This window comes from Malus domestica, chromosome 05 (genome assembly GCF_042453785.1).
Source record: "Malus domestica chromosome 05, GDT2T_hap1".
NCBI lineage: Eukaryota > Viridiplantae > Streptophyta > Magnoliopsida > Rosales > Rosaceae > Malus > Malus domestica.
In genome coordinates, this window is record NC_091665.1 from 2,924,776 (window position 1) to 3,068,612 (window position 143,837).

Genomic DNA, 143,837 nt, shown 5'->3' on the forward strand with positions numbered 1-143,837 from the left:
GAGGAGCTGATGTTGCGTGTGGAGAATGCTGCCTCTTCGAAATCTGAAGAGTGGTGCCTCTTCGATTTTGAATCAATGGCCTTGTTACCCTTTCTTTTATAAAGGCACCAATTGTGTGCAAGAAGTACATTCAGAGAGTTATTGTTTAGGAATTTTCCCCTTATTTTTTAGTTTAAGAGATTTATTGCACCTCATTTCTCCTTCATCATTTGAGAATGTCTAGCCCATCTAATCGTCGTTTTAACTTGAACTTTGGTAAAGAGGCAACCATGCCTTCTCAAGACAACATATGGCGCTCATCCTTCTTATCCCCTAATGGTCCTCTTATCATTGGGGACTTTGTGATGAAGAATGATATGACCGCTGCGGTGGTAACCAGGAACCTTCTCACTCCTAAAGATAACAGACTACTTTCCAAACGGTCTGATGAGTTGGCTGTTAAGGATTCTCTGACTCTTAGTGTTCAATGTGCAGGTTTTGTGTCTACTATGGTCCAACGCCTATTTGCTCGAACCCACCAAGTTGAATCATTGGCAGCTGAAGTGATAAGTCTTAAACAGGAAATCAGAGGGCTCAAGCATGAGAATAAACAGTTGCACATGCTCACACATGACTATGCTACAAACATGAAGAGGAAGCTTGACCAGCTGCAGGAATCTAATGGTCAGATTTTACTTAATCATCAGAGGTTTGTGGGTTTGTTCCAAAGGCATCTATTGCCTTCGTCTTCTGGGGCTGTATCGCGTAATGAAGCTCTAAATGATCAACCTTCGGTGCCTCCTCCTTCTGAGGTTCTGCCCAGTACTGAGGCTTCGAATGATCACCCTCTGGTGCCTACTCTTTCTGGGGCTCTGCCGATTGCTGAGACTTCTCATGAACAACCTTTGTGAAGGCTACCTTTTGTTTGTTTATTTTGATTCATGTATATGTACATATTTGTAACTTATCGAATATATCAATAAACAATTTTTGCTTCATTTCAACGTATTGTGTTAAATACATCAAGGCCTTCTTCACTAAGTTCTTTAAATTTTTTTTTTTTGTTAAAGCTTGTATGTTGAAGCTTTGAGAGTGAAGCATATATGTTGACATAGTGCTCCCTTAATTTCCCGAGTGAGGAAAACTTCTCGGTTGGAGACTTGAAAAATCCAAGTCATTGAGTGGTCGTGAGACTTCTGAGTATCAAGGTGCAGTAGCATATGGTAGGAGTCCCCCAAGTCTCCGGTCGAGGGAGTTGACGAATGAGGCATTTCCTTTCTAAGTGGTAGCCCAAAACTCATCCTTCATGAAAGTTGTTAGGCCCAAAGAAGAGGAGGCCTAGGCAATTTTTTTTTTCGAATTTTCGAATTTTTGAATTTTCGAATTTTTGAATTGTCGAATTTCCGAAAATATATATATATATATTTTTTTTAAGCTTTATAGGTGAAGCTTTAAGGTTGAAGCTTTGTTGGGCACCATGAATTGATTTTGCTTCACACTATCTTGATCAAGATAGTGTGAAGCTTTTGTGTTGAAGCTTTGTAGGTGAAGCTTTGTAGGTGAAGCTTTTGTGGGTCAAGCTTTTGTAGGTGAAGCTTTTGTGGGTCAAGTTTTTGTAGGTGAAGCTTTTGTAGTTCAAGCTTTTGTGGGTCAAACTTTTATGGGTCAAGCTTTTGTGTTGAAGCTTTTGTGGGTCAAGCTTTTGTGTTGAAGCTTTGGTGGGTGAAGCTTTTGTGTTAAAGCTTTTGTAGGTGAAGCTTTTATGTTGAAGCTTTTGTGGATGAAGCTTTTATGTTGAAGCTTTTGTGGATGAAGCTTTTATGGGTGAAGCTTTTGTGTTGAAGCTTTTGTGGGTGAAGTTTTTGTGTTGAAGTTTTTGTAGGCGAAGCTTTAGAGTTGAAGCTTTGTATGTGAAGCTTTGGTAGGTGAAGCTTTGGAGTTGAAGCTTTTATTAGGTACCATAAATTGATTTTGCTTCACACTATCTTGATCAAGATAGTGTGAATCTTTTGAGAATTTATAGTTGTCCTCCATTGATGAAGCTTTGTCGAATTTCTTTTTTTTTTTTTTTTTGGGAAACTAGAAATTTGATAATGTGGGAGAGACAACATATACAAATTTTGCTTCGACACTATTAAGCAAGAGATTGTGATGCAAGCTACACCTTGTAGTAGTCGAAGGTTTGGATGAATCATATAAATTGAATTTGCTTCGAACAGTCTTGATCGAGAGTGTGTGAAGTGTTCTATGAGTTGTAGTTGCCTTTTATTGATGAAGCTTTTGTTGGCACCATAAATTGGTTTTGCTTCACCCTGTCTTGATCAAGAGTGTGTGAAGCTTTTGAGAATTGTAGTTGCCCTCCATTGATGAAGCTCTTGTTGGCACCATAAATTGGTTTTGCTTCACACCGTCTTGATCAAGAGTGTGTGAAGCTTTTGAGAATTGTGGTTGAACTCCTTTGATGAAGCTTTTGTTGGCACTATAAATTGGTTTTGCTTCACACTATCTTGATCAAAAGTGTGTGAACCTTTTGAGAATTATGGTTGAACTCCTTTGATAAAGCTCTTGTTGGCACCATAAATTGGTTTTGCTTCACACTGTCTTGATCAAGAGTGTGTGAAGCTTTTGAGAATTGTAGTTGTCCTCCATTGATGAAGCTCTTGTTGGCACCATAAATTGGTTTTGCTTCACACCGTCTTGATCAAGAGTGTGTGAAGCTTTTGAGAATTGTGGTTGAACTCCTTTAATGAAGCATTTGTTGGCACCATAAATTGGTTTTGCTTCACACTGTCTTGATTAAGAGTGTGAAGCTTTTGAGAATTATGGTTGCCCTCCATTGATAAAGCTCTTGTTGGCACCATAAATTGGTTTTGCTTCACACTATCTTGATCAAGAGTGTGTGAAGCTTTTGAGAATTGTGGTTGTCTTCCATTGATAAAGCTCTTATTGGCACCATAAATTGGTTTTGCTTCACACTGTCTTGATCAAGAATGTGTGAAGCTTTCTACGAGTTGTAGTGTTTGCATTGTTACAGAGGGGAAATGTCTTAAGCAGATGCAAAAGGGCTGAATAGCTTGATCTTCGTATGCCATGCACTGAAGCTGTTGTTGACTTGCAATAAGACTTTGTTGGTGACTATAACTCTTGTTGGGCATAAGTGTTCCCCTATATGAGTTGTCAAGCTTGAGAGTTTTTTTATTATTTGTGAATGCTAGGAGTTCACATGTACAAGTTGTACCACTCGTCTTCTGGTAAGTGGAATGAATGGTGAGTTGCTTTCATCACTTGGTTGGTGGTACGAAGATGAGTTCTTTCTTCACCTGGTTGGTGGCATGAGTGGCAAGTTGCCAAATGATATTAGAGTACGGGTTGTACATTTCATCACCTGGTTGGTGGTATGAAGGAGAGTACGGGTTGTACATTTTATCACCTAGTTGGTGGCACGAAGATGAGTTCCTTCTTCACCTGGTTGGTGGCATAAGTGGCAAGTTGCCAAATGATATTAGAGTATGGGTTGTACATTTCATCACCTGGTTGGTGGCATGAATGAGAGTACGGGTTGTACATTTCATCACCTGATTTGTGGCATGAAGTTGAGCTCCTTCTTCACCTGGTTGGTGGCATGAGTGGCAAGTTGCCAAATGATATTAGAGTACGGGTTGTACATTTCATCACCTGGTTGATGGCACGAAGATGAGTTCCTTCTTCACCTGGTTGGTGGCATGAGTGGCAAGTTGCCAAATGATATTAGAGTACGAGTTGTACATTTCATCACCTGGTTGGTGGCATGAAGAAGAGTATGGGTTGTACATTTCATCACCTGGTTGGTGGCATGAAGATGAGTTCCTTCTTCACCTGGTTGGTGGCATGAGTGGCAAGTTGCCAAATGATATTAGAGTACGAGTTGTACATTTCATCACTTGGTTGGTGACATGAAAGAGAGTACGGGTTGTACATTTCATCACCTAGTTGGTGGCATGAAAATGAGTTCCTTCTTCACATTTCATCACCTGGTTGGGGAGAATAAGGGCAAGGTGTCGAGGCACATTGTAGCAAGTGTCGTAGACACAAAGTATGTTGAACCCTTTCGAAGCACGGTTGGCTTATGTATGGATGTGTTGGAATGTATGATGTTTATGTATGAATGTGTTGGAATGTATGATGTTTATGTTGATTGATATAAGTGATGCTTATGAATCTTTTGCTATACATGAAGGGATCCATGCTTTTGATATGTGAACCATGTTTGTTGTAACACTTAGTATCATATACTTTATGTCAAAGTATGCATGTTGAAGCTCTGAGTTGCAGTATAAGGGTAGGTCAGCGTAGACTAAGTGTTCAAGTGCTACGAACGCAAAAGACTCAGAAGAAGTTGTCTGAATTCCATCTTCTTTAAATATTTGTCGAATGGCTTGTGTGACAAAAGATCTTAAGCGGTTGAGAGTCAAAACATTTGTAATGTGTATGCCTTCTTATAATAGCATTTCCTTCAGTACCTAGTCCTTCACTTTGAAAGAGTGAGGCTTGGCCCCATAGTCATAATAGTCGACGGTACGTTCACCCCTAGTTGTCTTGATACGAACTTTTATCCATCTTGTTGTAATGGGATTACTGAGAGTAAAAATTCTTCCTCTTACCAAGAGACATATACGTTTGGTGACTTAGTGAGTAGCTAAATGAGGCAGGAGATGATGCAATGCGTGTCTGAATGGCCAATATCTCCTCACTTGGTAGAACTTGACTTCCACTTCCCATTTGTTGATAGGGGTTAACCATATGGGGGTTCCATTGGTATGTCCTTACTTCGGCGGAGGCATGGTTGTAAGCTTATGCCATCACCTCAAAGTAAGTCTTCCAAGTGTTGGCATTGATCATGTACTTGAAGAAACAATCATGTAGGTCTGCCGTGAAGGCCTTGAAGGCGGTCTTATCATCTGCCTCAGCGCAGCGAGAATACTCATGGCTGAAGCGACCGACATTCTCTCGTAGTGACTCGTCTGGCTTCTGGCGAATACTGTACAAGTCATCTGTAGAATGCAATTGATCGGTCTGGAAGATGTGTTGAGAAACAAACATTTTCCTCTGTTCCTCAAATGAGTCTACTATCTCAGGTGGAAGAAGACAATACCAGTTTAGAGCTCTACCAGATAGGGTAGAGGGGAAGAGAAGACATCGCTCTTCGTCGATGTGCATCTGATATGCCATGGTGGACTCAAAGAGGTTAAGGTGTTCAATTGGGTCATTCCTTTCAGTATATAGGTGTAAACTAAGCTTTTATTTTGTCTTCGCTTGAAAGGGGTGTCGAGGATCCTCCTTGTGAGAGGGCCAGGCCTGGGTTGTTTCCAGTCTGGTATCTCAGCCTGACATTCGGCCTTCAACTTGTTTACTTCTTCAAGAAGCTGTAGGACAATGGGGTCCTGAGTGGAGCCATGTACTACTGGAATTTTCTTTCGTAAGTCTCCATCGCCTCTTAGAAGTAGGAAAGTTTAAGTAAGGACGTGTGGTTTTTTCTTGGACTTGCCGTACTGACTTTTAGGGCGAGTCTGTTGGAATACCTCAAAGTCCCATATACCTTCATGTTCCTCGGGGACGTGTTGTTCCTTCCCTAGATTGGCAGCGGGCCTGGGTCGTGGGAGAGGACCGAGTCTTTCAGAAACCCTTGGGTTATTGATCTTTGAGCATATGTGGATGGGATTCTCTCAATGTTGCTTTAGGAAGTCTCGGCAGTCACGATAAACAGTTTTCGATCCTTCCAACCCTTCTGCAATGAGGTGTCTTCTTCCACTTCTCCTGCTTCAGGTCGAAGCATCTGGGTTGAGAGAAGTCTCATGCTGATCAATGTTTTAATGATTAGCTTGCTCCTTATCAGGGATACCCATGTCACAGGGGCAACGAGCTCGCGTGTTTAAGTACGCCTAGTTTCGTGGAGCGCCTTAAAGAGCTTCTTATACTGCTCTTGGAGGACCTCATTCTTCATTGCTATCTTGTTGTTCTGAGCTTCTAGCTCATCGACTTTAGCTTGAAGAGCAACCATTTTTCCTTCCTTCTTTCGTTGCTTCGCACTAGGTGCAAGAGATGTGTCATTCTGTGTGTTGTGGATTCCTTCGCTCCCTATGTTGGAGAGGGATGCCTGGTCAAAAGAGAGTGTACGAATGGTGGAAACCAGCTTGGTAAAGCTGAAGATAGTGGGAATAAGTGTCGTTCCCACAGATGGCGCCAAATGTTGATGCACAAAATCAGTGAGGACTTTGGTACAACAGAAAGTGTCAAGTTTGTGACCTTCGCTAGATTGCTCTGATCACTAGTGTGGATAAGTATGCAAATGGATAGAGACAGGGAAGCAAACACAAGATGTACGTGGTTCACCCAGATTGGCTACGTCCACGGAGTAGAAGAGTTCTCATTAATTGTGAAGGGTTTACACAAGTACATAGGTTTAAGCTCTCCTTTAGTGAGTATTAGCGAATGATTTAGTACAAATGACATTAGAAAATATTGTGAGAGAATGATCTCTATTTATAGAGGAGAGTTTCTAGTTTCATTCTGACATTGACATGTGTCGTGTTGTGATTGGCTTCTGATGTTGACACGTGTCATGCTATGATTGGCTTCTGATGTCGACATGTGTCGGGCTGTGATTGGCCTCCTGGTTGGAGGGAAACTCTTCTGGGTCCTTGACGGTATAACGTTGACCGGTGCTCAGTAGTTTCGGGATTGGTAAGTATGGTACAAACAGCGTGAACAACTAGTATGTAGCCTGTAATGCTGTTCCTAGTGTGTGTGATATAAAGACATCGTGCGGACTAGCTTTTATATTTTCGACTGCCAACTCGCATCCATTTTCTGCAAATAAAATACAAAAGAAAAAGTAAAGATATCATGCTGTTTGTAGGGAAGTTAAAGCAAAAGTTAGGATGTATTCATTTTAAGTAAAGATACCTAATCTGTGGAGATAAGCTCCACTTTACAAATCTTTTGTGTTTTTATTATTTTCTTTTTCCCAACATCATGATTGATTCCAACCTTTCAATTTTATTATTCCATTAGCAATAGTGAAATGTCAGCAATCATGTAATAAATATTATAAAATAATAATAAGATATTTAAATAAACAGAAATAATTTGTACGTGAAGTGTCAGCAATCATGTAAGAGATGGAGTGCTTATCCAACAGAAATAATATAAAATATATAATAGGCATCTTCACCGGGCAAATGTGTAATAAATAATATAAAATAATAATAAGATATTTAAATAAACAGAAATAATTTGTAGAAGATGGAGTGCTTATCTTCTCTGATGGATTGTTGTCAGAGACGACACAATTCTTGCTGAGAAATTGAAGCTCCACCATAAGCAACAACAACTTTTACCCCACTCTAATAACAACGTAGGCAAGTCCAACAACTTCTTCTCTTGCAAAAGAACTTCATGATCTCAAAAGCTTTACACACTCTTGATCAAGACAGTGTGAAGCAAAACCAATTTATGATGCCAATAAAAGCTTCATCAAAGGAGTTCAACCACAACTCCCAAAAGCTTCACACACTCTTGATCAAGACAGTGTAAAGCAAAACCAATTTATGGTGCCAACAAAAGCTTAATCAATGAAGGGCAACTACAATTCTCAAAAGCTTCACACACTCTTGATCAAGACAGTGTGAAGCAAAACCAATTTATGGTGCCAATAAGAGCTTCATCAATGGAGGGCAACCACGACTCTTAAAAGCTTCACACATTTTTTATCAAGACAGTGTGAAGCAAAACCAATTTATGATGCAAACAAGAGCTTCATCAATGGAGGGCAACCGCAATTCTCAAAAGCTTCACACACTCTTAATCAAGATAGTGTGAAACAAAACCAATTTATGGTGCCAACAAAAGCTTCATCAATGAAGGGCAACTACAATTCTCAAAAGCTTCACACACTCTTGATCAATACAATGTGAAGCAAAACCAATTTATGGTGCCAATAAGAGCTTCATCAATGGAGGGCAACCACAACTCTTAAAAGCTTCACACACTCTTGATCAAGACAGTGTGAAGCAAAACCAATTTATGGTGCCAACAAAAGCTTCATCAATGGAGGACAACTACAAATTCTCAAAAGATTCACACTATCTTGATCAAGATAGTGTGAAGCAAAATTAATTCATGGTACCCCAAAAAAACTTCAACTCCAAAGCTTCACCTACAAAGCTTCAACACAAAAGCTTCACCAACAAAAGCTTCATCAATGGAGGACAACTACAAATTCTTAAAAGCTTCACACTATCTTGATCAAGATAGTGTGAATCAAAATCAATTCATGGTACCCAAAAAAAGCTTCAATTCCAAAGCTTCACCTACAAAGTTTCAACACAAAAGCTTCATCAATGGAGGACAACTACAAATTTTCAAAAGCTTCACACTATCTTGATCAAGATAGTGTGAAACAAAATCAATTCATGGTACCCAACAAAAGCTTCAACTCCAAAGCTTCACCTACAAAGCTTCAACTCCAAAGCTTCACCAACAAAAGCTTCAACACAAAAGTTTCACCCACAAAAACTTCAACACATAAGCTTTACCAACAAAAGAATCATCAATGGAGGACAACTACAAATTCTAAAAGCTTCACACTATCTTGATCAAGATAGTGTTAAGCAAAATCAATTAATGGTACCCAACAAAAGCTTCAACTCCAAAGCTTCACCTACAAAGCTTCAATTCTAAAGTTTCACCTACAAAAGTTTCAACACAAAAGCTTGACCTACAAAAGCTTGACCCACAAAAGCTTGACCTACAAAAGCTTCACCCACAAAAGCTTTACCTACAAAAGCTTCAACACAAAAGCTTGACCCACAAAAGCTTGACCTACAAAAGCTTGACCCACAAAAGCTTCATCTACAAAAGCTTCACCCACAAAAGCTTAACCCATAAAAGCTTGACCTACAAAAGCTTGACCCACAAAAGCTAGACCCACAAAAGCTTCACCTACAAAGCTTCAACACAAAAGCTTTACTTACAAAAGCTTCACACTATCTTGATCAAGATAGTGTGAAGCAAAATCAATTCATGGTGCCCAACAAAGTTTCAACCTCAAAACTTCACCTACAAAGTTTCAACACCAAAGCTTCACCTACAAAGCTTTAAATATATATATATTTTCGAAAATTCGAAAAAAAAAATTGCCTAGGCCTCCTTTTCTTTGGGCCTAACAACTTTCATAACAAATATATATGAAGAAGGAGTTTTGGGCTACCACTTAGAAAGGAATTGCCTCATTCGTCAACTCCCTCAACCGGAGACTTAGGGGACTCTTACCATATGCTACTGCACCTTGATACTCAGAAGTCTCATGACCACTCAGTGACTTGGATTTTTCAAGTCTCCAAACGAGAAGTTTTCCTCACTTAGGAAATTAAAGGAGCACTACCTCAACCTACATGCTCACTCACAAAGCTTCAACATACAAGTTTCAACAAAAGGAAAAATACAAAGAACTTAGTGAAGAAGGCCTTGGTGTATTTAACACAATACGTTTAAATGAAGCAAAGCTTGTTTATTGATATCTCCGATAAGTTACAAATATGTACATATACATGAATCAAAATAAACAAACAAGAGGGAGCCTTCACAAAGGTTGCTGGGGAGAAGTCTCAGCAGTCGGCAGAGCCCTAGAAAGAGGAGGCACAAGAGGGTGATTATTCGGAGCCTCAGTACTAGGCAGAACCCTAGAAGGAGGAGGCACCGAAGGTTGATCATTTGGAGCTTCATTACGCAATACAGCCCTAGAAGACGAATGAAATAAATGTCCTTGGAACAAACCCACAAACCTCTAATGATCAAGTAAAATCTGACCATCAGATTCCTGCAACTGGTCGAGCTTCCTCTTCATGTTTATAGCATAGTCATGTGCGAGCCTGTACAACTGTTTGTTCTCATGCTTGAGCCCTCTGATCTCCTGTTTGTGACTTATCACTTCAGCCGCCAATGATTCAACTTGACGGGTTCAAGCAAATAGGCGTTGAGCCATATTAGACACAAAACCTGCACACTGAACACTGAGAGCTAGAGAATCCTTAATAGCCAACTCATCAGACCGTTTGGAAATTAGTCTGTTATCTTTGGGAGTGAGAAGGTTCCTGGCCACTACCGCAGTGGTCATATCATTCTTCATCACAGAGTCCCCAACGGTAAGAGGACCAGTAGGGGATAAGAAGGATGTGGGCCATATGTTGTCTTGAGAAGGCATGGCTGCCTCTTCACCAAAGTTCATGTCAAAACGACGGTCGGATAGGCCAGACATTCTCAGAAATGATGAAGGAGAAATGAGGTGCAATAAATCTCTGAAGTAAGGGGAAAATTCTTACAAGCAATAACTCTCTGAATGTACTTCTTGCACACAATTGGTGCCCTTATAAAAGAAAGGGCAACAGGGCCGTTGGTTTAAAAATCGAAGAGACACCACTCTTTGGATTCCGAAGAGGCACCACTTTCCATATGCAACATCAGCTCGTCGGGTACCACATATAACTTTGCCAAAGATCTCTGACAAAGTTTAGACACATAAATTTTGAAGGTCCAACTACCCTACTATTACCCACAAGGGTAAAGGAACATCACCACTGCTTGATAACTAGAAAGTCTCAATGTGTGTCAACCTCCGTGCTTCGTGGCAAGGTAGACTGGCAAAAATGCCCAACCTTTACTCACATTTGAGAAAACACTCCCAACGAGATTGCTTGCTCAAAAATCAAAGAGGCACCATCCTCTGAATCTCGAGAGCCAGACTCCCAACAGAATTACTTTCTTAAAAATTGAAGAGACGCTGCTCTCCGAATCTTAAGAGTCAGACTCCTAACATGATTGCTTTCTAAAAAATCGAAGAGGCACCGCTATCCGAATCTCAAGAGTCAGACTCCTAACAGGATTACGTGCTCAAAAATCGAAGAGGCATCGCCCTCCGAATCTCGAGAGCCAAACTCCCAACAGGATTACTTTCTCAAAAATCAAAGTGACATTGCTCTCCGAATCTCAAGAGTCAGACTCCCAACAAGATTGCTTTCTAAAAAATCGAAAAGGCACCGTTCTCTAAATCTCGAGAGCCAGATCCTCGACAGGATTGCTTGTTCGAAAACCGAAGAGACACCGCTCTCCGAACTTCGAGAGCCAGATTTCCTTGGATAAAACTTGTCTACAATCTTCACACGCAACATCAGCTTTCCAGATACCACATACCACTTTTTCAAAGTGCTCTGACAAAATTAAAACACGTGAAGCTTACAGCTCCCACTACATTGCTATAACCAAGAAAGGTAAATGAGTAGCACTACTACTTGTTGTTAGGGAGACTTTAATATATGTCGACCTCCATCCTTCACAGCCAGGCAGACTTGCAAATAAAATAAATGCTCAACTTTTCTTCACATCCGAAGGGGCACTCTCAGCAGAGTCTTTCGAAATACTCAGCTTCTTTTCCTCCCGATAATACCTCTGCAAACAAGCCACACCTGGGCAAGAGTATCTCATATCATCAGGGTTAAAAGCAAGAGTATCCCCTATCATGTTTTTTCCCTGTCTTTTCCTTTGGCCTTGTTCTTACCTGCAAGATAAAAAGAAAGAGAACAATCAGTCAGCACTTGGAATCAAGTTTCCAGTCAGGAACTGATTGCCTTGGAACCCCTTGCCTGATTACTTACTTGGCATTGCTCTTAAGTACTCATCTTCAACATCTTATGCTTCAAGAGAAGATATCACATCTGCCTAAGGAACAGATAGGGCAAGGGAGAAGGATACAAGGAAGCATGTGGAGACAAGCGTAACAAAACACGTGCCGATACATCCACTACTTTGTCAACAGTAAAAGTACCCCATATCATCAGGGTCGAACGTACTCTAGATTTGATGGACTTGTTTTGACCTTCAAATTCTTGAGTCGGCCTTATACTCTAGAGGAAACCAGAAAACCCTCGGGCCCAGTTCAAGGATAAGCCTGTGGAAAGTTACTTCTTCAAAAGCAAAAGTATCTCATATCATCTCTTCTCCATTTGCTTCTCCTTATCCTTGTTGTTGTTTACGACACAAGGAGAATGAGAACAATCAACTGGAAGCCGAAGTCGAACCTCCAGTTCCGGTTCCTTGCTTGGAAGTTTGATTGCTTACCTTGTCTTTTACCTCATTCGGCAAATCTCCTAGCTCGACGACTTGGGGGACTCCTATTATAGGGTTTGTATCGCACTTGATCAAGCCTAAAATTACAAGCAAGTTTCAAGTGAAATTGATACATTACCTTGTGCATCTTCATTGGTTAAATATACCACCCCTGGATGGAGGAAAAGTACTTCCAGAGAAGATGCCACATCTATATATGAGATAGATAAGGCAAGTGAAAATGATACCACACTTCGGTACTTAGAAGTTTCGTGATTACTCAATGGCTTGGATCTTGCAAGTCCTTAACCGAGGAGCTTCCCTCACTCGGGAATTTAGAGGAGCATTGTTTGTACAATTCTTGACCAATCCCGAAACTACTGAGTACCAGTCAACGTTATACCATCAAGGACCCAAAAGAGTTTACCTCCAACCAGGAGGCTAATCACAGTGCGACACGTGTTGACATCAGAAGCCAATCATAGCGCGACACGTGTCAACATCAGAAGCCAATCACAACATGACACGTGTCAATGTCAGAATGAAACTAGAAACTCTCTTCTATAAATAGAGATCATTCTCTAACAATATTTCCTAATGTCATTTGTACTAAACCATTCACTAGTACTCACAAAATGAGAGCTTGAACCTATTTACTTGTGTAAACCCTTCACAATTAATGAGAACTCCTCTACTCCGTGGACGTAGCCAATCTGAGTGAACCACGTACATCTTGTGTTTGCTTCCCTGTCCCTATCCATTTACATACTTATCCACACTAGTGACCGGAGCAATCTAGCGAATGTCACAAACTTAACACTTTTTGTTGTACAAAAGTCCTCACTGATTTTGTGCATCAACAGAAAGTACACACGAGATCACTTTGGCCAAATTGAGAACACGGGAACCAAATTGACCTGATAGGATAAACATAGGAACTATTTTGACATTTAAGCATGAAAAAAACTACTACAGAAATGAAGTTAACATCAACGTCACATTATTGCTAAGTTAGCAACTGTTCACATTCTCACAATGCCTTTCATGTATGAAGCATATGTGTCCGTTAGGCTCACACATGAACTAACACACTATGATACCATGAATAAAATTGTGGTTCTACACTAAAATCAATTGGCATAATTTTCCAAACAAATAAAAAATACTTAAAAAACTAATAAAGAAAATAGAGTACGAATAATACATCTTTATCATAAAAATGAATAATACATCTTTATCATAAAAATGAATAATACATCTCTGTCATATAAACAAATAAAAAATGCTGCTATATTTTTAAAACGAATGATGAAATAATTGATCAATCAAGACCCAAATTTCAAAATTTGAGTAAAACAAATCATTGAAACATGTTTTAAAGTGAAAAAAAAAAACCTACTTACGTGACATATTCCTTTGATATATTTGATGAAATGTTGACAAAATGTGGATTAGGAGTCTGATGACTTTTGAACAAAAACAATAAGAGCGAGAGGAGCATGTATCAAAGTATGCTTCTGTTCTATGATTAGTCTTAAGCTAGGTTTATAGAGAAATAAGCAAGCAACAAAATGGGTAAGTTGTTTTTAATTAGTTTTTTAGTTGAATTTGGATTTACGTTTGACTACCAATAGAGGGAAAAGTAAAACAAATTGGAAAGTTTTTCTTTTTCTTTTTTCGGAAATTGGAAACTACTTAAAACCAAATTACTCAATTTTCATTTAATTAGTTTCTTATTTGATTTTGGATGTGGTTTTGGATTTTGTGAATTTTATTTGATTTAATTACTTCAATAGAATGAGAAACTTAGAGTGTGACGGCTACACCACCACTTAATATTACTAATAAACGTCTTATAATATGAGTGTATGACAAAATTGTTATATCATAAACCAAGAGTATGATATTAAATAGATTAAGTATTATACCATGAGTGAATTAATTATATGGGTAAATGGATTCAACTACTTATCTCTAATTTTCTTGCTAAAAGATTCCAATTCTATGTTCGATAACTATAATTCAAAGCCTCGATTGTTGCTCTTGCATATTAATGTGGAGTTGTAGATGCAGTCGTTGGCAAAAGCAAATAATAGGTTGTGTTTCATATGCAAATAATTATTGTGTTTCAAAATCTAATTCAAGTCACTCATTGAATCCAAATGCTGCAACTGTAGCTCTGCTTCAATTAGTAAGAGAGATAGATGTGCATTTGAACTTTGAATTAGAGTTATCTAAAAATAGAATTGGGATTGTTTTAACAAGCAAGTTGGAGGCAAAGAGTGTCAAAATTAAATGTCTATATCACCCTTTATTTAACATTTCTTTGACAAAATAGACGAAAATAGACGAAAATAAAGTAAATTGAGACCAAAATAACAGTTTTATGAGCCAAAGTGAGACAAGACCATTCCCATAAGAAATATGTTAGAATCAAGGTTTAAAATATCGATATTACCCCCATATTTCTATCGAAATTTCCGTGTTTTTGGACTACCGATATTTCCGATATCATCGATATTTTAGACCTTGATAGGAACTCTATGTGGTGCTAAGTCACTCGTGCATCTTACCATGCAATGTATGAAGTGTAAAATATTACACTAATTCACTATATATAAATGATTATGGTTTGTTTAAATTTTTTTCATTAATTACTACATATTTTTTAGACTCACAATGTTTGCCAGCTAGCTATATAATCAACTTAAATCAGTTAAATCCATCATGCAATAAATTTCCTTCTAATTTTTTTGTGATAAACTAATAGATAATTGACTAAATAAACATCCTGCAAAGTTTAATAAAAATTTTCATGTTTTTCTTACAATTTCTATGGTTTTTATTCAATTTTTATCGATATCGATAATATCCCAATATTTCCATCAAAATTTTTATGATTTTAGACTACCAATATTTCCGATGTAATCGATATTTTATAGATGGTTAGAATGTACTTGAACAACCTGACCTTTTGCCGACACGATCCGCAACAGCCCACTAATTTAAAAAACAAACCCAAAATCTGATCTCTTCCCAGCGGCTCGGACCCAAACCAACACACGTTTCTGGCATTTGCGCGATTAGAACCTACACTCTCTTTCTTACCAAAACCCTAGTCCCCCAAATTTGATCCCAATCAATCACAGCCATGGCTCGTCACAGAGACGAATATGACGACGAGATGGGCCCCGATGAAGAGGAAGAATACGAGCCCGACCAAGCTATAGACGAGGATGACGAGGAGGAAGAGGAGGAGGAACGAGGAGGGGGACGACAGCGGTCCGGTCAGAAGCGGAGGAGATCGGATTTCATAGACGATGTAGCAGAGGAGGACGATGACGAGGAGGAAGAGGAGGACTATGAGGATGACGAGCCTTATGGTGGTGGTGGTGGTGGTGCGAGTCGTAAGCGGAAGAATAAGAGGCCCTCTGGCTCGCAGTTTCTCGACATCGAGGCCGAGGTCGATACCGATGAAGAAGAAGAAGACGAGGAGGGCGAGGACGGTACGCTTTACTGTTCCTTTTTCTACTCTTGTTTTGTTTAGTTATTAAATTTTTTTGTTGGGATTTTACAGAAATTTTTTTGCTTTTTATCGAGATTTAGGGTTCTGAATTTGGACTGGGTTGGAAGTTAGGTTCTAAGCTATTTGGGGATTAATGAATGTAGTAGAGTTTTTAGGCGGTGAATGCTGGTAATGAATTGTAATTGATTTGGGAATTGTAGTGTATTAGTATTGTGGGAATCCTTTAATTTTGGGTTCTTCCAAGTTTCAAGACTGAACAATGTCTTCATTTTGTCCTTATAATAGTTCTCATTTAAATTTGAACTACTGTTGTTCCATACGAAAGTGATTTTTTGTTTTAATCACGTCAATTGATAGATTGGTTTGCTGGGATGTGTTTTCATCCGTAGTTATAGTTTTCTTCGTTTTCCTTTGGTTAAGCTTTTATTGTTATATGAGTGTATTTGAAGTCTTTGGCCCTTATAAATAATCATATGATTCTCCTTGTTCGTCGGATATCGAAGTAAAGGTGCAAAATGGTATCATTATAAGGAGAAATGAGTTTGGCATCATTCATGCTTACTTTGCTGGAGTTATTTTTCTGTGGTCCCTGTAATTGCAGAGTGATTTTCACTGAATAATATCTGCTAGTTTTTATGAGTTATGTCGTGTATTGTGTTTCTTTTTAAAATTAGTTGCCATATTGTTTGGGATTTGATCCTCTAGATGACTGCCTTGCAAAGTCACTATCAATATTATAAAAGATTAGGAACTGTAATGCAAGAGGTCTATGGGAAGGACTCAATTCTTAGGAGGCATGTGAACTCTTTGTCCAATTTCCCTTCCTCTACACCGGGAGCTGAAGTATACACCAGTAGCCCTGAAATTTGTTTAGAAACTCATGTTCTTGATAGATTAGGTTATAGGGCTACATTTCAAAAATGTCTAGACATTTGAGTATGTCTACAGATGAACTTTGGCCGTTTATTTATTTATTTTTGATGAAAAACTTTGGCATTTATTTAGTTTTCTGTGTTGGGGGTTTGTTTGGCATGAAACGATCAGAAAGCAAACTTGTCCTTTTGCTAGGAAGTTGGTAAATAGGTGTTATGGGGTGATGGCTTTCACTTGAGTAATGGAGGGACAAGTGTCTCATAATATGTCACAATTAATAATGCTATGTATGTTCCTGTTAGAATCAAATATAAAATAAAAAAGTGCTGTTGAATTCAACTTTTTCCCCCTTATTCTCTTCAGTTTGAAGTAATTTTCCATGGAATTCGTGTCTTCCATTCGATTCACGTCGGGTTCAAAACCCAACCCCCGTTTTAAGCCGACCCCACTTAGTGGGAAAAGGCTTTGTTGTTGTTGTTGTTGATTTCAATTGATTCTATGTAGTTTTTTTCTTTTCTTTTTCAAAGGTTTATAGAACAGTTGTAATTATCTCTTCAGGTGTGCATGATGATTATTTTCCACTTTAGTTCGATAGGGATGTTAAGTAAATAAGAAATCATGGTGATTTTTATTCCATTCCTGTGTATGGGTGATGATCGTTGAAGTGTCTTTGTGCAGACTTTATTGCTGATAATGCACCTGATGTACCTGAAGATGAGGATGGTAGAAGGATGCGTCATCGTCCGTTGATGCCACAAGAAGATGAGCAAGAAGATTTTGAAGAGATTGCGAAAAGTATTCAAGCGCGGTATGCGAAGTCAAGTCATACAGAGTATGATGAAGACACCACTGATGTGGATCAGCAAGCACTTTTACCTTCTGTTAGGGACCCAAAGTTGTGGATGGTGAAATGTGCGGTATGATTATTTCTAGTAGCATGATAAGGTCATGGTTCCTATTTTTTAGGGAACACTGATTATATATGTGCTTATGCTCATCAGATTGGCCGTGAGCGGGAGGTAGCTGTTTGCTTAATGCAAAAGTATATTGATAAACCTGAACTGCAGATCAGGTCTGTTATTGCTCTTGACCACCTTAAAAACTATGTATACGTTGAAGCGGATAAAGAAGCTCATGTGAGGGAGGTATGCTTTTGCTGGTATATGCATAAATTTGTGATGGTTTATGTACCCACAATTCCACAGAAGGCTAAATTAGACATTTGTACCATATAGAAGTTCTTATTGTTTGGTTATTGTATTTGTTTTGGTTTCAGGCTTGCAAAGGTCTGCGCAATATATTTGGCCAGAAAATAATGCTTGTTCCAATTAGAGAAATGACTGACGTTCTTTCTGTTGAAAGCAAGGCTATTGATCTCTCTAGGGATACATGGGTCAGAATGAAGACTGGTACATATAAAGGAGACCTTGCTCAGGTAGGGATGGTATTTTTTCTTACAGTTCCTGCGATTCTTTGTCTAACTGCTAAGTTTATTTTCTATAGGTTGCGGATGTGGACAATGTGCGGCAGAGAGTTACAGTTAAACTAATTCCAAGGATTGATTTACAAGCTCTTGCAAATAAAATGGTAAAGTTTATCGCATATTTTGTTGAGTCTGTCCAAGTCTTTTGTGTGTACATGTGCAATTTTTTTATTTTCATTCCTGTTTTATCTATTTATTGAGGTACACTTTCCCATCAAATTGATTCTTGGAATTATCTTCGTTTGTGATATTTCCACCTCTCCATAAGCATGTATTATCCAATCTCATTGATCCGGGTAATTTGAGATGACTTGTTTATGACACAGGATGGCAGAGAAGTTGTGAGAACAAAAGCATTTGTTCCTCCTCCACGTTTACTAAATATTGAGGAAGCCAGGTAATGCTGTAAAATTTTCTTACAACGTTATCTCCAGTCAATGTATTGTTAGATTAACTTCTTACACCGTCCCTTTTAAACTCTTTTCAGGGAACTGCATATTCTTGGAGAGCGTAAACAAGATCGGATGACTGGTGATTATTATCAGACAATTAATGGCATGATGTTTAAAGATGGTTTCCTGTATAAAGCAGTATCAATCAAATCAATTAGTACTCAGAACATACATCCAACTTTTGACGAACTTGAAAAATTTCGGAAGCCCAGCGAGAATGGTGATGGAGATATTGCCAGTCTGTCAACTTTATTTTCAAACAGAAAGAAGGGACACTTTCTGAAGGGTGATGCAGTTATTGTTGTCAAGGGAGATCTAAAAAATTTGAAAGGATGGGTTGAGAAAGTTGAGGAGGAGACTGTTCATATTAGACCCGAAATGAAGGAACTCCCAGTAAGTACTTTTTGTGGTGTTTTTTGATGTGATATTTACATTAGTTTTCAATATTCCTACTTATCTATTGATTTAGTGTTGTGGCGACTTGTTCTTACTGGGGATTTGATTTTCCAGAGAACACTTGCCATAAATGGAAAAGAGCTTTGCAAATACTTTGAGCCTGGGAATCATGTGAAAGTTGTATCTGGCACTCAGGAAGGTGCAACTGGTATGGTTGTTAAGGTTGAGCAGCATGTTCTCATTATCTTATCTGATGTAACGAAAGAACATGTGAGTATTGTTTTCCTCTGGTTTTTCTAGGAGCAAAGTCATGGACTTCAGTAATAGTTTTCTTGTAAAATAGTAATGAGGAATTTAAATGATTTTTCTTGTTTGAAGATCCGTGTGTTTGCTGATGATGTTGTGGAGAGCTCTGAGGTGACATCTGGTATTACCAGAATTGGGGCGTATGAGCTTCATGATCTCGTGCTACTAGAGTGAGTTGCTATTCCATGGTGACCAGTCATCTGTACTTTATCATGCTTAATTTTTAACTTGAATTTGCCTTTGTTGTGATGCAGTAACAATAGCTTTGGTGTAATCATACGTGTAGAAAGTGAAGCATTTCAGGTATGCACTCTTTGTATATTTTTGACAAACATTTCAGGTATTTAATCTCAATATATAATTTATCTCATGCTCTCTCTTTGTGTGTTTCATTATTATTACCTGTTTCCAGGTTCTTAAGGGAGTTCCTGATAGACCCGAGGTTGCCCTTGTCAAGTTAAGAGAGGTCAAATGCAAGATTGAGAAAAGTTTTCCTGTGGAAGTTAAGTATAAACACAAAGTATCTGTGAAGGATGTTGTGAGGGTCATTGATGGCCCTTGCGAGGTGAGACGGTCTATATTACATGTTTGGTTTACCTCATTTTTATATTTTGTTAATCTCAGTCTATATAATCACTGCTTTTGGCATGATAGGGGAAACAGGGTCCTGTGCAACACATATACAGGGGAGTCTTGTTCATTTTTGATCGCCATCACCTGGAGCATGCAGGCTTTATCTGTGTTAAGTCTCATAATTGTGCTCTTGTGGGAGGTTCACGTGCTAGTGGTGATAGAAATGTAAACCCTGTGTTCTATTTTTTTGTAGATTAGAACTCTTTATTCTTTTTAGTTAGTTCTGATTCTTGATACTTTCCACTCCAATGTCTAACCTACAGGGTAACTCAAATTCAAGATATGATCACCTCAGAACTCCTCCTCGTGTTCCTCAGTCCCCGAATAGGTTTTCTAGAGGAGGCCCTCCATCTAACTGTATGTTCCAGATGTTTAGTGCTCGCTGCTCTCTAACTTTTCATATAATGCCCAAACCCGCTTTCTCCTTCTTATGACATTGTCTATATATCTCGAGCTATATTTTATTGAAAATTTTTGGACTTCCATGGTCCAGATGGAGGAAGGAATAGAGGTGGACGAGGGCATGATGGCTTGGTTGGGACTACAGTAAAGATTCGCCAGGGTGCCTATAAGGGCTATCGTGGACGTGTTGTTGAGGTTAAGGGACCAAATGTACGGGTTGAGTTGGAGTCTCAAATGAAGGTTGTTACAGGCAAGTCTGTAGGATTTCTGGTCTCCTTGGTTATTTATGTTCTTTCTGGGCCATAACACTTCTGTTATGCTTGCAGTTGATCGAAATTGTATTTCTGATAATGTGACTGTTACCACACCATATCGGTAATTATACATTTCACTTTAGTTCTGTTTCTCTGTGTTTAGCTTATGTTTTTTTTTTTTCTTTTTTCCTACTCTAATATAGCTGTGTTCCAGTGATACATCTCGCTATGGTATGGGAAGTGAGACTCCTATGCATCCTTCTCGAACTCCTCTCCACCCATATATGACTCCTATGAGGGATGCTGGAGGTTTGTTATCTTAATTCCTGTGGTTGACATTCTTTTTTATAATTAAAATGGAATCTCTTGTTGGAGGTCTGGTATTTACTTCATTTTTGGGACCATATCTTATTTGGCAGTGACATTATTGGACTGATATATTTATTTATCTTATGTACTCCTTGCAGCAACACCTATACATGATGGCATGAGGACTCCTATGCGTGACCGAGCATGGAATCCGTATGCACCTATGAGTCCAGCTAGGTTTGTGCCCGAATAACTTTTTCTTTATTTATTTTGAAATTTAGTTGAAGAAATAAATTCTGCCAAATATAGTTCATTATAGTGGGTTAAAGATAAAGATAGAGTTAATATCAGTGAAATGGAAATCCTCACTTGTATTGAGAATGTACTGTTTTTTATTTTATTTTGTTGTATACGCGAGTATGATCATTTCAGATAATCATTGTATCATCACCAATATTTGTAGTGACATGTTTCATTATTGTATTATGAATGCAAGAGAACAACTTAGGTATCTCATTGAAAAGGAAAAACAAATTAGATCTGTAGCAAAGGTTTGAAAAATGTAGATAGGAAAAGTTGGACCTTTAAAAAGTGGAAGAAGTTCTAGATTGTGCTCTTAGAGGAGAATGCTGGTGTGGGATAATTAAGTGACATTTGAGAATCCAAACCAAGCCCTAGTGTATCGGATTTTGTTTCAGTCTGATATTTTCATTAGAAAATTTTCATGAACATTTTTATTAATCATCTAAGTTCTATGTAGACTTCAATATAAAGACAAACTAGGGTGCAGCTAAAACTGATGAAATTGCAGGGACTTTAACCAAACAAATTCATCGGTTCTATTTTAACCTTTTTCATGTCATGGTAATCTGTTACACATGTACATTATCTTGATGCAAGCATGATGTACATTTTCAAAATGTCGTATCTGTGTTACAGATGCATTATCATTATGCAATATAATGCACATTTTTGTATCAGGATAAGGTTTTTAGCATGCATACATTGTTTCAGTTATCTTATATATTGGTATCATAATAGGTCTTGACTGGAAAAAAAATATACTTCTGTATGAAAGTGGGAGTAGGATTTTGGGCTTAAACAGGTTGCTTGAGTTTCGGAACCAGTAGCAATAAGATTTTATGGCTGTCCTGGATAAACTTGAGAGCTAATGTTTTCTGAAAGTAAATGGGGGTTTATAGTGGTTTAAACAGGAAGAGATGCCTCAAAAAAATAGGGTAAGAAAAGGGCCTCATTTGGGGTTGCAAATAGACAACACTAGTAAGTAGGAAAACAGAGGAGAATAAAGAAACAGCATGCACTCAAATTTAACCCTCAAGGGAGAAACAGAGAAACCTTAATCATGTTGATTGCTCACCCACTGGATTTCATTAATTAAACTCTATTATCTAGTGCTCATAAGAATCAGATTTGGACTAGGGCTCTAAGATGGATATGTTTCTAACCAACCACTTCTCATTGAATAATCGTTATATCTTCAACTACTCAAGATTTTTTTTTTTATTTAGTCAAGCAAGTGCCTTGTGGCCAAGTGTGCTTTCATTGCTGCTGATGTTTCTTTGATATTTGATGGTGAGAAAATCAGGGATAACTGGGAGGAAGGAAACCCTGCTTCTTGGGGTGCTAGCCCACAGTATCAGGTCAGTATGAATGCATATGTGTTCTCAGTTTGGGTAGGTAGGGGTTTATTCCTTTTCTGCTTAAGTAGCTGGAATTTGTTGGATTTCAGCCAGGAAGTCCTCCTTCGCGAGCGTATGAAGCACCAACTCCCGGTTCTGGTTGGGCTAACACTCCTGGTGGAAATTACAGTGAAGCTGGCACACCGAGGGACAGTAGTTCTGGTTATGGTACGTTTAGTTTTTGTTTCTTTGAAACAAATTTTGTTAAGACAAGTTTTTCATTTTTATATCCCTTTAGTTTCTCTTATTTTTATTATTTAATAGTTTATTTTATGTCCCTCTTGCAGCAAATGCTCCTAGCCCTTACTTGCCATCGACTCCAGGTGGCCAGCCTATGACACCAAATTCGGCATCCTATCTTCCTGGAACTCCTGGAGGGCAGCCAATGACACCAGGCACTGGTGGTCTGGATATGTTGTCTCCTGTTATAGGTTCGCGTCTCAGTTTTTCTATTTTAATTCGATCACAATGCTGAATTAAACTCTTATTTCCCCTCTTGTGAACTGGTTGCTAATCCACCCACTTTTAAGGGCCTGGCTTAAGTCTAAGCCTAGGTGGTAGTGGTATGTCTCCTTAAACAAATAACGACATCAGGAATTGTCGTTGGTGCTGGAGGGTTTGGCATCCTAGAGCTCTTTAGGGAGGCTGACCTAGGAGTTGGAAATTTTCATCGGATAATCTTTTGGAAGATTCTATTTAAAGTTTTAAACTAAGAAATAGTTGCTTGGCCCTCATTTGTTTGCTCAAATGACTCTTTGGTCAACTGTCTTTTTTGTCTTAGTTCACAATCAAAATAAAAGATAAAAAATGTCACCAAGGACAAATGACTGGGCTTGGCCATTCAGCCATGGTGCTGTGAAAGTGTTTGTTACAGAGGCCAATGCCTAGCGCTTGCTTCATTGGACAAGATTGTTGGTGGCTAGGGTGAGGATGAGAGGAGGGGTGGATAAGTTTGTCTTTTTTCATATTTGTATTTTGATTGTAAGGGTGTAAAGTTGGATTTAAGGATCGAAAGAAGAAAACTTATGTGCTTAAACGAAACCACCCAAATCTGTAGAAGGAATATTATTATCATGGTGATTTAGTACAATGGAGGAGCAAAAGTAAAAAAGAAATAAAATCTTTAGAGAAAGAAAAGCTAAAAACAAAATGTTATCAAACATTCCCTAAATTTTGATGGCCTGTGATTTTTTTAGTGCCTAAAAGTGTCAGTCAGAATGAGGAAGTGGCCTATTTATTTTGAGCTTGTACAAATGTGGGAAGAAAAAAAAAATTCCTATGTCCTCGCTTGGTTTGTGAAATGGGTTGTTTGGAAATGTAATTCGTATGTCCAATCTTGGGGTACGGAAATGAAAGACTCCCATGTTTGTGAATGTATTTATCACACACGTTTATATGTAAGTTCTTGGCTTTGCTAGAGTTCTATACCCCTCTTTTGAGTTCTAATCTTACATCTTCTAGCAGGTGGGGACAGTGAAGGACCGTGGTTCCTCCCAGACATATTGGTCAATGTCCGCAATTCTGGAGAGGAAACTACTGGAGTTGTGAGAGAAGTGCTTCCGGTATGTCATTAAACTATGCTCCAAATGTTTGAATTTTTATGATGTTTACCAAGTATAATGATATTTGGACGTGCAAAGGAAATGTACATTACGGGTTTTGGTGATTTCTACAAACTATTATCTAAGTGGTTTTACGTTCACTTCTAAATCTTGTTGAGATATAAAGAGTAGTCTATGAAACTGTTTTGGTTTGTTGTTTCGGATGTCCCTTCATATGTTATCTATCAACTGCCCGGGTTTTGTTGGAGGATAAAGGAACTATGGAAATTATGAATGATGGTGCTGGGGCAATGTGCTGCTATATCTATCATATTGTAGTTGATGTTTCTGATGCTAGGATGATCTTGTTCCGATGTTTATCATCGGAATAGTTACTAATAGAAATACTGTTCAAGTACCTGTGTAATTATAGGAGATACTGAGTACAATGTTTTGTGGTTCAGGATGGCTCGTGTAGGGTAGCTATTGGGTCGGGTGGCAATGGGGAAACTATAGTGGCACTTCCTAATGAAATGGAGGCAGTGGTACCGAAGAAAAGTGATAAGATAAAGATCATGGGCGGGTCACTACGAGGAGCGACCGGTAAGCTGATTGGTGTTGATGGCACAGACGGAATTGTGAAGGTAGATGACACTCTTGATGTTAAGATATTAGACTTGGCTATTTTGTCGAAACTTGCTCAATCGTAATTTGGAGCGAAGGAATAAAATTTCAACATGTAAATTATCATTGAGTTTTGTAATATTTTTCGTTTTGGGAAGCAAAGGTTCTTGAGTGCGCTCTCTCTCTCTCTCTGATCGTCTGTTATGTTTATGATGGTTGATTCTATTTGTGGTGGGTGTAGATAGTAAACTCAGATTACAGAAGCTAGACATTATGCATACGGTATGAAAACAAAGTATTCACATGTACATTACAAGCAGATCAAGCTTGAGAAAACAAAGAAACCCGAAAGACGAAGTTGAAAATTTAGAATTTAACAAAGCAAAACAGCAAAAGATGACGTTTTAGTTTCATTCCTCCATGTTGATTATGCAACGAAGACCTTCCCCTTTAAGCATGTACTCAAACGCCTTGTTTATTTCTGAGAATGGGACTCTGTGGGTGATGAATTTTTCTAGCTCCAGTTCCTGCAACCATTAATTTAATTATTCAGTCTCACTGTTCAATTAAAATTTGGAAAACAAATATCGAAATAGAGCATGAATCATCAAAATTAGCTTTTACCTTGTTCATGTACTTCTCCACGACAGAGGGAATGTCCGTTCGAGGCTTGTAGTTCCCGAAGAAGGTGCCCTTGAGAGTCCTCTCGTTCAGAAAGTTCACCGGATGCGTCTTGAAGACGGCTTCTTTGTGTGGTACTCCCACAAGAACTGCCACACCCCAACCCTGAAATAGCAGTTTAATTATGCGTTTACCTTGTTAGTAACAAGATCACGCATCAAAATTTGAAAGAGGGATTCAGAAAATGGAGGCAGATAAGAGGCAATTGTATTACATCATGGACGCACTCAAACGCAGATATCATGGCTTCAACATTTCCTGTGCATTCAATGCTTCTGTCCACTCCTCCATTCGTCAGCTCGGCTATCACCTCTTGAACGGGTTTTTTGTGCTCTTTTGGGTTCACAAATTCCGTCACGCCAAACTTTTTCGCTGCAAACAACCAAGTTAAAATTCAGAGAGGTCTCGCGAATATTTGTCATCAACACAAAATATGAAAAAATGAGCATAAAGACACATTTCCAATGCATTGTTTTCCTTTTGGAGAGATTAAAGAAATTATGCATGTTACCTTCTTCAAATCTGCTCGAATTCAAATCGACGCCGATAATTCTTGAAGCGCCAGACATCCTGGCTCCTTCGGCAGCCTAAAAACAGAAGGATCAACTTAGACACACATTTTTCATCATACATAAACAAGTGAGCAAGCAAGTGTAAGTGACTGAGAGACTCACTGCAAGGCCTACAGCTCCTAATCCGAAAACAGCCACGGTTGATCCCTTTTTCGGTTTTGCAACATTTAGAGTAGCTCCGAGACCTAAGCAACACACGTTAAAAAAAAAAAATTGAATAAGAAAATAATGTCAATTACACAAGTGTATGTGTCGAACAATCTGGCTCTACAGTAATACAAAAATTTACCTGTGGATATTCCACAACTGAGGACACAGACTTTGTCTAGAGGAGCCGAGGGGTTGATCTTGGCAAGGCAGCCAACATGAACAACAGTGTACTCACTGAAGGTGGAAGTCCCAACAAAGTGATAGATAGGCTTGCCTTTGATTGAAAATCTTGATTTGCCATCATTGAGCATCACTCCCCTGTCAGTGTTTATCCTGAGGAGGTCGCACATGTTGCTCTCTTCTGATTTGCAGTGAGCGCAGTCCTTGCATTCCCCTGTGAACACCGGCAGGACATGATCACCGGCTTTCAGATCCGTCACGCCCTCACCAACACTCTCCACAATCCTGAAACATTGGTCACAACATTTATCGATCAACCACATGAACATAATTCATGATAACTGTACATATATAAATTATAATTGCCTATGTTTTACTAATTCAGTAACAAGACGATAAGAATGTACATACCCTCCTGCCTCATGACCATAAATTCTAGGAAATAAAGGGTTTTGTCCCTGCAATATAGAAGACACATTTTAAATTTGGTGTTGTAAATATGTGAATCTGAATCAATAAAATGAAATATGCTGCTGAGTAAAAAGAAAATCAATGGATCATTTTTCAAATCTAAATTACTGAAATGATCAGTTTCGTTACATCGTCAATATTTGATCGCGTCAATATTTGATTTTGATCAATCCAATAATTGAAACTCAAAAACTGGTCATTCCGACGAATTTCTCAAAACAATGTCATACCTTGGCTTCCCAAAAGTAGACATCAGTGTGGCACAAAGAGGTGAAAAGGATCTTCAAACGGACTTCATTTGCTTGTGGTGGTGCCACCTCGACTTCTTCAATCACCAGCGGCTTCCCTGCTTCCCAAGCTACAGCAGCTACAGAAACCAGAAATAATAACAGAATAAATGAACCAAAAATTAATTAAGAAACCCTTTACTCAATAAATAATATCAGAAACAAAAAGGAAATTTACCTCTGCAGCGTATGACCTGACCAGCAGTATTAGACATTCTTGCTTAGCAATGCAGCAATAAACTTGATGAAATTGAAACTCTTAAAGCTTTTTGTAAAAACAGTTTCAAATTTGTTTGTGGTTGGAGATAAAGCGACCTTGTGTGGATATTTATACATGCCTGCCATTGCCATATGCTGGGGAAAGTGGAGGCTGAATTAATTAATAGATAATTTGTTGATGGTCAACTATATATGATATGTGATATGCTACAGGCAAAACCAAAACCATTGATTTCATTTGTTAGGAAGGTAGTCCCTGGTTTTACAGGCTGCGTATTGATACTAGGTACTGCTGGCGGGTAAGACTAGTACTCTCTTTCGAAGAAAAAAAAAGTGTAAGACTTAAGACTATACTCCCCAATTAGATTCATTGTTTTGTTGTTAAATATACAATTACTGTAGCTTCACGACAACTACTAATGTTAAGAAGAAAATACTTCAAAAGTTGAAGTATAGAAACGAAAAAAAACAAAGGCTGGCAAACTGGCAATGTTAATATATAGTTTGAAATAACAGTTTGATCTGTGATTTTTCTTTAAAACGAATTTAACAAGAAAAAAGGGTTTTGAGAAATATTCTTTGCATACAATATTGCATAGATAAATAATAAGCATACATTATCGTTTGTTTCTTGCACACTCGTATTTAATATTGACCGTTGACTTTGTCACCTTTCATAATCTCATCTTGCTTCTTTAGAAGAAAACTGGTGGCATTTGTCATCGTTCTTTATTAATAAAATAACTTCGAAAAATACGTAACGACTATAAAACAGGAGGATCAGTGGTATTGGACCACAATCCCGGATTGGCATGGAAATATCATAAAAAATTAAACCACCAATAAAAGAAGGCTTAATTAAATATCTTGCTAGCTAATCTCCAATACTCACATTGATAGGAAGTCCTCATAAAGTTCTTTAAAAAAAATATTAGCTAGTTGCTTCGCTACGATATAATGTGTCAAACTAGTTAGTTTCTTATACACTTGTTTAGCCTAGCCTAGTTAATAGTTTGAGACTGACACTGCACCTTGTTTTCTTAACTTATGCATACATAACGGGTATCAGTCTAACAGAACTACAAGATATCCACTAAAATAATCCAACAACCAGTAACAATATTTAGAATGACAAATATGAAGAGGGCGTCTTTAACCTACATTCTCGAGAAGAGGGTCTCTTTTAAATAATGGCCAAAATTTTCAAAATATTTCACCCATCCCACATTTTACTAACTATGATTTTACAATAGGTCTAAAATGTGAGTATTAACATGCACATCACTTGTAACATCTAAATTAATAACAGCGTGTTTTGTAGTACAAAGTATGACGGTGGCTCAATATCTTTCCGCTTTACTTGCACATGGTGTTAGCTTCAGACTTGATAGTATTTCCTACTAAAATTTATGGGGGCAGATGGAAGTATAGGGACCAAGGTGGTCTTAGTACCACTCTGAGTTCGGAAAATATATATGTGAAGGTCTTTCAAGAACCCTCCGAATGTTTGGTACAAGTCCCTTTTGTACCCACTAAATATTTGATGTAATGCATGCCATGCATATCTCGACATATATAACCTAGGATCATAAAACTTGGAATCTCTCATCCAAACATATATAACCTAGAATCATAAAATTCATAAATCTTAATTTCGCCAAAAGAATCAAATATGTATGTATGTGAGAGTGATACAATACATTTGGATGCCGTCGATCTCTCTGGAAAGTAAAACTACACACGAACTGAGGCTTGAACAATATAAATGTTGGGCAAACTGACGGTTACAATTGACATCAGTTTTGCAGTGACGCGTGAATGGAGACTCTGAAATATCAAAATCACCATTGTTTGTCAGTATGCTGTATATGATGATATACATATGGCCTTTACGGATGGGGGATTGGATGGATTTTGAGCTCTCTATCCTGTCATTTTTGTTTTGTTTAGTGAATTTCCCACATATGGTCCCAGCCGTTGGAGCAGAATTTCTCACGAGAATAAATACCTTCACAGAAACTTGACAAGGTTCCTCATGTCGCTGTATAGATGGAAAAGAAACTCTCAGTAACGCTTCCACCAATCGAATATATTCCACACGTCTGAAGCTCAAATTAGTGTTTACAGAATATCTTTAGTGCTTCAAGTGGTATTGCTTGCGTACCTTTGATTAATCCAATGATTCCAATTTCAACTGCTTGTATAATCTGCTCCAGATAGCAGTTGTTCCAGTTCCTTATCAAAGTCGTCATTGTCATTGTCACTCATCAGTTGCAGCTGTTGCTGGTTTACCCCTGTTTGTTGATAAAAGACTTCTCTTTGAGAATCCCATTGCCCAACCATCTTCTCCGCTACATCTCCAACCAGTTCCTTACCTTCTGCAATGTGCTTTATATCTCCAACGTCCACAACCTTGCTGGCCTCTTTAACAATAATTCAATTTGAAGGAGAGAAAATAAAGAAACTATTAAATGGTAGCAACTACAATGGCAAAAAGCATGCGAGAAACTAGCGTTGGTGCAAATGGATTTATACTACAGGCAGGAGTAGTGAAATAAATGAGGTGGGGAGGTTAGCGGGAGAAAAGGTACCCGTAATTGCTATTTTCTTGGCCTCTGCATACTCTGTTGACATTTGCTTAAGTGTATTCAGGTCAACTTCCATTCCCTGGTATATGTGAGAAAAAATTGGACTTTAGACACCGGAAGCAATTTCAAAGGAACTGCAAATGAATTGCAATTTGTGTTATGTAAAACATGTTATCACCGAATCGACAGGAGAAAAGTTGAGGATTGTTTTAACTTACCAAGTCCATGTGGAGAAAGTCCTCAATCTTAGTATTAGCAAATAACCTATTAGTCGAAACGAAAGAAAATAACCGGTAAGTAAATATCGAGTGGTTTATAAATGTCACAACATATATTTGTTAATGTAGGTGTAGAGGAAAACATATCTTTGTACTTACTCCTTGTAGGCAACTTGAACTCGAGCATCCTGTAATTGTGTCAGTTGGTTTACTGTCTCTGCAAAAGACTCTTCGTTTGTATCCACGAACCCAAACAGGAAAGTATTCTTTTCTAGCATTTTTCTTACCAAGGAAGATACCACTTTTATTTGGTTTTCCTTTGTGTCAATAACAAGCTTTCGAAGTTTCTTCAGCTCTTCTGAAAATGGTAATAGAAATACCTTCAGTTTGTAACTGATAATGAACTGATAACCAACCTTCTCAAATTTATATGGGACATACAAGGCATATAGAAACATATGCTCACTCAAAATAATGCTTTCTTGTCTATGTTTCGAATATTAAATTATAAAGTAGTGCCGTTTAATATGGTGGTGTGTTTTTCGAAATAAACCAAACTCGGGATAAAGCTAACTTTACATAGCATTCAATTGTTCAGAGTAAAATCTACATACATACCAAGAGATATATAAATCCTGAATGGAGGTTTGCATGGTTGAGTCTCATAGAGACAGAAAAGGCAATAGAGTCCACCCACTCTGTGTGATAAAGAAGCTGTGCCGACTATGTATCCTGCACAAAAGCATATAAAAGTTAGTCTCTCGAACACTGAGCAATAAAATAACAGATAATGCAAAACCCCATAATGGAAGTTCGAATTCACCAGTATTCAAACAAGATCTGTGGTGTCTCATGTGAGACAATATGAAATATGGCATATGAAACTCATTGATAGCTCATGTTAAAAGGGAAGAAAGGATTCTCAAGACTGAAACACAGAGTTCATACTTATGAAACTCAGAAATTGTGGACTAAAAGTTGCACATGGAACTGGAAAATACGAGTATCACATCGTAAGGAAATTCTTATTTGACTAAAATAGTGGGATTTAACTTGCACGTGTTTGGTAACATGAAGCACCCCACAGAAAAATTATATGAAAAGGGGGAAAAAGATTAGCAAGGCTGGAACATAAAACACATAATTGCCAAACCGTGCACTAAAAATTGAACTAGACATTCAACAAGCTGGAATACCAAATGCTAAAATATGTCCACTAACTGAATTCTTCTATTTATATATTAAAGTTTTTAAGTCTATGGGAAAGAATTAGATAATTAGGTACTGGTTAAGACATATTCCAAAAACTAAAAAAACCGATTAATGGAAGAGATGGGTAATTGATTCAATGCACGATTTGCAGCAAAAATACCACCACTACAAACAACAACAAAGCTTTATTCCACGAAGTGGGGTCGGTTGAGCAAAGATACCACCTCTACTTGAAATAAATAGTTTTGATACTCAGAAGACCAAAATGAAAAACTCACTGCTGAAAGGTTAGCTTTCATAACTTAAAAACCTTACTGGTTCACCCTGGGCTTAGACCTGTAAACGGGTCGGGTTTATTGGGTTTGGGTCGGGTTCAACCCGACCCGTTAAGTTAACGGGTCACCCGAACCCGACCCGTTAAGCTAACAGGTCACCCGTTTCACCCGTTATCACCCGTTAACAATTTTTTTTTTTTTTTTTTGCATAAAATTTATTTTTTGTTATGAAGACTTTACTAAAATTACTAAAATATCCTCAACTAACGGGTCCTAACGGGTCTAACAGGTTGACCCAAAGTGACCCGTTATTTAATGGGTTGTTAACGGATTCCGTTAGCGACCCGACCCGTTAAGCATCCACCCAAATACAAATATTAACGGGTCGGGTCGGGTTAACGGGTTGGGTCCAAAATGCCAGGCCTACCTGGGCTTCCTACCTTAAGCATTTCCTCAATTTGGGGTTCTATCTCCAGATTTTCTTCAGCCGCAAGCACAACATTTGCCGTGACTAGCAGCACTGCTATAGTCACCAAAACAACTTTCTACCAGAATAATAAGCTTGCATTTACAACATTCCAGCAACAAAATAAAGTTATCCACAAGTTTAATCAACTAGTAAACCAGATTAAAAGGGGCAAGAGCCTACCGATCAAATGCGCATACAATGACTGCATGAAGAAGGCCAAGTTGGTAGAAGGCCGCGCCTCGTAAATGTAAGAAAACTTTTTGGAAAGCCATATCCTCTTCATATCAGCCAAACTCGTTGATTCAGCCTGCCAATTACCCAAAGCCCACATTCACCAACAACAAAAAATCAATGAACAAACCCCGAAACAAACTCCATGCAACAATTTGCAGATAACCCACAAATAAATCAACAACAGAAAACATAAGATGAAAGAAAAAAAAAAGGAAGCTTTACCTTAGCAAATTCATCTATCAGCTCGTCAACGTCCCGCTTGAACGGAGTGAGATCCATTGCTTTCGATCGAAACTCTTTGTTCCTACGAAACTGACCAAAAAGCGTTAAAATTGGGGGAAAAACACAAATCTTAGTACCAAAAACCCAAGATGGAGGATTTTCTGTTGGATAGTGGAAAATATTTTAATGTGGAAATTAAAGCCGCGAAAAACCCATAACAATTAAGGTAATTCATCCGGCTCCTGGGCACGGGGCGGGGGAATCGTCATATTTTCAAAACTGAAACCGGACCTAACTCGGCCCGTTTACGGATCCTACGGGTCCCGTGTAAAGCTTTTCTGCAATTTCCCCAAAACCCGTCAAGCTTTTCTGCAATTCGATAAGGTATATACATATGCACACAATCTGCTTCCCAGAAAAAAATCCACCATTTTTCAAGCATTTCTCACGCCCCAACCTAAATCCCCAAATAGAACAAATTAATAAAATAAAAACATCTTCAAATACAATTTCGAATTCATCAAAAAATAAAATAAAACTGAATCCCTAATTCCTAAATCCCCAAATTCGAATTCAGAATAAAACTGAAATTAGATGCCGAGAAGAAGAGAAGTAGGAGTCTGGGAGGTGGTAAGGTCAGAGGTCGGTGGAGTACTGAAATTTGAAGCAGCAGAAAGAGGAGAAGAAGAAGGCGGCAGCGGAGGACTTACAAGAGGTGAAGAAGAGCAAACGCCGACGGACGCGCGAAGCAACAAATTGCGAGATTTGAGCGACTTCAGTGAGAGCTCGAGGGCGGCGCAGGTGCGAGTGCGTTCGTCGTGGTTCTGGGACCTGGGTTCTCTGAGTTAGGGATGTCGTTGAGGAGGAGAATCGAGAAATGGGTGGTGCGACGGCGGCGGTTCTGAGTTTGATGCCGTCGAGGTCGAGGAGGAGAAGACGAGTGACATAGAGTATGTGGGTGGGAGGAGACGAGAGAGAGTCGTGTTAGAGACCCTGGGGGATGATGGACCAAGAAACTGATGAATATTTTCCACATCTTGTCCCGCGTTTAGTATTTGGATTGACAATGTTTTCTTTTAAATAATCTCTTTTTTATTTATTATTATTTTGGGCTTATTGTACACATTGTGAAGCCAAAACCCATTGAACTCTTGTACGTGTTAAAATACACTTGACACTAGTAATTACAATATTTTGGTGTTCACCAAAAAATATTAAAACATCTTGGTTGGTCGATTATCATGCCAAAACTAACTACATTTGGAAACTGTTTGGTCTATAATTTGTATAATACGAATATCCTGTTATGTAATATTTCGTGCCAATAAAATAAATAAACAAAATTTGCATATTTTTATTATTTTTATTATGCTACAGCTCATATCATCGATTTTGAGCACGCGTAGATTATAATAAATACTAAATACTAAATTGTTGATTTGGCGTCTAGAACTGGATCTTCTCTGGATTCAAAAAATTTAAGCATTATTTGGACCGTTGAAATTTGATCCAACTACTATAATTATTATAATTTTTAGAGAGCTTCTTATTTGTAATACAAAGTTTAATACCCGAATCATTTTATCCTTAGTTTCAAATTTTTTGAATTCGGAGGGGATCCGGATCCCGTAAGAACAAGACCACTATGCCACGTTCCTACGACAAGAAGAATAAACCGCCAAATTGAAAGCTACGTGGCAAATCCGACGGAAACAAGGGCGCCGCTGGAACCAAAAGCAGAAACAGTCGTTTTCCCAAATCCATTGGCGGTTTTGTTTATGCAAAACTACAGTTGCGCAAAAACAAGCAATTCCCGCTTTTCATTCCAAAAGTGGTTCCGAGTCCGACTAAATAAGAAGAAAAAAAAAATCAAAAGTGGTTTTGGTTTTGGTATTTTTATTGACACGCACACAGAATTAATCACGGAGAATTTTGTCTGGGCAGCAACTTGCAAGTAATAAGCTTTTGGCGGAAAATGGTATTTTCGTACATTTGGTTTTCCACTTTTCTTGAGCGGTTTTGTCTTATTTTTCACCACTATAAATACCTGCCATTCGCTTGCTCCTCTTTCCACAACCAAAAGCACTGTTTTTTGAACAACATCAATCACACTGCTCATCACAAAAAATACAAAAATACAGTAAACATCACAAGACAAAAGAAGCTCATTCCAGAATGTCAACGGCCGGTCAGGTTATCAAGTGCAAAGGTGAGCGCACCAACCATTCCCTCTCTCCTTTGGTCAAAGTTATGGTGGCGTTCTGTATCAATGATTTGATCGATTGATTTACCGCTTTGATAGATTGTCATGTTCACCACGAGCTCCGGGCATGCATGATCATGTTTCTTGTTGATCACTTTTGTTAGACTTAGATTCTCTTTTCTGATGATCGGACTTTGGACTTTGGACTTTGGAATATGCCAGCTCATCTTTTTTTTGGATAATCAATTTTTATTTATTTGTTTAATTTTTGACACAGCCATTGTTGGATTCTCTCTCTCTAATATTTGGTTGAAACAATGAATTTCCTTCATATTATAGTTTAAGTGAGGGTCATGAATAATAGTTGCTTATACCTTTGCCTTTGGAGTGATCAATTCTCTTTCTTTTGTCCTTTTGCATGATCCTAGTGCTGTTTTCTTTTTCTTTTTCTTTTAATATAAAGATGCTCGGGATTTTCTATTTTCTTTTAAATATTGTTTATTATTCTATATGATGTTGAGGATGAGGATGAGGGTGAGGAGGATTTATTTTGATTTGGTTTTCGTGGATTTCATATGAAGGTAATAAAGTTTTTTGAAATTTTCGAAAATTGATTGAAAAGAAATTGACTTGTCGGTTGCAGCCGCGGTGGCATGGGAAGCGGGGAAGCCGCTGTCAATTGAGGAAGTGGAGGTGGCACCACCGCAGAAACATGAAGTTCGCTTGAAGATCCTCTTCACCGCTCTTTGCCACACCGATGTCTACTTCTGGGAAGCCAAAGTAAAAATTTCAGCTTAAAATGCCATGTCTACTTTAATATTAAGCATGACATTTCACATGTTTATAAATTATAATGCTTTGTCCATAACTTGCAATTGATTAGTCAAGTTGTTTGTTTTCTAACCATAATTTTTCACTGCATTTTGAGTGCTAAATCTAATGCGATGATAAATCCTATACACGGCATTTTCGTGCTGAGAATGCGAGCTGTTGAAACTGAAACATATATGCTATGTCACAGGGACAACAACCACTGTTTCCTCGCATTTTTGGTCATGAAGCTGGAGGGTATGTAGATGATCTCTGAATATTAAAACTACATAATTTGTAGTTAACTACGTATTTGCTTCCATTTTACGCAGTGTGTTTACGTTTCTAAATTTTGTTTGCTTGTCATTTTGTGTTTAGAGTTGTGGAAAGCGTAGGCGAGGGTGTAACTGAACTCCAGCCGGGTGACCATGTCCTCCCTGTGTTCACCGGGGAGTGCAAGGAGTGCACGCACTGTAAGTCGGAGGAAAGCAACATGTGTGATCTGCTGAGGATCAACACTGATAGGGGTACTATGCTGAATGATGGCCAGTCCAGGTTCTCCAAGGATGGAAAGCCAATTTATCACTTTGTTGGTACCTCCACCTTCAGTGAGTACACCGTTTGTCATGTTGGCTCCGTTGCTAAGGTCAACCCGGCTGCTCCCCTTGACAAAGTTTGCGTTCTTAGTTGCGGAATATGCACAGGTTCGAAAGACTTCTCACATTTTAACAGTTAGAAACTTACAATTAGAAATTAATGGTTTTTCAATTTTCTTTCTAGAGTAATCAATTATTGTTTTTCGTTGGTGTATTTGAAGGTTTTGGTGCCACTGTGAATGTTGCAAAACCGAAAAAGGGTTCATCTATTGCCATATTTGGATTGGGAGCTGTTGGTCTTGCTGTAAGTCATTCTTATTTCTCCTCTATTATGGCTCTTTTAGATAGTTTGGGGTATCATAATGATTTTTTGTTCATCTTGTTACTCTTTTAGGCCGCCGAAGGTGCAAGGATTTCGGGCTGTTCAAGGATCATCGGTGTTGATTTGAATCCCAATCGCTTTGAAGAAGGTCGGTCAATTCGATCATACATCTATTTAACGAATAAGGACTTAGCTCTTCATGTCTGGTTGAGATGTCATTCACTAAATAATTTCTAATGGTTCCTATACTTTATGGCAGCCAAGAAGTTTGGCGTGAATGAATTTGTGAATCCGAAAGATCATAACAAACCAGTGCAAGAGGTTAGTTACATAAATCAATTTAATTTTATGTTTGTGTCTGATCACTTAGAGCCAACCCCATTTGGTCCTTCTCTTCTTTTTTAGTACTTCCATATAGTGTTAATAATTATCGGCTATCAGCAGCGACTGACGTTTGGCTTTGATTAAAAGGTGATTGCTGAGATGACCAATGGTGGAGTTGATAGGAGCGTTGAGTGCACCGGAAGCATTCAGGCGATGATTTCTGCATTTGAATGTGTTCATGATGTAAGTAATTATAAGCCTCATTTGCTGTTTAATTGGATATAATGCTAGAATAACATTGCTATTCAAATCTAAATCGGGCTTTTCTTTATTTCTTCTCGTTCTAAATTTAGGGTTGGGGTCTTGCGGTACTGGTTGGTGTGCCAAACAAAGATGATGCATTCAAAACCCATCCAATGAATTTCCTGAATGAGAGGACTCTTAAGGGTACCTTCTATGGTAACTACAAGCCCCGCACCGATCTACCAGGTGTTGTCGAGAAGTACATGAACAAGGTAGTTCATATTTCCCTTTCTATTTCCGAAACCAATTTTGTGAAACCACACAACAATGCGGTAAGACTCGCCTTGTGTTGATCGTTGCAGGAGCTGGAACTGGATAAATTTATCACTCACTCGGTCTCATTCGCTGACATCAACAAAGCATTCGACTTGATGCTTTCTGGACAGTCCATCCGGTGCGTCATCCGCATGGAGAATTAAGAGAAAAAACTAGTGACTTGTTACATGTTAATGGAGGGAACTTATATATCCATCTGTTGTTCATTAAAATAAGTATGGTTACATGGATTTTTGAGGGTATTGCAAATTTGGACAGGATATGGTTTGTGATTTTCCCTACCATTTTTCAATTTATAAACGTATTTTGCTTCATGTTTTTTCATTCTCCCTACCAATCTATCATGTATCTATTCCCTGTCGAAGGATTTAGCGTAAATCGTTTTGTTTCATTTTTGCCTTAATCCTTAGGGAAAGTTTTCTTGATTCCAAATAGCCCAGGGGTTGAGTTTGGTCTTAGACCAAACCCAAATCTAGGCTAAATGCTATTTTTTAGGTTTTATTTCCCCCTAAGACCATCTTCAATGGTTGGGCTAAAAGTCAAATATTTTAGTCCGGAAAATTTAGTTTTTAGCTCAGAAACAGTTTTTTTGCTCAAACCGTTATAGCCTAAAATTTTAGTCTGGGATTATTAAAGAATGAACTTATGCTTTTTCTTTTGTTAAATTAATTTTTTTTTAAATAAATATGTAGACTATAGTAAATTAATTTTATGAATATTTTAATCTAAAAAAATTTAAATTCCGATTTCTGGACTAAATTTTAAGGGGAATCTGGCCTTGGTTTAACATTTAGCCCAAATTTTCCCCTTGGGTTGGAGTGGGTTTGGGGAAAAATTTTGGGGGGTAATTTGGCTTTTAGCCCACCATTAGAGTTGGTCTAAGTTCAAACCCAACTCTGGCTAAATACTATTTTTTAGGTTTTATTTCCCCCTAAGACCATCTCCAATGGTGGGCTAAAAGCCAAATTACCCCCCAAACTCACTCCAACCCAAGGGGAAAATTTGGGCTAAATGCTAAACCAAGGTCAGATTCCCCCCAGAATTTAGCCCAGAAATCGGTGTGGGCTCCATCGAACCGAGTGAAAATATTTATCGGAATTTAAATTTTTTTAGATTAAAATGTTAATAAAATTAATTCACGATAATTTACATATTTATTTTTTTTAAATAATTTAAGAAAAAAAAAGCCTAAGTTTATTCTTTAATAATCTCGGGCTAAAATTTTAGACTAGAACGATTGGAGTAGAAAAACTGTTTCTGGGCTAAAAGCTAAATTTTTCAGGCTAAAATATTTGACTTTTAGCCTAACCATTGGAGATGGTCCAAAATCAACCCAACCCATGCTAATGTGTGGGCTAAAAGCTAAAAGCCAAATTCCTCCAAGGATTTAGCCTAGAAAATGGTGTGGGCACCACCAGCGGGATCCTACCCACATGGGCATGTCTTCCAGGATTTATTGAATTCAACAGCTGAGATCGAATATAATAAAATCTAACAGTCCAAATTTAAATCCAACCGCTGAAATAATTAAAAAATATAACTCAAAATTTATCCAAATTTAGTGATTTTTCAATATTTATCGGAATTTAAATATTTTTAGGTTAAAATGTTCATAAAATTAAATTATGATAGCGTACATAATTTTTTTTTAAATTACTTTAAAAGAAAAAATTAGCCTAAATTTATTCTTTAATAATTTTAGGTTAAAAAATTTAGGCTATAAAGGTTGTAGCAGAAAAGCTATTTCTAGACTAAAAACTAAAAGCCAAATTCCTCCTAGGATTTAGCCCGGAAAATGGTGTGGGCACCACCAGTGGGACCCCACCCACATGGGCATGTCTTCCAGGATTTATTGAATTCAACGGTTGAGATCGAATATGTCACAGCCCGTCCCGGGATTTTGATATCTGGGACGTGAATTGACGTAATTACCCTTGGCGGGCATTAAGGTACGTGTGTGTGTGACATTATTTGAATTAATTTTGTAAGTTTTGGGATTAAACTTTTGGAATTTGAATTTTTGTGGTTAGGGATTTGGATGGATGGTGAGGATTGTGTTGGGCCACACAATCACACACACACGCACTCCCTGTCTTCTCTCCCTCTCGTAGCACTCTCTGTCTCTCTCCCTCGACCTCACACACACCCAATGTGTACGGCACACACCCAAACCCTCCAAAAAACTCGACGGATCGAGGCAACCAAGGGAATTCTAAGCTTGTAGTGAGCTTAGTGAAGTCCTAAGGAGGCTCGGAGTACTTCGTTTGAAGGATTTGGACGTCGGGATCACGTGGTTCCATTTTGGCCGAATTTCTTGGGAATTTTCCGGCGGCGATCGTCATGACGCCTTGATGTGTTGTGCTAGGAAGTTGTAGGGCAAACTCCAGGTGAGTGGGCAGTTTTGTTTTCGTATTACCTATATACTATTGAGTTTTCCCAGAAATTGAATTTAAATGAAAGTATGATTTAAAATGCCATGGATAGATTTATATGAAAAGTATGATTTGAAATGCCATGCATAGAAGTATATGAAAAGCATGAATTGATGTATGATGCATATATATATGTGAATTGGTGTTGTGGACGCACAGGTAAGTATCAGGTGAGTTTTATATTATTCATGTGCATTGTTGATGTGTATATTGTGGATAGCTCATAACCTGCAATCATGGTGTTAGTGCTTATATTATTCACCACACCGCACGCTCGTCTTGGATCCAAGTAGGTGGATGTCGTACAGACCAAGTGAGGGTTCCGACATGCTAGTCGTATAGATTACTAGATGTGATTCCGACTAGTGGGTGACCTTAGATTATGTGCACAGATGATTGATGAGAGAAGCACTAGAGCGTATTATTACACCATCCATGTCGTACAGACTACTTCAGGTAGTTCCGACTTATCTGCAGTGTAGTGCCGTACAGGTCATCGAGGTGACTCCGGTTGGATTGGATGTTGAGCTATGGAATTAACCGTACAGGACCAACTGCAGGGTCTCCGGTTAATTCAACTTTTCACCTGTTACATTGATGCATCATTTATTTTGTTTTCGAAATTAAAACATGGCATACTTTCGGGTTTTAACGAAAAATTGATGATTCGAGATTTATGAAAAGTATTATGTTATTATACTATTTTCTGGGAAAAGTATATAGGTTTTACAGTGAGGGGTTAGAATTATTTTTGGCGAAATGTTTTTGAAAAGCTTGGTTTTACTGACCCACTCAATTTTGTTTTTCGCCCCTCCAGGTTCTTGATAGCAGAGTTTTGGTGGCCACAAGGAATCCAACGGTATTATGACAGAATTCACAAAAGTAGGACTCACCCTCGAGGGTTTCCATTTTAATAATTGTATTTTAAAAGCTTCCGAACTGTGTAAATGGTTACGTCACTCTCATGTGATGGCCAGCATGCCCTCCTTCGGGACGGGGTGTGTCAGAATATAATAAAATCTAACAGCCCAAATTTAAATTCAACGACTAAAATAATTAAAAAAATTATTTAACTCAAAATTCATCCAAATTTAGTGATTTTTCCATATTTATCGGAATTTAAATATTTTTAGGTTAAAATGTTCATAAAATTAAATTATGATAGTGTACATAATTTTTTTTAAAATTACTTTAAAAGAAAAACTTAGCCTAAATTTATTCTTTAATAATCTCAGGTTAAAAAATTTAGGCTATAAAGGTTGTAGCATAAAAGCTATTTATGGGCTAAAACCTAAATTTTCTAGGCTAAAAATTTTAGGTTTTAGCTCAAGGATTGGAGATGGTCTTAGAGCAGTTCCACCGTGGGCAATAGCTCGGTGGACTGGCTCTCAAACAGGGCCAAAAAGCCTGAGCAACTTGGTCCAGCGTGTGCTGGCGATGGAGCCTGAGCGGACCCAAGGGAGAGGCCCGGAGGAGTTGTGACACACCCCGACCGAGATCAAGGCATGCTGGCCGTCACGTGAGAGTGACGTAACCATGTGCACAGTGCGGAATCGATAAAGATAAGAAATATATGAATAATTAAAAACCAAATTACTAGAGTGCACTACTAAACAAAAAGTAATAGGAGTTAGTTACAACCGTGAACACTCCTATTTAGAGCATAAAGTCTAGGTGCAGTCTAGTAAGACAAGTACTAGTTATACAGTACCGAGAATGTCCCTACTATTATTTGGATGAGTCAGAACTGCCGACGTCCTCACTGCCACCAACAGCAAGCTTACTTAAAACCTAGAGGGGCGCAAAACAGAAAACATGAGTGGGCAAAAACAATTGTTTTACAAAATCATTTTCTTTATCAACATATCTAACCCCTCGCTGTAAAACATGTATAATTTTTCCCAGAATCAGGATATAAGCATATACATCATTTATATATACATGAAATCATATCAATTCAATTCAATTCATGCTTCACATAATCATTACCAAATATATGCCATGCTAATATATAATAGAGTAGCAATTCAGGTAAGAATAAATTCATAGAAATATGATAGGTTAGCCGGAACCCCTGTGGTAGTCTGTAATAAATGCATAGAAATATGATAGGTTAGCCGAAACCCCTGTGGTAGTATGTACGGCTGAATTCATAGCTCAAAGTTACTCTAGCCGGAGTCACTACAATGACCTATACGTCAATATACTGCACATAAGTCAGAACCACTAAAAAGGGGTCTGTACAACAAGATTGGGTGTAATATAATTATGGTTAATTTTATTCTCTCATAATAGCCGGGCGATATATCGCTAGTCGCCTACGAGTCGGAACCATAATAAGGTCTGTATGACAAGACTGTGCACTTAAGTTGGATCCAATATGAGCATATAGTGTGGGAGATGACGTAAATAAACAGGCATGTACTTCATATCTTTGGCTAAATCACAATCACCCTAGGTGCAGTTTTATGAGCTCAACATCATTCAATTACATATCACATCATCGATGATTCACATAGCCAAACATAACTTACCTGAACTTACCTGTGCCTCCATAGCACCACATTTATATATATATATATATACAACTATGAAATGCATATTCAGAATATAAAAAGCATTTGGCATATTATTTCAAAGCATACTTTCCTTAAAGTGCATTTCTGGGAAATATATCAAGTATATAGATATATACTGAAAACAAAAGCCCACTCACTAGTATGTCGACGGGTCGTAGCCCCCGAGTCGCCCATGGATACGCTTGTCCTCGGGATAAGTTTCACTTATATGCGAATTAACTATAAAAACGTTATTTTTAAGCACATAGGCAAAACTAGCTAATAACTCATCATACATTGCTCAATTTTGGTATATGAATATACCATAGTGACCTACACAACCTCAGGATCAACCCCAAATTTTTAGAAATTTTTTTGGAAGCCTCACGCGCCCCCAAGCGCCGGCAAGGGCACGGCAAAACGCGCCCCCTACGCTTGGCCAAACCTGATGGATTCCCTAACCACTGTTAGGGAATATTCCGTTAAACCTAACTGATTCCGTTACATTTAACTGACGGCGTCAGAATATTTCGTCAGAATTGATGGAATATTTCGTCATCTTCAACCTCAGACTCCGGCGACCGTCGCCGTCGCAGGAAACTGGGAAAATCTTTAAACTCACCATTCTCACTCGTTTTTCAACCATTTTCTACAAAATTACTACCAAAATGAAGCTTAGGATTCATAGAATCACGTTATACCTATTTGAAGCTTCAAATTCCACGAGATCACGTCGAAGAAAGCTCGAAAATCCGGTGACCTCTGCAACTCCTTGAACCTGGGCTTTCCGACGTCTAAAATTATCCAACGAACCACTCCGAGCCTCCTTAGGATCTTCTAAAGCTCCCTATGAGCTTAAAAACTCCTAAAAACCACGCATTAATTAGTGCATGCACAATACTCAAGATCGGGGTTATGGTTTCTTGGGTTTTCAATGTCCAAATCACCTCGAAACTTCTCAAAAACTTAAATAAAGTTGTTTAGAACCTTTCTTAACCATTAAAACATGTTAAAACAACCACGATCAAAGTCAAGGTATTGTACCTCACATCGGAGCTTCTAGTTCCTCGAGTTCTTGTGAACTTCTCCTCGAACTAAAGGTACCATTCGACTCGTGGAGTTACCATGAAGACGATGGTGACTTTAAATCCCTCGATCTGTGAATGGTAGTTGATGTTTGGGAGTTGTCCGTATGAGAAGGGAGAGAGAGAGAGTGAGAGTCCGAGAGAGATGAGAGGGTACGGGAGAAAGAAGAGAGAGATAGTGTGTGTGTAGCCTAGGATTGGTCAACCACCAAAATACCATAACTTAATCCTAATTGGTTCCAAACAATTACACTTAAACCACATTACACAACTAACGTCCAAGGGTATATTCGTCAATTCACGTTGTCGATAAATATATATTTGGGACAGGCTGTGACAAGTTGCCAGCTCGAGAGCCCGAAAGGCATGTGACGCAAGGTTGATGTCTGGGCGACATCAACCACGTGGTGGATGGGCCTAGACTTCCCTTTCTTTCTCTCAACCTTCATGGTTCTTGAACAACGTCGTCGTCTCACGGTGGATGGGCAGCGGCGATGACGACTCTCCCCAATTGACACACCCCGACCGAGATCAAGGCATGATGGCCGTCACGTGAGAGTGATGTAGCCATGTGTACAGTGCGGAAGCGATAATGATAGGAAATATACGAATAATCAAAGACCAAATTACTAGAATGCACTACTAACAGGAAGTGATAAGAGTTAGTTATAAAAGTAAACACTCATAATCAGAGCATAAAAGTCTAGGTGCAGTCCAATAGGACAAATACTAGTTATATAGTACCAAGAATGTCCTACTATTATTTAGATGAGTCAGAACTGCCGACGTCCTTAAGCCACTAACAGCAAGCTTACTTAAAACCTGGAGAGGCACAAAACAGAAAATGTGAGTGGGTAAAAACAAATGCTTTACAAAACCTTTTCATTTATCAATATACTAACCCCTCGCTGTAAAACATGTATAATTTTTTTCCCAGAATCAAGATATAATCATATACATAATATATATATATATATATATATATATATTCATATCAATTCAATTCATGCTTCACATAATCATATTCAAATGTATACCATGCCAAGATATAACAGAGTAAGCAATTCAGGTAAGAATAAATTCATAGAAATACGATATGTTAGCCGGAACCCCTGTGGTAGTCTGTACGGCTGAATTCATAACTCAAAAGTCAATCTAGCCGGAGTCACTACAATGACCTATACGGCAATATACTGCACATAAGTCAGAACCACTAAAAAGGGGTATGTACGACAAGATTGGGTGTAATATAATTATGCTCAATTTTACTCTCTCATAATAGCCGGGCGATAAATCGCTAGTCACCTATGAGTCGGAACCATAAATAAGGTCTGTACGACAAGACTGTGCACTTAAGTTGGATCCAATATAAGCATATAGTGCAGGAGGTGACGTAAATAACAGGCATGTACTTCATATCTCTAGCTAAATCACAATCACCCTAGGTGCAGTTTTATGAGCTCAACATTATTCAATTACATATCACATCATCGATGATTCACATAACCAAACATAACTTACCTGAACTTACCTATGCCTCCACAGCACCACATTTATATATATAAGGTATCACACACCAATTCATACACGAAACATAATTGTATATGCATGGCATTTATGGCATATTATCATTTAAACATATTTTTCTGAGAAAATATCAAGTATATAAATATATACTGAAAACCAAAAGCCCATTCACTGATATGTCGAAGGGTCGTAGCCCCCTAGTAGCCCGTGGATACGCTCATCCTCGGGATAAGCCTCACCTATATGCGAATTAACTATAAAAACGTTATTTTAAAGCACATAATTAAAACTAGCTAATAACTTCTCATATAAAGCTCAATTTTGGTATTTGAATATACCAACGCGACCTACACAACCTCATGAACATCGTGATATTTTTAAAATAAATTTATGTGGCTCACGCGCCCTCACGCGCCGGGGAGGGCACGGCCCCACGCACATCATCTTCAACCTCCAAACACCGGAACATTGTCGCCGGCGCCGGATTCTGGGTAGACCTGCAACTGCCTTTTTCTCGCTCATTTTTGCACCATTTTTTACACCATTTTCATCAGAATGCCATAAATCACAAGAAGAAGAAGGTTATACCTCTTGGGAGCTTCAAATCCCTCAAAAACTCATCGAGAAAATTCTACCAAAACCGGTCATCTTCGAACCTCGTGATCCCGACGTCAAAACCGAGCCAACAAGGCACTCCTAGCTTCGTGAGAACCTCCTAGAGCTCGCTGTGAGCTTGGATTGTCCTAAAACATAACCATTCAAAAGTTCATGAATAGTACTCAACTCGGAGCTTGAGTTTTTAACGTGATATCGAACGAGTTCTTACCTGAAATGGGTACCTTTGAACTCGTATAGTCCTCACGAACACAATGGTACAATTTTCTTCCTCAATCAGTGAAGATTTGGCTTGGTTCAAGGTTGTCCGTACGGAGGAGAGGGAAGAGAAAGTGAGTCCGAGAGAGAGAAGAGAGAGTACGGGAGAGTGAGAGAGAGAAATGATGTGTGGTCCAGATTTTTGGGTCACCAATCAAAACAAACGATTTCCTTACTTCCAATTGGGTCCAAAGACTTAGGAAATTAATGAATGGGTCCAAAATCCAACCTAAATCACACAACATACTTTAAAGTCCAAGGGTAAAATTGTCATTTCACGTCATCGAGAATAATCTTCCTGGACGGGCTGTGACACCAATGCCTCCTCCTCCCTTCGCAAAACCATGCCCAGTCGGAGTCTTTCGCATCCGCGACACGTGTCCCACAAACTTGCCGGAGTTTGCTCCGAGGAGGTGACCAAAAACTGGGCAAGGTTTCAGAGAAATTGCAGGGGGTTAAACCTCTGGTTTCGAACCGGAAAAACATCACAAATCTTGTCCCAAGCAACATTAAGACATAATGAAACAAGATTTGCATAAAGAAGAAAAGGATTTTTTTTTAAGAAACATGGTAGACCTTACTTCTGCTTTTTATGCTTTTCTATTGTCATTGACAACAATTTTAAAAATACATTTTTTTTTGTTTTACCAAACATATTTGAAGTTCTCGATTTTTAATAAGCTTTTTTTTTAAAGCACCAAAATTCAAACCAGCCCTCAGAGCATTTCTAATCGAGATGTTAACAGATAAATGTTAAATTTTAATTTGATAGCTTACACGATATTGTCAGATTTTCTCTTCTTCCAACCTATTTTTTTTGTTATAAATAATATTTGTATGACCTTTTAAAAAAAAAAATTAATATCTTCTTTGAAAATATACTTAATTTTAGTCGTGCCGGCGCCGGCTTAAGTGTAGTGCGCCTCATCCTCAGCGATCAAAGTAAATCTCTCTTTCTCCCCTTTTAATAAATTTAATATAATTATCCTACCATTTTATTATAAAAGAAAATCAAAATATAAAAGAATATTGTGGAAGAAGAGAGAATTTTATATAAAGTTGGTTAACCCATGTTACTTGTCCTTTTTGGGACCATTTCCAGGAAACTTCAATGCCTTTACCCCATCACCTCACGAGGAAAGAATTTTTTTGGCTGGATTCTTGTGTTAGTAAGCAGGAGTTGGAGTAGGACAAGGGCCAAAACACTAAAAAAACTTTTTTAGGTGCCAAAACATTATTAAAAAAAACTTTTTATTTTAACTAAAATATTCTTTCAGATTGTCATAACTTCTCATTTTGATCTTTGGAATTTAACATCGATAGAAGTAGTCTATGAGATTGTATACTGATCTGAAAATTAACTTAACACACAAATTTAACCCTCTTTTGACAACTGTAGTATAAGTATAAGTAGGGATCGTTTTGGACCGGGGATTAGGAGGGCTTGCTAATAACCTCTAAACTGACTCAAAAACATAAAACTAAACTTAAAAATATTTTACAAGACTCACAAGACTCAAAGCAAACTTAAAATACTCAAAATAGCTTAAAACAACTAAATAAACTTAAACTAGACACTAGGAATGACTTTGGACGAAAATTAACTTTTACTTGAATCAAAACATTTAAAAACACAAATTAAAACAGATTCTAACTAATTAGACACACTAAAGTAAAGGGGGATTGAATTTTGGACGAAGTTGAAACAAACAAACAAGTACGAAAAACTAGATAGATTGTAAAACAAATTTGAGAAATAAGATGATGGATAAGATAGCTAGAGGCTTTTTTCTCCACACATGACATGTATGCAAATACTTAATTTCCAGTTACTACTTCATTGAATTATGAACGACAATGCTCCAAATTAACCGTAACATCACTAGTTAACTCTCAGATTTTCCTTGTTTTATTAGATTGGATGACATCATTCGACAACCCAAAATATTCTTCTAAAGTTCCCTACATGACATTATAATAGATATACAATCAAAAATCATTACGTTTAATGAAAATCATAAGCATTGACAAAGCACTTGCAACTATGACATCATGTCACTCATGCTAGGAATTGAACTTAACGTGATCGTTTATAAGCGACCTTCACTACATGTGAATATAAGTTTGTAACGATTATGTGAAACTTCCTTATATTCTAGTAACGGATTTATGCATGCCAATTAAATGTCGACCCTTAATTAACAAATACAAATAAGTTATCAATCAAATAGTTAAGCCAATTGCATTCACGATTCAAGAGTTCATAACTGGAATTTATCAAATTATATTGCACACATAATCATGGCTTTGAAATCACCCCTAGCCAAAAAGGGGTTTAGCCACTCATATTTACAACAAAACGAAAGGAAATGAACTTAAACATTAGAAACAAAAGAAAGAAAACACCTAAACGCTCCAACGATCCAAGTTGAACAGGAAGCACGTCGAAGCACTTTCCTTCCCTTCCTTTGCTACGGCACAAGGTGTTGGTGAGTGTTTGAAGGTTTGTTTGTATGGAAGAATGGATGTGAAGATGAATGGATGTGTTTGGATGAAGGTTGTGTTGAAATGGGAGTGAATGATCTAACCAAGTATGAACCCAATTTATGTTACACACACTTCCTTTTATAGAGGAAGTGCAAGGCAAAGCATGGGTAAAATGGAGTGGTGTTGAAATGATTCAAAGGTGAAAGTGAATTAATGATGCAAAGCATGGGTAAAATGAAGTGGTGTTGAAATGATTCAAAGGTGAAAGTGAATTGATGATTGATGCAAGAATTAAACATGGATGGAATGCATGGCAAAGGTTTGTTATGGTACAAGGAACCCTTAATTTGTGTCTTAAAATGCATGTGAAACCTTCAATGTTGCTGGAACTTAGGGACATTTAGGATTTAGGAAAGATCAAACCAAAATAGGAAACCTTGGCTTAACTTTCCTACTTCAAGTAGGAATCCTCATCTTTAGGTCTTCAATTTCGTCCATTCCTTTAGTTCCAAGCATGTGATATTTATTCCAAGCCCAAAATTGCTCCAAAAGGCTCCAAAATGCACATTTTTGCATACTTTGTCCTTAGAACCTGAAATTGCACAAAAATGACTTTAAACACTAAAACAACTAAGGAATAACAACATAAATGCATGAGAACAAGCTAACTCAGTCGCATAAATATACTCCTATCATATACCGTTAATCATTTTGGTCATTCCATAATAAACCTCGTTAAATTGAGCGTATTTTTGTCAAATGAATCATCTCCACTTGAACTGATGGTTTCTTCAACTTAACGGAATTTTTTTTATATAATGACTAAACTGACTGACGGTGGACAGTCTCAAAAACCATTTCTATTGATTTTAAATCTTAGATACCAATGCAGAGAGTTATACTAATCTCAAAGACCATTTTAACTAAAAAGCCTTAAAAAATTTCAAATTTTAGATTCTATAGATCAATTTGGAGATCAGTTTGAGTTCTTGTATTCCAAGCAGCCAAATTACCATTTACCAGAGGTAAAACTTTCTCATCTTCCCCGACCCCCGTTCCCTACAACCCACCCATTTCTTCTCCCTCCCGTCTTCCCTAATGGGTGTGGATTTAAGAAGTGGGGTGTGTAGAGGAGGGAAGAGGGTGCGGTGAGTTTGGGGAAGATAGGAGCATATTTATGAAAGATAGGAGCATATTTATGAAAGATAGGAGCATATTTTTGCACGTGGCACACATTTGGCAGCCACGTTAACGCTTAACAGATCAATGGATGAAAAATGTAACGGATGTATTATTTTGAAATAAAATAGTACGTGAAGCATGAAAATGAAATATTTTAAAGATGTTGTATGAGATTGTCATAAACTTCAAAGCTGAATGGCTACTATGTAATTTATGTAAGCTCATACAATTTTCAAAATAAATTAAATTATAAAGAATAAAAAAAGGGAGACCATCCCAGCCAGTGAAACCGACCGAGAGCGATCCTCTACCGCTGGATGGAACCGAGGAACTATCAGCTGTTAATCACGCTCTGATAGCAGAGTCATGATTAATCCCCCAGGCTAGGGTTCCTCTGTTCTCCTTGGAGATCAAGGATACATAAGTACAATCCTATTAAACAGATCCTGTTCAAGTAATGTCGGTTACTTACTGGCAAGTGAAGCTATATAAACCACATCACTTCCTTGCGAGTAGTCGATGTGGGTCTCTTTGGCACTATGTTTTATTCATTCACTCACTGATTTGAACCTCCTTTGTGCACAAAACTGAGAATACAGTCTCTCTAGCTTTTCTAGATTTCAAGTCCTGGTCTTAATCTTTCAAGATTTCTTCCCGTTTCCATGTTTTCCAACGTTTCGAGTTCTCGTCTCTCCACTCCAAGCTTGCTCTTCTACTTCGAACCCATCACTTGAAATCCCACTACCACCACATCGCCCCCTCTCTTTTTTCTTCTTCTTCTTTGTCAAGCTCGGTGCTGCTGCATTCGTGCCAGAACCTCCCGACCCTGAAACACGTCCAGGCTCGTATCCTGGTCTCAACTGGGATCCAGCCCTCTTCCCATTTTTCAAAGTTATTCACTCTGTACGCTCGTTTCGATGACCTCGATAGCGCCGTTTCAGTTTTCGGTTCGATTCGAGAACCAAATACCATGTTGTGGAATTTAATGATGAAGTCCCATGTCGAATGTGGTCTTGTTGATTTGGCTCTGTTGCTGTACAAGAAGATGCGTGAGTTGGGTGTTTCGCATGATTGCTTTACTTTCCCGATTGTAAACAAGGTGGTTATGTTGCTCGGGGGTGAAGTTAGGTATGCGGGAATGGTTCATTGTGTGGCCATTCAAATGGGTTTTGGAATGGATGTGTATTTTGGTAATACAATGATTGATATGTATGTGAAATGCGGAGAAATTGATCGTGCTCGTAAGTTGTTTGATGAAATGTGTCAAAGAGATTTGGTTTCGCGGACATCGATGATTTCCGGCTATATGTTTCGGAAGGGAATGTTGCCTGTGGGTTGAGTTTGTTCAATGAAATGAGGTTGGAGTTGGAACCGAATTCCGTTACTATGTTGACCATGTTGCAAGGATGTTGTGGCACTGAAAATGCAATTTGTGGAAGTCAGTTTGACGGTTATGTGATTAAGAACGATTTACTGTATGATGCATCTGTGCAGAACTCAATCTTGAGAATGTATGCTAAATTAGGTACAATCAACGAAGTTGAAGACTTTTTCAGCGAACTCGATAGAAGGGATGTAGTCTCCTGGAATATCTGCATTTCCTTTTTTTCTTCGATAGGGGATGTTGCGAAAGTAAGAGAGTAGTTCAATGATATGCAGGGCAAAGTGGCGCCGGGCGTTGAGACATTAACTTTGGTTATATCAGCATTGACCAAACATGGGATTCTTTCCCAAGGTGAAAGCTTGCATTGTTTGGCGATAAAACGTGGGCTTTGTGATCACGTTTTGCAGACATCTTTGTTAGACCTCTATGCCAAGTGTGGAGAATTAGGAATCTCAGATAGGCTGTTCAGAGAAATCCCTCACAGGAACAGCATTACTTGGGGTGCTATGATGTTTGGCTTCATTCAAAATGGTTGGTTTAGTGAAGCTGTTGGACTCTTTCGCGAAATGCAAGCTTTGGGTCCGGAACCAACGGCTGAGATACTAAGAAGCCTCGTTGATGCATTTGCAAACCTAGGTGCTTTGAAGTTGGGAAAACAAATTCATGGCTACATCATAAGGAAATCATTGTATGAAGACGAGGAGAGCTATACTCATCTCGAAACCTCCATAATAAACATGTACATAAGAAGTGGTAGTCTATCTGCAGCTAGAGTGTGTTTTGATAGAATGTTGGTCAAAGATATAGTGACTTGGACATCAATGATCGAGGGCTATGGGAGCCACGGACTTGGTTTTGAAGCCTTGAAACTATTTGACCTGATGATTAGAGAAGGAATAAGACCAAATAGTGCCACCTTCATAAGCTTGTTATCTGCTTGTAGCCATTCCGGTCTTGCGACTGAAGGTTGTGATGCTTTTTGTTCCTTGAAATGGAAGTTTGGTATCGAACCTGATTTAGACCATTACACTAGCATTGTTGATCTCTTGGGTCGATTTGGGAAGCTTAAAGAGGCCTTAGCTGTCATTATGAAAATGATGACTTTTCCGGATAGTAGGATTTGGGGTGCTCTTCTTTCAGGATGTAGAATTTACAGTCTCAGACAGAGATGTTGGGGAGCATGCTGCTCAGAGGCTCTTGGAACTAGAACCTGATAACGCTAGGTACCATACTCTGTTGAGTAACACACAAGCTAGTGTCGGACAGTGGGATGAAGTAGAAGTGACGAGGAGAGTTATGAGCGAGATGGATCTAAAGAAGATGCCAGGGTGGAGCTGCCAGGATGCAATAGGGATTGATTTGAATTTGCTGATCAGCTAACTTGACATGTTAATTGACGGATATAGCTGCCTACTCGAAGGGACAATGGTTTGTGATACTATCAGGACTTTGCTTCGCAGCGATAGCAGCACGGTAGCAAAATCCAAGTGGTTAGTCAGAAGTTGAGAAGATGAGTGCCAAGTTAGTTTTAAGATGGTGAGGCACAAGAAAGGGAAGGCCCTTTGGGTTTGTTTCTGGCTTTTGGAGATCGATCTCACGCCATCAAGTGGGATGCGATTCATTAAGTTTGGATGCTTAAGTAGGAAAACAAGCGGTTGCAGATTCTTGATGTGATACAGCCTTTTCTATTGGCGTTGGGTTATGCCAATCAAAGGAGAAGAGGAAAAGAGTGCGGAAATCATTACTCATTTAAATACCGTCTCCGTAGAAATTAAGACTATGAAATAGACCCCAAGTGTATTGAAGAGATGGTAATCATCATGTGTAACACATACCCATGTAAACCAAAAACTTTTACATGCGTCTCTTGTACTTGGCATAATCTGATACCGGTCGTATAGACGAAATACGGGAAACCAGAAATTAGCAACCAAACGCTAAGCTTGCCACGGAAATCTCTACTTACAAATGGTTCTATAATTTCGTCTAAGCAAGTCATCTCTATGAAGGATTCTTCGTTATCCACTTCGTTGTTCGAGCACCTAGACCTGGTAGCATCTGCAAAACTATTTAATCGTTTCATTCAGATATCAGGACAAGAGGTCGCACTTGGTGCGATAGCAAGTGCCTTCGCCCATGAGCGGTAGGTCTCGGGTTCGAGACTTGGGAGCAGCCTCTCCATAAATGGGGGTAAGGCTAGCTGACATTCACCTCTCCCAGACCCTGCGTAAAGCGGGAGCCTTGTGCACTGGGTACGACCTTTATCAGATATCAGGACAACCAAGACTGAAACAAGTATCAACTTATAATTCCAACAGAATTTAATTCAAATAACAATTTGATAACAATCACCAACTCAAAAGACCCGAAGCAGAAGATGCCCAGCCAGCACAATGCCATTCGAACATAGTGAGGAAAAAAGAGAGCTCGAATGAGATGAAAAACTAACGATAATTTATAGATTCACCTCTCAAAAATGAGTACCTATAAATTTAAGTTTCTCGAATCTGATCAGCCAAGAAAGCAACAAATTTCTGCAATATGTTCATACACAAAAGATCCTTGGATACTAAATTAAAGTAGAGAGCACTCCCAACCACTACTTTCGATCCAAAAGAACAGATGAGAAAAATTATGTAAGGCTTTATGTATTTCTCAGTCGATCAATAGCATCATTCATTTCTTTAAATAAGTAAAATAAAGATATTGTACCTGAAATAATTGAGACAGTCTTTACAGCCTTCTACTTGCCTTTGAGATAATGTAAATCCAACTTCAGTAAAATCTTCTGCAAGAACAAATAAAAAATACCAAGAGATCTAGTTCAGGATCACTTGCTAAATTTAGACGAGGTTTTCATGAAGAATTAAACTTTAATAGGAAAATGCACAGTTCGACCAATCCCAGATTGAGACTTATGTGCTACTTAGATCCATCTAATTAAATTTTCCTACAAGTAAAACTACGAAACCAATATGATTTGAGCAAACCCCATCAACAACAATACTCTACTATAGAGCAATGTAATTACAAAGTAAATAGTCTTGGGAAGGACAAATATGATGAAGAAGAAATTTGAACGCAATTAATACAAAAGAAAACAACGGACATAAAATCAATTACTCAACTCATCAAAGTCACATTCCAGCTACTTGACGTGCCATTGATTTCACGAATCAATAAGCTGAAGTGCCTATACTGTGGTTATAGATGAATCAGTTTACCAGTTTGCCATTGATTTCACGCATCAATAACTTGGAGTTATCAACAACGCATTTGCTTTCATAAACTATATAACTACACAGTTCATGCCTGGGTGCTGGCTTGAGCGATTTTAATTCAACAAGGGGATCTCTAATCTGAGACTTGCTCAAGATCTCCCTTGCTGGCTGGACATGATTCCACCAAAAATCCGAGAGAACTATTTTCAGAACATCCCAGTATTCTGCATCCCGATATACCCTGAACAGGCTGCTCCCTTTAGGAGTCCAAACATAGAAATCCATCCAATCCCTGTCAAGTATTTCCATTAAACCCTGAGCCTGTGGAACACAGTATAGAGGAATTCGTGACCAAGGGGTAGCCTTCGTCATATTTCCATAAAAAAATGGACATTTAATCTCCAATACTCCTCGTGAAGGCAATCCGTATACCAGCCTATCAATCACCCCATCCGGTGAAGCTCCCAACCAATCCTCTCCAACATTCCTATTACCATAAACTTGAAATTCAGGAAACAAAACGGAATTTCCTGTTATCAGCTTGTATCTTTCAAGTGCTTCCTCTTCTTTGATATTGCTCCAACACGTAGCCAAATTACCAGAAAATGGCTCAAGGGCTCCAATCTTCTCTAGCCAAAGCTGGAGTCGTCTGCGATGAAATAAACCAACCGCTGCAGCAAAAGTACTTGCTGTCAGTTTATTTTTTCTGAGTCCTTGCCAATTTTTGAACCAGTGCTGAAGACCACTTGAATTAAGAACAGAATAACCTTCAGAAGAAGCAAATCTCATAGAACAACGAGAATGGTTGAGAACTTGTCTGCGGTTGGCAAACATAATAGGAGCCAGAACTGAAAAGAAATAGTTGATGTAGCTTCTCCGACTAGTAGAATCTGTTCTGTAACAAGAAAACATTTTTATTTTCTGGCAATCCCAATAAAACCTACGAATGTGATACTTGCAATTCTTGTGTATTGACAGGTGAACAAAAAGGGCAAGCAAGAAGCAAATATCTCAGCTCATGGAAAACAAATGCAAGGCCAAAGACATACCAATTGCTACACAACAAATGAGAGTGTCGGTATAAGAAATGCAAACTTATGCATACACACACGAACACGAATATCCACAAAATCGCTGATATATTCTCAATATAGATAAACGGGGGTGGGGGGTTGAAGCGCATATCTTCCCTATAACGGCGACGGTGGCTGCGAATTTCAGAGAAACTAGAATTTACGCAGGAAATATCCACAAGAAGAGCCCCCAGAATCCTAAAGTTTAGCCCTAACTGGCGATTCATAATCTAATTCTCCCAAATTCAAACCCTAATATTTCAGTGACCCAGAAAACTAACACCATAGAATTAAAAGGAATCAAAATCAATCACTGAGCATGCCAAAAAACAAAAAGTGGAGCCACTAGTTGCAGAAGAGACGGGGAGAGAGATTCAGAGACGTACCAAGAGGGGAAGGGGAAGGGGAAGGACACTGGTGAGAGGTTGAAGAAGATCCTGCGGCAGCATTAGATGGTTGAGGCTGGAGAGATTTTGGAATTTGTTAACTGCGTCCGGGTGGGCAAGTCTTAGGGTTTAAGCTGGGGTTTTGGTTTTTAATATTTTTAATTTTTAAAATTGGGCGTTGGGTTTTGCTTTTTTTTTGTTTTTGTTTTTTGAAGAAACAATAGCATTCATTGATGGAATGGAGCCAAAAACATCCCCATTATAAGTAGTACATCAGAGATTACAATTTGATAGAGGGACCATTTACAGGCAGTCCTCAACAAGATCCAAGATGAAAGTAGGTGGGCTTGAGAGCCATTCGCAGTGGTTGCCAATCGACAAGCTAAACCGAGCTAGGTGATGGGCTACAATGTTAGCTTGGCGTCGAATATGGGAATATAAGTCTTTAGTGATTGAAGGGAGAAGAGCCCTTGTACCCTCCATGATCTGGCCAATGGATGACCGGTTAGGGGAGAGGTTCGCTAGCGCACCCATAATTTGAAGAGAATCACCTTCCATTACCCTGGTGGGGCGGGGCGGACAGTGAGCGAAAGATCCATTGGCTTTCTTGGGATAAGTTATGCCTCCCAAAATCAGAGAGGGGTTTGGGGTTTCGCAATTTCCACACTTTTAACCTAGCTTTATTAGCCAAGCAAGCCTGGAGGATAATCATTGAACCCAACTCCCTGATGGCAAGGATCCTTAAGGCCAAGTACTTCCCTGCGGGCTCGTTCATAGAAACAGAATTGAAACCAAACTCCTCTTTCTACTGGAGAAGTATAAGTGGTGCCAGAGAAGTAATTCGTAGGGGAATACGATGGATGATTGGGAATGGAAAATCAGTAAAATTGTGGGAGGACCCCTAGATCCCTTTGTCTTCCAACTTCCATGTCCTCTCCCCAAAACTAGCAAATTACAACCTGGAGTATGTGGCGGATTGGATTGACCCTGTCTCGAAATATTGGAGGGTTGATCTTTTCACTCCACTCCTAACTACTGTTAAGATCGTCTAATCCGTTCACTTCCCCTTAGTTTGGCTAGAGAAGATTGGAGCCCTTGAGCCATTTTCGGGTAATTTGGCTACCTGTTGGAGCAATATCAAAGAAGAGGAAGCACTTGAAAGATACAAGCTGATAACAGGAAATTCTGTTTTGTTTCCTGAATTTCAAGTTTATGGTAATAGGAATGTTGGAGAGGATTGGCTGGGAGCTTCACCGGATGGGGTGATTGATAGGCTGGTATACGGATTGTCTTCACGATGACTATTGGAGATTAAGTGTCCATTGATAGGGCTGGATCCCAGTTGAGACCGGGATACGAGCGTGGACCTGTTTCAGGGTCGGGAGGTTCTGGCATGAATGCAGCAGCACTGAGCTTGACAAAGAAGAAGAAGAAGAAGAATAAGAAGAAAAAAGAGAGGGGCGATGTGGTGGTAGTGGGATTTCAAGTGATGAGTTCGAAGTAGCAGAGCAAGCTTGGAGTGGACAGACGAGAACTCGAAACGTTGGAAAACATTGAAATGGGAAGAAATCTTGAAAGATTAAGACGAGGACTTGAAATCTAGAAAAGCTAGAGAGACTGTATTCTCAGTTTTGTGCACAAAGGAGGTTCAAATCAGTGGGTGAAAGAATAAAACATAGTGCCAAAGAGTCCCACATCGACTACTCGCAAGGAAGTGATGTGGTTTATATAGCTTCACTTGCCGGCAAGGTTTACAACCTTACTTGAACAGGATCTGTTCTATAGGATCGTACCTAGGGCTGGTTCGGTATGGGATACCGAACCAAAATGCAAGTCCCGATTCCCAAACCGAAGTTTTCGGGAATACCAAACCAAATTTTCGGGATTTCGGGATAATCGGGAATCCCAAAATAGTTTTGGGCTTTTGGGCTATTGGACTAAAAATTGAAGAGAGAAATACTGCTTGAAGAAAGAAACATGTGCAAATACATAAGCAAAATGGGAACATCAGAAATTAAAGTAGAGAGGACCAAAGACATTCAATATCATATAACCGACAGGACCAAAGAAGTTACAGTCAATTCGATTATGGCAACAGATTTAAAATGTTGATCATTCTTCATTCGAAAAGGCATGAATCATGATACAATGATCATTGATCAACATAACACTAGAGCTCCTCTGTTGCTCCAGCCTATCTTGTAATTTTTATATTCTTCAACATACATTGCAGGCTGTTCTAATATGTAATCTCGCATACATAATATAGTGAGATAAAATCATAAAATGGTAACCTTCATCCAGAAATATTCAACATAATAATCACTATCTCATTAATAAGTACACAGGTTGCAATAAGTACACATTAATATATCACAACCACAGTTCAGCATATATCCAAATTCCAATCAATAAATAAAATAAATGGTTCAAAAATCTGAGCATTCAACATAGAAATATATGGTTGTGAGAAAAAGAACTCAAAATATATAACAGAAAGATAAGATAGTAAGAACAAGCAAGAGTTGGAAATCTTAATGTATAACAGAAAGATAAGATAGTAAGAGCATTCAACATAGAACAATGTGGTAACCATGTCAGGTAAATATCATCTTGGCCGTCATTTACTTGCCGCCTGAACCCCCCAAATCAGGGGAATAACAAGCAAGAGTTGGAAATATGCATAAGTGTAGACAAATCCTATTGATATGCTAGGATAACATTCATAAACAATTTTGCCATGCTGATTATTATTTTGGTTTGATAGACATGTTTGAAAGCATATTAGAGGTGACGTAGGGCAGGACAATAAAGAAAATCTTCTCTATTGGATAACAAATGAACATCTCCAATTCACTACCAAAAACCCTTTTGAATCAAGTCGAGCACAGACACAAATTTAGCTTTTTGATAATCTTAATAAATTTAACAAATGGGTTAAGGGCTTAAGAGATAGAGACTGACCTCCTTGAACAAATTTCTTGTGCACCCGCTTGACGTGCTGAAGATTTTCCAGCGGTGCAATTTGGTTCAAACGCCTACACAATTACATCAACTTGGTCAAAAGAAAGAAAGAATTTAAACAAGGCCATTAGTAAATCATTTTATAAACATGATTTACTGCTGGTTTCCATTGAATTCAACCTTATGAATTCTAACATTCAACAACACAAACCAAACCTTATCAATGTCCTCCACAGCCAACAAATTACACACAAGAGGACACAACTTTAAGAAATTCCCAAACACTGTTTTATCAATATCGCAATTCTACAAAAACCCAAATTCCCAATTCGATTAAGTTCACTTATTACTAAGCAAAACACTTGCACAAATTTATAAACAAATGCAACAATAAAGGATTAAATTTGATAACAGGGGCTGTTCCTTTGAGCAGAAAATCCTCATAAAAATTGAAACTATAACAAAAATAATAAATCGATTACTTGATTGTATAATAACTCTGTACCAGGAAAAGTTACAACAATGAATTGGTCAACTGAAAGGAAAGGAACCCTATTGGAAACTAGGACAGTGTTTTCTACTATACCGGATGGCAATTGCTATTACCAAAAATTCTAGGATGCTCCGGACTAGATATATTCCAAATTGTGTAATTATTATATCTTGATTTTTGAAAATTTTAACCGTTAAAATATCCGTTGTACACCTCCATTCTCCGTAGTAGTTGTAGAAATGCTTCAATGCTGCCACATAGGGGTGGGCACAGGCCGGGCCCCTAGTGGAAAATATTTTAATGTGGATTAAAGCCGCGAAAAACCCAGAACAGTTAAGGTAATTCATTCGGCTCCTACGGGTCCACAGGCCTTTTTTTTAGTAAATTTTTTTATATTTCTTTGGTCCACAGGTCCACAGACCTTCTATTTTTTTTTTTTTTTTTTTTTTTTTTGAGAAGAAACAATTTTATTAAAGAAAAGAGAAAAACACAGAAGTGGATAAGAAGTCCACCAACAAATTAGAAAGGAAAATCCTAATAGGAATTGGCTACAGTAGCCAATTCTAGACCAAGCTCACTTAACTGCTGCTAACAAATCCCACAGTATTTGAGATAGAGAGCAATTATTAAACTCTTTAGTAACCGAAGCCCAAAAAGATGCCCAATATTTAACTCTCCCCCAAAGTACTTTTGCCCCCACTCCAGTATAGTCTTCAAAAATCCTTTTGTTGCGTTCCAGCCATATATTCCAGAAAATTGCCGATACCAGGCAACCCCACAAAGCTTTGGATTTTTTCCCTTTTCCAAGTGCCTTGAAATTGGTGCTTAGTAGCTCAAAACACCCTTTAGGAATGACCCAACTTACTTTAACCTCCTGAAACAGTTTCCACCACAGTTGTATCGAGTAGGAGCAATGAAGAAAGATGTGATTTACACTCTCCTCCTTAGCTTTACATAAACTACACCAATGTGGGGATAAACATATCATAGGGTTTCTCCTTTGAATTTTGTCGCAAGTGTTGAGACTCCCATTGGCCACAAGCCATACAAGTATTTTAACCTTCGGAGGAACTTTTGATTTCCAAATCTGAGAGTAGGGTGGATAATAGTGCACAATCCCATTGTTGCTCAGTAATGACCGATAGGATTTGCATGTGAACAAACCTGAAGTTTCTAGGTTCCACCTTCTGTTATCCATTTTTGATGGAGACAAGCGAACCACTTCCACTTTCTGTAATAAGCTGGCCGCCTCTTCTATCTCCATCTCATTCAGATTTCTCCTAAAATCAAAGTTCCAACTCAAGGAACTTGACGAAGCTTCCACAAAGCTAGATATGTTATGATTATGCTTCCTCGATAATAAGAATAATCTGGGGAATTGCTCCTTCAGCGGTCCCCCTACTAACCACCCATCCTCCCAAAACCTAACCCTCTCTCCATTGCCCACCTCAAACTTGCAACAACTAACTTTTTTTGAGGAGGAGGGATTTGGAGAAGGCAATGATGATTGTGATTGTAAGGCTTGTGGTGATTGTGGAGGACATGGTGATGTAGCCATAGAAGATGCTACACTACTAGGGGTGCTTTGAGACATTATGTACAACTTTCAAGTAAATATTACATAAGAATATAAAGGCACCACGAAAGCATTCAGATGGCCTCAGAACCCTAATTGCTACCACTCGAGTTATATGTCTCTCTCTAATGACCAATGAAAAATAAAAGCTTGAAAAAAGTTTAACTTTTTTCCGTGGGCTAGTTCATTTTATATTCTTATGCTCGCACTAATATGAGATTCAAAGTTTGATTATTGTTTTAGACCCCAAATATCCCACAATCTCTACAATCACATATGTGCAGCAGGGACGTCTCTTTCCCAAATTTAAAAAAAAAGGAGCACATCCATGTAAAGCCAAAGAGTTCTTCAACATATTCAGATCAAGCACAATCATTTTCCCTCACCGAACACATAATTAAGAGAACTTAAAAACCAATACCCATGATATCATAACATCAGACAGTAATCAGGTGGATTTTTGTTGAATTTACGGTCCATATTGATTGTCTGATTATAAAACATAATAATTACACAAAATTTACCATATAAATTATGAGGAAAGTATGTTTGAGCTACACAATTATGGATACAGAACCGCACACCAAGTGTTTGACGAAATGCCACAGTGAAACTACCACAGGAAAACATACCAGTCCACCGTACAACAACTGGTAAAACAATCAGGGCAGAAATATTAACAATTCAAAATTAAGCTAAACATAAATTTAATTCAGCAAAAATGTTAATGATCACAGCAAAAACATTTCTGATTCGAAAAATTAAGAAAAGAAAAGTAAAGATTTCTGGCAAAACAATTAAGATTAATATTAGGTGATAAAAGATTGAATAAAAAGCGAAGATTCAGAACCTGCATGTACCTCTGATCGCGAAGAAAGCAAGCCGAAAGCTAATTCGCAGAGAAAGATGGTGTGTTGTATTTATATCTGGCTAGTAAAGAAGGAACCACCCCTAGCTAGTTTGGTTTCCAAGCAAACGGAGGCCAGGTAGTGTCCGTTGTGGAGTTCAGTCCGTGGCGTTCCCGTTGTGCAAGTTTTCTCTGTGGGCTTATGGATTTGTCTAATAAAAAAGTATTTGAATTAGAAATGGCCTTTTAATGGATAAATGATGTTTCTTGCTATGCACATTTAAAGTTTTTTTTAAAATAAATGATACTATTTAAACGAAATGAGAGATGGTGAGCTTAGTCTCACAATGAGCATGGTTGTAAAATACACATAGCAGTCTATATATATATATATATATATATATATATATATTATCAAACACAGAAACCCAAATCATGGGAAATTATTTCAAGAGAAAATTAGAATTAGATACCTCATTTTAAACAATTTTAGATTAAACATTCATTCATTTTTAACTTTAGATTTAGGTGCTTAAACTTTTGATTAAACCATCTATTCCACGTATATTTGTAACATTCCACATTGCCTAAGGGAGTGATCCTTAAATGTATATTCTCATCCCTACCTAGCATAAGGCTTTTTGTGAGTTCACTGGTTTCGGATTCCGTAGGAACTTTGAAGTTAAGCGAGTTCGCGTGAGAGCAATCCCAGGATGGGTGACCCACTGTGAAGTTCTCGTATGAGTTCCCAAAAACAAGAAGTTAAGCGAGTTCGCGTGAAAGCAATCCCAGGATGGGTGACCCACTGGGAAGTTCTCGTATGAGTTCCCAAAAATAAAACCGTGAGGGCGTGGTCGGGATCCAAAGTGGACAATATCGTGCTATGGTGGAGTCGAGCCTGGAATGTGGTGGGGGGCCGGGCCGGGATGTGACAATATTCTTGATTTAGATGCTTTTCAAATTTATTTTAAATTAATTTCTACGCTAGAAGTGCTTTCAAATAATATTTATTTAATTTATTATCTTTATCCTTTCCTCAATTTAAAAATTCAATAATAACCAAATTAATTGAGGACCGAGAGACTTAAATTATTAAGAAATTTCAATAGGATAATATATATAAATATTTTCTAACTTGGTACAATCTTTACTACTGTAAGGGTTAATATTCTTTCTCATTCTCTATTTTATTCGTTAGAATTCAACTATGATTCATGTCACAGCCCGTCCCGAGATTTTTATATCAGGAACGTGAAATGACGGGATTACCCTTGACGGGTATTAAGGTATGTGTGTATGTGACAGTATTTAGACTTAAACTTTATAAATTTTGGAATTATCTTATGTTGGATTGTTTGTGTGGTTAGGGAACTAAGATGAGAATGGATGGTGAGGATTGATGTTGGACCACACATACAAGCCCTCATTCCTTTTCCCTTCCCCGTGTCTCTCTCTCTCCTCCCTTCGAACTCTCCCTTTCTCTGCAAATCGTACGAACGTAGTCCGTTGACCCCCATTCCTTCACGGATCAAGCTCCCAAGACCCCCCATCATATTTCTTGCAAGAATACGAATTCAACCATACCCTTGGTTGGTTGAATTATCTTCGATAAACCCAGAAACCACGAGGGTTCCGTCGAAGCACTGTAGCACCGATTTGATCGTCGAGGTTTCATGCCATTTTGAGGTTCAGAAAGGTAACAAGTCTCTTTCCTTAGTCATTTGGCATGATTTTGGTTGAAGTTTAATGTGAGAAAACCCCGAAAAATCGAATCCCCGAGTTGGTCACTATTTATCAACTTTTAAACGGAGGGTTTTCTTTGAATTTCAGGGCTATAGTGAGCTTTAGAACATCCTCATGATGCTCGGAGTGCAACGTTGAGGTATTTTGGACGTCGGGGAGCCATAGAACGAAGTTTCACTTTTTGCCGAAGTATCGTGCTTCCCCAGGTAAAATCTAGTGAATTTTAGACCTTGAAACTAGTCCATCGTGATTCTACATGTTGAGGGCTTCAAATTGATATAAAATTCGAAGAAAACGGTTGAGAAACGAAGGAGAACAAGCAATTACAAAATTCGCCGGAATCCGGCCACCGGAAAAACCAGTCCGGCGACTGGCTGAGGAAGAAGACGCGCGTGGGGGCGCGTAGGTCCGTGCCACCCACGGCGCGTGAGGGCGCGTGGCAAGTCTAAAAATTTTTCTAAAAATTCCTTGACGTCCGTGATGTCGAGTAGGTTGATGTGGTATATTCATATACCCAAATTGAGCATCGTATGAGAAGTTATTTCAAATTGTTGGTTATGTGTTTAAATTAACGTTTTTATAGTTATTTCGCATATAGGTGAAAATGTGAATTGACGATCCGACCGTTGGATCGTCACCAAACTTTGATGCGTCGTAATACGTAATAATTGAGGATTATGGGAACTTACGGATTGGGAATCCGATTTACGGATCTTCCGGAATTGGAGTTGTAAGTCCATAATATAGAATGTTAACCGTCACTTGGTTTTGATAATTGACAGAGATCCGACCGTTGGATGGTAAGGAAATTTTAGGATGTTGTTCTAGGGATATATTGTGGACCTCTGGAAGTTATGGATTGGAAATCTGAGTTGCAGATCTTCAGGATCGAACTGCGTAGTGACGTGTTTTATATAAGTTATATTCTATTGATATGAATTCTGAGGTTGGATTTGATTTTTGTTCTAGGCACCGATCGTCATGACGCCTTGATGTGTTGTGCTAGGGAGTTGTAGGGCGAATTCCAGGTGAGTGGGCAGTTTTGTTTTCGTATTACCTATATACTACTGTTTTTCCCAAAAAATGCATTTATATGAAAATATATTTTAAAATGCCATGCATGCAATTGATGAGATATTTGAATTGATAATTGATGCATATATATGTGAATTGACGCTGTGGACACACATGTGAGTTTTTACATTATTCATACGATTTATTTATGTGAATTGCATTGAAAGCTCAGAACCTGCACCCTAGGTGTTAGTGCTTATATTATTCACCACACTGCACGCTCGCCTTGGATCCAAGTAGGTGGATGTCGTACAGACCACTAGAGGTGGTTCCGACATGCCAGTTGTACAGACCATTAGAGGGGTTCCGACTGGTAGGTGACCTTAGATTATGTGCACAGATGATTGATGAGAGAAGCACTAGAGCGTATTATTTCACCATCTTAGTCGTACAGACTACTATAGGTAGTTCTGACTTATGTGCAGTGTAGTGCCGTACAGGTCATAATTGGTGACTCCGGCAGGGCCGTACAGGTCACAGTTGGTGACTCCGGCTGGATGGGATATTGAGCTATAGAATCAACCGTACAGGACCACTGTAGGGTCTCCAGTTGATTTATTATTTCACTTGATTTATATTGATGCATTCATATTATATTTTGGCATGGCATGGCATATTCTTTCTGAAAAGTGTTGAAGGATTGTGATTTGAGCTTTTGATGATATATATATGTTTATATACTAAATTTCTGGGAAAATATACAGGTTTTACGGCGAGGGGTTAGAAATGTTTTAAATGAAAGGTTTTCGAAAAGCTTTGTTTTGCTGACCCACTCAATTTTGTTTTGCGCCCCTCCAGGTTCAAGTTAGCAAAGCTTTGGTGGCCACGAGGAATCCAACGGTGTTCGGACAGAATTCACAAAAGTAGGATTCACCCTCGGGTGTTATATCTTAGTAATTGTATTAATTAAAGCTTCCGAACTGTGTAAATGGTTACGTCACTCTCACGTGACGGCCAGCATGCCCTCCTTCGGGACGGGGTGTGTCAATTCAGGTGAAATTAATGTACCATCTTTCTTAACAAAAACATTAAAATGTACCAATACAACTTATTTTTAAATTAAAACATACCTATGCCGAATTGAACGTCTTCATAGTAAATTAAAATGTACCATTACTAAATTAAATAGTAACCCTACTGAATTAAAATGTACCCATGTTAAATTGAAGTGTACCGATGGATTTTAGGTACGTTTATTTTAAATGTACCAATATGTATGTTTTAGTAACTTTCTATTTTATTGTTTGTATCTACATTTTATATGTGTGCATTATGTATTTGCCAATTATTTAAAGAAAAAACTTTTGCAAGTTGTCTTTTAGGTACGTTTTATGAGACACCAGTGTTGCAGATGAGTATTGGAAAATTTCAGATTTTCATAATTTTATGAACTATTGACAATTTTTAAAATTGTAAATGCACAGTAATAATGAAAAGAAAACGAGATAATTTTCATAAAGGAAATAATATAAAATGAAATTAATAATCCCCAAATTTATAGGAGAATGTTTAATCAAAATTTTAAAAGAAACATATGTGACATCCCACATCGTCAAGGGGAGTGATCCTTAAATGTATATTCTCATCCCTGCCTAGCACGAGGCATTTTGGAAGCTCACTGGCTTTGGGTTCCATCTGAACTCCGAAGTTAAGCGAGTAGTGCGCAAGAGCAATCTCATGATGGGTGACCCACTGGGAAGTTGCTTGTGAGTTCCCAGAAACAAAACCGTGAGGGCGTGGTCGGAGCCCAAAGCGGACATTATCGTGCTACGGTAGTGGAGCGGGCCCGGGAAGTGATCTGCCCCGGGCTGAGATGTGACAATTGGTATCAGAGCCTAACCCTGGCCGTGTTGTGCTGACGAGGACGTCGGGCCCCTAAGGGGGGTGAATTGTGACATCCCACATCGCCCAGGGGAGTGATCCTTAAATGTATATTCCCAGCCCTGCCTAGTACAAGGCCTTTTGGGAGCTCATTGGCTTCGGGTTCCATCGGAATTCCGAAGTTAAGCGAGTAGCGCGCGAGAGCAATCCCATGATGGGTGATCCACTAGGAAGTTGCTCGTGAGTTCCCAGAAACAAAACCGTAAGGGCGTGGTCGGAGCCCAAAGCGGACAATATCGTGAACGGGCCTGGAAAGTGATCCGTCCCGGGTCGGGATGTGACAACATATGTTTAGTCTAAGTAATTAAAAAACAAGACACCAATATCAAAATTTCCCTTATTTCAAATGTAAATGCAAATAAAAAAAGGAGAAATACTATCTTGAAATAATGAACTGAAGAAGAGATGACGGCAGACAAACAAGTGCTAAGGATGTGATTCTTCAATTATTTGACCATCTTAATATTAGTGAGAAATTAGAATTTAGAAACATAAAAGTACACAAAATTAAAGATTTTGATCATCAGATGGAAAAGTTAGGAAGATAATTGTACCTCAAACCAATATTCTGGTGAACTATGCTAGGAGACGGCACTCTTCCTTGTGACCTTGTAGCCAATGACCAATTAAACACTTCCCCAGAACTGAAACATTGAATTGGATGTCATGTCCATGAAATATAATACCATACCAATTACAGATGTCCGCATTTAATTGAATAGTTTTATAATTCCACAAAGTTTTTAAAAGTTTATAGGGGTTGGCTACAGCCTACGGATCCCGCATTTAATTCTAATAATAAACCAATTACTTTTTCCCAATAAAAAAAAGAAAAACCAATTACAGATAGCCACATTAAACCTGTCTCTGAGTACAAATCACTATCTGAGATTCATGTTTCACACAAAAACCATATATTATGCAGAGCAGCTACTGAGACTTTAAGGTAGCATCATACACCATACCTCTTCTCTAATATCTAAAACTAAAACCAAAATGCAAAACACATGTCGTCTGCATTTACTTCATCCAAAACAAAATATAAAACCAAAACCATATGGTATGCCATAGTCGTTAATCATTACATATGGTCAGCTACTACATAATCGTTGTTACGTCGCAGCACAAGCTCAGATTTCTACAAATCATTGTTACTTCGCACTAAGGTGCCGTTTGGTACGCATACAGGACGGGACGGAATGGAGGTTTTGTGTTATGTTTGGTATGTGCAGGACGGAACGGGACGGTTGTTCCATTCTGCGTTTGGTATGTGCATGACGGAATGGAACCAAAAGATTAAATGACTAATTTACTCCTGTTCCGTCTGTTGTTTGGTACAATGTTTATGCGTGGGATGGGACGGAGCAATTATTTTTTTTGAACTTGTTCCTATTTGAATGCATATATGCTTATCTATGATATATTTTTTACAATAGCAGTACTGACAGATATGGACTTTCCTGTGTTCATATATTCGTACCGTGTATATAAGTCGAGAAAATTGAACATATGAAATAGCAAGGGTGCATCTTTTTCTTCTCTGCACTTAATTTCTAGCGCTTCTTTGTATATCATCACAATGTAAGAGAAACAATCTAATTTAACTTTCCACATCAAGATTAATGTATACATATATTATCCACACTTCTTTTCATATATAATCTCTGTAAAATTCAATTTGAAAGGTAATAACCATGTATTCGTTCGTAAGAGTCGGACTAAGGACGTTTAACATATATGCATAACATAAAAACTGAACCTGTATTTAAACCAGGAGAAATCATACTTGATAAAGACTTAATTCCAACAAGAAAATACGTGAAGTACTTAAAAAAAAAAAAAACATTTTAATATTCATAATGAGAGGATCAAACCTATTAACTAATTATTGTATACTACTACAAAAATGTTCTTGAGAAAGAAGTAATTCTTTTGTGTCCCAACTTCGAAGCGTAAAGTATAATCTCAAAAATCTATTCCAAATGTTAAATATACCTCTTAAGAGCACCAGCAGAAATTAAAACTACAAACAAAAATTCTTCAAAGCCCTCCTTAATCCCCCATAATTATATTCAGAAACAAAGCTCCATGGAAAAGGTCGATAGAGATTTATTACCACAAGATTTGTATCATGTGTAAGATAGGAGATATAAACTTATAGACTAACGCATCAGCCAAGAACATAAGGACTAATCAACTAAATCACAACCCTTTGATCGTGTATGTAATGTGAATGTGAAAACAGAAACAATTGCACCAGTACATACCTGAACAAGATCTGTTCTATAGGATCATACCTTTATAACCTTGATTTCTAAGGAGACAGGAACTCAAACCTGGTTCTGCATTGTTCGATACCGATGAAGAAGCCATTGCAGCCTCTGTGTTCGAAACCTTCTCCTCTTTTACGATCACAATAGCTTCTCTAATCAATAGGACTTAGAACAACATAAGCTAATAATCGCAAGAGCAGTGGTTTGAACCATAAATATATAGTGCTCCTTCGTCCATTCCCTATCAGAATTGGACTAGGATTCAAAGACATACAAACCATAAAGATTCATGAGACTTTATAAAGTTCCAACACAAAGTTCTTTTCCAAAACCAATTGGAACTTCTCTCAAGACTGCATTCCTTATCAGATTTAGACTTCTTTATAATATCAATTATCCCAAGACTTATAAGAATCATACTCATACTCTTACATCATGAATTTCCAAATATGCAAAGAAGCACACAAATGCCCAAGGTGTCACAATTAACATAGAATATGGATACGAAAATGTCAAGAAATCATACTAAAATACAATTCTACAAAATCTTTCAAAAATACAGAACCTAGAATTAATATACTAAAAGAAGTTCCCGAAGGTCCTTGCACTCTACACCCAATCCAGCAATGCTGAGAATTAGTTACTATATAACCGTCCAACTGACTAGGGGTGGGTTCGGTTTAAATCGGTTCAGTTTTTTGCCAAAATCGAAACCAAACCGAAATTTTGGTTCGGTTCGGTTCGGTTCAATTTTTTTTCGGTTCGGTTTTTTCCGGTTCGGTTTCGGTTTTTTGTTTTTATTTTTTTTCAAAAAATGAAAAACATTGAAATTTTAAATTTTAACATATCCAACACAATCATAACATAAACATTCTAACTAGAATCAAAGACAATGAAAATAAACATTTAAAGTTGAACTAAAATCATCAATCAAGTCTTTCAAAGTCCAAACTAACAACCTCACAACACAAAAATCACACAAAAATCGTACAAATGACTTAGAAAAGTTAAATTGTATGATGTTGTTCAAAGATCAGTGTTGTTTGCTTGTAACTGCATGTTGACAACTTGATTAGTAAAGGTAATGCGTGGGTGGATTTATTTAGTGTGTGTTGGATTCTTTTCCATCACAAATTACCCAAGTAATCTACCCGAAATAAATGTTTATGGATTATGTTACATGTTATATGAGAGTAGATTTGGAAAAGAAAGCTGGCGCAGAAGTAGACAGTGCTATGGAGATGGATGTAGGTACTTCGGGAAGAGGTTTGGTTCCGGAACCTTATATGGGGGAGAAATAATAGGTTAGGGTTTAGAGTTTTTATAGGCCTTTTTTTAATATTTTGAGCTTAAAGTTTGGCAACATATTGGGTTAGCACATTTTAACTTACAAATTGGGTTTAGAAAATAATACCCAAAACAAATAATTAAATAAAAAAATTAATTTAATTAATTCGGTTCGGTTTCTAGATCACTAAAACCGAACCGAACCAAAAGAATTCGGTTCGGTTCGGTTTTTTCAATTCGGTTCGATTTTTTCGTTTGGTTCGGTTTTTTCGGTTTCGGTTCGGTTTGGTTTTCGGTTTTTTTCGGTTTTCGGTTTTTTGAACCCACCCCTACAACTGACACTCAGCTCAACTAACCACTTATCCAAAATGATGGGATCGGTCCTAAACCATTTTTATGCCAATGATTTTTATCTAGAGGAAATTAACAACCCCATAACATATATGACAATCTTTTGCTTCCTCGCCAATTAGATCCTTAAGAAACTCAAATCTAATAAACTAGACATAGTGTTTGGGTTAATATTTGAACTTTGTGCCAAATTGAGGAAGGGCCCAAGGATGTTAAATAAAAAGGGATTCATCTGGAGCCCAACATAAAGCCCAAGGATGAAGTGAAGCCTTCACAATCACAAACAAGCCACTTGCTTGCCTATGGAAGTGACAAGTGATGGAGACTAACATACTATTAACCAAAAAGCACTTTCCAGTGGCACTTAAGTAAAAAAGAGGTGATGACTCACTACCTTCCGAGTGCTTTCGGGCAAGAGCACAACCATTGCAGTCGTGCTAAGCTGCCTATAAAAGAAGGAAGTGATTCCAGGGACAAAGATACTCAACCAATCAAACAAACAAACAAACTTACAAACTCTGCTCTCAAGCCAGATTTGCAAAACAAAGCTGTAAACAGCCCAGATCTCCGATCTTTTAGGCATCGCCTACCCAGAAAGTTCATCTTTCTTTAGTTAAAAGCTTTGCTACTCCCGTAGTATCGATTCTCTTGTGTAAACTTGTTTACCATCCATTACTTTTCAAGCATACAACCTTTGTAAACTCAAAGAGAAGCGTTTGCAAGAAGTTCAACCTTGCTGGACAAGGTGAAATCTTGCCCAGAACTCTTTGTTTGTTTTCTAAACTAGTAGATCTATCATTTAGCATATTGTCCAGCATGTATTCAAGTCATTTCAACTTGTGTTCTACTTTGAGAGTTCCATTTGTGCTCAGATCTGGTTATCTTTATGGTTCTTCTTGCATCTAAAACCAATCTAGAACTAAACAAATGACTTAAGAGGTTATGGACACCCTTCCTTCAAGCATACAAAACCATAACTGAAAGTCCTTGATCTCAAGGAAAGAAAGAACTTAATATGGACTTAACCCATCCATGATAATCCTTTGATAACAAGAAGTCTAAGTAACTTGAGGCACAAGAAACTGACTTAAACACACTTGTTCTACATCTACTATAATGAGATAGTAGTGGCACTCCTAAGCACTTAGTTAGTTTTGATTATAAGCCTCAAGACCTATACCTAAGGCCCCACAAAGGCACATTTCAGAACTATGTCTTGTTCTTGTAGTAGACGAACTAGCAAGAGCCCGACCACCAAACACACTCAAACCAACGTGCCAATCCCCAGGGGAACTGTGCCGAGGTGCCAAGGACCCTCCCCGGTGAGCAGACTTTCAGGTGGAGTACAAATTACGGGCCACCCTAAGATTTACTCAGATCAAACATAACGGATCGACCAGAAGATCTCCCTTCCTTACAAAGATCAGCCATTCCAGAAAGCTCGACTTCATCTGAGAAGTCAGGAGGAAAAATCATTAACGAAGACCTGTAAGCTACTATGGTGCAAGTTTTGAGAAGTATGGAGAAAATATCACTGGAGACCAGGGGAGAAGTCAGCAGACTTTGCTCCTTAACAGGGAGTTTACAAAGAAGGTTGGATCTGGAGTTTTCTACCTCGAGGGGTGATCATGAGGATGTGTTGAAAGAACCGTGCCCTGAGAAAGAATCAGTTGTTCCCCTATTTTCTTTACTGGGGGAAGAAAAGTATAGGGGAAAGACGAAAGAAGGATTTGAAGTCTATCAGCCAGTAGTGGAGCAGATCTCGGAAGCAGAGTTTCCCGACCTCTTATTATTCTCACTATATAGTAGGGGCAAGACGGGCAAGATAGGAAGAGGTATGGGATACCCTATATAATTGGAGAGTCCAGTGGGAAGAGTGAGCCCACCACTGTGGATAAACCTCCCCCTTACAGGCCACCACCATTGGCCAGTCAGGGAGGAGGGACTAAATGGAGGAGGCCCTAACCAAGAAAATAGATTACCTGAGTCAACAATCTTAGCCCGAAGTGGGAACCTCTTTATACCCCACTTGACAATATTATTAACCGGCAACTCAAAGAGGAAATAGCTGAGTTAAGGAGGATGGTGGTCTAAAACGCCCAACCATAGGCTCGCCCGCTGTTCAGAGTCACTTACCAGAAGCCTTACCTTGAGCACATTGATGAACAAAACCCGTTTCCCCTGAACTTCAAGATGCCCGCATTCTCAACATTTAGTGGGGAATATGGTAGTGTGTCCTCGAGGGATCACATTTTCAAGTTCTCCAACCATTGTGTGACATTTGAGGATAATCCCAATTATAAGTTGAGATTGTTTGGGAACTCATTGATCGGTCTAGCTTCCCAGTGGTACTCTCTGTTACCCCCTAATTCTATTGCAAATTGGGGGCAAATGGAGATGGCTTTCCACGAGCAGTTCTATAGGGTGGAGCTCGAAGAGGTGAAACAGTATGAGTATGAGTCCACGGAGGACTTCATGATGAGGTTTAGAAGGACACGGATGAGGTGTTAGTTCCCCATTAACCATGCACAGCTCATATCCATTGCTCAAAAGGTGTTGAGATTGCCACTAAGGAAGAAATTTTATGATGTGCAATTCAATGAATTGCAAGAGTTGGTAATCGCTGCCACAAAATATGAGAAGTTGTTGCTGGAGGAACATCAATTGAAGCATTCTTCCAAGGCTCATCCTTTCTATAAAAACAAAGCTACAATTCACCACGTAGAATTTGAAGGAGTTGAGCTGGAGCAGGTTGAGGGCCATGGAAGAGAAGGAATAGAGATGTGCATTGCAGAGATGACTACTCTTTTTAAACCTTTAATAGTGAAAGGATTGGCCCAGCCGGTTAAAGACCAGAATGTGGTAATGAATGATGAGGGATTTGTCCCTATGAAGCCTCCCAAATATCAGAGCTACTCATTTGATTTGATCAAGGCAGTTGAGATCTACGAAGAATTGGTGCGGGCAAGAGTAATTGTGCCCGACATCACCAAGAAGCTGCCCAAACCAGAAGAGATGATAGGGAAGAAGTATTGCAAGTTGCATTGCACATTCAACCACTCCATAGCCAATTGTGTCCAGTTTAGAGACTGGATACAAGATCTCATTGTCAAAGGAAAGCTGCTGCTAGAGAAACTCACGGCTAACATGATGATTGACATAGACCATTTCCTCGAGGCCCCAATTAACATGATCAACTTAACTTGGGTAGAGAAAAGGAAGGGAAAAGCCACTTAGGAAGTAAAAGTTGAAAGGTGACCAGCTGACAGGCTCACAAAAGGGGCTATCAAGTTGTCTGAAAGGCCCAAAGCAACTATAGTAAAATGAGTGGTAATGTGCAGTAAATGCTAGCGTGAATGCGAACTGGATGTGCCAGCGTCAAGAGCAATTATTAATCAGGAGCTGATCAAAAGAAGAGAGAAAGAAGAGCTAGAGGCCTGCATATGTGTGATGCAGGCAGCCGAAGGAGAAACAACGTCCATGAATGTTTTCCAAAGATTGGGAGGAGATTCTTAACCCAAAGGGCTGTAAGAGATTTTAAGAAACCATGAAGTCTCTGAAGAAGTCAAAGACAAAGAGGCCAAGACACCAAGGTGGGTGGACATAAGACCTCCACAGCCAAGTTATGGCCGGGGAGACGTTAGAAGAAGGGAGAGAACCGTGAATCCAGTCACAAAGATGAATCTTGCCTGACTCCGGCAGAAGTGGTATGTGGTTGGGAAAGATGGGAAGCCTGTGAAAGAAATGAGACCCTCTATGATTAGGAGGGTCCAAAGGCAACATAAGGCCCACATGAACTCTTTGAAAATCCTTACTATGTTTGAAACTTTTGAGAATGTGAAGTTTGAGAAGGTACTTTGTGGAGGCAGTAATCAACTTCACTGGAAAAGCAGGAAAAAAGTAGAGAGAGCCAATAACAAGACCGAAGGCGAGGGAGACCATGTGCCACAAAACCCCCATCTTGGGAAGTACTGGATCTTGAGGAGGGCTCAAAGCCAATTTTTTTTTGGAACCATCTCACCTGAGGGAAGAATACTTTCGCTGTTGCTGGTGGATACTCTTTGTGAGGTTCTAGAACAAATGCTAAACTTTGGTATGGCTCAGGAGGAAAGGTTGTCCGAATTGATGCTATCGGAAGAAGCACAAGTCTAGTTGGACGAATTTCTAAGCCATATTGGGGGCAAGAATGATGAGCTACCTGGACCCAGCAACTTCCACGTAAACATGACATATGTTTTATCAGCCATGTTCTGTGCCGAGCCTGATCAGCCCACCATGATGGAGGGTGATTATTTGGCAACAGAACCAATGATGGCGCATGTTAGTGTCGAAGAAGTAAGGGAAGGAGAATCGGGCAGAATGGAGTTGCCCGAGACCTTTAAAAGAAAGCCCGAGAGAGTCTATTCAGACAAGATGGTATTTAGCTGTCCAAACATGACCACGGCCAACCATCTCAAACCTATATATCTAATTGCTCATCTGGAGGGAGTACCATTCAAGAAGGTTTTGATTGATGGAGGGGCTATGGTTATTGTGTTGCCATACAAGTAGATGAAGATGGTATGTAGAGGTGAAGAAGATCTTATCCCTACACACTTAATGGTGTCCAACTTTTTTGGAGCCATCACAAGGACCCATGGAATATTACCTTTAGAGGTAGATTTGGGGTCCAAGCATATCATGTTGGCTTTTTTCGTGGTGGATTGTACCTCTACTTGTGGAGCCTTACTTGGAAGGGATTAGATCTACCAGAGCCTTTTTGTACCCTCTACCCTACACCAACAAGTGGCAGTTTACCACGAGAAGAGGGCTACAAAACCAGGATTTTGAGAAATGGTGGAGGACGGGTCACGACCATTCTTTCCCATAGCCAATGTAGCATAAACTAATTTCTATAATCCTAGCATTGGGATTTTCCAGTGTTCAGGAACTGATGAGAACGGCCTCTTGACTAAGATGATGGCCCAAAAGCTTCTGGAACAAGGACTGTTCCTCACAAAGAATGAGTGGGACAGACCCCACATTGTCCCAACACCCCAACACCAGTAATGTCAGAACAATAGAGAAAGGACTAAGTCATTGTAGTCAGGTTCTTAATCAAAAGATTGTTGGTGTATGGGAGAAAGAAGAAGCAAGAATGGGAAAGCTCGACAAGTGAAGAGGAGGAATGGCAGCAAGAAACTTTGAGCAACCAAAATAAAGAGGAAAAAGAGTTTTTTGGGAGAGAATTGAAAGCAACCATACAAATGACTAAGTGTATATATGACCTACGTGGGCCAGAAGACTTGCTCGAGAGTCCGAAGTTGGTTGAATTTTTGTGCGCAGAACTAGACGAACCACCACCAGAGGTACAAGATCATTTGAAGACCATCAATTTGGGGACTGAAGAGGATCCAAGGCCCATATAGATCAGTGGTTTGTTAGAGATTGATGATCGGGCAAGAATTGTCAGCCTTCTACATGAATATAAGTATTGTTTTGCTTGGCACTATATGGAGATGCCAGGTTTAGATTCAACCTTGGTGGAACACAAAATGCCTATCAAGGAGGGATATAAACCTGTCAAGCAAGCACCACAGAGGATGTAAAAAGAAATCAAAGAAAATGGCAAAGAATAAATTGAGAGGCTAGTGAAGGTTGGATTTATTAAGCCTGCCAAATATGTAGAGTGGCTGGCCAACATTGTGCCTGTATTAAAAGCCATAACAAAAGCAATACAGTGTTGTGTTGACTATAGAAACATTAATGGTGCTACGCCTAAAAATGAATATCCCATGCCCATGGCTGACATATCCATAGAAGCCATTTCAAAGCACAATAATGGAGACACCTCCGCCTACCAACAAAGTACAACTTCAAAGGTTGTTGGGTAAAATCAACTTCTTGAGGAGATTCATTGCCAACCTAGCGGGCAAGATTCAGCCGCTGACTTCTTTTTTAAGATTAAAGGAGAAAGAAGAAATTGAGTAGGGACCACTGTATCAAGAGGCTTTCGACGGTATAAAAGCTTACTTGGCTTCTCTACCAGTACTTATGCCACCTCAAAGGGGAAAGCCTTTGAAACTTTACATTTCTGCCTCGGAGAAGTCAATGAGAAGCTTACTAGCTCAAAATAATGAAGGCGGGAAGGAGCAAGCAATATATTACCTCAGTAGAAGCCTTACCTGGTGGAAAGATTGTGCCTAGCCTTGTACTTCACTGCCAACAATCTAAGGCATTACATGTTGCCTTGTCATATTCAAATCATCGCCAAAACATATGTGATTAAATACATGCTGTCAAAACCAATGCTAACAGGGAGGATTGAGAAATGGATTTGGCATTATTAGAGTTCAGCTTTCAATATGTGCCTCAAAGGGCGGTCAAAGGACAAGCAATAACGGATTTCTTGGCCGACCATCAAGACTTTCCAGATGAGATTGTTAACATCCCTGGGACTTTGGAAGTGGCCAGTATGTGGATCCCACCAAACAAGATCTTCTCGGGCAGGGAAGAATGGATCCAGCGAAAGATAAAAAGAATAACCAGCCTTTGGGTTACTCATTGAAGACTATATTTTGATGGTTCGTGCACTCAGAATGTTGTTGGAGCCGGTATTGTTATCGTTTACCCTAAAGGAATTCATTATTATTATTCGTTCCTCTTGGACTATCAAGAAACTACCAACAATCGGGCAGAATATGAGGTGTTGATAATTGGTCTAGAAATCCTAATGGAGTTGGGGGCAACTGAGGTTGAGGTGTTTAGCGATTCAGAGTTGGTGATTAATCAGTTAAATGGAGAATACAAGTGCAGACACATTACCATAGCTGATTATTACTTGGCAACCACACAATTATTGAGTTATTGGGGCACTAAAATATCAGTCAGCCATATCCCCAGGGAATCAAATGCAATGGCTAATGAAATGGCGCAATTAGCTTCTGGAACACAAATCCAAGAAAGTAAATTCGAAGTTGAAGTGGAAGTGCAAAAGAGGAATCTCCCCTCTATCTTTGATAGAGGATTTAGCCTAGATGTAATGACTAAGGAGCTTAAGACAGAAGATTGGAGATCATCCATCACTCAGTACTTAAAAAACCATTATTTCCCCACTAGCAAGAAGAGTAGGCAACAAGCAACCAAGTATGTCATGTGGGAAGAAAACCTGCTAAGGAAAACTCCAGATGGTTTATTGTTAAAATGCTTAGGCCAAGAAGAATCTATGAGAGTAATGGCCGAAGTACATGAAGGAATATGTGGGGCTCATCAAGCTAGAACCAAGATGAGGTTGTTGCTTAGGAGGTATGGTTATTTATGGCCCGACATAGAAAAAGACTGCAAATCCTATGCCCGAGGTTGTGAGGAATGTCAAAGGCATAGAAAAAGACCTTTCTAACATGTGCCCTTAGTACCCTTGAACCCAGTGGTCAAGCCTTGGCCTTTTAAAGGATGGGCAATGGATTTCATCAGGCAGATTTACCTAGTTTTCAGCAAATGGCATACATTCATAATAGTGGCAACAAATTACTTCACTAAGTGGATAGAAGCCTCAGCTGTGAAGAGCATCACCTCGACAGCCGTCAAGAAGTTCATTGAAACCAAGATCTTGCACATATATGAGGCACCCGAGACCTTTGTTACTAACCACGGGCCATCTTTTATTTCAAAAGAGGTTGAGGAATTTGCAAATAAGTTCAAGATAAAGATGATTCGATTTAGTCCTTTCTACCCTCAATCGAATGGTCAAGCTGAAGCTAGCAACAAGGTTTTGGTAAACGTTATCAAAAGGATGGTGGCCGATAACCTAGAAATGTGGCACGAGAGGTTGGGAGACACTTTATGGGCTTATAGGACTTCCAAGAGGGTAGGAATTGGAACTACTCCTTATGCTCTAACCTTTGGGAAAGACGTTGTACTTCCCATGAAGATTAATGTAAGTTTTGTTAGAATTCAGAATCAGTTCGGGTTACATAGTGATGAGTACATTCAAGTTATGTGTCAAGGAATTGAAGACTTAGATGTAGCCCGAATTGAAACTCTAAACAAGATTCAATAAGGAAAGAGAGCCGTTGCCCGAGCCTATAACAAGAAGGTGAAGTTGAAGTCCTTCAAAGAATGAGATCTAGTATGGAAGGCAATCTTGCCTTTGGGAGCACAAGTAAGAGGTTTTGGGAAATGGAGTCCGACTTGGGAAGGTCCTTTCATCATTCACTAAGCTTTGGATAAAGGGGGTTATTACTTGACCGATTTAGAGGGAAATTTGCAGAAACATCCAGTTAATGCCAAGTTTCTGAAAAAATACTGCCCAACCTTATGGGATATTAAGGATTGTTACATCGAAGAAGTTTAAAGCATTTTAAGGCATCCAAAAGTCAATTTGTATCTTTATCACGATTGAGTTGCAAAAATGGAGGTACAAGCTAAAGTAAATTGAAGAAAAAATTTTCATTTCATTAAATGATGAAGTTACATGAGAATTAGCTCAGAAAGTTTTACATCTTTTGCTAAAGGTTACTATCCTAGAATAATCTGCCTACATAATAGTGAAAAATCTACTTGGCTCTTCCAATACAATGAGATCCACGAAGCCTCTCTATGGAATGGATGCACCGAAGTCTCTTTGTGGAATGGAAAAATTGGAAGGCAGAGACTGAGGTGGAATTGCTGATTTCATGGTTGAACCTGACCTTTGGATCAGCGAGAAGTTGATGGATACTTTGACATTTGAGCAGGGGAAGGCTCGGGTTGATGGTGGTCATCCCATAATTTTTTATGTTGATCCCAAAGCATACACCTATGATGATCAAGTGATTAAAGAGGCATGAACTGCAAAGGGATCCACGACGGTGGTTTGACCATTTGAAGAAAGAAAAACCCAACTTCAATGGGGTTAGGTTCAAAATGAATTGTTTCTCCTTGGGCATATTATCTTCCACAGCAACTAGGACATGAGAAGTCCAAGCAGGACCTAGGGAATGTGCTTCCCTCTCCTTGAAGGAAAGCTTGTTGTGCAGGACAACCTGAGGGTGATGAAGGCCAGACTTATAAAGCGAACTGGGCTCGAAGAATTTTGGGCACCATTGAGAAATTAAAGGTTGCAGAATCTGGGAAACTCTGAAAATTTGAAGGTTTAGAGTTGTTGAGATATTAGCCAAGAAGTAAAGTGAGGAATATATAGTGAGTGGATGCTTAATGACGAAATCCATGGGTTAGCGCAAAGGTCTCAAAAAGCAACCGACTGTTTTAATTAGTGCAAGACCCAAGAAGAGTATGCAACGCTGATTTAATCATTATTAGCGTCTTGAGCTGCAAAACTCAACAATGATTAAAGAGGGCACTGTTTGGGTTAATATTTGAACTTTGGGCCAAATTGAGGAAGGGCCCAACGATGTTAAATAAAAACGGATTCATCTGGAGCCTAACATAAAGTCCAAGGATGAAGTGAAGCCTTCACAACCACAAACAAGCCACTTGCTTGCCTATGGAAGTGACAAGTGATGGAGACTAGCCCACTATCAGCCAAAAAACACTTTCCAGTGGCACTTAAGTAAAAAAGAGGTGATGACTCACTGCCTTCCGAGTGCTTTCGGGCAAGAGCACAACCGTGGCAGTCGGGCTAAGTTGCCTATAAAAGAAGGAAGTGGCCCCAAGGACAAAGACACTCAACCAATCAAACAAACAAACTTACAAACTCTGCTCTCAAGCCAGATTTACAAACCAAAGCTGTAAACAGCCTAGATCTCCGATCTTTTAGGCATTGCCTACCCAGAAAGTTCATCTTTCTTTAGTTTAAAGCTCTGCTACTCTCATAGTATCGATTCCCTTGTGTAAACTTGTTTACCATCCATTACTTTTCAAGCATACAACCTTTGTAAACTCAAAGAGAAGCATTTGCAAGAAGTTCAACCTTGCTGGACAAGGTGAAATCTTGCCCGGAGCTCTTTGTTTGTTTTCTAAACTAGTAGATCTGTCATTTAACATATTGTCCAGCATGTATTCAAGTCATTTCAACTTGTGTTCTACTTTGAGAGTTCAATCTGTGTTCAGATCTGGTTATCTTTACGGATCTTCTTGCATCTAAAACCAATCCAGAACTAAACATATGACTTCAGGGGTTCTGGACACCCTTCTTTCAAGCATACAAAACCATAACTGAAAGTCCTTGATCTCAAGGCAAGAAAGAACTTAATATGGACTTAACCCAACCATGACAATCCTTTGATAACAAGAAATCCAAGTAACTTGGGGCGCAAGAAACCGACTTAAACACACTTGTTCTACATCTACTATAATGAGATAGTAGTGGCACGCCTAAGCGCTTAATTAGTTTTGATTGTGAGCCTCAAGGCTTATACCTAAGGCCCCACAAAGGCACATTTCAGAACTAACTATGTTTTGTTTTTGCAGCGGGCGAACTAGCAAGACCCCGACCACCAAACAAATTCAAACCAACGTGCCAATGCCCAAGAGAGTTGTGCCGAGGTGTCGAGGACCCTCCCCGCTGGAGGAAATCTTCTCCTGAACACATAGGACACAAAACCATCACTTCTTCTTATAACCATTACTATATGGTCTCTAATCCTGCTTATTTAGTCTACTGCATATGATTGATCAAACCCTAAATTGGAAAGCAAACCTGAGCCAGATGACTGATATACTTGATAGGATTAAAAGCACACCACAAAGTAGCACACAATTGTCCTATTGATTTTCCTTATTAACACTAAGATTTGTCAATTGTAGCATATGAAAATAAGGGTCTTTCTCACAGAAGATTGTTTTATTTAACTACTTAAAATGTCACAAAAACTGGGTTGCTGTCCCTAATGACCAACCACTAAAAAATAATTATTAGATTGACCAACGGCAGAGAAGATGGAAAGAAAATAGATAGAATTTTAGGCCTCGTTTAGCAGCTCGAACTGTATTGACTATTTTTATCAGATATGATAAATAGCCATCGGATAGTACTGACTAAATTAGTCGGGCGTTTGGTGCAGTATCAGACTAATGACTGTATTATTTATACTGTGTTTGGTACAAAATCGGATAGGACAAGGGAAAAAAAAATTGACAATTCTTTGTTTGTTTGTTGAACTTTTCTCATATTTATATCTATTGAAAACCACACAAATTTTCAAATAACAAAGAAAAATAGTAAATTCCATACATCAAATTCAAAATATTTTCCAATTACATAAAAGAAGGTTCACAAAAAACAACTTGTTTGGGCGAAGATTTCCACCTGCGGGGAGGGTCCTCGGCACTGCGACACAGCTCTCCTGGGGATTGGCACTTTGGTTTGAATGTGTTTGGTGGTCGGACTCTTGCTATGAACAACCGTAATAAATTATAATATTACCTGTATGGTGTGAACATTACTCTTTTGGCATATATATATATATTGGTTGTTTTGATTGTAATAATTTAGGTTGATCGATTTGTAAAGAGAAATGTAATTAATTAAGTGGTTCATTAATGAGTTGTATATCAATGACAGCTGTAATGGTTATTGAACCATAGTGCAGTCAAATAAAGTTTTCCACCAGTGAACCAACTTGAAGAATTGATTGAAGTTATTGGGATCAAACTTTGGATCCTGAAGTGTCAAATATTATATGTCTTGAACTCTGAATTGTAACCCAAAAACACTATGTACTCATGTGAAAAACAACTGTCATACCTTTTTATCAAAACGTGCAAATTCAGTGACTTTCTTCAAATATGTTGCTTAATTTTTTCCAACTTCACAACCTGTAATTAGGGCTGGAAAAAAATCCCAAAAGTCCCGAACCATACCGAAATAATCCCGATCCCAAACCGAAATAATCCCGAACCAAAAATCCCGAAAATTTTGGTACCAATCCCAAACCGATCCCGAACCGTTCGGTACGGGAATCGGTCTCACATTTTTCTTTGTTCGGGAATCCCAAACCGATATATATAATATTATTATTTAATTTAATCAACCAATCGTCCCTCTGTCCAATAATAACCATCTTTCTTCACCACCTTTTTATGTTTTTTATTCTTTCTTTGTCTACCACTAAGCTTTCCTTTCCTTATTTTATTTCTCGATAACATCACTCCCACAGACTGCCATTGACTCTCTCTTTCTCTCTCGTTCCACCAACTCCCTCAAACGCAGAAGCAAGCCTAAAAAGCAGCCACACCCGCAACCTGTTCTTCCCAAAACATCATACCATTCCGGCTTTCGTCTGAGGAACCCAGTCGTTCTTCCAAGACATCAGATCCATCGCTGCAAAGTAGAGTAGCTCTTTGATGGCGATTTTGTTTGGCAAGACATGGAAAAGCTCACACATCGACGAGAATCGGTACACGATTCTGTTCGATGCACTTTGCAAAGCCATCCGACTCCCGAAGGCAGCAAAGACAAGGTGTGAGGAAGTCGACGAATCTGGGATGAGGTGTGGCCGTGTGGGCTGGCAAGGAAGGTGGGAGGTCGATGAATCCCGAACCATACCGAAATCCCGAAAAAATTTCGGGAATCCCAAACTTCGAAAATACCGAAATTTCGGTTTGGTTTTGGTTTCTGAAACCTTGTCCCGAAAAAAATTGGTTTGGAATTTGGGATCCCATTTTCGGTTCGGGATCCCATACCGAACCAGCCCTACCTGTAATCTCCTTTGAAAAAAATGTAAACGCAAAATTCCTGGTGACATATCAAACAAGAATACATGTACAAAATAATGATTGCATTAATGTAAAGTTTAATGTTACAAACTTACAATGTTTGAATCCTTTGGTTCGATCTCAGGCGATGCAAACTGTATGTGTTGTTGATCCGAGGGTCACGATGACTTGACCTTGAAGGAACGAATGCCTCAAGGTTTTGGCTTATGGTGATGGAGGAACCAGCACGTGTAAGGGTGCTTGGTGGTTCTTCATAGGTGTGATGAAGAATGTAGAGAACTTTTTGATTTTTCTAAGTGTTTGAGAGTGTTTGGGGCTTGAGAGTTTGAGTGTCTGGGTGTGATGAATTTCTCAGTGTGGGTTTTTCTTTGTCTTGGAGCATCGTATTTATAGGCTCTCCAAGTCTTGTTGAGGCTTGATTTGTTCTTGATTGTAGACTTGGTTAATTGACGAAAGAACCACGACTTTATTTGGGGCTTGGTTCGTGATTTGACTTTATCACATAATCAAATAATTAATCACATTTCCTCACTAAAAAACTCCACCCACATCGAGGTTAATGTTGTTAACGGTGATACCGCCCCTATTCTTGGGGAAGGCACTATTTCCCTTTTTGATACCATGAGACTTGATACTGTCCTTGTGGTTCCCTACTTAATTTATAATTTATTGTCGGTTGCCTAAATACCCTTACCTTGCACTGTTTGGTGGTTTTTTGGGCCTTATTTTTGTGTATTTAAGGACATCCGGATGCAAAAGACGATTAGTTATGGTATTAGATAAGGGAAGCTGTATTTTCTCGAGTTGAATTCCAGTAGCTCGGGATTGCTTACTCAAGCACTGTCAGTGAATGGGACTCCAACAAAGAATAATAAAGTCTCAGATGTATGGATGTGGCACCGTCATCTTAGCCATGCTTCGTTTGGTTATTTGCATAAGTTATTTCCTAGTTTGTTTGTGAAAAACGATGTTTCTCAGCTTAAGTGTGATGTGTGTGAAATGGCTAAGAGCCATTGAACTTCTTTTACTCCAAGTTTAAATAAGAGTACTATTCCTTTTATGATTGTGCACTCAGATGTTTGGGGCCCTTCAAAAATCCCATCTCTTGGTGGAGTTCATTGGTTTGTCAACTTTATTAATGATTGTACGAGAATGACTTGGGTTACTTTGTTAAAATAAAAAAGTGAAGTTAGTATGGCCTTTCAAAAATTTCACAAAATGGTTTCGGTCCAATATAATATGAACATTCAGATGGTTCGTAGTGATAATAGAGGCGAGTATGTTAATACCGAGCTCCGTTCTTTCTTTGATATGCAAGGTATTGTTCATCAAACTACATGTCCGTATACCCCTCAGCAGAATGGGATGGCTGAACGAAAGAATCGACATTTGTTAGAAATGGTTTGTGCATCTCTTCTTGAGGCACGATCTCCCTTGCATTATTGGGGTGAGGCACTCACATTCATTGCCTACGTTATTAATCGGCTTTCCTCTCGTACTCTCAAGTTTCAGACACCATTTCAGACACTTATGTCTCTGCTCAATTGCCTACCGGTTCCCAAGCTCCCCCTTCGAGTCCTTGGATGCGTGGCTTTTGTCCACGTGCACTCCCCCCAACGGCAAAGCAAACTTGAACCTTAAGCTATTCGATGTGTGTTTCTGGGGTATGCTACTACTCAGAAGGGCTATCGTTGCTATCACCCTCTAACCAAGAAAATGATTATCACACCCGATGTCACTTTTCATGAAACATAGATGTTTTTTGGTTCTTCTGAGTCCTTACTTTGGGGGCAGTTTCAAGGTGAGGAAGTTTGTTTGTTTGATTATAGAACCAAATAGCAAGCTACTGTGCAGCCACTCATCACCGAACAACATATTCCGATTGCACATCAGCTTGCCGCCGAGTAGCAGGCCATGGCACAACAGCCTACCGCCTATGAGACACTAACTGCACAACAGCCTAGTTCCAAGCAGGTTGTTGCTGCACAACAGCTTCCTGCCGAACCTGAGATGATGGGTGACATGACTCCCTCGCAGCTAGATCCCACGGTTGCAAAAGAAACAGTACATGCTGACTCGTCCCTTAATAATTCTCATAACCAATTATCTTCTACGCCAAATAGACCACCGCTCTGTAGTCTCCCATAAAGAATTAATTGAGGTATCCCTAAATCCACTTATGAGACAAACCCTAAGTGTAAAATTAAATATTCAATTAGTGTACCAATCCATAAATCGATAGTGAAGTACCCATTTGTTGACTTTAAAAACTACCAAGCCTACGTGGCTTGCAGGCCGAGTAACTAATGAGCTAACTACGTTATTCGGTTGTGTGCGGGGCGTGCCAACTCGTCGGTTGAACTCGGGGAGTAAAATGTGTTGTGTGGCGTTAGGCGCGCTGTTGACTTCTTGATCCTGCGATTGCAACCAAGGAAGGAACACGTCTCGGCTTTTTAGGTTCTAGAGCCTGAAGACAAGGTTGCTAGTTCTGTGAAGTTCACAAATCATCAGCGTTGGATTCGGTCGCAGTGATTATATTCGTAAGAGTATAAGCACGCCGAATCGACACCAGACTATATTGGCACAGGTACTTAAAATAGATATATGTCTTAATTGTAAATGTGATTCGGTCGTCGGAATGCCGAACTCTAAAACCTACTTATGAGTATTCAATCATAAAATAACTCGGCGTTCAATGTGTCGAGCCCAATAATCTGTAACACCTCCCTTCGCCAAGAAGGCTAATAAGATGACCTCTGCCAATAAGAACTTGAAAATCCTTCTTGGCTGAGACTTGGATGGATAACCAGTCGGCCTCGATGCAGTGTTGTTTATCCAAACTGAAGATGTCACTAGTTGCCTTGTTTATCCAAACTGAAAATGTGTTGGTGAGAAAGGGGAAAATGAGAGAGTTTGTGCAGGGCAGTTTTGTGTTGAATTGGAGGGGGGCCTGAAATGATGCATCCCCTTCTCTATTTATAATAGCCAACCTCTTCATAGCCGAACTAAAACTATACTCAGATTAGGACTCCTCAACCTAATCCAACTAGGTCTCGGCCAACCCTTCATCCATTAAGACTTTGAACCAACTTCTTTATCAGGCCACATTCACTTCTCGAATCTCAACATCCTTATCCTATTAAGACTCCCTATTGTACCAGGACTCGGCTTACCCCATCAATTCGTCTTACTCTAGGACTTGGTTATTCTCAACTGGACGGCCCATAACAACCAGACGTCCCACGATGATTCTAGAATCAAACTACTAGGCCAAGAACAACTCCAAGCTTGGCCCAAACCAATATTTTGGGCCCAAACACCATTAAACAACTATGTGTCCACCTGTCACCTGTCTGAATCAAATAAGTCATTTGTAAATCAATTGCCTACTATATATATTCATAATAGTGTGCAGGAAGCCTTAGCCGATCCTAGATGGAAAGAAGCGTTGAATGAGGAACTAAGATCGCTGAAGAAGAATGCTACATGGGAACTATCGGACTTGCCAGTGGGCAAGAAACCTGTAGGATATAAATGGGTCTATACAGTGAAATACAAAGCCGATTGAGTGGTTGATCGGTTTAAAGCAAGACTAGTGGCAAAAGGGCACACTTATAAATATGGCATAGATTACATGGACACCTTCGCGCTAGTAGCTAAGATCAGTACCGCTCGAGTTCTATTATCCCTAGTAGCCAACCTAGACTGGCCACTTCAACAGTTCGATGTCAAAAATGCATTCCTACATGGAGATTTAACTGAAGAAATTTATATGAAGCTTCCATCGGGATGTACTGATGTGAGAATTACTTGACACACAAATTAAACCCTCTTTTTGACAATTGTAGTATAGATGTAAGTAGGGTATCGTTCTAGGCCGGGGATTAGGAGGGATTGCTAATCTATTCTAAATTAATTTAAAAATATTAAACAAGACTCAAGGACACAAAACTAGGCTAAAAACTCTAATAACTCGAAACACACTTAGAATGACTCAAAATAATGAAAACAATCAAATTAGACACTAGAAACTGAAATGGACGGAAATTGAATTAAAAGACTAACAACAATGAAAACTAACTAAATAATATAATTTAATAATGGGGGGGGGTTTGGTTTTGACGAGAAGTAAATTAAACTTAAATAAATTACAGAATTGACAAAAGCATGAAATTAAGGTGAAAGGATAGGTGACGGACTAGCTAGAGGGTTCTTCTCCACACATGACACATATGCAACCTAAATTGATTTTCAGTTGTTCTTTCAATAAATTGTAAATCTCAATGTTCCAAGTTAATTAGGTCCGCTTAAATTAACTCTTAGATTTCCCTAGATTCATTGGATTGAATGGAATACGCATTACAACCAAATTATTCCTCATCAAAATCCCTAACTATGGAATACGCATGATAGAGACATTCAACAAAGATCATTAAGTTCAACGGAAATCATAAACATTGACTAGGCATTCATAACTATGGAATACGCATGTTAATCCAGCCTAGAATTCACTTAACACGATTGTGGATAACAACCTTCACTACTTGTGAATATAAGTTCATAACGATTAGGTGAAACTCCCTTATATTCTAGCATCAAATTCATGCATGAAAATTAAGCGTGCACTCTCAACCAACATACACAAATTAGTTATCAATCAAGCAGTTAAGCAAATTAAATCACAACTCAGAAATCACAACTGAAGGTAATCAATTCATATTACAAATATATTCATGGCTTTGAACTTCCCTCTAGCTAAGTAGGGGATTAGTTCCTCATACTTGCAATTAAACAAAAACAATTGATATTAAACATAGAAAAACAAAGTAGAATACACCTAGAATGCTCCAACAACTCCAATGGAATGGCTAGTACAACTCCAAGCACTCCTCCTTCTTTGCAAGCCTTGGAACTAATGTAAATGTGTATGAATTTCTGTGTGTCTTCCTTGAAGGCTGAATGGTGTTTATATAGAGGTTGAAAATGAAAAGAAATGCAAGGTAATGGACATGACAACTCACGGCAAAGGGAAGAAAGGATGCTGCCAGCTTTGTTTTGCATGTGTGTGTGCTGTTTTTGTGCTCTTTCCACCTAGAAATAATCATTCCAAAGCCACCCAAAGCTATAAGTGGGAGACCAACAGGAAATCCACTTCATAGTGGTCCAATTTCCTTGCTTTTCTGCTGTCCATTCACTCCCCTTGTTGTAGAAATCTGCCATTGCCGTGTGTGTGTGTGTGTGTGTTGTCCTCATCACTTCCCACTCTTCCATGCTTTAATTTCTGATTCCTTGCTGCCCATGTGGTGTGTGTGTTGCTGTTTTCTTTCCTTCTTGCTGCCCATGTGGTGTTTATACTTGCACAAACATGTTCTTCATCCATTTAGCTAGCAATAAACACATTTTTTGCCATCACATGGCAGCTATGATGTTTGAAGTTGTAGGCCAACACTTTGCACACACACATGCAAATTTCTAGCCCTTTGAATCATCAAATTCGTCCATCCTCATGTCTCCATGTTTGCACTATTCAATCTTGGCCCAAAAATGCTCCAAAATGCTCCAAAATGCATCTTCTTGCATCCTTGGCCCATAGAACCTACAAACACACAAAAATGGCTTAAACTACTAACATAACTAAGAACTAAGAACATAAATGCATGAAAACAAACATACTAAGTCGCATAAATATGCTCCTATCATGTACCAGAAGGAACATGAACAAGGATAAGGTATGTAAGCTAAAGAAGTCACTGTATGGCTTGAAGTAGTCACTAAGAGCATGGTTCAGCAGGTTCACTAAATCAATGAACGCGTTCGGGTATAGACAATGCAATTAGGATTACACTTTGTTCTTGAAACGGAAGAATAAGAAGATTACAACACTCATTGTATATGTAGACGACTTGGTGGTTACAGGAAATGACCCAGTTGAACAATAGGTGCTAAATAAGTATTTGTCCGCGGAGTTTGAAATGAAAGATCTTGGATCTTTGAAGTACTTTCTTGGAATTGAGGTATCAAGAAGCAAGTCTGGAATATTTTTGTCCTAAAGAAAGTATATTATTAATTTGTTAAAGGATACTAGGATGTCAACATGTAAACCTGTAACAACTCATTTGGCTGAAGGAACAAAGTTGAGTATTGACCAGAATCACGTACCGGTAGACAAAGGAAGATATCAGAGGTTAGTTTGGGGATTGATGTATTTGTCACATACAAGACATGATCTTGCTCATGCCCTGAGTGTGGTCAGTCAATATATGCATGATTCCGAAGAACAACATATGGGTACAGTTATGAGAATATTATGTTATTTGAAGGGGAGTCCAGGAAAAGGAATTTTGTTTAAGAAGAATGAGCATTTCAGGATTGAAGGATATACCGACGTCGACTGGGCGGGTTTGGTAGATGACCAATAATCGACATCAGGATACTTCACTTTTGTTAGAGGCAATCTAGTAACATGAAGAAGTAAAAAGCAGAATGTAGTAGCTCGGTTGAGTGCAGAAGCAGAATATAGAGGCATGGCTCTTGGTATTTGTGAACTCTTGTGGCTTAAGTTTCTATTATAGGATTTGGGGTTAACCATAGTCAGTCAATGAAGTTATTCTGTGACAACAAAGCTGCAAGGGATATCGCTCATAATCCGGTACAATATGATAGGACTAAGCATGTGGAGGTTGATAGGTTCTTCATTAAAGAAAAATTGGAAGGAAAAGTAATTGAATTTTCTCCGATTAGGACTGATGATCAAGTGGCAGATATACTTACAAAGGCCGGTTCTAGCGACAAGTTTTCAATGTTTTTGGACAAGTTGGGCATGTGTGACATATATGCACCAACTTGAAGGGGAGTGTTAACTTGTATAATATTTCCTTTAATTCTGGGATTCCTATAATTTTGGGTTTCCTAGTTTAGGTGATAGATTGCTTGTAATCATATGCAAGACACTATGGACCGATCAAGGAGTTATTATTAGAAGAAAATCCTCTAAAGGGAAAATTTTCTCTCGTCTAGTTAGAGCCTTTCTCACTAGCAGTGTGAGTGACTTTGTTTTCAATTTTCTACGTTGTCGCCAGCTCTTGCCATGGCAAGGCCGGTGGCAGTCCCTTAACTTCCCTTTGTCCTTTTTATTTTTCTTTCTCCGACTGTTTTTTGCAATAACCCCAACCCCGTTTCCATCCAGATATTCCCACAATCTTATCTTCCTAGTACTTTTTTTGCCTCAATTTTCATCATCTTAAGCCTCAAATCTCGTTCACCCATTTCCTCCATCTCATTTGGTCATTCCCCTATACCATCGTCATCACTTGGCTCCATTTCCTTTCCACCAATCCTAATTTCGATTCCGCCAGTTTAATCGTGATTTGTCGATTTTCTATAGGAGGGTGTAGAGCTTTGGGTCGGGTGTTCGCACCATAACCTTTGTTGTCCCTTGTAGGTTTTTCCTAGTGTTCGTCCTTATTGGCGCTATCGTTCATGGGATCTTTCTTCCCGCGGGCTTCCTTTGTTCTATGGCGGCTATCGTTTTGGTGGTTCGTGGAGGATGGAGCGGCTTTTTTCTTCTTCAACTCTAGGACTCGAGATGGTGTGATGGCAGGTCCTTGTGGTGGAGATGGCTTCGACTCGTTGTGGGGAGTTTCGATGGCAGGAGGAACTGCTACAGTAGCTGGTGTGGTTTAGGGTTTCTTCTGTTGTGTGGTGTGTTTGTGCTGGGTTCCAAAGCTTTCTTTGGGCTTTGTAATGTGTGTTTTAAGGGTCCGTTTTTCCTTTTGTTCACTGTGTGTATTTGGGCCCTTTATGTGTAATATTTCTTTGTTGGTAATATATTTACCCCTTCTCCAAAAAAAAAAAAAAATGAAAATCCTCCAAAGTATTAGGAGATCACTATAAAGGACTATTATTCCGATTTCAGTAAAAAAAGGCCTTGACGGAACATCTGCCTTGTCTTATTTCAAGGTTTGAATTTAAACCCAGAGGAGTAGAAACGGCAATGAACAAATGGTTTCTGTAGTGGAATTGAGGCTGCTCAAGAGAAGTTATAAATGGGTTATTCAATTCTCTCTCTCTTTTTTTTTTGGTCAAAATGCATAATTGTTCTATGTATATATATTGTGGTTGGATAAAAAAGAATTGTCATTAGCACTCTATATTTTTTATTTTGGACTTTAAACTTTCTATATTTGAAAAGAAAAATACATTTGTGAGGAGTTTTAAATGAGATTTTTGGAGTGCAAATAACAGTTCTCGAATAAAAAATTTCATGACTTATCTTTGCTGTGTTTTCCACAAAAGCAGATTTTTCTTGTGAATCAAGTATTTTCTTGAACCTCATGCTTTTTGTTTTGGTTAATTCATATCTAATTAATAAGGATCAGGATCGAGGATACATATATATATATATAATTTTTATTTTTGAATTAAATGATATTATTTACACTAAGAGGAGAGGGTAGGCAAAGCTATAGAATGGACTAGCTGTAATGGGATACAAATATTTGTATACACACGCTTAGACACAATTTCTTTTCTTCTCATTTGATAATTGTTTTCAAGGATTTGAACAATCTAATATTTTAATTCATCATTCATAGATCTTCTTTGTAAAAAATTCAGCAAATTCAAAACTATGAAAAATTCATTTGTAATGAAAAATAAACAAAAATATTATAGGAAATATGCAAAACCAAATTGGCAAATAAAATGACGTGGTGATTGATAATTGAATTATTACTTAAATGTTGATTAACGTGCTTATTTCCTATTGGTGACACATAATTTAATTTGTAAATTTGGTTTAAAAATTTGGTCTCCCTAATATTATCCTAATAAATATCACTATTCGTTCAACTTCGACTATTATAAAATGATATCCTCACGCCACTTGCATCAACAAACTAGTTATCTGAATCAAATCTAGTCACACACAAAGATGGTAGCTACCAAAACAAATTACGACCAGAAAAGTGAGGTAAAGGCTTTTGATGACACCAAAGAAGGAGTTAAAGGCCTCGTTGATGCGGGCATAACCGAGGTTCCTAGAATTTTTCATCAACCACTGGAGTCGGATATTGGGGATCGGGGGAGGTGTGGTTTAGTCCAAAATTCCTTCGATCCCCAATATCAAGTCATAATAACACGATAACATTTTGTTCAATTATAATATACTATGTATACCATTTCTTATTTGTCCGTATTTTTTGCCTCTCTAAATTGTATAATTTTTCTTGTGTTAAATTTGTTTCGATTTAGATTCCAGTTTGGGTTTTAAAATTGAATTTTTTTAATTTTTTGATTTAGCTCATATGAAATGATAGATTTAAGAGCATACGACACAAGGTACTGGCAAACTGTGATGGCCCAAGGATATCTGTTGCGAGCTTCTTCTATACAGGGATGCTACCGTTGACAAAACTCTATGGACCAATCAAAGAGTTATTAGACAATCATCCAACGTACAGGGAGACAACTGTGAGGGATTTCTTTGTTTACTACAACAAAAAAGGCCTTGATGACACATCTGGCTTGTCGGATCTCGAGCTTTGAAGTTGGACACAGAGGATCAGTACTCATATGAACATGAAAGTTTCTCTATTTACAATCTATAGCCGTACAATATCGTTAATCATCTGTCTTGTAAGAGCATCTTCAAAGGAAAAGTAAAAAAAGTCCACATTCGCAATAACAGTTAAAGAAAACAGCTTTAGTGTTTTCCACCGAAATGCCAATTCCTACATGGCATGACGTGGATTGACATCAAAGGTGGTTGCTGTCAAACTTGTTAGCAACTTCAAATATATTTTTAGTAATTAATCAATGCTTTTACCATTTTTATTATAATTTTTTTTGTTTCAAAAATACTTATTACAATTATAAAAATAAATAAATAATAGTTTAGATTTGACATATCAAGTGAAGAACAAAATTAAAAAAAAAAAAAAAAAATCAAAGTGCCTCATAAGCAATCGAATCTAAATATATGTTTAAAGTTTGATATCTTTGGAGATGGTCAAGGTGTCGGAAAAAAAAAATCTTGTAAGGTGACTATTGAAATGGACCATACTAAATGATAGAATAAAATACATATAGAGTGTAACATATGGTGGGCTGGATGAGATTCAGCCTTGTTGATGCACAAAATCAGCGAGGACTTTAGTACAACAGAAAGTGTCAGGTTTGTGACCTTCGCTTGGTTGCTTCGATCACTAGTGAAGATAAGTACGTAAATGAATAGGGACAGAGAAGCAAACACAAGATGTACGTGGTTCACCCAGATCGGCTACGTCCACGGAGTTGAGGAGTTCTCATTAATTGTGAAGGGTTTACACAAATACATAGGTTCAAGCTCTCATTTTGTGAGTTCTAGTGAATAGTTTAGTACAAAATGACATTAGAGATTATTGTGGGAGAATGATCCCTATTTATAGAAGAGAGTTTCTAGTTTTGTTCTAACATTGACACGTGTCGTGTTGTGATTGGCTTCTGATGTTGACACGTGTCGAGCTGTGATTGGCTTCTGATGTCGACACGTGTCGCATTGTGATTGGCCTCCTGGTTGAAGGGAAGCTCTTCTAGGTCATTGACGGTATAACGTTGACTGGTGCTCAGTAGTTTCGGGATTGGTCAAGTATGGTACAAACAGTGCTCCCCTAAGTTCCCGAGTGAGGGAAGCTCATCGGTTGGGGACTTGCAAGATCCAAGCCATTGAGTAATCACGAAACTTCTAAGTACTGAAGTGTGGTATCATTTTCACGTGCCTTATCTGTCTCATATGTAGATGTGGCATCTTCTCTGGAAGTACTTTTCCTCCATCCATGGGTGGTATCTTTAACCGATGAAGATTCACAAGGTAATGTATCAATTTCACTTGAAGCTTACTTGTAGTTTCGGGCTTGGTCAAGTGCGATACAAACCCTATAGTAGGAGTCCCCCAAGTCGCCGAGCTAGGAGATCTGCCGAAAGAGGTGACAGACAAGGTAAGCAGTCAAACTTCCAAGCAAGCAACCCAGGATCGGAGGTTCGACTTCGGCTTCCTGTTGATTGTTCTCCTTCTCATTGTCTCTCATTCAGCTGCCAGGATAAGGAGAAGCAAATGGAGAAGAGATGATATGAGATACTTTTGCTTTTGAAGAAGTAACTTTCCACAGGCTTATTCTTGAACTATGCTGGAGGGTTTTCTGGTTCCCTTCAGAGTATAAGGCCGACTCAAGAATTTGAGGGTCAAAACAAGTCCATCAAATCTAGAGTACGTTCGACCTTGATGATATGGGATACTTTTGCTGTTGATGGAATAATGAATGTGGTATGGAAAGGTGTCGTGCTGTAGTGATCTGTTTCAGCTCACCGTTGAACCTTCTGCTTCAATCTTTTGCATGGCAGAAGTGGTGTGCAACCTTTGCATTTAAATGGTCCTTCAGAACATTCCTTCATAGTGACTCATCCACGCTTGGCAGCTTCAGTGTAAAGAGCCAATATCTGATCAACTGTCATGAGGTATGTGCCGGTGGAATTCATGACCTTGACATCAGTTGAGAATGAGTTCTCGAGAGCAATGCTAAGTAAGCAACCAAGCAAAGGTCTCAGGCAGTCAGTTCCAGATTGGAGGTTTGATTTCAGGTTCCGACTGACTGCTCTCTTTCTCTTTGTCCTGTAGGTGTGGACAAGGACGAAGACAAGGACAGAGAGAAAGCATGATATGGGATACTCTTGCTTTCGACCCTGATGATATGAGATACTCTTGTTCTTGGTGTGGCTTATTTGCTGAGGTATTATCGGGGGGAAATAAAGCTGAGTATTTCGAAAGGTAATGTTGAGGGTGCATTCTCGAATGAGAGAAAGGGTTGAGCATTTTTGCAGGTTTGCCTGTCCGTTGAGGAGGGAGGTCGATGTATATAGGGATTTCCCAATAACAAGTAGTAATGCTATTCCTTTACCCTTCTTGGTCACAGTAATGTAGTGGGAGCTGCCAGCTTCACGTGTTTTAACTTTGTCAGAGCACTTTGAAAAAGTGGTATGTGGTATCTGGAAAGCCGATGTTGCGTGTGAAGATTACAGACAAGCTTTATCTAAGGAAATCTGGCTCTCGAAGTTCTGAGAGCTGTGCCTCTTCGGTTTTCGAACAAGCAATCCCGTTGGGGATCTGGCTCTCGAGATTCGGAAAACGATACCACTTCGGTTTTTGAGAAAGTAATTATGTTGAGAGTCTTTTCTCGAATGTGAGTAAAGGTTGGACGTTCTTGCTAGCCTGTCTTGCCACGGAACACGGAGGTCGACACACATAGGAACTTTCCAGTTGTCAAGCAGTGGTGCTGTTCCTTTACCCTTGTGGGTAATAGTAGGGTAGCTGGAACTTCGAAATTCTCATCCTAAACTTTGTCAGAGATCTTTGGCAAAGTTATATGTGGTACCCGAGGAGTTGATGGTGCGTGTGGAGAGTGGTGATTGAACAGTAAGATTCACGTGCTTTCTACTTCACCAGAAATCTTCGACAGATTGCCCGTAATTTCCGCAAAGCTGAGTGTGCATGTGACAGGTGCTGACGAGGCTGAAAAAGCAGGTGCTTCTTCGATTTCTGAGATCGGCCCTCGTGGTCTCTGAGCATCTCAGCTTCCGAGAAAGTAAACGCCTCTTCGATTCCTGAAGCTCCGTCAAGTGCAGATTTTTATAGAGGTTGGCATTAAGTTCCACAGCACACTTGAATCTCCACCAGTAGAAGCTCCCTTCTTGCACTTCTAAGATCTTGATTTGTCTGACCTCTTCCCTCTTCAACACCTTTGAAAATGTCTGGCCCCTCCGACCGTCGTTTTGCCTTGAACCTTGGAGAAGAAACAGCCACGCCTTCTCCAGATAACATATGGCGCCCATCCTTCATATCCCCTACTGGTCCTCTTACCGTTGGGGATTCTGTGATGAAGAATGATATGACTGCTGTGGTGGTGGCCAGGAACCTTCTCACTCCCAAAGATAACAGACTACTTTCCAAACGGTCTGATGAGTTGGCTGTTAAGGATTCTCTGGCTCTTAGTGTTCAGTGTGCAGGTTCTGTGTCTAATATGGCCCAACGCCTATTTGCTAGAACCCGCCAAGTTGAATCATTGGCTGCTGAAGTGATGAGTCTCAAACAGGAGATTAGAGGGCTCAAGCATGAGAATAAACAGTTGTACCGGCTCGCACATGACTATGCTACAAACATGAAGAGGAAGCTTGACCAGATGAAGGAATCTGATGGTCAGGTTTTACTTGATCATCAGCGATTTGTGGGTTTGTTCCAAAGGCATTTATTGCCGTCGTCTTCTGGGGCTGTACCGCGTAATGAAGCTCCAAATGATCAACCTCCGATGCCTCCTCCTTCTGGGGTTCTGTCCAGTACTGAGGCCCCGGATAACCACCCTCCGGTGCTTTCTCTTTCTGGGGCTCTACCGACTACTGAGACTTCCCCTAAGCAACCTTTGTGAAGGCTCCCTCTTGTTTGTTTATTTTGATTCATGTATATGTACATATTTGTAACTTATCGAAAATATCAATAAACAAGATTTGCTTCATTTCAACGTATTGTGTTAATACACCAAGGCCTTCTTCACTAAGTTCTTTGAATTTTTCCTTTTGTTGAAGCTTGCATGTTGAAACTTTGTGAGTGAAGCATGTAGGTTGAGGTAGTGCTCCCTTAATTTCCCGAGTGAGGAAAACTTCTCGTTTGGAGACTTGAAAAATCCAAGTCACTAAGTGGTCGTGAGACTTCCGAGTATCAAGGTGCAGTAGCATATGGTAGGAGTCCCCCAGTCTCTGGTCGGGGGACTTGACGAATGAGGCATTTCCTTTCTAAGTGGTAGCCCAAAACTCATTCTTCATATATATTTGTTATGAAAGTTGTTAGGCCCAAAGAAGAGGAGGCCTAGGCAATTTTGTTTTTTGATTTTTTGATTTTTTGATTTTTTTGATTTTTCAAATTTCCGGATTTTTGAATTTTCAAATTTCCGAAAAAATAAAAAAAAAAAAAAAAATATATATATATATATATATATATATATTTAAAAGCTTTGTAGGTGAAGCTTTGGTGTTGAAGCTTTGTAGGTGAAGCTTGGAGGTTGAAGCTTTGTTGGGCATCATGAATTGATTTTGCTTCACACTATCTTGATGAAGAGTGTGTGAAGCTTTTATATGTTTTGGTGTTGAAATTTTGTATTGTAGGTGAAGCTTTGGGGTTGAAGCTTGATAGGTGAAGCTTTGGTGTTGAAGCTTTATAGGTAAAGCTTTGGTGTTGAAGCTTTATAGGTGAAGCTTTGGTGTTGAAGGGTTGAAGCTTTTGGTGTTAAAGCTTTATAGGTGACTTGACCAAGCTTTATAGGGTTTGTATCGCACTTGACCAAGCCCGAAACTACAAGTAAGCTTCAAGTGAAATTGATACATTACCTTGTGCATCTTCGTCGGTTAAAGATACCACCCATGGATGGAGGAAAAGTACTTCTAGAGAAGATGCCACATCTACATATGAGACAGATAAGGCACGTGAAAATGATACCACACTTCAGTACTTAGAAGTTTCATGATTACTCAATGGCTTGGATCTTGCAAGTCCCCAACCGAGGAGCTTCCCTCACTCGGGAACTTAGGGGAGCACTGTTTGTACCATACTTGACCAATCCCGAAACTATTGAGCACCGGTCAACGTTATACCGTCAAGGACCCAGAAGAGCTTCCCTTCAACCAGGAGGCCAATCACAATGCGACACGTGTCGACATCAGAAGCCAATCACAGCTCGACACGTGTCAACATCAGAAGCCAATCACAACACGACACGTATCAATGTTAGAACAAAACTAGAAACTCTCTTCTATAAATAGGGATCATTCTCCCACAATAATCTCTAATGTCATTTTGTACTAAACTATTCACTAGAACTCACAAAATGAAAGCTTGAACCTATGTATTTGTGTAAACCCTTCACAATTAATGAGAACTTCTCTACTCCGTGGACGTAGCCGATCTGGCTCAACCACGTACATCTTGTGTTTGCTTCTCTGTCCCTATTCATTTACGTACTTATCTTCACTAGTGATCGAAGCAACCAAGCAAAGGTCACAAACCTGACACTTTCTGTTGTACCAAAGTCCTCGCTGATTTTGTGCATCAACATTTGGCGCCGTCTGTGGGAAACGATACGAAAAGCTGTGTCGGTTCTCTTTCATTTTTTCACCTCCACCGTGAATCTGTGAAATCTACAAAATTTGCAGAAACTCAAGAACCATGGAGTACGTATCCCATTCTCAACCATAAACTTGTAGCATAGCAAGATATTTGCACATTATCTATAACCCAAGGTCCCGAACAAAGATGACAGCCAAATCCAAAACATCATATCAGAGAACCAAATCATGAAGCCACCACTAAGATTGAAACTGTTGCTGGTGTTCTCATCAATGGTTTTGATGTTGTACAAGTGTCAGGCAGGAGCTACCAACCTCCACCCTCTGATCTTAATACCTGGGAATGGCGGGAACCAGCTGGAAGCCCGGTTAACCACCGACTACAAGCCCTCCGGTCTGTTATGCAACCGTTAGTACCCGTTTCAGAAGAAGAAGGACGACTGGTTCAGGCTGTGGTTCGACCCGACCGTCCTCATCGCTCCGTTCACCAGCTGTTTTGCTCAGCTAATGACGCTTTATTACTACGCAGTTTCAGATGATTACCACAATGCCCCTGGGTCCAGACTAGGGTCCCTCACTTTGGTTCCACTGAGTCACTTCTCTACCTTGATCATCGTCTCAAGGACTGACAGTTATGGTGTCACCACTGGGTTCCGTGCTCCCTACCAGCTCTGAAGCTGCCACCGCTGAACACAGATATGGAGGGAAAGGAAACTTCTCCACCTGTCGTGGAAGCATTTCGTCAGAAGATCCGAGAAGCTGATAGCATTCTCTTTGCCTCACCTGAATACAATTACCTCGTCTCGAACCCTAGACTATCAGAGCAAGCTCTCGGGGAAGAAAATGGCTGAAAGAGCCAGGCCTTGCATGCTGTTTATCTTTTGACTCAGAGGGGAAGAAAGTCTTCAACAACATCATTTCCATACCCATCTGTCTTTTTCCACACTCATGATAATTTTGAAAAAGAAAAGATAAGGGAAGAGCCCTTGTCAGTCAGATCCACCAGATCCACACGTGAAAAAGAGATAAGTTTTCACCTAATTCAATTGTTTTTATTATTTAATATTTATGTGATGGTGGAACAATGATGACATCTTTTTATTATTTAATATTTATCAAATGGTACTGGTTATTGTGTGATGGTGGAACAATGATGATATCTTTATTTTATTTTTTGAATGTTTTCCACTAACTGATGGTAGGTTTACAACAGATGCTGAAAGTAGATGTGGGTTGCCACACCCATGCATTTTAAATTATGTTGAAATTATCAGCTCAAATCCAAAAGAACTAATCCACTTTTATAACCTAAAACTATGCTATAATACGCATGGCAAGGTTTTACACTTATAAGAAATATACATATTAAATAATTGTTGTTACCATATTTCTTTTACGTATTTACTATATTTATTCATTGTACGCTAATGATTATACTGTCATTTATTGTCAGGAATGATAGGAGCATATTTATACGACTTAGTTAGCTTGTTTTCTTGCTTTTAATTAGCTAAACTATGATAATTATAGTGTTTAAAGTTATTTTCGTGCAATTTCAGGTTTTAGTGTCAAAGTATGCAAAAAGAAGCAATTTGGAACATTCTAGAGCATTTTTGGGCCAAGATTGGATTGTGCAAGCATGGAGGCATGATTTGAAGACAAAATAGGCTATGAACATGCTAAAAATCTGGTGAAACAAATACAAGTTGCAAGAAGGGATAAATTTCTAGAAGGATTGACCAAAACTTCACTCAAAACCAAGAAATTCTTCAATGCCGTGGGCATTGATTCACTTTCACCAGAAATTTGAGTGATGATGCAATGCTTAAATCACCATGACATGTGAGTGGATGATGCAATGCTTAACTCACCATGACATGTGAATGGATGACTCAATACCTAACCCACCAACAATTCCCACTCTTTGCCTTGCTCACCTACTCAATTCCACCAGAATTTTGTGTTAAACAAGTCCATCATTTTCCTATAAATACCATGGCAGCAACCTCATTCAAACCATCCAGAAATTAACCATTCTCCAAGCCTTCCCTTGCCTTTCCCTACATATCTAAACCTTCCCCATCCATTCCTCCATATAACCAACCATTCAACCACCATAACCACCTTGTGCCGCCACCATTGAAGGAGAGGAGGAGTAGTGCCGTGCTTATGCAATCTGCAACTATTAGAGTGTTTGGAATTCTTTCTTCTTTTAATTCTATGTTCATGTTTAATTTAACTTGCTGTTCAATTATGTTAAACATGTGGAACTAATTTCTTTTTGGCTAGAGGTTAATTCAAAGCCATGAATATATTTGTAATATGAATTGATTACCTTCAGTTGTGATTTCTGAGTTGTGATTTAATTTGCTTAACTGCTTGATTGATAACTTATTTTTGTATGTCGATTAAGAATGCATACTTAATTTACATGCATGAATTTGATGCTAAAATATAAGTGAATTTCACCTAATCGTTATGAACTTATATTCACAAGTAGTGAAGGTTGTTATCCACAATCGTGTTAAGTGAATTCTAGGCTGGATTAACATGCGTATTCCATAGTTATGAATGCCTAGTCAATGTTTATGATTTCCGTTGAACTTAATGATCTTTGTTGAATGTCTCTATCATGCGTATTCCATAGTTAGGGACTTTGATGAGGAATAATTTGGTTGTAATGCGTATTCCATTCAATCCAATGAATCTAGGGAAATCTAAGAGTTAATTTAACCGGACCTAATTAACTTGGAACATTGTCATTCACAATTTATTGAAAGAACAACTGAAAATCAATTTAGGTTGCATATGTGTCATGTGTGGAGAAGAACCATCTAGCTAGTCCGTCACCTATCCTTTCACCTTAATTCATGCTTTTGTCAATTCTGTAATTTATTTAAGTTTAATTTACTTCTCGTCAAAACCAAACCCCCCCCCCCAATTATTAAATTATATTATTTAGTTAGTGTTCATTGTTGTTAGTCTTTTAATTCAATTTCCGTCCATTTTAGTTCCTAGTGTCTAATTTGATTGTTTTCATTATTTTGAGTCATTCTAAGTGTGTTTCGAGTTATTAGAGTTTTTAGCATAGTTTTGTGTCCTTGAGTCTTGTTTAATATTTTTAAATTAATTTAGAATAGATTAGCAATCCCTCCTAATCCCCGGCCTAGAACGATACCCTACTTACATCTATACTACAATTGTCAAAAAGAGGGTTTAATTTTGTGTGTTAACGTGGAACTAATTTCTATTTTGGCTAGAGGTTAATTCAAAGCCATGGATATATTTGTAATATGAATTGATTACCTTCAGTTGTGAATTCTGAGTTGTGATTTAATTTGCTTAACTGCTTGATTGATAACTTATTTTTGTATGTCGATTAAGAATGCATACTTAATTTACATGCATGAATTTGATGCTAGAATATAAGTGAATTTCACCTAATCGTTATGAACTTATATTCACAAGTAGTGAAGGTTGTTATCCACAATCGTGTTAAGTGAATTCTTGGCAAGAATATCATGCGTATTCCATAGTTATGAATGCCTAGTCAATGTTTATGATTTCCGTTGAACTTAATGATCTTTGTTGAATGTCTCTATCATGCGTATTCCATAGTTAGGGACTTTGATGAGGAATAATTTGGTTGTAATGCGTATTCCATTCAATCCAATGAATCTAGGGAAATCTAAGAGTTAATTTAACCGGACCTAATTAACTTGGAACATTGAGATTTACAATTTATTGAAGGAATAACTGAAAATCAATTTAGGTTGCATATGTGTCATGTGTGGAGAAGAACCCTCTAGCTAGTCCGTCACTTATCCTTTCACCTTAATTTCATGCTTTTGTCAATTCTGTAATTTATTTAAGTTTAATTTATTTCTCGTCAAAACCAAACCCCCCCCCATTATTAAATTATATTATTTAGTTAGTTTTCATTGTTGTTAGTCTTTTAATTCAATTTCCGTCCATTTCAGTTCCTAGTGTCTAATTTGATTGTTTTCATTATTTTGAGTCATTCTAAGTGTGTTTCGAGTTATTAGAGTTTTTAGCCTAGTTTTGTGTCCTTGAGTCTTGTTTAATATTTTTAAATTAATTTAGAATAGATTAGCAATCCCTCCTAATCCCCGGCCTAGAACGATACCCTACTTACATCTATACTACAATTGTCAAAAAGAGGGTTTAATTTTGTGTGTTAAGTAATTCTCACATCAAATTCTGGCGCCGTTGTAATGCGTATTCCATTCAATCCAATGAATCTAGGGAAATCTAAGAGTTAATTTAAGCGGACCTAATTAACTTGGAACATTGTCATTCACAATTTATTGAAAGAACAACTGAAAATCAATTTAGGTTGCATATGTGTCATGTGTGGAGAAGAACCCTCTAGCTAGTCCGTCACCTATCCTTTCACCTTAATTCATGCTTTTGTCAATTCTGTAATTTATTTAAGTTTAATTTACTTCTCGTCAAAACCAAACCCCCCCCATTATTAAATTATATTATTTAGTTAGTGTTCATTGTTGTTAGTCTTTTAATTCAATTTCCGTCCATTTTAGTTCCTAGTGTCTAATTTGATTGTTTTCATTATTTTGAGTCATTCTAAGTGTGTTTCGAGTTATTAGAGTTTTTAGCCTAGTTTTGTGTCCTTGAGTCTTGTTTAATATTTTTAAATTAATTTAGAATAGATTAGCAATCCCTCCTAATCCCCGGCCTAGAACGATACCCTACTTACATCTATACTACAATTGTCAAAAAGAGGGTTTAATTTTGTGTGTTAACTTATTTCTCACATCAAGGAATTATTGAGCAACTAGGTCCACTGATCAACATTATTGCTGCCACGTGCTCGTGGTGATCTCTTGTCTGACCAAACACCCACTTGCTCAGACATTCGCTTATTGGGACACCTATGCGCCTGGACCCAACTCGATGACCCTACGTATTGCCCCGACTCAAAGACCCAAGTTGCGGACCCGATCTGCGGATCCGACACATAGACCCAATATGCAAACCCGACAAGCAGACCCGAGTCATGTGGAGAATCAACTCATACTGAGTGCATGTCGACATAAAGTAGATACTTGCAATGAGGAATACCACGAGCCGAGCCGCCTCGTAGCGAGCATAGCCTTTAGCCGAGCCGCCTCGCAACGAGCATCGCCTCCAGCCGAGCAAACGCCTCGCCGCGAGCATAGCCTCTAGCCGAGCAGCCTCGCAACGAGCATCACCTCCAGCCGAGCAGTCTCGTAACGTGCGATACCTCTAACCGAGTATTGCTTTATGTTGAGCATTGCCTTGGGTTGAGTACTGGTTCAAGACATCTAGCCACTTCGGCCCATACATGGATTGGATTTGAAGTCTCCAGCCAAAAGACTCTCTTGACTGAAGACTTGGGGGACTACTGTTGGTACCACACATAATGGGCCTCAGACTTTGATAGATTGGGCCTCATTACCCAGCCCATATGATTATGTAAAAGGAGGAGCCCCTTATTCTATAAAAGGGGACTCCTCCCCCCTCACAAATGGGACTAAATGAATCCAACAGAGGGCAATACCCTCACAAATACCACAACACTCTCTTTCTCTGGGGACTCCCCCTCACCCTTGTAATCCATACATACAATTAGAGAAATACAATCAATGTGGACGTAGCCCAAACCTTGGGGTGAACCACGATACATCTTGTGTTATTTATATTTCTTACAGATTCACGGTCGGATTTACGTTGTTCCAAGACCATCCGGTTTTATGCATCAACAAGCCTTAAATATATGATTGGATTAACAAAGACTTGTAAGACATGACATGTAACCCATGTATAAGGATAAGTTAAAGGGGCTTTTGAACATTAGTCCTTGCAAAAGATTAAAATTTAAAAAAAACCTGGTGCTAGATTACATATTCAATTCATCCCTTAAAGTGTACTTTTATCAAAATTTACATTCAATGTGTATTTTTATTTAATCTCTCCACCTTAAATTTTAATTTTATTAATATGCACATATTTAGTTTTTTTTTTAATTATAAATGAACGTAAATGAGAAAATATTAAAAGAAATTTGTGATACAAAAATATATAAATACATAAGTGTACAGAAATGAATGTGCCGAAATATATAAAATTGACTTTTTTGTACTGAAATATTTGTACCTACATGATTGTACCGAAATATATTATAATGAATTTAAATGTATGTACATAAATGTATTATATTGAATTAATGTATCTAAATGTCAATACCGAAATGTATGTACCAAAATGTACGTACCGAAATGTCAATATTGAAATGTATGTACCGAAATGTACGTACTTAAATGCCAATACCGAAATGTATGTACCTAAATGTCAATACTGAAATGTATGTACCTAAATGTCAATACCGAAATGTATGTATCAAAATGTACGTATCTAAATGTATGTATCGAAATATAATATATTGAATTAATGTACCTAAAAGTCAATACTCAAATATGTGTACCAAAATGTACGTAACAAAATGCATTATATTGATCGAAATGTATTATATTGAATCAATATACCTATATATTTGTACCGATGGATATACCGAAATATTCAAATGTATTAATGTACCTAAATAAAGAACATACAAAATTGTTAGCGAAATATATATTATAAAAAAAATTAATTGCCTAAATGTAGACATTAAAATTGTCACGCCCTGACCTGCCAATAAAGACTATTCACGAGTTAGAGTGTGAGCCATATCTTAGCTATAGAAAAAAAAATTCTATAACCAAGATATGGTGGAAAAATTAAATAAAATTATAACGATTACACCGTACAACATATAACAAATCTTACATGATAAAACATGAGTTTACCACATATAATTTATTGAATACGCCATGGAAATAATATATTAGTTTACAAAAATAATTCATAACAAAAAGTACCAACTAAAATAATAATTGAAATGAGCAGCTTTTGCAAATACATAAAATGTATGCAATGAGATACATGAATGTACTCACTCCCTTCTAATCCCGTTAACACATTTCTAAGGCACCCAAGCTTGCACGTCCCATACCATGCTTATATCACTTGGCTCCGAGTACGTTAGAATATGAGTTAACTCCCGTTCATTCCTTAAACCCAATTTTTGTAATTAACTCTCAGTTTTCACTTTATTAAACAGGCACTTCCCCCGACGCCCAATTGTATATTCAAGCCCTGCACCCTACACCTAACATATACAAGATTTCATTATTTTAATAATCAACCAATCGTATACTCAAGACCTACACCCTACACCTGACATATACAAGATTCATTATTTTATATTCAAGGCAAACTTTAGCCCTTGAATATCCTCACAAGTTAAACACTAAACACAAGTGAGCACTTGACACAGCACAAGTCTTGCCTTGCAATGCATATGTATATGCCATGTGCACATAGATATCAATACTCACATTTTATCTAACAAGCCTGCAAGTTTCAACATAAATCAAATTGATTGGTAACAAGAGTAGTGTAAACACGGAAATTCCTGCGATGAACGAGACAAGAACACATGTACAAAATAATATTTGTATTAATGATTTAGGGGTTACAATCTCTTCTACAAATTTAGCCTCTGATTCTATCTTTGTAATGGGTAGATTTGATGTTGTTGATCCAAAGGGCCGTCGGGGCTTGATCTTGGGATAAACAGTTGTGCGGATTTGTTGACATCGTTGATCCAAAGGGCCGTCGGGGCTTGATATAAGGATGAACGAATGATGGATGATGAACACTTTCTTCAAGGGCCATCGGGGCTTGATCTTGAATTAGTGGAAGTTCTTCAAGGGGCCATTGGGGCTTGATTTCGAATGAGGATTTCACGAAGAATGAAGAGAGCTTTCTTGATCCTTCGGGATTTGCTTGGGAGCTTTGGAGTTTCAAAGCTTCAAGGTTTTGGTGTGAGGTGAATTGGTTATGAATTGGTCCCTAAAATGAATGCCTTGGCCTCCTATTTATAGAATTCCAAAACTTGATTTTTTTGGATTTAAATAATTAGATGAAATAAATCATTTCTGCCAAGCGTTGACACGTGTCCTGTTTGATGACTTTTCCGATTTATTTTGATTTTTCGTTTAGTCACATGCTATGTGTAAAATTTATGTGACACATAAACATTGAAATTTTAATTATTGATCAACATTTATTTTACCGAAATTTCGATGTCTACAAATGCCCCCACTTCAAGACGCGTCGTATACATGTGCTTGTCACGTGTAGAAGATGCGTTTTGAAGTCCCTTACTGCGGATGCTGATCCAAGGGCCGTTGAGGCTTGATCTTGAACTGGGTTGGTGATTTCTTCAAGGGCCGTTGGGGCTTGATCTTGAACTTTGTTTGAAATTTCTTCAAAGGCCGTGGAGGCTTGATCTTGAAGGTTGAAATTGGACCACAAGGAGCTTCATGTGGTAGATGATCTTTCGCTTTGGTAGTGGGTGAATCGGCACGTATTTTGTTGGGCTTGTTGACTTTCCACAGCTTTGATCTTGAACTGGTTCAGAGGATTTTCTGGTTTCCTCCAATTGTAGACTTTCCACAGGCTTATTCTTGACCTGGTTGGAGGATTTTCTGGTTTCCTCCAATTGTTGACTTTCCACAGCTTATTCTTGAACTTGGTTGGAGGGTTTTCTGGTTTCCTCCAAGGGACTTTCCATAGACTTAATCTTGAGCTGGATTTGATTCAAGGGTGATGGACACTTGATTTTGAATCAGACTTGTAATTTCTTTAAAGGCTGTCAAGGCTTGATCTCGAACTTAAACATGACCACGAGCAGTTTCAGGACATGCATGCTTTGAAAGATAAAGGAAGTTCGCAGCATTTTCATATGAACCCTGAGCAGTTTGGTCAACGGTATGATCTTCAAGAGTGATGGGCGCTTCTTCCAGTTGGTGACTTAATCTTTAAGGATTTGATTCAAGGGTGGTAAATTGGCACGTGTAGCTCACAACGTCTAGCGGGTCGACCCAAGAATTTGAGGGTCGAAACAGGTCCACCAAACCCAGAGTGATTGAAACCCTAATGATATGAGATACTTTTGATTTTGAAGAAGTAACGGATGAATCGACTCGTGTTTTGTTGTGCTTGTCTCTACATGCTTCAATGTATTATTTTCCCTTGCCTTATCTGTTCTTCAGGCAGACGTGGTATTTTCTCTAGAAGCATAAGATGTTGAAACAATGGGTATTTCGAGAGCAGTGCTAGGTAAGCAATCAGGGAAGGGTTCCAAGCAGTTGGTTCCAGATCGGAAGTTTGATACCAAGTGCTGTTTGATTGCTTTCTTTCTCCTTGTCCCGCAAGTAAAAACAAGGACAAAGAAAAAGATAGGGAGAAAGCATGATATGAAATACTCTTGCTTTCTAAGAAGTGGTGGCGATTTGATAGCGTTGCACAGCGAGGCTTTGTTCTTCGACGATGGTGCCGCCAATATGTTTGTTGAAACTTCTCGAGCTCTTGGATTCAACTTAGACTCATTCTGCTGGGTTGGTTGATTGTGCAAGGAAGGGGAGACTTGATCTTGAAGGAAATTAGCACGTTGTCTCCATATGCTTCAAGGTATCATTTTCACTTGCCTTATCTGTTCTCCGGGAAAATATGGCATCTTCTTCGGAAGTACATCAGCAACTGAAGACGAGTACTCAAGAGCAAAGCCAGGTAAGCAACCAGGCAAAGGTTCCCGGCAGTCGGTTCCTTGCCCGGAGTTTGAGTGGAGGTTCCGACATATTGCTTTCTTTATCCTTTTCTTTGCAGGTAAGAACAAGGACAAAGGAAAGGACAGGGAGAAAGCATGATATGAGATACTCTTGCTTTCTACCCTGGTGATATGAGATACTTTTGCTTTGGTGTCATTTGTTTGCAGAGGTACTCCAGGAGAGGAAGAAAACTGGGTATTTCGAGAGGCTCTGCTAAGAGTGTACTTTCGGAAATGAGGAAGGGTTGGGCATTTTGCAGGTCTGCCTTGCTATGGACGGTGAAGGTGGACAGTTATAGGAAGTTCTTTAATACCTGTAGAGGTACTATTCTTTCACTCATGTTGGCAACCATTGAGTGATTGATCAATATGGCTCCACGCGCTTTCTTCTTCATCAGAAATCTTCAACAAATTGCCCGTAATTTCCCGCAAAGCTAAGTGTGCATATGACAGGTGCTGACGAGGCTGAAAAAGACTGGCGCCTCTTCGATATCTGAGATCGGCGATTCGACAAATTATCCGTGATTTTCGCAAAGCTGAGTGTGCATGTGATAGATGCTGACGAGGCTGAAAAAAAGACTGGCGCCTCTTCGATATCTGAGATCGGCCCGTGGTTTCTAAGCAGCCCAGCTTTTGAGAAAGCAGACGTCTCTTCGATCTCTGAGCTTGCGTCTTCGATTTCTGAACTCGCCTCTTCAATTTCTGAAGCTTCGTTGAGTGCTGATTTTAAAACAGAGGCACGCATCACATTCCAAAGCACACTTGAATTTTCCGCCTGTAGAAGCTCCCTACTTGCACTTCTAAGAACTTGATTTGTCCGACCTCTTCTTTTTCTTCACACCTTCGAAAATGTCTTGCCCTTCTGACCGTCGTCTTAACTTGAATGTCGGGGAAGATAGTGACATATCTTCTTCAAACAACATTTGGCAGCCGTCCTTCGTATCTCCCAATGGTCCTCTTACAGTTGGGGATTCTATGATGATGAACGATACAACCGCTTCGGTGGTGGCCAGAAATCTTCTCACTCCTAGAGACACTAGGATACTTTCCAGGCGGTCCGACGAGCTGGCTGTTCAGGACTCTCTGGCCTACAGCGTCCGATGTGCAGGTTCAGTTTCAAACATGGGCCAACGCCTTCTTGCTCGATCTCGTCAGGTTGAGTCGTTGATGGCTGAGGTGGCCAGTCTTCGGCAAGAGGTCAGGGTGCTTAGGCATGAGAATAAAGAGTTGCACATGCTCGCAACTAATTACTCAACAAGCATGAAGAGGAAACTTGACCAACTGCAGGAGTCCGAAGTTCGGATTCAGAGTGATCATCAGAGGTTTGTGACGTTACTCCAGCGGCAACTTCTGCCTTCGTCCTCTGGCGCTTCACCAAGTGTTAAAGCTCCGGATAATCAATCTCTGGTGCTTCGTCTTTCTGGAGCTCCGCCGAGTGATGAGGCGCCACCTGATCATCCTTGAAGATCCCTTCCTGTAAATTTGATTTGACTTTTTTTTTTATTTTTTTTACGTACTTGTAATTTTTTTGGAGATATCAATGGACATGCTTTATTTTATTCAGTATGCTGTGCTAAATACAAATAAAATGTATATCTGACTAAAATGCGTTACTTCCTTTTTTTTTTTTTTAATTTTTTTTAATTTTTTTTTTCTCTTTTTTTTTAATTTTTTTTTAATTTTTTTTAGATGGTGCTTAACACATCCATTTCCTTTTAGATGGTGACTAATGCACTATTCTTTCCCCCCTTTTTTTTATTTTTTATTTTTACTTTTTACTTAACAATAGCTGTCACTTTTTTTAGTTGGCACTTTCTTTTTATACATGATCATATTTTCCCAATGAACCATTTAGGGTAGCTGGCACTTTGCATTTTTTTTTTAATCATATTTTCCTACACAATCATATTTTCTCAATGCACTTGACACTTTCTTTTTTTTTTTGTACACACACGATCATATTTTCCCAATGCACTTGGCACTTTCTTTTTTGTACACAATCATATTCCCAATGCACTTGGCACTTTCTTTTTTGTACACAACCATATTTTCCCAATGCACTTCATATCACCTCTCATTTTGGTTTTTCTTTTCCAGGCACGGGTGGTCATTTGCACAGTTTGCATAGTCACGGACCTGCGTTTTGAATAGCGACCGTATTTCATTTGCTTCTCCTGGGACCTTTATATATATATATATATATATATATATATGGGATTGCTCATTTGCTTGTACACTCATTACACAGCTTCAGCCACTACGTTACTTGTTGCCTTGCATCACCACTGCACCATTGTCCAGCAATCCTGCGCTGCTGCTTTTACTTGGTGAGTCACTTGAGTATATATATGTGTGTATATATATATATATATATATATCTTTTGAGCCGTGCATACCATTTCCATCTTTTGAGCCATGCATATATGTATATATATATATTTGTCCCATAACCATCACCATTTGTGTCCTTATATATATATGTGAAGGTTGATCGTCTTGTCACCATCTCCATTTTGTGCACTTGTCCCATCACCAAACCATGCACACATATGTCTATAACGTACAATGTGTGTGTCCCCATTGATGGATTTCTTTGTTTGTAATGTCAGGAATTTGTTTTATTTTTTTAATCTTGAGAATGCAGAGCTTGACGCCAGGATCTTCGCAAAGCTTTTAGAGCCGTGGTAGCAGGCCGTGGGTGTGCTTGTGTAAAAGACTGCAACGAGGTTTCGCTGTGTAGTGCCTTTTGACCACAGTTTTCCCTCGGTGGCGCGCTGTCTTGTGGTGCTAGAAACTGCTTGCGTAATCGCTGCGGGTTTGCGTAGTGCGATTGCGTAGCATTTTGGTTTCTTTTGCCATTGTAACGTGCCTTGAAGGACCATCCTGTAGCTGCCATCTTTGTCGTGCTGCTCAAGTTTTGTGGTTGATTTGTGGTCATGGTATGTTTCAAATGTTTTAGGAACAACACCATCACCATTCTTGCAAAGGAAGGCGATTCACAAGATGAGGGAACAACGTTGAAGCTTTACCCGCCTCTAACTAGTCCTAAGGCGCTTGCTTTTCCCATGAAAGACAATTCCATGCATATTAAGTCATGGTCTTCTGAAATATCTTGGGAGGTGGTAGACACTGTTCAACCAATTACGAAGAAAAAGGCGTGCACATTGAGGGTTCTTATTTTGAATCATTCGCACCATGCTCGTGACCATCACCCGGCCTCGTTTAAGCTTCTTGGTGATCACATTCGCAGCGGAGCCATGGCTTGGAATGTTACCCTGTCGACTACTGGAGAATCCGTCTTTGATGAGCTTTATTGGGAGTGGCTTGAAGATGTCTTAAGCCGATCTAAAGATGTGCTTACTAAAGTGGGCCTTTACCACGCTGTGTACGCATCTTTGTTTAGTTATGATTGTCATCCTTCCGTCCTTCGAGCGTTCTTTGAGCATTGGTGTTCAGGGACCAACACACTTCACACGGCGCAAGGGGAGATGTCAATTTCACTGTGGGATCTTCACAGGATATGAGGCTTGCCGATCCATGGTAAGTTTTATGACGAGGTCGTCCCCAGCGCGGAGGAACTTTCTCTTTGCAATAGCCGATGATTACCTGTGAGTTGCCGCTATTTGTTTTGGGCGTATCACAAGCTTTTCCAGGATGCTCAAGGTAAATCAGGCGTGAGGATTTCCTCATAGATCCGATTTTGGTACTGGGAGGCCATGAGGTATAAGAGGTCTTCGAAGAAAATTTGTCGTAACAAGACCACTAGGCCAAATAGAGACTCAGACCCGTCCGGTGTTATTGGCTCAACTAGGCGTCGCTCTTCTAATGAGTTGAGAGTGTTTGAGGATCTTGGCATAGTATCAGAGCATGTGGATGAGTCTTACCTAGCTGCTTTTTTAGCTTGTTGGCTTTGTAAGTTTGTTTTCCCGACAGGTGATGTCAACTTAGTTCGTCCTGGAGTTTTCAAAATTGCTAGCAAGATGGCTGCAGGTGAGTCTTTTAGCCTTGCTATTCCAGTTTTAGCCAACATTTACAATGGCCTGAGCATTGTTTTGAACTCGGCAAGCACTGAAGATCGTGCTGCGGTGCTTCCTTACCACTATGTGTATGGTTGGTTGGGTGAATATTTTGGCACTCACTTTTCTTTGACGACTCTAGACAAGTCAAGACCTTCTTCATCGACTGCAGCCAAGATGGGGCCTTTGATGACGAAGTATTCTGGTGTGCTCTCCACGAAAAGCCTTGATGATTTGCAGGCACGAGCGTTATTCGAAAGTTGTGAAGGTTTAAGGATGGACCCCTTAGCGAGAGTTGGCTCGGCGCGGCGAGGCATCGTAGACAATTCGCATCTTCGCTCGTTAGGCTTGTCTTATCTTATAAGTCTTCATTCGGGGTTTGTTTCTTTGCGGCAAGAAGACCGGTGCATTGTTCAGCCATATAGTCCTCACCGTTTCAGCAGGCAATTTGGTTTTGTCCAAAACTTGCCAGGCAAGCTGAAGGAAAATAACCAATCAGCATCTTTGCAAGCCGTGTATATGCATTAGGAGTCTTGTACCCGTGCACGTACAAATGCTGTTATCACGCTGCCAGCCAAGGACGAGTTCAAGAGTAATCCAGTGACCCGTGTTTATGCTCGTTGGTGGTCAAAGGTATATTATAAGAACTTGGGGATGGCAAGTGGTACCAATTCTTCTTACTCGGGCAATGATATGTCGAGAGAGGGCTATCATGTGGTTCCTATGCAAGCGATAGCTTTTGATTGCACCAGTGCGGCTCCCTTACAAGATAGACCTGTAACTTTAGCTCCTCAACGCCCATGCTTGTCTCCTCGACATCCGGATGCTTCTGAAGAGGCGGGAGATGAAGTTGACTCACACGAAGATGGATTTATTTTGCAACAGTGTCAACAAGTTTCAAACAAGCGACCACTTGAGGACGCTCAGGTTGACAGCGATGTCAATTTTCGTCATAAGAAGAAAGAAGTGTTTAGACCTCCTCTACTCGATGACTGTGTGCCATTTGAGAGAGATGTATGTACTTCATTCCCTCTCGTGATTTCTTATGCTTTCATTATTTTGCTTTCGTTTCTAACATCTTTCTTTGTCTTCTTTAGGTTGGGCCTTCTTGTTCTTTTGATTTGGCAACTGCAGATGTTTATTCCTATATGGAGATGCTATTTGCGGGCAAACTACCTACAGACAGGGAGATCGGGGATCCGCCTGGTGCAAAGCTGGTTCCAAATCCGCCGAACTTCCCAAGTTTGCCATGTGTAAGTGAAGGTATGCAAGAACCCGTCATGCGTCCAACACCTTTGCCAGCTAGCTCTGAGATCTCTTTGAGAGGGCCGAACCTTAGCGGTACTGAGCAAGTCATCCATCGCATCAGTCTTAGTGGGGCAATGGATGTCAAGAGCCATATAGAGGAGAGGATTTCTAAGTGCCCGTTGGAAGACCTTATGTTGCTTAATGAGGATTTGTCGAAGCTTGTTTCTGTTATTGACAACCTTAACATTGACTCTTCATCCTTGAAGATCAAGATTGCCGAGCTTATGGCCGCCTCGACCGAGTATGCTTCCTTGCGTGCCATTTCCTTGGAGAAGTTGAATCCAGATGTTAAAGCTCATCAGCTAGCAATAATAAACTCATCACTGGCTCAAGTCCAGTCTTCTCAGCAAGCTGCTTCAGGAGATTATCAAGTTACAGAGACTTCTTTATCTCATGTCCAGGTGCGTTTAGATACGTTGGCGAGAGAGAGAGAGAGAGCAGTTGGCAATCGAAGCATCGCAACTTGAAAGTGTTCTTGCGGAGCAAGGAACTACACTTTCTCAGTACCAGGAAGAGATTTCACGCCTAGAACGAGAGAAATGCATGACTATGGAGTTGCCCATCTTGTCTCCCACCGAGGCAGAGACTTTGAAGACTTTGGAAAGCTTGCTTGAAGATCGTCTTCATAGTTTTGGGGACATAGTTTTCAAGTAGTATCTTTTTTTTTTTTTTTTTTGTAATATGGCTTTTGAAGCCGACTCCTTCTTTCAAAGAAATAAAGTATTTACATTCTTGAATTTACTCTTCATTCTTTAAAGTGTTTTTTTTTTAGATGGTGTGACTGTACTTGAAGTTTTGACGTTTCAAGTTGCCTACGTACCCTCTGTTGAGGAGAGATCAAGTCATAACGTAGTTCAAATGCATTTTTTTTTCTGATGATTTTGCCGTACACAGTTTATGCTCTTGCGGGCCAGGAGCTTTGGTTGTCGCCTTTTAGGGGTAGTAGCGCTTCAAGAATCTTCCATTGATAGGGCCAATCTTCAAGCCGTCTTCTGCCATGATTAAGTAGGCGCCGTTGGTGTAAACCTCTTGTATTACGTATGGTCCATCCCACTTTGATGTGAACTTGCTTTTCGTCTTGTGAGTTGTGATGATAGGCCTACGCAATGCGAGGACGAGATCTCCAGTTTGGAAAGACCTTGGGCGGACCTTCTTGTTGAATGCCTTGGATAGCCGTGCTTGGTAGCATTCCAAGTGTTATTGAGCTTCGAGCCTTCTTTCGTCGAGTGCTTCCAACTCTTGAAGGCGCAACTTTGCATTCTCCTTCTCAGTCAAACCTTCATGTATAGCCATTCTCAGTGAGGGGATTTGACTTTCGAGCGGTAGAACAGCTTCCACGCCATATACAAGAGAATAAAGCGTAGCTTGGGTAGGAGTCCTATGTGTCGTCCGATATGCCCAAAGTGCTTCGCTTATTCTTTCATGCCAGTCTCTCTTTGTTCGGCCGATCACTTTCTTTAAGAGATTGCACAATGTTTTGTTGAATGCTTCTGCAAGACCGTTGGCCGGGGCATGATACATGGAAGACTTATGCTGCTTGAACTTGTATTTCTCACATAGCTCATCCACGAGTCGGTTGGAGAATTGCTTTCCGTTGTCAGTGATGATGTAGCGAGGCACCCCATATCGGTGGATGATGTGCTCCTTGATGAAACGGACGACAGTTTCTTTCTTTACTTCCCTTAGGGGTATGGCTTCAGCCCACTTGGAGAAGTAATCTGTTGCAGCTAGGATGCAAGCTTCTCCTGCAGATGATTTCGGAGTAATTGGTCCTACAACGTCCAATCCCCATGCATCGAATGGCCATGAAGCAGCTGTAGGGTGTAATGGCTCAGGTGGTTGGTGTATGAAGTTGGCGTGGAATTGGCAGGCTTGGCACACTTTGGCATGTTCCAGGCAGTCCTTCACCATGCTTGGCCAGTACTAACCCATTCTTTTGAGCTGGAAATGTAGCTTTGGTCCAGATTGATGCGCTCCGCATACGCCTGAGTGTGCTTCTTCCATGGCTTGATTAACTTCTTCCTCACCTAGGCATCTCAGAAGTACTCATTCGAAAGAGCGTCGGTAGAGTGTTTCTTTGTAATAGAGGAAGCGAGGTGCTCGTCGACGTATTTCGGAGCGGTGTCTAGGATCATCTGGAAGTTTTCCATGCTCTAAGTAATCGATTAGCGGTTGTCTCCACTCTTCAACATCGACTGGAAGTACTGAGATGACATTTGTATCATCTAGTAGCATTTCAGTGACGAGGGGGATCACCCATCTTTGGCAGACTGGCATGCCTGCAGCTTCATCTTCTCTTAATGTCATGCTTGAGGCTAGGTTGGCAAGAGCGTCTGCCATTTGATTTTCTTTTCTTGGCATATGCTCTAGTGTCACAGTCTCAAACTCTTGTAGCAGTTGAGTTGCCAGCCGAAAGTATGGGATGAGATCATCTTTCTTCACCTCATATTCAGTTAAGAGTTGATTGGTTATGAGCTTGGAGTCGCCAAATATCTCAAGGGCTGTGATTCCCATATTGATCGCCATTTGGAGTCCGATGATCAGTGCTTGGTACTCAGCGACATTGTTGGAGCATAATTCGCTTAGTTGAAAGGAATAAGGTAATATATGCCTTTGTGGCGACATGAATACTACTCCTGCCCCCGCTCCGTCTGCTCGTGCAGATCCGTCGAAAAACATCGTCCATGTCGGGAAGATGTCGATGTAGAACACTTCCTCGTCAGGCAAGTCGTCTGAGATTTTCCAATCAGCTGGGATTGGGTGATCGGCAAGAAAGTCTGCCAGCGCTTGTCCCTTTACGGCTTTAGCTGGGACGTAGATGATCTCATATTGGTTAAGAAGCAATGCCCATTTAGCGAGTCGCCCTGTCAAGACGGGTTTGGACATGACGTATTTGACCGGGTCAGCTTTTGCAACCAAGTGGATGATGTACGCATGCATGTAATGCCTGAGTTTCTGGATGGCGAACACCAAGGCAAGACACATCTTTTCTATTGGGGAGTAGTTCAACTCGGCGCCTGTGAGGGTTCGACTGAGGTAGTAAAGCGCTTATTCTTTCTGGGATTCATTCTCTTGCGCCAAGAGTGCTCCAACTGAACTTTCTTGAGCGGCGATGTACAATATGAGTGGTTTCCCGGGCACAGGCGCCCCCAAGACAGGTGGACTTGACAAATACTTTTTTATGCTTTCAAAAGCATTGTGGCATGCTTCGTCCCATACAAACGGAACATCCTTCTTCATGAGTCGGCTGAACGGTTGACAACGCCCTGCAAGGTTAGAGATGAAGCGTCTGATAAAGGCAAGCCGTCCTTGTAGACTTTTCAGCTCATGCAGGTTTCTTGGCTCAGGCATGCTTTGAATGGCCTTGATTTTTTATTGGTCCACTTCAATACCACGGTGCTTGACAACGAAGCCGAGGAACTTTCCGGAGGTGACGCCAAACGCACATTTTAACGGGTTCATCTTGAGGTTGTATTTTCGCAGCCTTTCGAACACTAGTCGCAAATCCTTCAAGTGATCTGATCTTTTCTTTGTTTTGACCACCACATCGTCCACATAACATTCTACGTTCTTGTGTAGCATGTCATTGAAGATTTTCTGCATTGCTCGTTGATATGTAGCTCCAGCGTTCTTTAGACCAAAGGGCATCACCTTGTAACAGTAGATACCTTTTGGAATGCGGAATGCTATTAGTTCCTCGTCTTCGAGAGCCATACGAATTTGATTGTATCCAGAAGAGCCGTCCATGAATGATAGTGCCTCGTGGCCAGTGGTTGCGTCCACCATGATTTCGATGATTGGCAAGGGGAAGTCGTCCTTCGGACAAGCGTCGTTGAGGTTCCGGAAGTCTACGCAAACACGTATTTGTCCAAATTTCTTAAGGACGATGACGATGTTGGAGATCCACTTGGGGTATTGCACCTCTCGAATGAATCCTGCTTCGATTAGCTTGTCAATCTCTGCCTCGATTTGTGGAATAAGCTCGGATCGATATTGACTTTGAGTTTGCTTTATTGGTCGTGTTCCAGGCTTGACTGCAAGATGATGCACAGCGATGACAGGGTCAAGGCCGGGCATTTCTTTGTAAGTCCAGGCAAATACGTCGTTGTACTCTGATAGCAATTGGTAGTACTCATCTATCTCGTCTGTTCTTAGCAGTGCACTTACAAAGATAGGTTTTTGCTCCTCTTTTGTGCCCAAGTTAAGCTCCTTAAGATCGTCAACCGTGGCTTGCCCCCCATCCTCAAGTTGTGGTGGTGCAGCAGTGACATCTTCTTCAGGGGTTTCGTCTTCTTTGCCTTCTTGGATCATGATGTGGAAGACATCTTGGACTTCCTCTTTAGTGTCGTCCTCTTGGGTTTGTTGGTATGCAGATTGTCCAGTATGGATGATGGTGCGCCTTCTTACTATCAGTGGTCCATTTGCGTCAACCTTCAAGATTGCTTGACGCTTCATCCTTGAAGGAATCGAGCTTCGAATATCGCCTTTTCCTGCTAGCCTGTCGAGCTTTTCTTCCTTTGACGTTGTTTCCCTATTTCCAGAAAACTTCATGTTGTCTTCAAGTCTTTCCAAAGCTGATTGACGAGGAGGAGAGCTAGCCGTGTTGCTTTGCTTCCTAGGTTTTGACAACCTTTCAAAAATAGAGCTTCGGGATGTTGGCTTGTTAAGCCTCTGGAAGACGGAGGTTCGATTTTGACCACCAATGTGATCAAGGGTTGACGTTCTGGGTCTTGAACGATTCATCCTAACGAAGATTGGCGTTTGAGGGGCGGGATTAGGCTCCTCTCGATCTTGTTCAATGCTCACGCTAATGTGTTGAGTGCTAGCATTTTTCGCTTTGCTTGAAATCTTCACGGGTGCATTTGGTGTGAAGCCAAGTCCAGCTTTGTTGTTGTTAACTCCGTAACCATGCTTCTTCAATTTCTTTTGAGTTTCAGTGAGGTCACGTTCTTTATTGTTGACGGTGTTTGAAACCTTCTTTCTAGGATTCGAAGAAGAGGCGAAGTCGTACCCAGCTTTTGACATGAGTTTGTAGGCGTTTGGATCAAAACCTTCTTCGGTCCTCTTGGTTGGGAGAAAGCTTGGTTCCACCCCCTTTGGTAGAGCTTTTACGAAGCCTTGTGGTAATCTTGCAACCTTAGCGTTGCTTAGCTGTGTCAGAGGTAAAACTGCATTCGTCTTGAGCAACTTTACATTATCCATGTACCGTTGTGCATCGGCTTTGCTTGCTTCAGTTTCAAATGGGGATTGACCATTCTTTCTTCTTGACATCGGGATGTATCGGAAAACGGGTGTGTTTAGTCCATTTGAGGGCGTCCTATTCCCTTTGGTTGTTGCAGGTTTAGCAAGCTCATCATCGTTCTTGCTTGAAGACGACATGGCTTCTTCTTCTTGCTTCTTGGGCATGGCTTGCCACTCCTGCTTTTTAGGTGTTGCTTTGCCCGTGGATTTGATCTCTTTTGGAAAAGCTTCGGGCACCATGTCTTCATCCATGTAGAACTTGGCATCTGCGAAATGTGATTCAGCTTCGGTGAATGGTTTGGTGTCGCCATAGATCACCTTCGCTCCTTCTCGGTAGAATTTTAAGCATTGGTGAAGGGTGGACGGTACTACTCCATTTGCATGGATCCAAGGCCTTCCTAAGAGCAAGCCGTATGAAGTTCTTGCATCAATCACGTGGAATATCGTGCTTGACTTGAGTTCACCAATAATCATCTCCACTCGGATCATGCCCATCGCTCTTTGTCCTCCTTGATTAAAACCTTGGATTAGTAGACGACTTAGGGACAGTTCATCCGCCTTGATGCCGATTGTAGTCATTGTTGACTTTGGCATGATGTTTATGGCTGGTCCACCATCCACAAGCATACGGTTAACTTTGTGCTCCCTTACGTACCCAGAGACGAAGAGAGGACGGTTGTGAGGCTTGGATCCTAGCAGCAAGTCTTCGTCGGTGAAATGGATTGCGTCCTCGATTTCACAGCATGTGGCACATTCATGTGGTCGAAGCTTCAAGCCTTCGTTCTTGTTTTCTTGCACTTCGTGGTCATTGGGACTTTCCAAGACCGCTGCTAATGCTAATTGCATCTTCTTTGGTAATCGTAGCACTTCCTCAATGCTAAAGTGTGTTGGCAGACCTTCTTCGAGCGTGAGAGTTTTTTCTCCCTCAGTGGTGATATCTTTGCCCTTTGAAGGTTCTTCTATTTCTACTTCGACCATGTGGCATGCAGCGATAATGCACTGTTGGAAGAAGTCATTTGGGAAGTACTCGTGCAAGGAGACAGGAAAGCGTGGCTCTTGCTCCATAGGTTCCCCAACATACGTTGGCTTATCAACTTTTACGTTTCTTTTGGGCTTCCTACTGTTGCGGCGATGGTACTTTCTCACTTGTTCCACCTTTTGTCTTGTGGCTTGTGGTTTTGGTTTCCTTGTTTTTTTGTAGGTCACCAATGTCCATCCTTCTTCATCATCGGTATGTGCATCTTGTTCGTTTGCCCCCAGCGATGGTTGCGAAAAAGGTATCGTGCAACTTGAGCATTGATAGGAATGGTCAGGTATTGCTTGGAGAGGCACGGGATCGAAAGATCCAAATGCAATTGTAGTAGTATGTGTCGCAGCCGTGTCTTCGAGGTCGAGCTCGATTCGCCCTTGTTGTGCTAGCTTCATGATGAGCTCTTTGAGGACAAAGCATTTACCCACATGATGGCTCACGATTCGATGGTACTTGCAGTATTTAGGATCGTTTATGCGATTCATTTCTTCAAGCCGCTTGCATTCGGGTAGCTCGATTACCTTCTTTTCTAGCAAGTCGTCTAACATTGCATCCATGTCTGAGTCAGGAAAAGGGTATACCTTCTGCTCCAATTCCCTCAAGGTACTTTTGTACCTTTCTTAGGTGCGAGGAGGCTCACTTTTCTTTATCTCCTTTGCTTTGGTTTTGGAGGAGATCTTGATAGGCGCGGAAACGGTCTTGACGGCAGCAGTGCTAACGGTGAACGCTTCCTTAGGGGGTTTCTTCCCAGTCTTGTCTACATTTGAGGAGAACACCTTATCCTTCTTGAAGTCGGTGATCGGCTCTTTCTTCCCGTGATGGGCAATACTTAGCTCCATGTCATGGGCACGGGTGGCTAACTCTTCAAATGTCCGTGGTTTGATGCCTTGAAGGATATAGTGTAACCCCCATTGCATGCCTTGGACGCACATCTCAATCGAAGAGATCTCCGAGAGCCTGTCCTTGCAATCGAGGCTCAGATTACGCCATCGGTTGATGTAGTCCACGACTGGCTCATCCCTCCATTGCTTCGTGTTTGTCAGCTCTAGCATGCTCACGGTGCGACGGGTGCTGTAGAAGCGGTTGAGGAATTCCCTTTCCAACTATTCCCAACTGTTGATGGATTCGGGCTCCAGGTCTGTGTACCACTCAAAGGCATTTCCTTTTAACGAGCGCACAAACTACTTGGCGAGGTAATCTCCTTCCGTCCCTGCATTGTTGCAGGTTTCGACGAAATGTGCGACATGTTGCTTCGGGTTTCCTTTTCCATCAAACTGCATGAACTTTGGTGGTTGATAACCCCTTGGCATCTTTAGGGCATCAATCTTCTTGGAGTAGGGCTTTGAGTAGAATGATGAGGTATGTGAGCTCCCTTCGTACTGCGCCTTGATGGTGCTGGTTATCATCTCTTGCAGTTGTTGGATAGAAAGAGATCCCATGAGTGCCTCTGCTTGGCCTAGCTCCAGTTTCACATCGATTTTCTCCACCGGAGGCTCTTCATCCTCGTCGTTTTCCTTCTTTACTGAACCATCCCCTTGCTCGATTTTCACGTCGGGCTTTACATCTAGTTGATTGACTAGTGCGGCGATTGCTGTCTTTTTCTTCCACAATCCGTGTTAGCCTTGCGATTGCTTCATTCATATGAGCCAGCTGCTTATCGATTGAAGTCGCTCCAGCAGTCATGACTTGCATGGCTGAGTTGCCGCTTGAGTCGGCATCGGAAAGCATGAAACTAGAGTACTTCCTTGGGCTTTCCTTCCTTGGCGCCTTTAGCGAAGCCAGGGTGATCACAGGTTCGTGCCTCAGGTGCTCTTGTTCCTTCGGCGGAGTTGATGCAGGGGTGGAAGATGCGGCAGAAAGAGCTCTTGCCTTGCTTCGAGTTATGACGCCTGAAGTGACACCACCTACGGTGATAATGTTCTTGTTCCTTGCATTGGCTGCGAGAACAACTTGAGCCTTCTTTGATGCCATTTGTGCTTTTTGCGGATTCAAAGATAGAGATGAGAGGTAAAGATGGTCCACTGGGCGTGCCAAATTTGTAAACACGGAAATTCCTGCGATGAACGAGACAAGAACACGTGTACAAAATAATATTTGCATTAATGATTTAGGGGTTACAATCTCTTCTACAAATTTAGCCTCTGATTCTATCTTTGTAATGGGTAGATTTGATGTTGTTGATCCAAAGGGCCGTCGGGGCTTGATCTTGGGATAAACAGTTGTGCAGATTTGTTGACGTCGTTGATCCAAAGGGTCGTCGGGGCTTGATATAAGGATGAACGAATGATGGATGATGAACACTTTCTTCAAGGGCCGTCGGGGCTTGATCTTGAATTAGTGGAAGTTCTTCAAGGGGCCATTGGGGCTTGATTTCGAATGAGGATTTCACGAAGAACAAAGAGAGCTTTCTTGATCCTTCGGGATTTGCTTGGGAGCTTTGGAGTTTCAAAGCTTCAAGGTTTTGGTGTGAGGTGAATTGGTTATGAATTGGTCCCCAAAATGAATGCCTTGGCCTCCTATTTATAGAATTCCAAAACTTGATTTTTTTGGATTTAAATAATTAGATGAAATAAATCATTTCTGCCAGGCGTTGACACGTGTCCTGTTTGATGACTTTTCCGATTTATTTTGATTTTCGTTTAGTCACATGCTATGTGTAAAATTTATGTGACACATAAACATTGAAATTTTAATTATTGATCAACATTTATTTTACCGAAATTTCGATGTCTACAAGTAGTATAATCATAATATTAATAACAAAGTAATAATTTATAATCCATCACATAAAGTGTTGCTTTGACTAGGGGTGGGCAAACTGGTACAGGAACCGCGGGTCGGGGTGGGTAATCAAAGTTCGGGACGGATACGGAATGGGTCAAAAAATTATAAATACTAAACGGGGCGGGACGGGATGGGTCCAAGTAAATAACGAGGTGGGCGGTTCTAGAAATTGGAAAAAAGGGGCCCTCGGCCCGAACCGTTGATTTCCTACCTTGGGTCCTTGATTAACTCTCTACCATATATCACCTTCTCTCTCTCTCTCTTATTCTTGTCCAAGACCAAGTTGTCCCGTCTGCTGCCATCATCAAGGTTCCTAAGCTTTTCCCTTCTGCTTCTTCTCCTTCCTTCCAATCTCTGTCCTCTTCAATCCCAATATCCTAACAAAATCTACAAATTGAATCAAAGGGAAGATCTTGAGAGATAAAGTAGAGAGAGAGAGGCGGGGGAGAGAAAAATGTCGAAGAAGAGAGTGAGACCATGACACTCAAGGACTTCCATGGTGGTTCGATTCCCTTTGATCTCCCTCTTCCTTCTGCTGCTGGTGTGTAAGTCCCGTTTACCCTTTTCTTAATCTTAATATATTTTCTGTGTATTTTGATTGCTTTGGGAAATTACGAGATTGAAAAACCCTATTGCTTTTGATTCATTGAAAAACCCGAATCTAAAAGCAATAGGGTTTTGTAATTGCTTTGATTTTCGTTGCCCTAGAGCGAAGGATTGGAAAACCCTGGTTGATTTTTGGACCAATTTTGGATTTTTTTTGTTCTGCAGAGTTGTTAGGCCAACGGACCCTTCGGCTTACGACTGTCCCACCGCTTGGGGAAACGGCGGGCGGCTTACGATCGTTCGGCACTTCAACTTCCGTCTCAATTTATAAATTATATTAAAAAAAAAAAGAGTTAGACCCGTGGGGCGGGGTGGGGCGGGTCCAGTAAATAATGGGTCAGGTTAAGTTCAATTCCAAAACTCAAAATCTCTCTACCCGGACCGGCCGTGCCCATCCCTAGCCCGTGCCCATCCCTAGCTTTGACCACTCTATATATTTTTCCATTGTCTCGTCCATCTTGGTCGGGCAACCTGTTTTTATTAGAAAAAATAGACATCCATGTTATAGAAGAAAATCGTTAGAGTGAAATATATGTCTCAAAGGCCACAAGGCATGAAATCATGTCTCTAGCTTTTCTCTTTCCAAACATCATCTATTATTTTTATTTTAGTCCACCACTTCTACTTCTTCTTATCTCCCTTTCCTTATATTCCCACTCACAACCTTGATCAATTTCTTTCACCCAACTCTCATTTTCCTTCCACACAACACTTTACCTTTTTAATGTATTTTTATCATCTTTTTGCTCCTATTCATTTCCCTCAATAACCACTGCTAGCTTAACCGAACATCAGCGTTTCAAACTAGGGTAAAAGTCAGCACATAGATTGGATTGTCGTGGTGTTTGGATATGTTATAGAGGAGATGATAAGGAACAACTTTTGTGAAGGAAGTATTTTGATCGGAGCTACGAAAAATAGGGTTTTGGTACTCATAACATGGCTGTCCAGTTTTCTGCGGGATTAGAGACATGAGTTGGTGTTTCAAACATATTGGACGATCACACCTTGGAGTTTTCTGAAATTTGGATATATCATGGTAGAGAGATATACGAACAACTCTCATGAAGAAAGTACTATGATATAATCTACGGATGGTGGTGTTTTGGTCTGCCAAATAGGCTGGACGAATTTCTAGTTTTAGGATATCTTTCTTTTGATGGATGGAGTTTGGTGGAGAGATTTGTTGGGTAAGGTCTCATGTATTTTTCTGGGATTTGTCTCACTTTTTGTACATCATTCTCAAGGGACATAAATGGATATTTTTGATAGTTTGGTGCAATGATCTTCAAAATATAAATGTATGAACAACACAAGATTTAAGTGGTTCATCAAATCGACTACATCCATTGGGGTTTGCTTTCATTGTATTTCACTATATATGAGAGACTTACAAATACAATGAAAGATGGCTTAAAGCCCTAACAATATGTAAAAGAAGAATAAGAAGGTAATAAGAAAGGGAGGATGGCTATTTGTTGGAGTTGTTCTTTTTCTTTATTTTCTTCTTCTTCTCTCTTTTCTCCATCTTCTTTTCCCCCTTGTCTTTTGTTGGTTCTTTGCTCCTTCCTTTATAAAGATATATTGCATGACATCTTCCTCTCCAAAGAATCTTCGCAAGTGTGCCAATAGAAAGAAAACAAGTGTTGTGCCAATCATTAAACATGAAATGTGTTCCAATCAAGGACCAAAATATCGAAAATATCGGCAAAATATCGCCGATATTTTCGTTTTTTTTTGAGTTACTGATATTTTATTGGGTATCCAATGAGTTTTCGTCAAAATATCGCGATATGAAATCCAAAAATACTTGAAAATTTCTGAAAAGTCTCAATTTTGAGCATAGAGGGATTCAAACCCCTCCCATTTGACTCCTTAACACCTTAACCACCATATCACTCATGTTGTTGCGATAATATGCCAAAATATTTATATATATGGTTTTGTTTTGAATTCTTTTTACAAGAAACAAATTTGCACATATTCCAAATTTTTTGTGGTATTATATTTTAAATTGTGTCAATTAATTACTTAGTCAATGGCATGTGGTTTTTAATTTTTCTATTTTTTATTTGGTCACTTACATGGTAGGGCTGGAAAAAATTCCCGAAAATCCCAAACCAAACCGAAAAAGTCCCAAACCCAAACCGAAAAATCCCAAACCAAAACCATCCTAAAGTTCGGGAATCCCATCCCGAAAAATACCGAAATTTTCGATATGGGATTGGTTTCCAAATCCCATTTGTTTGGTAATCCCGAAATCCCGAAAAATACCGAAGTATTCGGTTTCCTATTGACTTTTGGGTCTTGGTTCTTGAAAACCATTGCCATGGTTGCTGACTACTCTTCACAATACACTTACTCTACACATAGAGATGATGAAGATAGTGAAAATTTTGAACCTCATAGGAACTCTATGTGGTACTAAGTCACTCATGTATCTTACCATGCAATGTATAAAGTGTAAAATATTGTACTAATTCATTATATATAAATGATTATGGTGTGTTTAAACTTCTTTCATTAATTACTACATATTTTCTACATTCACAATGTTTGCCAACTCGCTATATAATCAACTTAAATCAGTTAAATCCATCATGCAATGCATTTCCTTCCAATTTTTTGTGATAAACTAATAGATAATTGACTAAATAAACATCCTGCAAAGTTTCAATAAAAATTTCCAAGTTTTCTTACAATTTCCGTGGTTTTTATTCAATTTTTATCGATATCGATAATATCCCGATATTTCCATCGATATTTCCATGTTTTTGGACTACCGATATTTCCGATATCATCGATATTTTATACCTTGGTTCCAATAGAAACATACCAATTGTTAACCTAATCATCACCATGAAATGTGTTCCAATTACAAGGCAACAAATGTTGTCCTAATCCTTAGCAATGAAATGTGGTCCAATAGAAAGAAAACAAATGTGAAGTTAATCAATATCATGCAAGGTGGACAAACAATCAACTTTTTACACCTTAACTAACATCATTACGTCTGGAGCCATAATGCCTCCCACCTCTTTACTAACACCTAGATTTTAGGCATATTGATTTCCAAACATAAAGCAAAGACATCTTGGCCTTCACAATACAAAACCAACGTGGCTTTCACAAAGCCATTGCATACAGACACAAGTAAAACATTACAACTGAACATTAATTTATATTAACATTCTCTTATTACCACCACCAAACGACATCATCACGCAGCCACCACCATGTCCACCACCACGTCGCGTAGCCAGCACAACTCACTTGTTGTTTCTCTGTCTCTCGATCTATCCTCCTCCCTTGTTTCTCCACTTCTATCAGTCCATGGCACCGTGGGTGTCCTCCATGGCCAAGGCGTACCCGTGGCTCGAGAAGCTTTACCAACTAACGTTTCAGATGATTTTTATCATATGTTTGTGTGTATGTGGGATTGATTTTTGGTTCTCCTGTCGTATTACTTACTCTGTTTTTTCCTCAAGAAGGTTTGGTTCATTTATATTTATCTTTTTATTTTAATAAAATTAAAGGATGAACACAAGCACTATCACCCCATCGTTTTTAATTAAAAAAATACAAGTGTACAGTGGTAGAGCCAAAAGTTTATCGCAAGAGTAACGTTATAAAAAAGCTCTATGTATTAGTTACAATATCATTGGTTTATCGCAAGAGTAACGTTATAAAAAAGTTTATCGCAAGTGTACAGTGGTAGAGCCAAATTTTTTATTAATTACTAATTTGATTAGGATTTAGATTTACTTCCAGGTAGAATTAGGATTGTCATTGTACCTAAGTCCTATGCACAAAAAATAGGACGTTAGGGTTAAGTTTATTTTATGTGATGTCATCATTGGTTTAAAGAGTTTTCTCTCTTTTGGTTTTGGGTGAAGGTAACCGTTTGGAGTCATGAGTTTTCTCTCTTCTATGTTTATTCGAGTTCTCTACTCGTTTGGTGTAGAGTTTGTAATTTGTGGGATTTGGGTTGTGTTTAGAGTTAAACACTCTTTTGTAATCTTCATTTGTTTAGTGAAATTTCTCGTTGTGCTTCACCTGTGGATGTAGGCTTTCACGCCAAACCACGTTAATCTCGTGTTCTTTTGAGATTGTTTGTTTTTAGCTTTCGCCTACAATGTTGATATTCGGTTAGAATTCGCTTTCGCTTACGCATAAAAGTACAGCAAGAAGACACTAATATTCTAGTTGTGGAGCCAAAAATAACCAAGAAAATTATAGAGGCGACAAGTAGACTTTTGGGATTAAAAAGACAAAATTACTCCTGAGGCACATCGGGACTTCTGCGCGCATGCACCGGACAATAACGGCTCAATCGAGGTCAAAAGTGATCAAAATAGTATTCTTTTAAAACCCTCTCATTACTCCTCATTAAATCTTCACCCACAAGGTAACTCCCAATTATTCTTTTCAAATTGAGAATAATTGCCGAATTAATTGATTAATTACCTAATTGATTGCAAGATATTATTTGACATAATATCTTGCAATTAGAGCCAATTTCCACCATAAGTGGCCGGTCCCTATTTCTCCAAATAGGGCCAGCCACATCCCTATATACAGCCCCTCATTTCTTCAAAAACCTAAGTTCATTATTCTCCTAAAATTCTCTAAACACTTTCTATATCAAATTCTAACTTTGGCATTGGAGATTTTTCGGCTAAAGCTCCCCACCCTCATTCATCGTAGGTGCATGAGGTTCTTGGCCTTGATCTTAGGTGTTAATTGTTTTGCAGGTGCATTTTCGTACAAGAAGAAGAAGGCAAAAATTTGCATCCACACTAGTCCCCTCAAAAAACAAAGTTTGATATTTATAATCTAAAGACCAAATGCATCCCAAGTCTTCTCTAAGCCAAATATGCATGACATATCAAAAACACCAAATGGACATGAGTCATTTTTTCTTTGTATAGATTGCTTGGCGGTTAAGACTAAAGTTTAGTTGAACAATAGCATCTGCCCTTCGTTGCTGTAAGAGGACATTGATTTATGGATAGTTGAAATTTTGGTCTAGCGAAATGGATATGATAAATGATTCTCATCCCAGTTGTTGCATTTTGTTTTCTGTGTCTAATTTGCAGAGACATTACTATGGAGTACTCAGACCACGTTCACAAATTAGGTGTTACTTTATTTCAATTGTTATCAGAGGCACTTGGGCTTAAATCCGATCACCTTCTAAGCTTGGATTGTGCAAATGGACATCTTATTCTCACTCACTACTATCCGCCATGCCCTGAGCCTGAACTAACTATGGGCACTATCAAACACTTAGATCCAGATTTTGGTGGCCTCCAGGTTTTGGTCAAAACTAGTGGATCGATGTTCCTCCAGTGTCGGGAGCTCTAGTAGTCAACATCGGAGATCTCTTGCAGGCAAGCCCCTCTAGTTCCTACATATCTTCTTAACAACTCTAACATGCATATCAGCAACATTGCATTAGATGCAATACTTGTTGGCTGCAAATTTGCTAATAAGCACTTCATTAAGTACATTTTTATTTTGGAGTTGAACATAAGGTTCATTGATAGAAGAAAATGTCAAAAAAATAAACATAAAATTTAGCTGCAAGTAGGGCAAGCTTAGAAGGTAATCAGATTTAAGCAGAGTGCATTTGATAGCAATTACTCTTCGTTTATTCTATCTAGGCTACAAACATTTTAATTGGGTTCTTCATTGTAAGATGGGCTTATATGAGCACTTCAAAATAGTCACCATGCACTTTTTGACACGTGCAACATGTTGTACAACTATATATATCAAACAATTTGTTGGATTCCTGTAAATTATTTTATTGTGTTCTTGCAGCTTATATCCAATGACAGATTTAAGAGCATAGAACATCAAGTGCTTGCCAACTATGAAGGACCAAGAGTATCTATTGCGTGCTTTTTCACCCTTCATCTTTACCCATCCACAAGGCTGTACAGCCCTATTAAGAATTTGTTGTCAGAAGATCATCCACCTGTGTACAAGGAAACCTCACTGCAAGACTTCATTTCGTACTACTATGGAAAGGGGCTTGACGGGAACTCTGCACTAACACATTTCAAATGGCGAAGGTAAAAACAAGGAATTTGGAAGATGTATGAATTTATATTCAATGTGAATTTTTATAGGATTGTATTTACTTTGAGGACAAGTTAATCTTCTACTCATTATCCACTATAAATAAAGGCACTGGCGTAGCAATAAGAACACACACAAGGATCCCTACAATTTATCCATTGTCTGTCTTGCTGCCGCACCCCTCTTCTCCCTCAGTTAAATATAGGCCATAACACATCATCAGCACGCTCATACGCTATGCTACGATATTTGAAGGAGAATTTTTGCTACAAACTAGTTCATCAATATCATCACGCAATCCGAGTTCTTCCAAAAAAAGGGTTTTAATCTTGAGATTTTTTCAGCCTTGATTGCATGAACCATCATTATACTGCATATGTAATATTTACATTTTACAAATTTTAGATTCTACATAATTGTTTATGCATTATATCCATAATACTGCAATGATATGAATTGGTATTGTGATTAATTGAATAACTGTTTTCAAAAACCCAGTGAGTAGCGGCTTGAAGTCACGCCATCGAGCCACCAGCACTCAAGGCCAACAACGTAAGCCGCTGAAGCCGAGCAAGTTGGAGCTCTGTTGCTCCAGGCTTGGTACCAGTTTGGTACTGCTTAATTTTTTTTTAAAAAGCGGGTATAAAAAAAAGCTCCCTGCACTTTTGTGTTTGGTAAACATCTAAAATTAGCTTCTTTTTTTCTTCACAGTTTTGGGTGAAAAAAAAGCTAAAAAGCCAAAGCAACAAAAGCTAGCTTTGGAAAATCGGCTTTTGGTGTTTCCACAGCTTCTGTGCAAACCTAATTTCCCCAAATGCGCTAAGCCCTTTAATGAAACTTTCAAGCACCAAAATGACCTTAAACAGTTAAATAATTTACACATCTACCAACTGGAAGTCTCGAAGGATGTCATTCTTCCCATATCTCGTCTGTACACTCCCACACCAACAAACCCACACCGAAAAAACACCACCATCTTTTCTGGCAAGACAAGATTAGGATTTAGATTCGGTATTTGCATCGTGGACTTACCTAGATCGCACCACATCATGCGCTCTTCTGTAAATCTGATTCTACCCCCAAGTTCGAAGCTTCAGACATCTGGATCCTCATAAAATTGTAGGTTTGCTCCTCTCTCTCCCTCCTTGAAAAACACTTCAAAACCCACAAACTCAGTGAAAAAGACGAGAGGTTAGGCGGAAAAACAACAGAGAAAAATCCACTGAGGAAGATGAGAGGTTAGACAAAGAAAACAAGGGGAAGATATGTTAGATGGAAGGAAATAGAGTTTGATCGATGACTCTAGAATTTCTAGAAGGATTCTAAATAAAAAAGTTATAATAAAGTGTTATAAATAAAAAAAAAGTTTATAATAAAGAGTTACAAATAATGAGTGGCTCTCTAGGTTTTCATCCCTATGAGAGCGTAATAAAAAGTTATAAATAAAAAGGTTACAAATTAAAAATTATATTAGATTAAATTATACTAATTTTAGTCATTTAACATAATCAAAGCAGTTTTATATAAAAGTTTACCAAACGTTTAGACACTGTTTTTTTTAAAGCACTTTTATAAAAAAAAAAAAAAAAGTTTACCAAATATTCAACTGCTTTATTTTACAGCTATTTATTCTTAAAGCACAGCAGAAACATTTTTTTTTAAAGCACATCAATACCAAACTAGCCCTTGAACCCCTCTTAGTCACAAATGCAAGGTCTGTTGAACCCTGAACTCGCACTGAGGCCTCTGTCCCAAAACTCGACTTCCTGAAGCATCGACGCCAGTCTTCTTCTCCAGTGACCACACCCAGAAAATGCTGGGATGTTTTGGATCTCTTGAGCCCAATTGGGCTTGGTGCACCCTCAACCCGAAATGAAGAAGAAGTAAAAAACAAAAAAAAAATCTTTTGGGCTTTGCCCACCGGTCATCCTGTAGTGGCCCACTCCCGTTGCTGCCCCATTTGCCCTCTCCGCTGGTGACGCCATAGAGCCCAGATATGCCCCTCTCTTGCATGAGATTTCAGCTTGTTGACATTGGTGGGACGGCTTTTGGCCATGCCTACCAGGCCTAGAACGGCTGTTCGGGCGTCATTTCTCGCTAGTGTATGCTTCAAGCACAACGGTCAAGCTTGTAGGTCAAACTCGATGATTCTTCATCAACACCTAATTATGCTTTTCAGCAAGAAGTAAAACAGAGATCAATTTTGAAAACTTAGTGAATTTATGTGCCCAAAGTGTGTAAACCTCGTTCCCAAGACCTCAACCATCAAGAATAAGGGCAAAGCACCTGACACCATAGATGCGATATATGCTACCATTGTGGTGTGAAGGACCATTGATCCTGTATTTGCCGAGCTCCTCCTAAGGTCGTAGATGAGTATCATTCTCGTTGTAAGAAGTTTGAATCAAACTTTACTCAAGTGGTGGAACTGGAGGGTACGAAGATGGAGGTTTCTGACACAAGAGGCATTTGCTTCGATGGAAGAATAGATTCTTAGATATGGGCCCACATATTGGCTGAAATTTACCCATGGGGACCAAATTCCCTATGTGGCCTAACCCTCTATGTTTTTTTTTTTTTGGTTTAAATTTTGAACAATTTCCTTTATGTTTGAAGAATTTGTTTGTTGTTGTTTTAATTTTTGGAAGTTAAGTTTTATGGATTATTTTTTCGAATGATTAATTGAATGGAATTTATGTTTTGAATATTTATATTTGTGACCAATTCAATTAATTTATTTCTAAGTATGACTAGTGAGGAAGCTAGTTGTTTTGCAAATAGTGCAACCACACACTATTTTGCGTGAATGCACCTATTTACTAACTTCGTACCTAAGAAGGCACATTTGACAACCCTCTCAGACTCATCCAGCCTAATCGAAGGATACAGGCCCCTACAATGTTATCCAATGGTATTGAATTGACCATGGCTATTTTATTTTGTTACTTTTATTATTTTACTAATTTTTCATTAGGTAATTAAATTGTTTTGTTAAAATTTGTAAAATGAGAGGGGTATTTTCACATATAAATGTTTCACCAAATTTACCTTATTCTTAATATACAGATTATCGAGAAAAAGAAATGACAACATAAAAATAAAGTTTACAGAAAATAGGATAATGCCTCATTATTAAAAGAGTGAGCAGAAAGGTCGGTCGTTGACTTGTCTGGCCCGATGAAAACCACAAAGCAAATAATGGTACTTATCTACCCAGTAGTTGAAGCTTGAAGCAAGCCAGAGGCCTTGAAAATCACACTATCAAGCTTTCCAGTATTCAAAAGTTCATGGATATCAAACTTGTAGGGCGTGGAGAATACGACCGAGCCACAGAGATAAAAGCTTTCGATGATACAAAAGCCGGTGTGAAAGGCCTCGTTGATGCTGGCACAGTAAATGTACCCAAGATATTCATCCGTCCACCCAATGAGCAAACCCAGTTTGCCACGTGTCACCCACCCAACATGCAAATTCCTGTCATCGATCTCCACGGCATCGATGATAGTGATGACCTCCGCAAGCAGATTGTGGATGAAGTTCGGATCGCGTCCAAAACATGGGGATTCTTCCAAGTGGTTAATCATGGAGTTCCAGTGAGTGTGCTGGAAGATATGATCCATGGAGTAATCAAGTTTAATGAGCAGGATCTTGATGCTAAGAAAGTGTGGTATAGCCGTGATCGAGCAAAAACCGTCAGATTTAATAGCAACTATGATCTGTACCACGCACGAGCAGCTAATTGGAGAGACACTCTGTCTTGTACCAGGCCCGCAGTTGATGATCCCAAACAACTCCCTTCAGTTTGCAGGTACTTGTTCATCACTTTGTCAATGCTGTTTTTTTTTTTTTTTTTGACAAGAAACGATAGCATAGTCTTTCATTAATCAACACCAAACAATTACAGAGTGTCAATAGGTACATAGTTAAGTGACCAATAAATTGATCTGGAATAAATTTGCACAAAACATACAAATAACAGAAAACTCCTAGTAGACACCCACAAGCACAACCATACAATCGCCAAGCGCACAAGAATTACCAGTACATATCTGTCACAAAAAACGATAGCCGTAACAGAGAGATACTGGCAGAAACAACGGTCATCGCTGAATAGCGAGGCCACAAAAGTCATCGCGAAAGTGCGAAACCACATCAAAATCATTGTTAGCAAACGAGACTCACAATACACAACGCACAAAGATGAAGACCAAATTAACCAAAACACCACTATTGTTTGTGTTGATGATTTCGGGTATTTTCTTTTGTTTGTTGGTGGCTAATTTAATTGATAAATTGATTATGTGTAGTGATTTTTACCGTTGATCTTTGCTTTTGAACTCAAGCTATATATGCACTTGTAATCTTATATTATCAGATTGTCTTATAAGAAAAGATGTTTATTATTATTAAATTATGTATAACATAAGATGTTTATGGGCTTATTTTTAGCTACGGCATACGAAATTCTATTTTGATCTCACTTTGTCCATGTAACTCAAAAGTCAGCATTTTATTGCCTAAACTTCAAAATTTGTTCCACTCTGACTTATGGACTATCTCTTCTCCCTAAAATTTATAGGTTGCATTCGGAAACAAATGTGGGACCTAGCACCTAATAATACTATGTCACTTGTGTAATAAATTTGATTATAAATCTCAATTATGCATTAACATTCAACAATTAGAAAATATTAAGTTTAAAAGAAATTGAAGAGATGAAAAAAATTAAAAAAAAGTTGATTAGTCTGCCACACCCAAATCAAACCCACATAAGAAATTACTAGACCTAAGGCAATGTGGAGCGAATCTTGAGTTTTATAGAGACGCCTTTCTAGTTTTAGGGGCCAAAATGGGATAAAAAATGAGTTCTAAAGGGCAAAATGGAGCGAACTTTAAATTTCAGAGAGTAAAATAGCTCATTTTTTAAGTTAGACAAAACAAAATAAAATTTCAAAAGATGTAACTAAAAATAAGTCATGCTTCTATTACTAAACTTTCTCATAACATAAAATGTATATATTACCAAATTGTAAATTGTAATCGTTGATAAGATTGTTATAAATAGGTAAAAGTTAGAGAGATAACCTTTACTAGTGACAGAAGCAGGTGTAAAATATTACACTGTAATTATAACACAAGGGGATAACAAATAAAAGAGGGAGGGATGATGTTATTGATCCTTCCTTATTCTCTTTTTTGTTTCTCATGAAAGCATATGGAGTGCTCTATTTATAGAGCAACTCCAAACAAACGTATTAACTATACATTGAAATTTACAGCACACATCTTTTGAAAATGCAATCCTCCTTCATATCCCAAGTCAATATCACTTTGTGTGGGCATTGAAAAATTTACCAATGTTTTCAATAGTACTATGGGCATTCATTAACCCACTAGTATTTTCAACATTCCCCCTTGGATGCCCACATATTAACATCAGTTGCCTCGTTAAAACCTTGCTCGGAAAAAACCCAGTGGAAAAAAATCATAGCGAAGGAAAAAGAATACAACTTTACTTGGATTGTTGATATAGTGTTAAATATGCTTATGTTGCCTCATTAAAGCTTTGATAGGAAAAACCCAATGGAAAAAATGCTAATCGAAGGAAAAAGAGTACAACATGCATTTATCATGAATGCTCCCCCTGATATGTATCTCTTCCTAATTCCACATTTTCCAAATTTAACTGATTGGTAAGTCGACGTAATCCGATACTCTGCACTAACTTCTGAAACGTGCATTTTGGTAGAGATTTGGTGAACAAGTTTGTCAGATTTTCATTGTAACGAATTTGTCTAACTTCAATTACTTTAGCCTTCTGAAGCTCATGTTCACTGAAAAACTTTGGAGATATGTGTTTAGTCTTTTCGCCCTTGATGAATCATTCCTTCATTTGGGCAACACAGGCTGCATTATCTTCATGGATGACAGTTGGATTGTCTGTCTTCAAAGGTTGACCAAATGAATTCCGGATATGATGGATCATTGATCTTTACCAATAACATTCACGACTAGCTTCATATAAAGCAAGTATTTCTGAGCGATTTGAAGATGTAGCAACTAATGTTTGCTTTGTTGAGCACCATGAGATTGATGTATCTCCCATTCTTGAACACATATACAGTTTATGAGCGAGCTTTATGCGGATTAGAGAGAGAACCATCATCTGCATATCTAACAAGGACTTGGTCATTTGTAGATTTCTTTGAGTAGAAGAGACCCATGTCTGTTGTCCCATGAAGGTCGATACATCTTTGACTCCCTTCCAATGACAAATTTTTGGAGTAGAGCTATGCCTTACTAACAAGTTAACTGAAAAAAGTTATATCTGATCTAGTACATTGTGCTAAATACAATAAAGCACGTATTGCACTCAGATATGGTACTCTGGACCAAGCACCGTTTCATTATTTTCTTTTGGACGAAATGGATCTTTCCTAATGTTCAAAGAACGAACAACCATTGGCTTGCTGAGTGGATAAGCCTTGTCCAAGCTAAATCACTTCATGATTTTTTTCAATGTAAGTTGATTGGTGGGCTAAAATTTCACTACCACAATGCTTAATCTGCAAGCCGAGACAATATTTTGTTTTTCCAAGGTCTTTCATTTCAAATTCGATTTCTAGATATTCAGCAGTTTTATTGAGTTCTTCGGGGGTTCCAACTAGGTTCATATCATCGACATATACTGCCACTATAACAAATCCAGAGTTGGATTTCTTAATGAACACACATGGGCAAATGACATTGTTGGTATACCCTTATTTGATCAAATACTCACTGAGACGATTATATCACATTCGTCCAGATTGTTTCAGCCCATACAATGATCTCCTTAATTTGATTAAGAGCATACCTCGTGGTTTGTTAGTTATTTCAAGCAACTTAAGTCATTCTGAGACTTTCATATATATGTCAGTTCTCCATATAGATACGCGGTGATGGCATCCATAAGTTGCATGTCAAGTTTTTCTGAAACCACTAAACTTACAAAATAACGAAACGTAATTGCATCCATTACAGGAGAGTATGTCTCCTCATAATCAATTCTAGGTTTTTACGAAAAATCTTGTGCAACGAATCGTGCTTTATATCAAGCAATCTCGTTTTTTCTCATTTCTCTTTCTTATGAATACTCATTTGTAACCCACGGGGTTTACATCAGGCAGGGTTTGGACTATTGGTCCAAAAACTTTTGGCCTTTCCAAGGAATTTAATTCTGCCTGGATTGCATCTTTCCACTTAAGCCAATCCTGCCTTTGAGTGGAGCTTAATATCATCACTTAATATGATTTCAGTGGCTACTGCGAATGCGAACATGTCGTCAATGATTATTTCATTCCAATCCCATAGTTCATTAGTACAAGTATAATTTATGGAGATTTCTTTGCTTTCATGTACCTTTGTTTCTTCAAGTATATGTGTCTCATCAAGCACATTTTCTTTGTTTCTTCAAGTATATGTATCTCATCAAGCACATTTTCTTTTTATGAAAGTATAGAATCTTGAATTGTGGATTCGTCATTCATTTTTTCTTCTTGAATGATTTCATTTGGATTCAGTTGTGCCTTCGTCTTTCTTTTTCAAGAGGCTGAATCTTTTGAACCTGGGGGTCTACCATGCTTTAGGCTTGCACCAGATGAATCATTCGCTGCCACTTTATTTTGTCCAACAGGGACATCAATTCTTGCAGGTGCATTTGTAGCTGGTATATATGATTTTGTCACTTTCATAGCATCATTAAATGCATCTAGCATTTGATTGGCAATACTTTGAAGATGAACGATTCTTTTCACTTCAATTTCACATTGAGTGCTACGTTGATCAAAAAGAGATAAGGTGGGAACAACCCATGTCAGCTCTTGTCGTCCTTTTGGAACGGTTTTTTCTCCCCCTAATGATGGGAAAACTGTCTCATCAAAGTGACAATCAGCAAAACAAGCTGCAAACATATCACCTGTCAAGGGTTTCAAATATCTAATGATAGATGGTGAATCAAAACCCACATAAATTCCCAGTCTGCGCTGAGGTCCAATTTTAGTATGTTGTGGTGGTGCAATAGGTACATAAACAGCACAACCAAAAACTCATAAATGTGAAATGTTTGGCTGATGCCCAAACACGAGTTGTACTGATGAGTATTGGTGGTTGGCCATAAGTCTTAATTGAACCAATGATGCAGCATGTAAGATGGCATGTCCCCATGCAGAAACTATCAATTTTGTTTTCATGAGCATAGTGCAAGCTATTAACTGAAGCCGCTTAATCAATGCTTCTGCTAAACCATTTTGAGTATAGACATGAGGAACAGGATGTTCAACATCAATGCCTAATGTCATGCAGTAATCATTAAAAGTTTGAGATGTAAATTCACCAGTGTTATCAAGTCGGATTGACTTAATGGGGTAATCTGGGAACTATGCTTGCAACTTAATTATCTGAGCCAGAAGTCTCGCAAAAGCTACATTTCGAGTAGACAAGAGACACACATGTGACTAGGGGTGGGCACGGGCCGGGTCGGGCCCAATTTTGAAAGGACCGCACCAGACCTGGGTGCAAAGGAGATGGGACGGGCCGGGTCGGGGATTACATATTATAATATAGGAACCAGAGCTTACCCGGCCCAGTTGAAACCGGCCGGGTCCACGGGTCCTTTGGGTTTTTTTTTGTTTTTTTTTTGTTTTTGTTCAAATTTCACTCCCAGCAAACTGCATTGCAGTGTGCAGATTTTGCATAAATTCACCTGCACAGATTCACATCAAATCGGGAATAAAACCACAATTTTAGGGATATAAACAATGTGATCATACATCAGCCAACACACTGCAACAAGCCTAATTCTCAGAGTAAAGAGCTTTGTCAACGGTATGAATAAACAGTTTGTCAAACATTTCAAATTAGCACAACGATATATATATATATATATATATATATATATATATATATATCAATCAATGCAAACAAGATGAAATAAATAATTGAACACAATTTTGTATCAATAAAAGGGTCTTGGTGGAGCCACGGGATGACTGCAAAACCTTCCCTATCTTCTGCAGTCAAATTTGAAATTTTGGATGAAATGAGATGATATATTTGAAAGTAAATTTGGATGAAATGCCCTAAAATTCCTAAAACCCAAATTCAAAATCCCTAAAATCCCTGAAACCGTAATTCAAAATTACAAGCTGAAATTCACATTAATAACAATCATAAGTAGAATTGCGTGGAATGTGGTGTCAAATGAGCAGCCATTGAAGAACAAAATGCATTGTGCTCAATGTAATAACAAAACCCTTAAATCCCTTCACCAGAAATTCACATTAATAACAAAATTCTAATTCAAAATTACCTGAATTTTATAGGGATGATGGCTAGTAGCAGGCCCTCGACAGTGGTGATTGGGTGATAGTGTTAGCGGCGGCGATGGTGCTGTCGAAGATGAGGAAATCGAGCCGTCGTGGTTCTGGGACCTGGTTCTTTGGGATGTCGTAGAGGAGGATGTGGTGGTGTTATTGACAGTGGTGGTGCCGTTATGATGGTTGGGATGGCGTGATTGGCTGCGTGATTGATTTCTGTGAGAAGACGATTGAGAGAATCTAAGATTTAAGGGATGTAGTCAAGGACTCGAGGGAGGGACTGGAACCTGGACTCGGGACTAGGGTATAAACTAACGGCTGAGATTGGATGATAGGTTATCATTCAATCTCAGCCATTCATTAAAATTAGAAACGGGTCGGTCTGGGGTCCCATTTTTCTAAGTATCTGGACCTGGCCCGCCCCGTAAATAACATAGGCCTGGCCTAGCCCGCCCCGTTTGTTCTAAAAAAAATTGGAACCTGCCCGTACCTGTCCCGAACCTAGATGACCCGTCCCGACCCGTGGTTCCTCTATCCGTTTGCCCACCCCTACATGTGACCATCAGCTAGATGCATGAACTAAAACCATAAAATATCGAAATGGTCCACACGATGGTTGAATAGGCCCACAAATATCCCCTTGAATTCTTTGTAGAAATGATGGGGATTCAACATCAACCTTTAGTTGTGATGGTCTAATTACCAACTTCCCTTGAGAACAAGCCTTACCATGGTTATCATTTGAGATAGCCATCTGTCTGCTCAATAATAGATGTCTATTAGAGTTGGTGATGATCCTACGCACCATGGTAGATCCTAGGTGACCCAGACAGTCATGTCAAAGCATGTAAGCTGTTGAATCAATGAACTTCGGGTTCATAATAGTATGTGATTCAACTGTCTTTATGTATGTATAATACAATCCACATGTATGTATAATACAATCCACTTGTCAAACCATGCAACGTCTCCAATATACACTTTTGGGTATCATTGGAGGTAATGCATAGATACTCCACATTCGTTTCAATGTGGTATCCATTTAAACGTATGTCTTTGAAACTCAACAAATTTCGAGTAGATCGAGTAGTGTACAATGCATTATGTATGGACAATATTATTCCATTTGGTAACATAATCTGGGCTTTCCCTGAGCTTTTAATCATATATGATTAGCCTAGTATTGTTATTACCCTTACTTTTGTAAGTATCAATCTTGAGAAAAACTTTTGATCTCGAAGTATTGTATGCGTAGTTGCGCTGTCTGCAAGACAAATATCTCCGTCATTGCTCTTGTTTGGATAATGACCATGGTGCTTATCCATGCTTTCTGAGTAAGGGGATCATGGTTAAAAGCAATTTATAACAGGAAATGTAAATGCCACTTTTATTGAATTTGAAATGCTAGTTTTAAACTACAAGTTCAGTACATCAAACATAAATGATTTAGTCGGACTGGTACACTTCATTCCCTTTTTCCACAATGAAGTATGAGATATCAAGGTGGGTTGTGTTCAACTACCCTGATAAGTCACACACTGGATCAGGTATATCCAATGGTTTAGTCTGGTCGAGAAAATTGGTCTCGACATCCTTCTCCTTAAGGGAGGCTTGATACAGATCTACCAGATGTTTTGGGGTACGACAAGTACGCGGTCAGTGCCCATTGCCACCACACCTATAGCAGGCTCCTTCAGAGTTTCTGTGAGCATTGTTTATGTGAGCTTTTGCTTTTGTGGCGATTTTCATTTTTGAAGCTTGGGCTTGAATTATGCCTTGGAACCTGGTTGTGAAACTGGACACCAAGATTATTTCCCTTCCCGTTCCACTGTCTTCGCCTGTGGCCACGTCCTCGTTTATGATATAGCCACCAGAGGATGTGGCGTTCACTTTGATGGAAGCAGCATTCACTTCTGGGAATGGTGCAGATCTAGTAGGTCGGAACTGATGATTTTTCATCAAGAGCTCATTGTTTTTTTCAGCTACCAGGAGCACAGATATCAGTTGGTTGTATTCAGTGAAACCTCGCTCTCTATACTGCTGCTGTAGAAGCACATTGGAAGCGTGAAAAGTGCTGAAAGTCATTTCCAGTATATCTTCCTCAGTAATGGTTTCCCCATAAAGTTTCATCTGATAGCTAATTCTGAATATCGCAAAATTGTACTCATCCACTAACTTGAAATCCTTGATCTTTAGGTGAGTCCACTCATAACGAGCTCTTGGAAGAATCATCGTTTTCTGGTGATTGTATCTGTTTCTCAATGCCTTCCAGATAGCTAACGGATCTTCAATGCCTAGGTAGTGAATGCCAAGATCCATTTGGAGGCAGGGAATCTTGGAGAAACAATCAAAGAGGAGAACAATGCATCTTCTCAAGATCAGGCAAAGGCATTGAAGATCCGTTAGCTCTGTGGAAGGCATTGAGAAATAGATACAATCACTAGAAAACGATGATTCTTCCAAGAGCTCGTTATGAGTGGACTCACCTAAGGATCCAGGATTTCAAGTCAGTGATGGAGTACAATTCTGTGATATTCAGAATTAGCTCTCAGATGAAACTCTTTGGAGAAACCATTACTGAGGAAGATATGCAAGAAAAGACTTTCAACATTTTTCATGCTTCCAAAGTGCTCCTGCAGCAGCAGCATAGAGAGCGAGGTTACACTGAATATAACCAACTGATATTTGTGTTCCTGGTAGCTGAACAAAACAATGAGCTTTTGATGAAAAATCATAAGTTCCGACCTACTGGATTTGCACCATTCCCAGAAGTGAATGTTGTTTCCATCGAAGTGAACGTCACATCCTCTGATGGCTATAATCATAAACGAGGACATGGCCATAGGCGAAGACAGTGGAACGGGAACGGCAATAATCATGGTGTCTAGTTTCACAACCAGGTTCCAAGGCATAATTCAAGTCCGAGCTTCAAAAATGAAAACCGCCACAAAGGCAAAAGCTTACATGAACAATGCTCCCAGAAACTCTGAAGAAGCCTACCATAGGTGTGGTGGCAATGGGCACTGACCGCGTACTTGTCGTACGTTAAAACATCTGGTGGATCTGTATCAAGCCTCCCTCAAGGAGAAGGGTGTCAAGACCAATTTTCTTGACTAGACTAAACCAATGGATATATCTGATCGAGTGTGTGACTTATCAGAGCAGTTGAACACAACCCACCTAGATGTCTCAAACTTCATTGTGGAAAGGGGGAATGAAGTGTACCAGTCCGATTAAATCATTTATGTTTAATGTGCTGAATTTGTAGTTTAAAACTAGCATTTCAGATTCAATAAAAGTGGCATTTAAATTTCCTGTTATAAATTGCTTTTAACCATGATCCCCTTACTCAGAAAGCATGGATAAGAACCATGGTCATTATTCAAATAAGAGCAATGGCAGAGATATTTGTCTTGCAGACAGTGCAACCACGCATACAATACTTTGAGATCGAAAGTATTTCTCAAGATTGATACTTACAAAAGTAAGGGTAATAACAATATCAGGCCAATCAGATATGATTAAAGGCTCAGGGAAAGCTCAGATTATGTTACCAAATGGAACAATATTGTCCATACAGAATGCATTGTACGTTACTCGATCTACTCGAAATTTGTTGAGTTTCAAAGACATACGTTTAAATGGTTACCACATTGAAACGAAAAGTGCAGAAAATGTGGAGTATCTATACATTACCTCCAATGATACCCAAAAGTGTATATTGGAGACGTTGCATGGTTTGACAAGTGGATTGTATTATACATACATAAAGACATTTGAATCACATACTGTTATGAACTAGAAGTTCATTGATTGAAAAGTTTACATAATTTGACATGACCGTCTGGATAACCCAGGATCTACCATGATGTGTAGGATCATTACTAACTATATAGACATCCATTATTGAGCAGACAAATTGCTATCTCAAATGGTAACCCTTGTAAGGCTTGTTCTCAAGGGAAGTTGGTAATTAAACCATTACAGCTAAATGTTGATTTTGAATCCCCATCATTTCTACAAAGAATTCAAGGGGATATTTGTGGCCCTATTCAACCATCATGTGGACCATTTCGATATTTTATGGTTTTGGTTAATGCATCTACCCGATGGTCACATGTTTGTCTCTTGTCTACTTGGAATGTAGCTTTTGCAAGACTTCTTGCTCAGATAATTAAGTTGCGAGCACAGTTCCCATATTACCCCATTAAGTCAATCCGACTTTATAACGCTGGTGAATTTACGTCTCAAACTTTTGATGATTACTACATGACATTGGGCATTGATGTTGAACACCCTGTTCCTCATGTCCATACTCAAAATGGTTTAGCAGAAGCATTGATCAAATAGCTTTAGTTAATAGCTCGCACTGTGCTTATGAAAACAAAATTGCTAGTTTCTGTATGGGGACATGCCATCTTACATGCTGCATCATTGGTTCGATTAAGACCTATAGCCAACCACCAATACTCATCAGTACAACTCATGTTTGGGCATCAGCCAAACATTTCACATTTATGAGTTTTTGGTTGTGCTGTTTATACAAATGGGTATTCATAAGAAAGCGAAATGAGAAAAAACGATATTGCAAGATATAAAGCACGACTCGTTGCACAAGGTTTTTCGCAAAGACCTAGAATTGATTATGAGGAGACATACTCTCCTGTAATGGGCGCAATTACGTTCCATTATTTAATAAGTTTAGTGGTTTCAAAAAAACTTGACATGCGACTTATGAATGTCATCACCGCGTATCTATATAGAGAATTAGATACTGACATATATATAAAAGTCCCAGAAGGACTTAAGTTGCCTGAAATAACTAACAAACCACGAGGTATGCTCTCAATCAAATTAAGGCGATCATTGTATGGGCTAAAACAATCTGGACGAATGTGGTTTAATCGTCTCGGTGAGTATTTCATCAAAGAAGGGTATACCAACAATGTCATTTGCCCTTGTGTGTTCATTAAGAAATCCAACTCTGGATTTGCTATAGTGGCAGTATATGTCGATGATATGAACCTAGTTGAAACCCTTGAAGAACTCAATAAAACTGTTGAATATCTGAAAAGCGAATTTGAAATGAAAGATCTTGGAAAAACAAAATATTGTCTCGGCTTGCAAATTGAGCATTATGCTAGTGGAATTTTGGTCCACCAATCAGCTTACATTGAAAAAATCCATAAGCGATTTGGCATGAATAGGGCTTATCCACTCAGTACGCTAATTGTCATGCGTTCTCTGGACATTAAGAAAGATCAATTCCTTCCAAAAGAAGATGATGAAATGGTCCTTGGTTCAGAAGTACCATATCTGAGTGCAATTGGTGCTTTATTGTATTTAGCACAATGTACTAGACCAGATATAACTTTTTCAGTTAACTAACAAGCAAGATATAGCTCTGCTGCAACAATTCATCATTGGAAGGGAGTCAAAGATGTATTGCGATATCTTCGTGGGACAACAGACATGAGTCTCTTCTTCTCAAAGAAATCCATAAATGACCAAGTCCTTGTTGGATATGCAGATGCTAGTTTTCTCTCTGATCCACATAAAGCTCGCTCACAAACTAGATATGTGTTCAAGAATGGAGATACATCAATCTCATAGTGCTCAACAAAGCAAACATTAGTTGCTACAACTTCAAATCCCTCAGAAATACTTGCTTTACATGACGCAAGTCGTGAATGTTCTTGGTTAAAATCAATGATCCATCATATTCGGAATTCATGCGGTCTACCTTCGAAGACAGACAATGCAACTATCATCCATGAAGATAATGCAGCATGTGTTACCCAAATGAAGGAAGGATTCATCAAGGGCGATAAGACTAAACACATATTTCCAAAGTTTTTCAGTGCACATGAGCTTCAGAAGGCTAAAGTAATTGAAGTCAGACAAATCCGTTCCAATGAAAATCTGGCAGACCTGTTCACCAAATCTCTACCAAAATGCACGTTTAAGAAGTTAGTGCAAAGTATCG

At 39.1% G+C, this 143,837-nt stretch overlaps 8 protein-coding genes, 1 long non-coding RNA gene and 1 other non-coding gene across 25 annotated transcripts in view; 6 read left to right on the top strand and 4 right to left on the bottom strand.

Moving 5' to 3' along the window:
• Positions 1 to 15,108: 15,108 nt before the first annotated feature.
• On the top strand, positions 15,109 to 24,778 carry LOC103409574 (putative transcription elongation factor SPT5 homolog 1). The gene is made up of 22 exons (XM_029101841.2): positions 15,109 to 15,623; positions 17,195 to 17,433; positions 17,518 to 17,661; positions 17,793 to 17,951; positions 18,020 to 18,103; positions 18,326 to 18,396; positions 18,487 to 18,844; positions 18,962 to 19,117; positions 19,226 to 19,323; positions 19,408 to 19,456; positions 19,566 to 19,718; positions 19,808 to 19,951; positions 20,050 to 20,143; positions 20,280 to 20,438; positions 20,515 to 20,563; positions 20,657 to 20,751; positions 20,910 to 20,988; positions 22,358 to 22,412; positions 22,502 to 22,619; positions 22,739 to 22,882; positions 23,916 to 24,013; positions 24,457 to 24,778. Exons 1-22 carry the CDS (start codon positions 15,269 to 15,271, stop codon positions 24,700 to 24,702), a joined length of 3,147 nt encoding a protein of 1,048 aa, XP_028957674.1. The 5' UTR covers positions 15,109 to 15,268; the 3' UTR covers positions 24,703 to 24,778.
• A 93-nt stretch (positions 24,779 to 24,871) lies between these two features.
• On the bottom strand, positions 24,872 to 27,405 carry LOC103409572 (alcohol dehydrogenase). Its single transcript, XM_008348389.4, has 9 exons — positions 27,136 to 27,405; positions 26,901 to 27,037; positions 26,611 to 26,657; positions 26,159 to 26,484; positions 25,972 to 26,054; positions 25,809 to 25,884; positions 25,512 to 25,669; positions 25,241 to 25,402; positions 24,872 to 25,143 (listed from the first exon to the last, which is right to left on the bottom strand). Exons 1-9 carry the CDS (start codon positions 27,170 to 27,172, stop codon positions 25,027 to 25,029), a joined length of 1,143 nt encoding a protein of 380 aa, XP_008346611.1. The 5' UTR covers positions 27,173 to 27,405; the 3' UTR covers positions 24,872 to 25,026.
• A 1,391-nt stretch (positions 27,406 to 28,796) lies between these two features.
• On the bottom strand, positions 28,797 to 33,482 carry LOC103409571 (uncharacterized). Of its 5 annotated transcripts, none has more exons than XM_070822091.1 (9): positions 33,105 to 33,482; positions 32,395 to 32,476; positions 32,119 to 32,245; positions 30,601 to 30,714; positions 30,142 to 30,340; positions 29,983 to 30,028; positions 29,768 to 29,843; positions 29,341 to 29,599; positions 28,797 to 29,217 (listed from the first exon to the last, which is right to left on the bottom strand). In XM_070822091.1, exons 2-8 carry the CDS (start codon positions 32,449 to 32,451, stop codon positions 29,367 to 29,369), a joined length of 852 nt encoding a protein of 283 aa, XP_070678192.1. In that variant the 5' UTR covers positions 32,452 to 32,476; positions 33,105 to 33,482; the 3' UTR covers positions 28,797 to 29,217; positions 29,341 to 29,366. The 5 variants fall into 5 exon arrangements, with proteins under 5 accessions (XP_070678192.1, XP_070678191.1, XP_070678195.1 ...); XM_070822090.1 differs by having other exon boundaries at positions 32,395 to 32,484; positions 33,105 to 33,462; XM_070822094.1 differs by having other exon boundaries at positions 30,142 to 30,337; positions 33,105 to 33,444.
• A 789-nt stretch (positions 33,483 to 34,271) lies between these two features.
• On the top strand, positions 34,272 to 37,552 carry LOC103409569 (alcohol dehydrogenase 1-like). 2 transcript variants are annotated; one of them, XR_011581149.1, is made up of 11 exons: positions 34,442 to 34,603; positions 35,241 to 35,377; positions 35,619 to 35,665; positions 35,786 to 36,111; positions 36,225 to 36,307; positions 36,398 to 36,473; positions 36,585 to 36,646; positions 36,797 to 36,892; positions 37,003 to 37,164; positions 37,255 to 37,464; positions 37,519 to 37,552. XR_011581149.1 is itself a non-coding variant. In XM_008348386.4 (10 exons), the coding sequence occupies exons 1-10, from the start codon at positions 34,570 to 34,572 to the stop codon at positions 37,369 to 37,371; spliced, it is 1,140 nt and encodes a 379-aa protein (XP_008346608.1). In that variant the 5' UTR covers positions 34,272 to 34,569; the 3' UTR covers positions 37,372 to 37,542. The 2 variants fall into 2 exon arrangements, 1 of the variants encoding a protein (XP_008346608.1); XM_008348386.4 differs by having other exon boundaries at positions 34,272 to 34,603; positions 37,255 to 37,542.
• A 10,367-nt stretch (positions 37,553 to 47,919) lies between these two features.
• On the bottom strand, positions 47,920 to 61,590 carry LOC139196330 (uncharacterized). 11 transcript variants are annotated; one of them, XM_070822103.1, is made up of 6 exons: positions 61,330 to 61,590; positions 58,401 to 58,474; positions 54,745 to 54,867; positions 53,981 to 54,648; positions 53,469 to 53,544; positions 52,528 to 52,822 (listed from the first exon to the last, which is right to left on the bottom strand). In XM_070822103.1, the coding sequence occupies exons 3-5, from the start codon at positions 54,809 to 54,811 to the stop codon at positions 53,500 to 53,502; spliced, it is 780 nt and encodes a 259-aa protein (XP_070678204.1). In that variant the 5' UTR covers positions 54,812 to 54,867; positions 58,401 to 58,474; positions 61,330 to 61,590; the 3' UTR covers positions 52,528 to 52,822; positions 53,469 to 53,499. The 11 variants fall into 11 exon arrangements, 8 of the variants coding, with proteins under 8 accessions (XP_070678197.1, XP_070678204.1, XP_070678199.1 ...); XM_070822098.1 differs by having other exon boundaries at positions 54,745 to 54,872; positions 61,320 to 61,456; XR_011581151.1 differs by lacking the exon at positions 52,528 to 52,822 and adding an exon at positions 47,920 to 48,782 and having other exon boundaries at positions 53,885 to 54,872; positions 61,320 to 61,456.
• LOC114825318 (small nucleolar RNA U3) lies at positions 49,626 to 49,836 on the bottom strand. Its single transcript, XR_003773959.1, has one exon. It is a non-coding gene; the product is annotated as a small nucleolar RNA U3 (small nucleolar RNA).
• A 1,193-nt stretch (positions 61,591 to 62,783) lies between the features above and the next one.
• On the top strand, positions 62,784 to 65,173 carry LOC139195865 (uncharacterized). Its single transcript, XR_011580934.1, has 4 exons — positions 62,784 to 63,012; positions 63,147 to 63,265; positions 64,029 to 64,087; positions 64,932 to 65,173. It is a non-coding gene; the product is annotated as an uncharacterized lncRNA (long non-coding RNA).
• Positions 65,174 to 74,149: 8,976 nt separating this feature from the next.
• LOC108173542 (uncharacterized) lies at positions 74,150 to 77,963 on the top strand. Its single transcript, XM_017332784.1, has 3 exons — positions 74,150 to 74,341; positions 76,503 to 77,209; positions 77,378 to 77,963. The coding sequence occupies exons 1-3, from the start codon at positions 74,150 to 74,152 to the stop codon at positions 77,961 to 77,963; spliced, it is 1,485 nt and encodes a 494-aa protein (XP_017188273.1).
• A 13,530-nt stretch (positions 77,964 to 91,493) lies between these two features.
• Positions 91,494 to 92,107, top strand: LOC139195853 (1-aminocyclopropane-1-carboxylate oxidase homolog 12-like). Its single transcript, XM_070821610.1, has 2 exons — positions 91,494 to 91,648; positions 91,879 to 92,107. Exons 1-2 carry the CDS (start codon positions 91,494 to 91,496, stop codon positions 92,105 to 92,107), a joined length of 384 nt encoding a protein of 127 aa, XP_070677711.1.
• Positions 92,108 to 131,557: 39,450 nt separating this feature from the next.
• The window catches only part of LOC103437217 (1-aminocyclopropane-1-carboxylate oxidase homolog 1-like), a 14,916-nt gene continuing 2,636 nt past the window's right edge, over positions 131,558 to 143,837 (top strand). Inside the window, exon 1 of the mRNA XM_008375687.4 lies at positions 131,558 to 132,303. Coding sequence (XP_008373909.1) covers positions 131,783 to 132,303 — 521 coding nt within the window. The 5' untranslated portion in view covers positions 131,558 to 131,782. The remainder of the gene's footprint in view (positions 132,304 to 143,837) is intronic.

Excerpts from the sequence above, each read along its gene's own strand:
- LOC139196330 (XM_070822096.1), bottom strand. Across the intron at positions 54,873-58,400 it reads CAAGAAATTTGTTCAAGGAG|AACAGATTCTACTAGTCGGA; the intron begins GTCAGTCTCTAT and ends TTCTTGTTACAG. Across the intron at positions 53,545-53,980 it reads GTGAAATCAATGGCAAACTG|AAGATTTTACTGAAGTTGGA; the intron begins GTAAACTGATTC and ends TTGTTCTTGCAG.
- LOC103409572 (XM_008348389.4), bottom strand. The coding sequence starts at position 27,172 with ATGTCTAATACTGCTGGTCAGGTCATACGCTGCAGAG. Across the intron at positions 27,038-27,135 it reads TCAGGTCATACGCTGCAGAG|CTGCTGTAGCTTGGGAAGCA; the intron begins GTAAATTTCCTT and ends TGGTTTCTGTAG. Across the intron at positions 25,144-25,240 it reads TGGAGAAGTACATGAACAAG|GAACTGGAGCTAGAAAAATT; the intron begins GTAAAAGCTAAT and ends TAATGGTTGCAG.
- LOC103409569 (XM_008348386.4), top strand. The coding sequence starts at position 34,570 with ATGTCAACGGCCGGTCAGGTTATCAAGTGCAAAG. Across the intron at positions 35,378-35,618 it reads TCTACTTCTGGGAAGCCAAA|GGACAACAACCACTGTTTCC; the intron begins GTAAAAATTTCA and ends GCTATGTCACAG. Across the intron at positions 36,474-36,584 it reads TCCCAATCGCTTTGAAGAAG|CCAAGAAGTTTGGCGTGAAT; the intron begins GTCGGTCAATTC and ends ACTTTATGGCAG.
- LOC103409574 (XM_029101841.2), top strand. The coding sequence starts at position 15,269 with ATGGCTCGTCACAGAGACGAATATGACGACGAGATGGGCCCCGATGAA. Across the intron at positions 19,118-19,225 it reads CTGATGTAACGAAAGAACAT|ATCCGTGTGTTTGCTGATGA; the intron begins GTGAGTATTGTT and ends TCTTGTTTGAAG. Across the intron at positions 19,457-19,565 it reads TAGAAAGTGAAGCATTTCAG|GTTCTTAAGGGAGTTCCTGA; the intron begins GTATGCACTCTT and ends ACCTGTTTCCAG.
- LOC139195853 (XM_070821610.1), top strand. The coding sequence starts at position 91,494 with ATGGTAGCTACCAAAACAAATTACGACCAGAAAAGTGAGGTAAAGGCT. Across the intron at positions 91,649-91,878 it reads GATATTGGGGATCGGGGGAG|ATTTAAGAGCATACGACACA; the intron begins GTGTGGTTTAGT and ends ATGAAATGATAG.
- LOC103409571 (XM_070822091.1), bottom strand. The coding sequence starts at position 32,451 with ATGGATCTCACTCCGTTCAAGCGGGACGTTGACGAGCTGATAGATGAA. Across the intron at positions 30,341-30,600 it reads CAGGATTTATATATCTCTTG|AAGAGCTGAAGAAACTTCGA; the intron begins GTATGTATGTAG and ends TACCATTTTCAG. Across the intron at positions 29,844-29,982 it reads ACTTTCTCCACATGGACTTG|GGAATGGAAGTTGACCTGAA; the intron begins GTAAGTTAAAAC and ends CACATATACCAG.
- LOC108173542 (XM_017332784.1), top strand. The coding sequence starts at position 74,150 with ATGACATATGTTTTATCAGCCATGTTCTGTGCCGAGCCTGATCAGCCC. Across the intron at positions 74,342-76,502 it reads GAGTCTATTCAGACAAGATG|AATGTTGTTGGAGCCGGTAT; the intron begins GTATTTAGCTGT and ends TCGTGCACTCAG. Across the intron at positions 77,210-77,377 it reads ATGAGGTTGTTGCTTAGGAG|GCAGATTTACCTAGTTTTCA; the intron begins GTATGGTTATTT and ends GGATTTCATCAG.